The sequence below is a fragment of the Carcharodon carcharias genome, chromosome 20 (genome assembly GCF_017639515.1).
Source record: "Carcharodon carcharias isolate sCarCar2 chromosome 20, sCarCar2.pri, whole genome shotgun sequence".
Taxonomy (NCBI): Eukaryota; Metazoa; Chordata; class Chondrichthyes; order Lamniformes; family Lamnidae; genus Carcharodon; species Carcharodon carcharias.
In genome coordinates this window covers 82391691-82521504 of record NC_054486.1, presented here as the reverse complement: position 1 = coordinate 82521504, position 129814 = coordinate 82391691, and the positions used below count along the sequence as shown (strand labels likewise).

The 129814-nt window shown below is 43.6% G+C and overlaps 1 protein-coding gene across 2 annotated transcripts; it reads right to left on the bottom strand.

Annotated features, from left to right (window-relative positions):
* Positions 1-23660: 23660 nt before the first annotated feature.
* On the bottom strand, positions 23661-125090 carry spata7 (spermatogenesis associated 7). 2 transcript variants are annotated; one of them, XM_041213833.1, is made up of 11 exons: positions 124953-125090; positions 100165-100257; positions 94479-94526; positions 71538-71662; positions 56537-57009; positions 50373-50433; positions 48119-48243; positions 36517-36570; positions 36011-36088; positions 34112-34169; positions 23661-27016 (listed from the first exon to the last, which is right to left on the bottom strand). In XM_041213833.1, the coding sequence occupies exons 1-11, from the start codon at positions 124987-124989 to the stop codon at positions 26429-26431; spliced, it is 1740 nt and encodes a 579-aa protein (XP_041069767.1). In that variant the 5' UTR covers positions 124990-125090; the 3' UTR covers positions 23661-26428. The 2 variants fall into 2 exon arrangements, with proteins under 2 accessions (XP_041069767.1, XP_041069769.1); XM_041213835.1 differs by having other exon boundaries at positions 48119-48225.
* Positions 125091-129814: the final 4724 nt, after the last annotated feature.

Sequence of the window (129814 nt, the reverse complement as noted above, 5' to 3'; positions counted from 1 at the left end):
GTCATTAATATACATCAGGAAGAATAGGGGTCCTAACACTGGCCCATGGGAAACACCACTATCCTCTAGTCTGAAAAACAACTGTTCTTCACTAATCTCTGTTTCCTATCATTCAGACAATTTTGTGTCCATGTGGGTACTTTTATTCCATGAGTTCTAACTTTGCTCACAAGTCTGTTGTGCGACAACAAGTAATGGTGCAGGAGCAGGAAGAAAAGCCATTGCAAGTGATTCTCTGGCTATGATTAAAGAGATAGAATTGAACTGGGTAAGAGCAGTCCCACAGTAATGACTTGATGGACCAGACAGGTTTCAACAAGAAACAGATAAACTTTATTACAGAGAGCTTTTCAGTTGCTACATTCTCGATCAAGACTCTCACCAGGAAGCCCTGCCCCCCCCCATCCCCGGATTACCCGCACTTAGGGCTCATTGGTTGGAGCCTCCAAGAACGTCACATGACCCCTGATGGACAGCAGAAGGGGTTATACCTTCAGTTACTACGTTTCCTCCTCTTTTAGTTACTTACAGTTTCTATTTATAGTGAACATTTGAATATCCGACAACATATGCATATATACAACTTCAGAAGGTTAAAGATGAAGTCTGTGAGGTGCTTTCCTTATTCAGTTAGAGTGGCATAGTTCCACCACTTGAGGTTCCCCCGTAGCAATGACATGATCAGGAACTGCAGCATGAGACACACCATTAGAATGTGGCAGTTCAGGGTTTGGCAACTCTACAGAGCTATCGGGCATATCTATTCTAGGTTGATCTGTCACCTCAGGGATTGATGATGCAACATTAATCAAAGGCGGAATAGTTTGTTGTTGGAATGTCTCTCTATCATGAATATGATCCTCGTGTATCCAAACAATTCTGTCTTCCACTTCCACCTGGAGGGATAAGGGACCAGCGTCTGAGGTAATGGTTCCAGGAACCCAAAAAGGCCTACTTCTGAAATTCCACATGAATTCTGTGTCTCCCACAGTGAATGTGTGAGCTTTGCTATTAATATTGTGAATCAATTTTTGATTACTCTGATTCCACTCTACCTTCCCCTCTAAGTTTGGAAACACCAGACTTAACCTTGTATGTAGGTGGCGTTTCATCAATAATTCAGACGATGTTGAACCTGGAGTCGAATGAGGCATTGTATGATAATTGAGAAGAAAGCAGGAAAATAAAGTTTCTAGAGCACCTTCTGATAACCTCTTCATTCCAGATTTGTAAATTTGCACAGCTCTCTCAGCTAAACCATTTGATGAGGGATGGTATGGGGCTGTTTTAATATGTCTGATTCCATTTAAATTCATGAATCTCTGAAACTCTGTACTGGTGAAGACTGTTATCAGAAACAATGATTTCTGGTAGGCCATGTATGCTAAAACAATGACGCGGCTTCTCGATAGCTGCGCTCAATGTTTGTGACCTGACTTTGTATACATCCATCCATTTAGAATGTACATCAAGAAAAACATGGTACCTAAGAATTGTCCTGCATAATCATTATGTAGTCTAACCCAGGGCCGACCAGGCTACTCCCACAGATGCAGTGGAGCTGAAGCAGGCAACATCTGTTGTTGCTGACAATGGAGACAGTGCTGGACCATACTTTCAATATCACTGTCAATGCCTGGCCACCAAATATAGCTTTGCGCAAGCATTTTCATCTTTGATATGCCTGGATGTGCACTTTGAAGCTTTGTCAAGAGTGGTTCTTTTCCTTGTTAAGGGTTGACAATTTTTGACCCCGCAACAAAATTCCATCTTGACAATGTAACCCTGTGTTTCAGGCATGGAATGGTCTCATCTCTTCAGATACTAGTGAATTTGACCACCCTTGCAAAGCAAGGGCCAGAAACTTACCTGTGTTGGGCGGGCTGGGTGGGAGCGGGCAAGGGTGGGCCCGGAGCTGATCGCTGCCCATGATCAGCTGCACGCTGCCATTTTATGTGGGCGGGTCAATTAAGGCCCGCCCAGCGTGACGCATGGCTCGTAATGCTCAGTGTTACCTGTGCTGATGGGAGGGAGGAGGGAGAGTCAGGGTTTGCACGCTTTTGTGTATGCATGCAGAAAAGCACAGCAAACTCCCTGAGGCACGGAGCTGCCTCAGGGAGATTAAGTACGTAATGAAAGTTTATAAATAATGTTAAAAATTATTTAGGCATATCACCTCATGTGACAGTGTCACATGAGCTGGGACATGTTTATGAATTGTGTAAAAATTAATTAATAATTTTATAAAACCTTCAGGAAACCTCATCCTGCCCGTGGATGAGGTTTCCTGAAAAACGCGCAGGCCGCTTGGGTTCTTCGCCTGCCCGCCAACCTTAATTATCTAAATTACTTCCCTAATTGCCTTAAAAGGCCTTTGACAGTTTGGCGGGTGCACAGCTGCCTCTGGCGCCCACCGAGCGAAAGATCTAAATTACGTGTGATGACCTCAGGACATACGCCCGACGTCATCCCACGTCATTTTGCATGTCGGCGTGTCGGGCCTGCCCCCGCTCACCGATGGCAATATTCAGGCCCAGGTCTCTGACTTTTAACATATTGGATCTCTGATCATCGAATTTCTAATTTGCTTCATGCACACAGGCGAAGAATCCAAAAAGTTCAGTACTAGCACAACTTCTTCTGGCACCGGAGCACGTACAATGCTATCTGGTAATGGTAGATGACTGAGCGCATCCGCATTTGCAATATGTAAGCCAGGACGATACATAAAGGTATATACGCAGATCATATCAAAGCTCAACATTGTATTCTTGCTGATGCGATTGGCTTAATTGATCGAAGCCTCCAAGAACATCACATGATCCATGATAGACAGCAGGAGAGGCTATACCTTCAATTACTACACCCACCCAGCTGGATGACCACGAAGAGGCAGTGGAGGAGGATGTGTGTTCAACCATGTCAAAGGCTACAGACAGGATGAGGAGGGAAAGTTTACCTTTGTCACAGTCAACTAGGATGTCATATGTGAATTTGACAAGTACTGTGGCAGAGGTTGGAGAGATTCAAACAGGGGGCTCTGGAAAAGATAGGAGCTTATTTGGGAGGTGACAACATGTTCAAAGACTTTTGAGAGGAAAGGGAGTTTGGGAATGGGATGTTAGCTGGCAAAATTGGTGCGTTCAAGGATTTTTGTTTCGAGGAGGGGATGATGATAGCAGATTTAAAGGCGAGAAGGACAAAACCTGAAGAGAGAGAACCATTTACCATATCGACTAACATAGGAACTGGGAATGGAGGTTGGGAGATCAGCAGTTTACTGAGTCTTGTTCAAGAGAGGGGAGATTCTTTTAATACTTAAATATGTAGCAGCTGGGAATGAGTTACTGTTTACTGTTTATCATAGGTGAAACTTGCCTAGGGAGTGCAAACCTATTGGCAGGTGGACTCTTCTTAATAACAGCAAGAAGGCTTAGATATTTGAAACTGGGGTTTCTTTTCACCAATACTACACACATAAGATCAATGAAAGGGCATCAAAATCCAAGTTTGCTCAGTGTGCCATATTCCATAAGGCCTGCTCTGGAGATATATATCAGACATGTTCATCACGACTTTTCATGCCCGGGGGCGTCGGGCGTGTTCGGTGGCTTGAGTGGACAATATGTCATGAAGGCCAAAAATCAGTTTCATGACATTATGAAACCAGCTTGTGTGTATGGGGGCACATGTTGATCTGTGCAAGTGGCCTCAAGATGGTGAGGGCTGAGGAGGCAGTCTCCAGTGGAAATGAAGCCAGATGGGCATGTGAGGGTATGCATGTGAGAGAATGGATGGTGATGTCCCTTGAGCTGGCGGTGAGTGAGATGTGTGATGGGCTTGAGTGTGAGAGTTTAGAGTGATGAGGTGGTTGCCATACCCTGACTGCATGGATGAGATCATTCATTCTCTACCTGCATTGGGTGACTAACCTCTTCTGTGCAACTTTGGCACTGATCACCGCTGCCATTGCCTACCAAGCCGGAGTGGTAATGTAGCTGCCCCTCCTGTGTCCCAAGCTGGGGTAGAGAACATCACAGTGGGCCTCCAAGGCGTCCAAAAGGTGCTCAAAGTCAGCAGTCTTCTTGCCTTTCGGGGCCATGATTTCTTTGTTGTAATTCTGGGCTGGAAGCACTGAGCTTGGTTGTATTTTAAATGTGGTGCCTGATGTGATGAAGTGGTGAGATGATGGTGTGGCAGGTGAATGAGAGCCTGCCCGCCATGGAAATGGCGCATTTCCCGGGAATGCATAATTAATGGTTTCAGATGATATGGTATGAAAAACTGCCATTGTGGCCGGCAAGTAAAACATTGTTTTACCCACCTGCTACAGCCCTTAGTTCAAATCTGGGATGATTCCACTCTTTGTTTCCATTGAGATTTTCAAGGCAAATTTTACTCTTGTTCGTATCTTATGATCTATTGCATTGTGGTGACCAAGCTTTGCTAAATGATAGAATAAGTACATTCCAGAAGTCAACAAGATATGACCAAGAAAATCAAGACCCTAATTTGAATAATACATACATTAGAAAGGAGGTAAAAAGAAAAATTGGGCTGTACAAATCATGCTGGGGGAAAGGGGAGCAATAGAATGAATAAAAGAAAATGCAGAAAGGGTGTTCAGCATGGCAAAGTATCTTGGTAAAGTTATAGCAGCTAATGTTAAATAAAGCATTAAAAAAAATTGTTCAGTACCACAACAATTAAAGGACGGTCACTGAAGAGGTGAAAATCATAAAGCCTGGCAAATAGTCTGGAAAATGCAGGTAGGCACAACATTATGAACATCTGGAATTACTAATGCCTTCAAATATTCACATGGGAAGACCTGAACAACATGCCCTATGTGAACAAGTATAATTAATGACCATCATAAATGAGATGGAAGTCCTAAATAGGCAAACTGTGCTCAAAACAAATAAATCCCCAAGGATGAATGGTATTTATCTCTAAAAGTTCTCAGAGAGAATCATGAGGCACTGACAATCATTATAAGGGAGTTAGCGAACACTGGGGAAGTACTAATGGATTGGAAATAGACCAATGTGGTTCCATATTTTAAAAGGGTAACAAAGTAAGGCACAAGTAACTAGTCTTAGTTCCATTCCATGTAAAGTAATTGAGGATCTTCTGTATGACAATAACTTAGTTAGCAGCGTCAACATGGACCCTGAATGGGAGTATTATAGCTGACTAACCTCTTTGACTACTTCGAGGAAGTGACACTCCAAGTAGACTATGGGAAGCCCTATGAAATTAAAATGCTTCATTTTCAAAAGGTTTTTGATAAATTTCAATATGGTATAGTAGTGTTATGGTTTTGTTACAGGACTAATAATCCAATGAATTAGAGTTTAAATTCCACAATGGCTGCTTGAGAATTTGATTTCAGTATTTTTTTTTTAAATTGTGCAATGAAAAGCTAGTTCACAAATCTCATTCCTGACCTTAAGATGAAGGAAAGGTCATTGATTAAGCAGCTGAAGGTAGCTGAGCTGAGGATATTTCCTGAAGAACTTCTACAGTGACTTGCCTTTGCCAACCAGAACCATCATCTTTTGCATTGGTTATGATGCCAGCAATTTTTATAATTATTTTTTAATGATTCTAATGGGTGATTTTTACTATAATTATTTAGTTTGGCTAATGGATAATGGGGACAGTATGCAATCTTGCCATACTCCTATGATGATGTTGAAGGAGTTTGTGGTGCCCGTGCTGGTCTTAACGCAACAGCTGGAGTTGAGGTATAAGGCTTTGAAGATGTTAATATACCTGGGATGCTGTACTATCTTGTAATGTACCAGACTGACTGTTGATAAACGCTATTGAAAACCTTCTTGAAATCAATGAAGTTGATAACAAGTGGCTTCTGATGCTCTAGGCTCTGCTCTACGATCTTCCTGAGCATAAAGGTCTGCTTGTTCTTCTGTCTACTTTTGTTTTCAATCTGATGAGGAGCAATTTATTGAAGACCTTAGCAGGTACTGACAGCAGTGTATGCTCCTTCAGTTTTTGCAGATGCTGAGGTTCCCTTCCTTTGGCAGTTTGATAATTACTCCTTGTCTCCAGTCCTCTGCAATCCAGATCTTGTTGAACAGGTCCCTGAGAGCTGTTTTGATGGTGTTCTTGCCATGTTTCAATAGCTGTGTTGTATCTTGTCAATCCCAGTTTTGTTGTTCTTAAGCCTCTTGGTGGTTCTTTGGATTTCTGATTTGGCAATTTCTCCCAGGTTGACGTTCAGCTGCTGAGGTGCAGTGCTTTAATTGAACACGAACATGGAGCTGTGTCGGGGCTGGTTGAGGATCTCCCAAAGGTGTTCCACCCACCTTGCCTCCTGTCCCTCATCTGTCAATAGCGTCCTGTGGTCCTTGCCCTTGACTTGTACAGTGGTGCTGCTTCTTGAACCAGTCAGTTCCCGTACGATCCTGTATGGTGTCTTGGAGTCATTCCGATGTGCTGCATTTTGTCCCTCAATGCCTTTCAACTCAATCCATTCTCATTTGTCTCTCCTGAAGCTCCTCTCCACAGCTTTATCCAGTCTTCTGTATCTCTCATTGTTTTCTTGTCTTTGCTCAATGTTTTGCTCCTGGTCCTTCTTGATCATCACCAGCTTTCTTTCATCAATCAACTTCTTCAACGGATCAGTGATCCATTGCTTTTCAGTGGTCCCTCTCCTCCAGCCAATGGTGACTTCTGTACTCTCCTTAATCCTGCTTTTGAAGATTTCCCACTGTTCCGCAATGTTGCCTGACTTTAGTAGTTCTTCAAATCTGTGGGGAGAGCGCCAGCCAGAAGCTCTCCAACGTGTCCTTGTTCTTCAGTTTCTCCACTGCAAATGACTGTTGTGACTTCGTGGTTGTTGTCTTCTTCACCTTCAGGTGGATCTTGCCTAACACAAGTGGTGGTTCTAACCTACATCAGCACCTTGACAAGTCCAGGCATCTTGTAGGGATATCCTCCATCTATAGTTGATGTACATGTAGTCAATCTTGTTCAGGGCGTTAACATCTGAAGACCTCTGGGGATGTTCTTGCATTTGAAGAAGGTATTCCCAACGCTGAGCCCGTTGCTGTTGCAAAAGGCCAGCAGATGCTCGCCGTTTCCATTGACTGTGCTTGCAGCTCCATTGGGCCCGATCATACCATTCAGTCTTCACCTTTTCCTTTTGGCTATTGATTTCATCATGAGGTGAGTGCAGACCTTGGCATCCCATGGCAACACTACTGGTTGATGGACCTGGATTTCACTGATAACATCACCTTGTTGGACGAAGGCTCAGGCTACGGGTCAAGTACTGGAAAATGGGATTAGAATAAACAGGCGCTTGATGGCTAGCTCAGACATGATGGGCCGAAGGGGCTGTTTCTGTGCTGTATAACTCTATGACTCTATGACATGACCAACAGTCTTGAGAGTAGTGGCACCAAGGTTGGTTTATGCATCAGCTGCAAGACCACCAAGACAATGACAACTGGATGTCAACAAGGCCCACCCATCGTCATTGGGCAACAGAACATTGAGGACATTGACCATTTCCCCTACCTAGGGAGCAACATCTCCAAGGAGGGTGAAGCAGAGATCGATGTCTGCACAAGGACCAGGAAAGCAGCATCAGTCATTCAGCAGCTTCACAAGGTCTGGGCATCCAACACTATCAACCTGGCCATGAAGCTGTGACTTTACATGTCCATTGTAGTAGCAAGTGCAATCTATGCCAGCGAGACATGGAAGAGAACAGCAAAGAACAGGAACTTGGACATCGTTCACCAGTATTGTCTACATAAGATCCTGGACATCATATGGAGAAACAGCATCACCAAAGAAGAAGTGCTACAGAGGACTGGTCATAGGGGACTATGGGACATTGTGATGGAAAGGCGACTGAGGCTGGCAGGACACGTATTTTGCCTCCTGGGCATACTGTCAGAGAGGAAGTAGAATGGACACCACCAGACAGAAGATGATGATGGGGCTGGCCAAATAATACCTGGTGAAGTACATTTAAGTAGGACCTTTGAGAGCAGGACACCACCTGGGCTGGAGCAAAAGAGATTGTGGTAGATTAGAGCTGGTGGTGGAGTCTTGCTGCCCATTGTCCTGCATGGGACCAGATGAAATAAGTCTTAGCCTAACTAAGTCTAATGAATAATTCTTGCTGTATTGTGAGTCCAAAAAATGATTTTTACTTGTCTTATGGGCAATTGACTATATTTATTATTTAAATCCAACAAGGGATTTTTGTTGTATTTAACAATTTAGTACAGGCAATTTGCCCAAAATTTGTTTAGTGAGTTTAACAGGTGATTTTTACTATATTTATTTGATAAATACAATGAGTGGTTTTTACTATACATAGAAAGTGTAAATAATGACTTCTACATCGTGGGCAGAATTTTGCCCTTGGCATGTGGGATCGGCGGGGGCAGTCGGGAAGCTGACCACTGTCCGCGATCGACAACACACCGCAATTACACGCTGGTGGGCCAATTAAGGTCCGCCGAGTGTGATATGCAAGCGGCAGCGCTGAGCGCTGCCTGTATGGGTGGGGGGAGCAGGCCTAGCATGTAATTCATGCATGCGCGTGAAAGAGCGCTGAATAATCTCCCTAAGGCACAGAGCTGTCTCAGGGAGATGAAGCATGTATTGAAAAAATTATTAAACAGCAGAAAAAAATTAATGAAGTGTCCCCTCATGTGATTTTGTCACATGAGCAGGGACATGTTTTTAATTAAAAATTAATGTTTTTATTTCATTTGTATTTGATTTTGGAAATCTCATCCTGTCCGTGGATGAGGTTTCCAAAAGAATGCAAAGGCCGCTTGGCCTTTTCATCTGCCCGTCAACCATTCGGTTGAACAGGTAGTGAAAAATTCAGCACAATGGATAACTTAATGGCCTTACTAGGCCTTTTAATTGTTGGCAGGCACACTGCCGGCTCTGGTGCGCGCCCACTGACTGAACTATCGCACGACTGCATGTTGACGTCGGCATGCTCGGTCAACGTTATCATGCATCATTTCATGCTCGGTTGGGTCTGGTGCACGTGCCCACCCGTCGAGTTAAAAATCCTGCCCTATATTTAGTATCCGATTGGCAATTGTTATATTTATTTAGGAAGTCGAGGGATTGATTTTACCAGTCCAATAACCAGTTTTAATATATTGCTATAGTGAGTTAATTCTTGCATTTTGAATACTTTTTTGAGTCCAATCAACAATCATTAGTCATACCAACTGTATATCCAACAGGTAGAGTTAAACAATCTTGATACTGAAATTTTTTATCTTAGTATTTGCAGCTATAACTGGTATTGTAGACACTGGAGTGATTGGAGAAAACTTCATATTATAGCTGTTGATGAAACGTGCCTATAAAAGATTGAATGTATAATAGGTGATAGATTCCTGCTGGTTTTGCCCATCCATATCATTAATTGCCAGGGCACAGGTGCATATGTCTAAGTGACTATCGTCCTTGATGTCAAACAAGTCTACAGATTTCAGTTGCCTTTACTCTATGGTACCTTCAGAGTAAGAAAATTTGATTGATTTATTTCTGCTTAAAAAAAATCACTTCATGTTAAATATATTGGTATTTATGAGGAATCATGTCAGCTTTCAGTGATAACATTCAGATTTAAAGTTTTGGAGAAAACTTTGTTAACATACAATGTGAACATTTTCGTAAGAGGGGTGACGATCCCAGGCAGGGGAGGCATTTAGGTCAAAGCCTCCTTGTATGTGGGCAATGTTGCCCTCTTCTGCTCAGATTGGCTGTCAGTTTTCAGGCTGATGAGCATCTGCAACCAGTTTGAATTGGCCTCGGGAGCCAAAGTAAATCATGGCAAGAGCGAGGTCATGTTCTTTGGGAATTAGGCCAACCAATCCCTTGTCGCCATCACCATCAAGTCAGACTACCTGAAGGTGCTTGGTCTGGAGGGAGGGAGAGGGGGGGTGGGGGGGGTGTTGTGGTGGGTGCACCAAAAACTGGAAGAAGTGTATAGCCATGGTAAAACAAAAGCTCGGCATGTGGGAACAATGCTTCCTCTCCATTGCAGGTAAGAATCTGGTCATCAGGTGTGGGGCATCTCAGTGTTGCCGGGACGCATGTCTGGCCCGTGCTCCACTCCTACACTGTGGTGGTTATCCAAGCCATCTTCCACTTTGTCTGGATGTTGGAAATGGGTTGTGTCCACAGGGATATAACATACAAATCTGTAGACAAGGGGAGAAAAAAGGTACCCAAGTAGCTCACATTCTGATGGCCACCTTTGTGTGTGCCTGCATTAAGCTATAGCATTAAGCTGTACATAGACCCTCGGTATGCAAACACCAAGTGTCACTGTATGCTGAGTTTCTATTTGTCCCTAGTGTTGCGAAGGTATGGCTGCATTGCTGTGGATCGTTTACTCCAGTTGGACTGTGTTGTACCACCAAGTTGCAGTTTCGCTTTTCGATTAGGATCTGTCTCAAAAATTACAACATTTGAAATCCCCAGTCCCAGATGGATCCCAACACACTGTTCCCAGGGATGCTCTCCGAGACAAGTATTAACTGCTGCTGGAGGACCATTAACTTGGTGAAAGACTCTCTTTGGTCTGCCCACAATTGTTGGTCTTCCAATGCAAAGAGTGAAAGCTGTTATAGAAGTATATCTTTATATGATAAATACATGTTCCCTCTCACTTCAGAAAATGTGTTATGAAATATTGGCTCCAGCACTTCCCACAGTTTGGGAATACTTGTTCAAATCTTGCACCAGTATTCATCCTATTGGGTTTTCGTTTCAAGTAGATTTTAAAGTTTGAAGGCTAGCCCACGTAGGATTAATGTTTAGGCTATCAAGACTATACATTGTTACTTTAGATAATGGTATCGGCTTGTATCCTGTACAAATAGACCAAATAAGTATTAATGACTAATTATTGCTTTTAAGTAAAATTGGTCATTAACTAATATGAGACTGAACATATGGAATTGCTACAGCATCAAATTTCCTTGTTCATACAAAAGTGTTTAGAGTGCAATGTTACCAACCAGTAGCAATCACTAATCCAAAGTTTAGATTTGCCAACTACAATTTAACAATACTCATTAACATTTTGGCTTACAATTTTAGTTTGAGTCAGTTCCAAAACAGTGACAAAATCAATCTAATTCCTATGTTCTAAACACAGTGTTATGACTGGAACATTTCAAAAGAGTTAAATGCCATGATCCAGTAAGCTGTTGACAACTCAGTGTTTAATGACATATTCAACAAGGTCACCACTTATTACTGGGGCCTAGTTAGGAAATTTGGACCCTTGTTGAGTAAACATGAATGGAAATATCATAGGGTTTGAATACAAAACAACAAATCATTTTAAAAACAAATAGAACTAACTTCAAACATGACTTTTTGATTTTCAAACAAAAAATGAAAATAGGCCACCATGGAAGGGTTTGATTGTCAGTGCTATGAAACATATTTTTCATTTTTGTCACCCAAGTTCAGCATCAGACGCCCACAGTCAGTGAAAATGCACACCAGAAATTAAGCTATCACTCAAGACAATAAAAATGACAAATCTGAAATTTAAAAAATGTAAATGCTGGAATTAAATCAGCAAATTAAAGTTGGAAAAGAGGATAGGTCCCTGCCTTTTCTGCTTCAGATGCTAACTGATCTGCTGTGAAATTTCAAATTTCCCATATTTACATTTTCTATAATGAGGTAAACTCTTAATATTTCCACCAAAATTTACCACACAAGTGTCAGTCAATGACAATCTCCAACTAGAGAGAATCTAACCACCTCCCCTCGACAGTCACTGGTATTATCATTGCTGAATCCATCAACATCAATATATTGAGGGTTACCATTGACCAGAAACTTAATTGGACCAGACATGTAAATACTGGCTGTAAGAGTAGAGTAGTGGTAGGAATTCTGTGGAGAGTAACTCACCTCCTGAATTTCCAAAGCCTGTCCACCATCTACAAGGTACAAGCCAAGAGCACGATGGCATACTCTCCACTTGCCTGATGAGTGCAGCTCCAACAGTACTCAAGAAGCTCAACACCAACTAGGACAAAGCAGTCTGCTTGATTGACACCCCACCCATCATCTTAAACATTAACTCCTTCCATTCTCAGCACACAGTGGTATGTACTATCTATAAGACCCACTTCAGTGACTTGCCAAGGCTCCTTTGACAGCAACTTTGACACAAACTCTACCACTTGGGAGGAGAAGGGCGTCAGATGCATGAAAACACCACCACATACAAGTTCCCTTCCAAGTCACATACCATCCTGACTTGGAAATATATTGCTGTTCCTTCACCGCTGTTGGGTCAAAATGTGGAATACCTTCGCTAACAACAATGTGGCTGTACTTATACCAGAGAGCTGCAGCAGTCAAAGCAGCAGCTCACCACCACCTTCCCAAATGCGAATTGGAATGGGTAACAAATGCTAGCCTTAGCAACGACATTGACATCCTAAGCATGAATGAAGAAAGCCTTGCCCGACCTCAGAGAGCAGTTTGCTGCACCAATGTAAAATTATCTAAATTGCCATAATTAGTGACGAATTGAAGAAAAGATGTGCCCACATTCAAGAAGAGTGTGTTGATATTGTTCAAATTAAGTTCACATAATATCCTTATGATTGCTAGAGAAAGAGAAGTTTCCTCTTATGATCTCAGCTGATGTTACTACTGGATAAGCCAGATCTCAGGGTGGAACCCGGCTTGATAGATCCTAACTTTTATTTTTTCTTTAGATACGTGGAGAGTGGCTACTGAACAGAGTCACAGGAGTCAGCTGATGAACTTTTAACAAAAGAATAAAACTTTTATTAAACAAGAAAAGATGAACCCTATTCCTTCACCCACAACAATACCTTCACAGATATACACAGATTTGTAAGGATAGTACAAGTCACAAAAGCTATCTTATACTCCAAGGTTCCCAGTACGTACACGGTCCATGTAAACCAATAGGCGACCTGTGGTCAGACACAACACTCTCTGAAACCAAATGACAGATGCCACCCCAAACAGATGCTATGGGTCTCCCATCAGCTAACCCCCGACGCTTGTCACACCATGAGCCAACTGGTCTCATTGAACTCCGCCTTTCTCCTAGATCGCCACGTGCATTCAAGCTTTCTTCCATGCACTCTCTCTCATTGACTCAGCCATGCCCTCAGAACACCACTGCTTCACTTGCCCATAGTGAAGAGTTATAGACCTTCAGCTGTCTCCTTGGATTTTCTGTCTTCTTGCAAGTCATTATTGCTTTAAATCTGCTTCCTGCAGCTTTCTTCTCTTTAAGCTTGAAGCCTTCCTCTCTGCTCCTTACTTTCACTTCCAAAAAACAGGACCTTTTCCAGATCTCTGTCCTTGTCCTTTGACTAGACTGTGCTCTTGGGACCTTTCCTGTTCCACTCCCCCTGGATTTGGGGATTTTCTTCTTTAGTTGCTGGAACCTGCTCCCGCAGTTCCTTCTCCTATGTCCTGCTTCTCTGGATTCCTGGCTTCAACTGAACTGGAACTGCTTTAATAGTTTTCTCTGTTTCCGTGGGTCCCTCTCTCTGGACCCCTGTTAGTCAACAGCACAGTTTTTTTTTTACCTTGTTTGTTTTAACTTCCCTTGATGATGCAGCTCTCCACTTCAAGGGTCATCAAACTCATTAGAATGCAGGCATACAACAAAGCCTTAGACCTGCTGTCTCCGCTCAAAAATGAAACTAGATTCCAGGTTTCACCTTTAAACCCACAAATACAGAAATGCAAATTAAACATAAAGCTAAAACTTAAAGATATACCTAATTCCTAACACACCCAAATACACATATAACTTAAACTATCTCTATTTCTTAACGTTCGCCACATTCTGAGATCCACACTCAGTGCCATGCGCCGCCATATGAACACAGTCGACCTCTCCCTCCAGCAGCACCGCCGCACCCTTTTTCAAAGCTGCGCGTGCCCCCAGTATCATTTTATTCTTCGTCTCATCCGACACCTCAACTAGAAACTTTTTCTCTTTCTCTCAAGTGCTAAGGAACGCAAGCTCCAACAACTCATCGACACCAACACCCATCTAGGACCCTCCACCCCTGCCTGTCCCTCCATCCCCACCCCATCTTCCAATCCCAGCCCCGGCCGTGTATTCACTATACCCCCTGACCTTCCCCTCTCCGATGCTGAACGTTCAGTGCTCAGCAAAGGACTTAGTTTCATACCCTTACGCCCGCATCTCAATGAATTTCGGGCTCGGCACGACGCTGAACTCTTCTTCCGCCGTCTTCGTCTCCGTGCTCACTTCTTTGGGCAGGAGTCCTCTCCCCGTTCAAAGGATCCTTTTACCCACCTCCAATATTCTCCCTCCACCTGGACCCCTCCCTCTGGATTCTTACCTTCTCGTGATCTTTTCATTGAGAACTGTCGGTGTGACATTAGTCGTCTCAATTTCTCTGCTCCTCTCACCCATTCTAATCTGTCTCTCTCTCTGAGCTTACTGCATTCCATTCTCTTAGGTCCAACCCCAGCATGGTCATCAAACCCGCTGACAAGGGTGGTGCTGTTGTTGTCTGGAGCACTGACCTCTAACTCGCGGAGGCTGAGCGTCAACTTGCAGACACTTCTTCATACTTCTCCCTGGACCATGCCATTGTTTCTAGGACTGTCACTGACCTCATCTCCTCTGGAGATCTTCCTACCACAGTTTCCAACCTGATAGTCGCCAAACCTCGGACGGCCCGCTTCTACCTCCTACCCAAAATCCACAAACAGAACTGTCCCGGTAGACCGATCATGTCAGCCTTTTCCTGCCCCATGGAACTCATTTCTCGTTATCTTGACTCCCTTCTCTCTCCCCTTGTCCAGTCCCCTCCCACATACATCTGTGATTCCTCTGACACCTTACATCACATCAACAATTTCCAGTTCCCTGGCCCCAACCACTTCCTCTTCACCATGGACATCCAATCCCTCTACACTTCCATCTCCACCAGGATGGTCTGAGGGCCTTTAACTTTTTTCTCGAACAGAGGCCCAAACAATCCCCATCCACCACTACTCTCCTCCGTCTGGCTGAACTTGTTCTCACACTGAACAATTTCTCCTTCAACTCCTCTCACTTCCTCCAAATAAAAGGTGTGGGTACCTGCACGGGCCCCAGCTATGCCTGTCTCTTTATAGGGTATGTGGAACATTCCTTGTTCCAGTCCTACTCTGGCCACCTCCCACAACTCTTTCTCCGGTACATCGATGATTACTCCGGTGCTGCTTCATGCTCTCGTCGGGACTTGGAAAAATGTATTAATTTTGCTTCCAATCTCTACCCCTCCATCATTTTCACATGGTCCATCTCTGACACTTCCCTTCCCTTCCTTGACCTCTCTGTCTAAATTTCTGGCGATAGACTGTCCACCAATATTCATTACAAGCCTACCGACTCCCACAGCTACCTCGACTACAGCTCCTCACACCCCGCTTCCTGTAAGGACTCCATCCCATTCTCTCAATTCCTTCGCCTCCGTCGCATCTGTTCTGATGATGCTACCTTTGACATGTCCTCCTTCTTCCTTAACTGAGGTTTTCCACCCACAGTCGTTGACAGGGCCCTCAACCGTGCCCGGCCCATCTCCCGCGCATCTGCCCTCACGCCTTCTCCTCCCTCCCAGAAACATGATAGGGTCCCCCTTGTCCTCACTTATCACTCCACCACCTCCGCATTCAAAGGATTATCCTCCGCCATTTCCGCCAACTCCAGCATGATGCCACCACCAAACACATCTTCCCTTCATCCCCCTGACAGCATTCTGTAGGGAACGTTCCCTCCGGGACACCCTGGTCCACTCCTCCATCACCCCCTACTCCTCAACCCCCACCTATGGCACCTCCCCATGCCCACGCAAAAGATGCAACACCTGCCCCTTGACTTCCTCTCTCCTCACCGTCCAAGGGCCCAAACACTCCTTTCAAGTGAAGCAGCATTTCCCCCCAACCGCCCTTGCCATTTTAACACTCCACCCTGCTCTCTTGCCCACGTCTGTCCTTGGCTTGCTGCATTGTTCCAGTGAAGCCCAACGCAAACTGGAGGAACAGCACCTCATCTTTTGACTAGGCACTTTGCAGCCTTCTGGACTGAATATTAAATTCAACAACTTTAGGTCTTGAGCTCCCTCCTCCATCCCCACCCCCTTCCTGTTTCTTCCCCCTTCCTTTTGTTTTTTCTAATGATTTATATAGATTTTTCTTTTCCCACCTATTTCCATTATTTTTAAATCTTTTAAGCCCCCCCACCCCCACTAGAGCTGTACCTTGAGTGCCCTGCCATCCATTCTTAATTAGCACATTTGTTTAGATAATATCATCACCTTCAACACCTCTTTGTTCTTTAGTCTGTGACATCTTTTGATTATCTGCTCCTATCACTGCTTGCTTGTCCCTACAACCACAGCCCCCCCACTTCTCTCCCCCGACCCTCCACCCCTTAAACCAGCTTATATTTCACCCCTCTCCTAATATTCATTCAGTTCTGTTGAAGCTTCATGAGGACTCGAAACGTCAACTCTTTTCTTCTCCGCTGATGCTGCCAGACCTGCTGAGTTTTTCCAGGTAATTCTGTTTTTGTTTTCTATTTCTTAACACCTCCCAAATGTGGGGGTTGAATTCAAATAGTAAAACCTGTTACCCAAGTCTTTTTTTGCCTTTTTACAAAGTTCCTTCCTTTCCCATGTCCATTGAAATGGGGTCAAACTGACATCAGGGGAAGAATTTTGTGCAGGAGTGGGCACGGGCAGGCGCGCCTCCAATCAATGCCTCAGTTTGGGGGTGCGCCGCCATTTTACGTGGGCGGGCCAATTAAGGCCTGCCCAGTGTGACGTCTGCCAGGAAGCGCAATGTGCTCCCTGTGTGGGCGGGGGTTGGGGGGGGGGGGGGCGGATTCTCTCAGCTGGGAGTGGGCTCTTTTGCACATGCGTGCAAAAGAGTGCACACATCTCCCTCAGGCTAAGTGCTGCCTCAGGGAGATTGGCGCCAAATTTAAAAGTGGTAAAGGTGCAAAAACAAAATTTCCCTGACATGTCCCCTCATGTGACACTGTCACATGAGTTGGGACATGTCCATCACTTTAAATCATACATTTATTAAATTTTTAAAAACCCTTATGAAACCTCATCCCACCCATGGATGAGGTTTCATGCTTTTTCTCAAGCCTGTCAGGGCTCCCGGCCTGCCTGCCAACCTTAAGGGCAGGTCCATTAATGAGGCTAATGACTTTGTCAATGGCCTCAATAGACCGTTGACAGGTCGGCGGGCACACAGCTGATTCAGCTGAGCCCCCACCGACCTGAAAATTGAAATGACACAGGGTGACATCGGGAGTTCCACCCGACATCATTTTACACATTGGCGAGTGAGCCCTGCCCCCTGTTCACCGACCTAAAGATCCTGCCCCAGAAGAAGACAAGAAGCATTTATAGGATCAAATCAAAGGCAGCGGCCATTTGTCTATTTAGTCCCAATTAGTCCCACTACTTTTTCCCCATGACCCATGTTTTTCCAGTGTATAAAATAATATAAAATAATTTCCACCATCTCCCCCCAGTATTTTTTCCAATTATCTATTTCTTATTATTCTTTCATGGGGTGTGAGTGTCACTGGCAAGGTCAGCATTTATTGCCCAGATGCTTACTTCTTAAATGGCTACTTCCTCTGATTAGCCCCCTGACAGTCTCAGATTGACTTTATGTAATACTGGAACGCTATCTGGACTCCAAGGATTAAATTACTCAAACCAGGGTTGTATTCACTAGAATTTACAAGGTTGAGGTGTGATGCAATCAAAGTTTTCAAGATACTAAGGGAAACTGATAAGCTAGATAGAGGGAAACAATTTCACTGGTTGGACAGTCTGTGACTAGGTTGGCATAGTCTAACAATTAGAGCTGGATCTTTCAGGAGTGAAACTGGGGAACACTTCTTCCGACAAAGGCTGGCAGAAGTTTGGAATTCTCTGTGCCTATGTTCCTAACACTGGGCTGAATTTTGCCCTTGACGGGTGGGTGGGCGGGCCCGACCGACTCGGCGGCAGGCAGGCAGCTGATTGCTGACGCCAAAATGGGCCACGCCGCCATTTAGCGTGGGTAGACCAATTAAGGCCCGCCCTGTGGGTTAGCAACTCCCGTGTAGAATGGGGAAAATCGTTGAGGAGGTGGGTGTGTTCAGACCGCCGGTTCCAATGGGGAACCGGCAGTCTGTATGAAGATTGGCCAGGCATCCTCGTTGAGGCAATGCACCATGGCCAGTCACAGAGAGAGAGACAGACTGCTCTCAGATCACAGGAGCAGGAGGAGGGGGGCATGCTGCAGGATAGGCCAGTGGGGGGGCCACTGTGCCACTTAATTCTCAGATGCCTGCCTTGCTGTCCTCCTACAAGAGGTGTCCAGCCAGCAGGATATTTTGTATCCAGAGGATGGGAGGAGGAGGGCCCCCATGTCACCAGGCAGGCATGGCAGGAGGTGGGGGAGGCAGTAAGCGCCCATGATGATCTGCGGTGCACAGGCACGCGGTGCCGCAAATGATTCAATGATTTGCTGCGCTCTGGAAGGGTGAGTACCATGTCAGCCTTGGCCATTTGACCCAGCAGGGAGCCTTAGCCTTTGAGCCCCCCCCTCCCACCAACGTCTTACTGTCATTACTGTATTGGGCATTTGCACACGCTGGGTGGGCAAACAGGTACTGACCATGCTTACATCAGCCTTAATGGTTGAGGAGAAGATAGGTTCTCCCCACAGCATATGTTGGTGTTGTCGCATTTGAGTAGTCTGCATACGTTGGTGTTGTCGCATTTGAGTAGTCTGGGGGCAACCTGCAGGGGAGGCAGCTAGACACATGCACAGAACTCCAACACATGTCATATTGATGGTGATGAGATGGTGGAAGGGAAGCCTCAAGGTGTCGTGGCCAAGAACCATCTGCTGACCTCGTCGCCGCACATAGTTGCGCCTCCTTGCCATGGGTGCTAAGACCCGTGTGTTATTCAAAGTGATGGACGCCAAATGTGTCCAAGGTGGCTGTTGGGGGAGGGGGTTGGGACTGATCACCAGTAGTGTGGACAGGAGCCGCTGGAGGCCTCAGATGGGCCACTGTGGTTGGGGTGCGGTGTGCGCATGCAGGGTACATGAGTGAACAGCCCCAATAAATCCTCTTCTCTGTTCTGCAGACAAAAACTGAGCACAATCAAAGGGAGCACCAGTGGACTGGTGGTGGGCACACTTTGCTCCAGCGCCTCACTGTGTTCGAGGAGCAGGCCATGGAGCTTGGCAGGAGGCCGGCGGCCAGGGCGGCAGTTGTCGGTGAGGCTGGGGTGCAGCGGCCAGGTATTTGAGGTCCACAGTCCCATCCACTCTGTCACTTCACCATCCAAACTACTAATGGTTGCTGCAATCATTAATGCTGCAACATTGCTCATTCATAGGCTGAGACACGCAGATGTGTGGGTCATATACAAAGGTCCCTTGGCCCCTTGAGGATGTGTGTCTCCAGCACCTTCCAAAGTCGCCTTATCCCATTTGTGACCACTATCCCCATGGTCTAACATGCCATGGCATTGCTGCTGCACAGCCAAAGACGTTTTGCATCTTAGGAGGGTTGGTACCTCCACCAGTCTATCAGGCAGTGCGTCCAACATTACTCTGTCCAAAAGGTCCTCAGCACCTCACCTGTCAACTTCATGGCACTCAACTTAAATAAATGCCACCACGTTACTCATCCCTGCACCAAGGGGAAATGTTGCCTTCTGCCCACCCATTCTCATAATGGTATGAAGGTCAATAATGTGTCCTGTCAATGTCCTGTGATCCACGGTAAATGTCGCAAGTGTTTGGAATGTATCCTCAGCACCGCAACTCTCTAGGCCAGCATGCATCCAGGTCAGGTACCTCTGCACTCTCTCCATTCAAATGCCACATAACATTCCATATGGCATTCCTTAGGCCATCTGACAAGCCTGTCTTTATGCGCATCTAATGTTTGGGCCTCCTCTTGACTTTTTTCCACCCCACAATGTTCGTCTCCTTAGGATCTTGAAGGGTGAGCGACTTATGAGGCTTGCGGGGGGAAAGGGATGAAATGTGTTACTGACTGAACGCTAACTGATGTACTGTTCTTGTTAATTTCAGCATCACCACCGCATGGTCGTGGCCAACATGTCCAGAGCTCCTCTTCCACACCTGAGGGCCAAGACGTGCAACTTGCGGCACATCATTTCAGCCAGGCAGGTACCAGCGCAGCCACAAACACTTCGGTGGGGAATATAACGTCGGCTACTGTCCCAGGGCATAGTGGAGATGGCACTTCACAATCGCTGGAGGAGATGGCAGGGACAGAGAGTGCCAATGGCGCCAGCAGCCGGAGGACTGCAGGGGATCAGGCACAAGCTGAGTCCGGCAGTGATGATGTGCCTCTGGAGTTGTCACCAATGCAGCAGCTGCAGGACAAGCGGCAGGAATCGTGGGAGCATCTGGCAGGGTTGCATGAGGGTTTGCTTCAGTTGGTCTCTGCAGTGGAGGAGTCCAGGCAGAGTGAAGGCATGAACCTCAGGACAGAGCTTCACGCTTCCTCCAGTGAGAGATTGGTGACTGTCATGGAGAGGGGCTTCGATCGGATGGAGACTCTTCTGATTGGGTTACGCTTTGACCTGCAAGCCCTCACAGCGGTAATGGCCACGGGTGGTTATTTCCAATGTGGGAGATGTTCTGGGCACCAAGTGTCACCACTCGGTGCCCACGCATCTGCGGTGAGCAGGGCGGTCCAATGTGATCTCACATCGGTGCAGCAGCTGCCTGTCGTTGCTGCGAGCTCCTCTCAGGGCGCTCCGGATGAAGGCAGCAGCTCCTCCGCCCCTCTGCCAGTCAATGTTACATCCATTGAGGCTGCAACAACTGGGGAGGTGCCAGTTCTGGAACTGGCCACTCCCTCCCAGGGTCCACCACAGGCTCCACGGACCAGAGTACGCCTGTCAAGGTCATCGATGCCAATAGGACAGCAGAGTCAGCAGGCTGTCTCACAAGCCACTCCGAGCGATGGGGCGGGACCAAGATGTAGCACCCGCAAACGAAAGCATAAGGCACGTTAGGCACTCCATGGGTATGTCACTGGTGATTATGTGTTGCCCTTAGATTAGGGAACAAATACTTATGTTTGTCATAGAGACGTTTCTGTTTTATGTTGAACAGAATAAAGTCCACTTTTCCATGGCTGAGGGTGTTTCCTTTGTGCTGCATTTGTTTTTTTCACAGACATCTCATGAGTGTTTGAGTGGACATTGATGTTTCAGTGCTAAGCCCTTAGTTGCAGCTGAACAGGTGGAAGATATGGCACCTAAGTGCCACGTGTGGAAGTGCCAGGCAATGCTGGTCCTGCTGATCCATGTGTGTGGAGCTAGCAGAAGTTTTGTTGGATTAAATTGTCCCGGATGTCTCTGGTGTAATAGCGGGTTGGCGTGCTGCCCCTCATCATCGCCCTGTGCTTCCTCATCCCCTGAGCCACTGCTGGATTCATCATGTGCAGCCTTATCCACTGTGTTAAGGTCTTCATTGTCAACTGCATCCCCCCTTTCTTAGCGCAAGAGATGTGATCTGGGGGTACTGAAGTGCGCCCCCTGAGCGGTCCAGGCAACGGAAGCACATCTTGAGAAGACCGATGGCTCTCACCACCACAGCCCTTAAATGTCTTGGCTCCTATTGTAGTGCTCCTCAGCTTCTGTTCTTGGATGGCAGAGATGCATCATGAGCCACCTTCGGAGGGAATAGCCCTTGTCACCCAGCAGTCAACCATCCAGCCAAGCCAGAGCACTGAAGAGCCCCGGTACCTGGTAGTGTCTGAGGATGTTGGCTTCATGGGAGCTGCCTGGGTACCTTGCACAAACTTGCACAATCTGCATCCTGTGATCACACACTATCTGCACGTTCATGGAGTGGAAGCCCTTCCTGTTGACGAAGACACCGGGCTCACCTGCTGGCGCCTTGATGGCCACATGTGTGCAGTCTACAGCACCCTGGACACGGGAGAAGCCAGCAATGGCCGCAGGACCTCTGGTTCGCTGTGCCTGACTTGCCTGGTCACAGCGGAAGTGGATGAAGGTCAATGCCCATCTGAACAGAGCGTCTGTAACCTGCTTGACACAAGTGTGGACAGCCGATCGGGAGACACCGCAAAGATCATCTGAGCCCTGGAAGGAGCCAGAAGCATAGAAGTGGAGGGCAACTGTGACCTTTAGAGCCGCTGGCATGGGGTGTCCACCCACATAGTTAGCGGAGATCTCAGGGCCAATCATCTAACAGATATAGTTGACTGTCTCCCTTGAGAGATGGAGCCTCCTTTGGCACTGCACCTCAGTCATATTGAGGTAGCTGCTTCGCCGCCTGTATAACCTGGCAGTAGGATAGTGGTGTCTTCTGCAGCCCCTTCCACCTTGGACTACCTTTTGGCCCTGCACCCCTTGTGCCTGCGCCTGGCCTTCCAAAGGTGGCTCCCCTGGAGGCTGATTGTCCACTCCTCGCTTCCTCCTTATTCTATCCCTCTCTTCCTCCTCAGAGGAGCTGCCTCCAGTGGAGATGTCAGAGCCCATACCCAGGCTAAATGGAGGCCTCCGGAAAGCTGCAGGCCCGATAAGGATAACCAGTCTGCAGACTGGTTTCAAAGTACACAAAAACCTCTTGGAAATCGGTGTGAACTGCTAACAATCAAACAGGCAAGTTTAAAACACTTTCAGCATTAAATACTTCATGAAAAACATGAACGACCCCTTTGAGTCCGCATATTCCGCCAGTGCATGAGTTTTAATAAAAAATCTCCTACCCGCCTGCCCCGTTGGGCCCGTGCTCCGACCCGAAGTTCGCACGGGCCCCTCAAAATCGTCGATGATTAGCAAGTTAAGGGCCTTAACGAAGCCTTTAATTAATGGCAGGCACGTGTCCCGCTGCATAGCGCGGCCGCCGACCTAAATATCACGTTGCCGCGCGCTGACGTCGGGACGCTTGCACGACATCAGCATGCAACATTTTAAGCGCTGATGTGCGGGCTCCACCACTCATGCATCAGCCAGAAAATTCTGCCCACTGTGTGTGATATAGTTCTAAATTTCTTCTAAAATATAACGGAACAAAAATAATTGAAAGTTGCATTTCTTTTTGGTCAGCTGTTCTTGCAATTGAGTAGAGTGACTTGATCCTTCCCTGGGAAATGTAACAGGTTCTTCCAAACTTTGAATGATCAGTGAGCTGCAATCCCCACCAAAGTACAATGGCAGCAAACAACTTATATTAATGCCTTTGGCATAGCAGACCATAACTTATACTCTCTGTGTAGTAGGAACAGCTAGTAATGTGTTGTGACCAGCAAACAGTGGATAAAAAAAAATCAACATAAACAAGATTGCTTTATTTTGTTACCACCACATTACAACTTTGAGGGGTCACTTTCACAATAGAAACACACAAGAAAGTGCATCATTCCTTACTGCTAAAACCTCTGCCTTTGTGCAAAAGCAATAGGTCAGAAAATAAACGAAATTATTTGTACAGGTTACTTCCCAGGAAGAAGTGGGACATGTTAAGATTAATAAAAAGAAAAAAAAAACTACAATTTGGTATTCAAGGGATTAAACAGAACCGCGGATTTATTTTGTAATTAGAGATAAGGAGTTATTGAAACTCATACAGACAGAAAAATTCCTTAAGAATCCCAGGTACACACATCCATATATATGACAGCTATAATGATAGCAAATTTACATGTACAAATTGTTTTAAACATTAATATAAAATTTTAATAAGTTAATGCACAGAACTTGAGCACAGTTGAACAAGATATTTTAATTGAAATGCATATTGACCATGCTAGTTTTTTTTGCAATGGATTATACTGATTGTGAACGTGTACAGAAACAGTTCATTGTAACTAAATACTTGAAACAGATAAATGCCTATTTTCAATTTTTAAGATTTTAACTGTAAAGAGAGAAATTATAATAAAAATAATTCACTCCTCTCCCACCTGCACTCCAAAGCTCTAGAAACAAGATCAACATTAACATCTGAAGAAGAGTCATGCAGACTCAAAATGTTATCCCTGTTTCTCTCGCCACAAATCCTGCCAGACCTACCGAGTTTTTCCAATATTTTCAGGTTTTATTTTAGATTTCCAGCATCTGCAGTATTTTGCTTTTAACATTATAATTACTTGGCATAAATATTTAGTGAAATATAATTCAATAGTCTTGTCCTTGTATGTATTTATCAACATAAAGAATGTGACAAGGGAAACAAAACACTCTCTGTCCCTTACTGTCAACCCATCAAACATCATCAGGTTAGGTGCAGGAGAGTTAGATGCAGAGTAACAGCATCTCTGTTCTACTTCAACATCAGGAAAACAAATCTAATCCACTAATGTAGCAATGTTCTATTTCCAACATCAGCCTCTCTTGAGTGACAATTTCAGTTTATTTGTTGGATAAAGAGCACTGTTCTGAATGGTGCCCATTCTCATGGGAACACCCTAGTAATTTTTACCAACTGGTGAAATATAAAATCATGGTTTTAAAATTCATTTTATTTTTATGTTAAGGACTGTAAATGTCCCATTCCACATTATAAAATAACATTGTTTTAGTATCTTTAGTATCATGATAGTTTTTATTTTACGAGACCATAGCTTTCATTGATATGCCCAAGTTGCAATGGCCAACCTTTGTCAATAACGAATAATGTGGGACTATTGGATAAAATATGCATACTAGTACAAAAATTAGAAGATGTCACTCTTGTGCAATGAACATAATTGGGAGTAACCTATAAGATGACTATATTAAAAGAGAACTACACTCTACTGAATTGCTGCATAACTCCAATAACGTGAAATGCCTGCACAAATATTTACATCTATTCCCTACCTCTTTTTGTTCCTACTTTGAATCAAAAATGTGGTTTTGGGACCCCCTGAAATAAATGATCTTTGCAGAACTTCCCCTTCTGTGACATCATGAGATTCTATCATATGATATCATCAATGGGCAAAATCACCCCACACTCCACTGTCTTTTATTGAATTATTGAATAATACAGTACAGAGGCGGTCATTTAGCCCAGTGCATCTGCACCAGTTCTTTCAAAAAGCACTCTGGTTACTTCCACACCCATGCTCTTTTCCTGGACCTCTGCAGTTTTTTTCTCCTTCAAGTATTTATCCAATTCCCTTTTGAAGGCTACTACTGATTCAGTACCCACTACTCAGTGCATCCCAAATCCTAATTACTTATTGCATAAATAAGGTTTTCCTCATCTTGCCTCTGGTTCTTTTGCCAATTACCTCTCATAATCAACCCTACAGACATTGGAAATAGTTTCTCTTTATTTACTCTATTTAAACCCTACAAGGTTTTAAACACCTCTATCAAATTGACTCTTGGCCTTCTCTGCTATAACTCTGTAATTGTAATTCATCATCCCGAATCATTCTAGTAAATCTCTTCTGCACTCTCTTCAAAGCCTTATCGTCCTTCCTCAATTGTGAAGTCCAGAATTGGGCATGTTACTCTAACTGGGGTCAAACTAGTGTCTATGTTGTCATAAAAGGACTTCTGCAAGGTATTTATTCCTAAGCTGCCTTCAACAGCAAAAAAAGAGCCAAAATGACAAACGGATGCCAATTATTATCTCCCCTTCATTGATTTAGGATTATGGGGTATTTCAGTCGAATGTGTTCCCTTTTGAAATGACAAGAATACAATAACTAGATTGATTGTACAGATAATTATTTTGTAACAGTTAGCTCATCTTTGTATTATGACCATATTTAAATACTTGTTTGACTTACCTTATTATGAAGTATTAAAGTTAAATCTAATTGGTAATGCCAATGTACCGCATCTCAGATAGGACACTGTAGGTTTGCACCTGGGGCTTTATACGCAAGCTCCTGATTTCAGCGAAGCTGCAATGAATGACCTTCACATTCCTCTTGGTTGTTGATTATAGAGAAACAGAACTGGTAAAGTTCAAGTAAAAATTAATCTGTGCAAGATTCAGGAAGATGTGAGAGGTAGCTTTGGTGATGCAGCAGTTACCTATACCTAATGCAAAACATTGCTTAATCATTTACACAATGATAAATTGATGTATACTACCTTAGTAACTGTAGTAAAATATATACTATACTATTTCTCAGAAATGTGCACAAAACATGCACAGTGCGAGGAGGCGTAGATTTTTCAGGAAAAATACCCAAAAACACTTCTGATGCAAACTTTGTTATAGTCAATAACCGACTCAGTAACAAGTACAGGTTTACATCACAAAGGTGTAGAATTCTGTTGTGATCCATGACTGCTTGCTGTGTAATTGCAGGGAATTGCGAGCACTATAAATTAATGCCATCGTCAAAAGCTTTTTCTGACTCTTTACTTAGTGCAGATCCACTCCAAACATCTTCAGGTTCACAGTTTTCCTTAACGTCAACAATATGAAGAGACACTGCAAGATTGTCAATCTCTGTCAGTTCTGTTGTTCCATCAAAAACAGTGTTATAATCAGTGGAAGAGTCTGAATGGTCCACAGACTGTAGATCGCCATGGTTTTCCTCACTATTTGCAACTAAACAATGATCTTGCTCCAAGTCCTGGACCTTCTGGATTTGTTCTCCACAAATATCATGAGGAGTTGTGTTTCCAGTAACATTCTGATCGTAACAATTAACTGCGCTAAAATTTCCATGTAGTCTATGATCCCATGATTTATCATTTTCATTGTTAATTGAAATGTTCACAGTTCTATCAGTTTCTTCTCTCCAATTATGTGCAAACCTCAGATTTTCCAAAGAATCACAGTTATTTAATTTTATCATTTTAGTTTTTGTCAATACAGTTTCACAATCACTGGTCTTCCAGTTTTTTTCTGGTTTACAGCCCAAATCTTCTTTTAACTCTTCCAGCATATGACGCAATTTCTGCTGCAAAATTAAGACAAAGAAGTCAATTGTCAGTTCTAGTTATGAAAAGAATGGTTGATTAGAAGCTTTATGATACACGGCATTCGTTGTCCATTATTTTAGCAAAATAAACAAGCTAGTGTCTAGATTAGATTGGATTTTGTCAGGACCATGCTGGTCCTGATGATGGGCTGGAAAGCTGGGGCTAACCCTATCTCAGTTTTTTTGGGGGAGCCCCAATTGTATTTTATGCCCATCTCTCATCTAATGAGGGCTGCTGTCAGGGTCCCAGCCCTTTAAGGGATGAAAGCCTGCCTCCAAGAGCTGCCAGTCAACTGGAGAGCTGGCAGCTCTTCAGTCCAAGCAGTGTCACTGGGAGCAGTAAGCTAAATGGAGTCAGGGGTTGCCATGGTCAGTTAGGGATGGATGGTGGTTGATGGGTCCTGCCTTGTTGCCGAGGGTTCCTTTGTGGACCAGAGATTGAGGCAAAACCCCTCCACCGAGACCCCACCAGGAGCCCACCAGGGTTCACCAAGTGGTTTCCCCATGTAGTGCATGCATGGCCTACACACTGCTGGATAAATACCAACAGTGATGAGACCAGATTCTTAATCAGCCACAAACACACTTGGCCTCTGGGCAGGAGGGTCATTCTCTATGTTCCTTACTGCTGGCAGAATGCTATGGAGGCAGGAAGATGAGGGGAGCTCCAGTACTGCCTTCCCTCCTGATTTTTGGGCCTTTCCCCCCACCCCCTTACTCACACCTGCAGGCCCCATAAAATTTAGCCCATTGACTCAGCTGATAAAGGAATGTAAATGAACACATTAAGCGTTCTTTGACTAATGTCAGCAAATGTAATTTCAAGATTATTGCAACAAGTTAAATGGTAAGATGCTACTGTTCATAACGTAACATTGTTAATAATTTAATTTTTAAATCTGTTTGCATGTTTTCAAGATAACTTTAAGGCGGTATTAAAAGTGCTACAAATAAACATTTAAGTCATGTCTTTAAGAACATTCAACCATGGAAGCTTTTTAAATTTAAAAGTAAATAATTCTGATGTGGTAAAGTTGCATTTAAATATACAGAAAATACATGTTGGTCTCAAAGCAGAGAATTAAAAAAAAACATAAAACATCAGAAACACGATTATGAGTCCTTTTGCACCTAAAATATTAGATGTAAATTTAGTCATTCAGCAATGGCATAAGTTAAGGAAATTTTGCATTGGGGTGGGGTCACAATAATCAATAAGCAACAGCATTTCAGCAGAGGTTTCACAGAATCAGCATGAAACATTGAGAAAATTTGAGTGTAGCTTAAAAATCATCTGAATTTCCTCAAAAATAGGCATTATGCCATTCTTACACTATTCTTTTAGCGCAAATGTTCAGAAAATTAAAGGCCAAAGCACAATGTGGGTGGGACTAAAGTGTATTGTGCATTATGAAAAAAAACCCTGACCTTCCTGTTACAATCATTTGATAGAAGGTATCAGTTCAAATTAATCGTTTTTCTTTACTAGATTTCTTCTTTTTTACAAAATATTCTTTTGTTTTACTGTCTTGGCAGGGATTCACCAATCGATGTAATTATTACTTCACATGATGTAGTGTGACTTTTGCATTTGGCATACCTCATTCAGGAAAAAGAAAAAACATCTATCTGAACTGCTGGAGTATCGATTATTAAGTAAAGAGACAGAAATTGGTATCTGTTGGGATGGTGTTGGTTACAGAATGTGTCTGTTGAAGAAGCCTTCGTAGTCTTCTGTATGTTAACAGCAAGTCTTTATTAACTACTTGTAACTATATACATACATACAGTGAAGGGTACAGGCAAGGAGCTGCTGTTGGCCAGGCAGCAGGCTTAAAATTTCTGATGTTGCCTATTGGCTTGTTGCTTTTAGAGGCATAATCAATGATGGCATCTGACCCCAATTATTGAGCTGAGACCCGAGGACTAATTTCTATCAATCTTTAGCCCTCTCGGATTGGGTGCATGCCGCCTCTGGGCCAAAAGTAGGCTGGACTTATCGCAAGGTGTTTTTCAAGGGCCCTCTCCTAAGGTCTGGCCAGTTTATGGCTGGTTCTGCCATATTGCATATGTGGTTCCCAATCTCATAGGGCTGCTGTTACTAAATTTCCCACTTCAAAGCATAGGCCATACTAGATTTAGTGATGTGTCACAAAACAGCATTAGTTAATAATATGATGGTACAGAAACATCTTGGGAATAGTGATCGTAATATGTTTGAGAGGGTGATGGCTGAATCGCAAAGCAGGGCTTGAAAATTTAAGGAAGGCAAGTTTCAAAGGGATGAGAAATAAACTGACCACAATAAACTGGGCTTAACTGTTAACAATAGACAGACCATTGGGAAGTATTCAAAAATGTATTTAATACAATACAAAAAGAGTACATATCCCCAAAAAAGCAAAAGGAGCCACATATATAATTAAGCAACCATCATCAATGAATGAGATAAGGGACAGAATCAAACTAAAAAACACTAGCAAAAATGCAAAGAACAGTTAAAATCTGGCAGATTGCTGCAGACATAAAAAACAACAGATGGGTACAAAGAAAGTAATAAGATGCAGAAAAAGAAGATTAAAAAAAGAACACTAATAGTTAGAACTCCCCGTATCAGCCTTTCCAGAAAGGAGAGCTACCTCCCTCTCTGATGCTGGGGACTTTGGTTGTGCTGTTTCCAAATTTATCTCAACTTCCTGTATTTCCTGGAAAGTTGTTAATAGCACTTATTACCATTTCTCCCCAAGAATAATTCGGCATTGGTGTTTCCTATTCCTTCATAGCTTGGCCCAGTCTGAATCATAACAACATGCCATGAGTTATATATTATAAATACCATAATTTAGAATGACACTATTTGTCACAGGCCACATACCAAAATACTATTCTTTTCTAAGTAATTTTTCCTGTAAACAGGAGATCGCTGGGTAAAAAGATGTCTTTGCATGTCCCAGTGTTTATTTCTGTTAAGTACAAAGAACAAGGCACTGATTAAAAAAAGATAAATGTTGGACTGTGGTGTTAGAAATTATAAAGTAATAAGCCCATAACGTAGGAACAGAAGTAGGCCATTTGGCCCATCGAGTCTGCTCCACCATTCAATGAGATCATGGCTGATCTGATAATCCTCAACTTTACTTTCCTGCCTTTTCCCCATAACCCTTGATTCCCTTACTGATTAAAAATCTGTCTATCTCAGGCTTGAATATACTTAATGATCCAACCCCAGAGCCCTCTGTGGTAAAGAATTCCACAGATTAACTACCCTCTCTGAGGGAGGAAATTCCTCCTCATTTCTGTCTTAAATGGGTGACCCCTTACTCTGAGATTATGCCCTCTGGTCCTAGACTTTTCCACAAGGGAAAACAACCTCTCAGCATCTACCCTGTCAAGCCCCCTAAGATTCTCATATGTTTCAATAAGGTTGCCTCTCACTCTTCTAAACTCCAATGAGTACAGGCCCAATCTACTCAACCTCTCCTCATAAGAAAATCCCTCCATACTCGGGATCAACCTAGTGAACCTTCTCTGGATTGCCAGTACATCTTTCCTTAGATAAGGAGACCAAAACAGTTCACAGTATTCTAGATGTGGTCTAACTAGTGCCTTGTATGATTTTAGCAAGACCTCACTATTTTTATACTCCATTCCCTTTGAAATAAAGGCCAGCATTACATTAGTCTTTCCTATTACATGTTGAACTTGTATGCCAGATTTTTGGGATTCATGCACGATGACCCCCTCTGTGCTGCAGCTTTCTGCAGCCTTTCTCCACTTAAATAATATTCAGCTCTTCTATTCTTCCTGCTGAAGTGCATAAACTCACATTTTCCCACATTATATTCCATCTGCCAAGTTTTTGCCCACTCACTTAACCTGTCTCTATCCCTCTATAGACTCTTTGTGTCATCCACACCACTTGCCTTCCCACCTATTTTTGTGTCCTCTGCAAATTTGGCGATAGTACATTCATTTCCTCATCCAAGTCATTAATATATACTGTAAATAATCGTGGCCCCAGCATTGATTCCTGTGGCACTCCACTAGTTACAGGTTGCCATCCTGAAAATGCCCCCCTTATTCCAACTCTGTCTTCTGTTAGTTAGCCAATCCTCTATCCATGCTAATATATTACCGCCCAACACCATGGGCTTTTATCTTATTAAGTAGCCTCATGTGCGGTATCTTATCGAATGCCTTTTGGAAATCCAAATATATTACATCAACTGGTTCCCCCTTATCTATCCTGCTTGTTACCTCCTCAAAAAATTCTATAAATTTGTCACGCATGATTTTCCCTTCATGAAGCCATGCTGACTCTGCTTGATTACATTATGCATTGCTAAATGTCCTGCTATTACATCCTTTATAATAGACTTTAACATTTTCCCAATGATGGCTTATAGTTACCTGTTTTTCTTGAACAAGGGTGTTACATTGGCAGTTTTCCAATCCTCTGGGACTTTTCCAGAATATAAGGATTTTTGAAAGATTACTACCAGTGCAGCCACTATCTCTGCAGTTACTTTCTTTAATATCCTAGGAGGCAACCCATCAAGTCCAGGGGATTTATCAGCCTTTAGCCCATTAGTTTCCCTAGTACTTTTTCTCTAGAGATAGTTATTGCATTTATTTCCTCTCCCCTTTTGCCCCTTGATTATTTAGTGTTTTTGGAATGCTATTAATGTTTTCTACCGTGAAGACTGATGCAAAGTATTTATTCAACTCTTCTACCATTTCCTGGCTCCATATTATTATTTCCCCAGCTCAATCTCTAAGGGGATAATGTTCACTCTTCGTTTTTATATATTTAAAGAAGCTCTTACTGACCATTTTTATGTTACTTGCTAGTTTACCCTCAAAGTTTATTTTCTCCCATTTAATGTTTTTTGCCCATCTTCTGTTGGGTTTTAAAACTTTCCCAATCCTCTGGATTACCATTAACCTTTGTTACATTGTATGTTTTTTCTTTTAATTTGATATATTTCTTAACTTCCTTGGTTAACCATGATTGGTTTATCCCCTTCCTAGAATCCTTCTTTCTCACTGGGATATATTTTTGTTGTGAGTCATGATCTATTTTCTTAAATGTCTGCCATTGTTCATCAACTGTCTTTTCTGTTAAACTCCTTTCCCAGTCCATTCCAGCCAACTCTGCCCTCATTCCTTTGTAATTATCCTTAATTAAGTTTAGCACATTTGTTTCCGACCCAAGTTTCTCACTCTCAAACTGAATGCTATGGTCACTGTATTTTGGGGATCTATTACTCTGAGATCATTTATTAAACCTGCCTCATTCCACATTACCAGATCCAAGATAGCCTGATCCCTGGTTGGATCCACAACATGCTGTTCTAGGAAACTGACTCGAATACACTCTATGGAATTCTTGCTCGTGGCTATCTCTGCCAATTTGATTTTCTCAATCTGCATGAAGATTAAAGTTACCCATGATTAATGTACTGACTTTTTTTTACATGCCCTCATTATCTCCTGATTTATTCTCTGAGCTACAGCATAGCTTTTTTTAGGGGGCCTATTGACACCCCCTCCAGTGTCTTCTTCTCCTTGTTATTTTTAGCCTCCACCCTTATGGATTCTACATCCTCCGATTCTTGCCATCGTACTTATTCTATCTTGTACTAACAGGGCTACCCCACCACCCTTTCCTTCCTGCCTGTCCTTTCGAAAAGTCGCATACCTCTGAATACTTAGTTCCCAGATTTGATCTCCTTGCAACCATGTCTCCGTAATGGCTATAAGATCATTCACATTAACCTCTATTTGTGCCGTTAATTCATTTACTTTGTTCCGAATACTATGTGCATTTAAGTAAAGTGCCATTAATTTTAACTTTTTATCATTTCTTTCCCCCTTTGACCCTATTTGCTGCTGTTTTTTTTAATGTTTGGACACTCTGTCCCTTCCTGTCACACTCTGGGTATCATTGCCTAAATAGCTACCTTGCAAGGTTGCCAAATCCTTTTGCTTTGTAAGCCTATGTATCCCCTCTCCAGAACCCCTTCCCCTCTATTTAGTTTAATGATGTTTTATAACATCATTGTTCTTAAAAGATGCTTGAGCAAAAGTCTTTATAGTAAGATATGAAACAGTGAACAGTTATTATGTATCGTCATTTTACAGGAGTTTGAAGGAGTAAAATGTGCATCTGTAGCCAGGCCTTTGGAAACATTTATATCTGGTTGAAGTTTAATGACCCAGACCTGGACAGCTATCTCACATAATTACTATGATAACCATAACTTTCTGAGCATTTTCAACAGTACAAAACTATCTTTATTGTCCATTCAAAACATGTTGTGCTAGTCCAATACTATTATATTGCCATACCATGAATATATGGCTGTATAGAAGCTTGCTGAATAAAGGCCAACTGCTAATATGGTAGCTAGGCAGTTAGAAAATAGATCAGAATAATGACATAGTGGTTGCTTGCACACTACTGCATTCCCACAAGGGCTCAAAGGGACTGAATGGTGGAAATTGTATTCTAAAGGTTGGGACAAGTTAGTGAAGTGAACAGGCTTAGAAAGACTATTCCAGATAAGGGAGAAGTGAAGCCATCGAGACACTTGGTGTTCGAGTATTTTAAATTTGATGTGCTACAGGAAGAATAGGTAATGGAGATCAGCAAGGGAAGGTAGGAATGCATGATTTAATATAAGGTAGGATACAAATAGCAGATTTGAGTTTGTGTAATATTAAGCTTGGAAGTTTGGCAAAGAAAAATGTAGCAGAAATCAAGCCAAAAGGTGAAAAGGCCTAATAGCTATTTAACAATCCTTGCTGGAGGTTCTTGTGGCTGCGTTTCAATGAAAGCAGATTGGCTTTTTGTGATGCTCCACAACTGCTGATGAATTGTCACTGATCGTGTGATTAACATCTACTTGGTTGAAATACTGAGGGTGACCAAGGCACCCTACCCCCTAGGAACGACACAATCCCAACAGGTATAGAGAAGAAAAACATTTCCCATTTGAAGGTTACATATTTTCCCATTTGATAAAACATATATGCATGTTTTAAAAATAGAGACCTGAAATGTATACTCACTTCATCTAGTCGATGTCTGTTTTCTTCTATGCGACGCTCAAATATTCTTTCTAAAACACTGAATAAATGATTAAAATAACTTTTATTAATTCAGATCTGTGCTTTATCACCTCCATAAGTCAGTTTGAACTTTATTTACAGGATTTTAAGTTAACAAGTTAAAATGAGTGAGTTCACAGGCAGATTTTAGAGAAAAACACTGTTTATCATCCTAATTATGTTAATATCAGTGCTGAATAGAATTTTATTTGGAAATTTTACAAGGAAAGCCTTAATTGAAACAAAGCTATATGTTATTACTCTTATTATTCATTCATTAAGAGTGCTTTACTTGGTAGCTTTCTCTTCAGAAACACTGAAATTCATGAGAATTAACATGTCTGGTAGCTTTACTGCCCCGTTAACATTGGGAATGCAGCTGGCTCCAATTTAAAAGGGGTCTACCACTAGATGTCCAAAGCATCCATCTTATTCAAGCTACAGATCCCTTTAGATATGGAAATTTGTGGTCTTATGACTAATGTTCCCTGCAGAATTTCATTCTTGTGCACAACCAGTTTTTCCAATGTGTAGAACCTTACATTTTTTTTGTGCAGCTACACTCGCCCAGTATTTAACATGAAGCATGCCTTGCACCTAGCCATCTAGGCTGCTGTGTAGCTGCGCACATGCATTGCTTAGCTAAATGTTGCTTATGATGTAAATAGGATCACGATTGTTATTTTAGGCAGGAACTAATTGGAGCAGGCTCCAATAAGTTCCATAAGCAATGGAAGAGAAGAGGCCCTCAAAAGGTAAGTGTTTAATTATTTTGTGGGCCCTAGAGGAGCCCTCCTGTTACTTCAGTGCCCATAAAAATGATCTGGGCTGCTCCCACCCTCGCCCTCCACCATGGCAACATTCCCACCCCTTTCTCATCATCCTAACTTGCCTTCCTATTCATGAAACATTACTAGACAAATGTAAATGAACTGGCTGTGTCCCTTTATCTTCCAATGTACTTAGGTATCAAGAACTATACAGAACTGGAAAGGATCAACCACATCCACTGCACATCTACTAAAGGTCACAAATTTCTTACCTAATTTTATTGCAGATAGCCTTCTGACAAAACTTAAAAGTATTAATTTATAACATTTGCTCTGTCTGCTGTCTTCCTATTTCCCGTGCTTACCACCTGTGTGAAGAGGTTATCCTTAACTGTGTATTCAACTTTACTCATGTTCTGTATCTCGTGTTAATATTGTACACCATTTAATTTATCAATTCCTTTGAAGATCTTCAATGTTCCAGTCAGATGGTCTCTAAGCTGCCTTTTATCCAATGTAAAAATTTTGAAAACTCTTAATGTTTCCTTGTGGCAGAGGTGAAAATCCTAATTATCAACTTAATTGTCTTTAGTACTCCCTCAGAGATCTCCATGTCTCCTGTAAAACAGTGCCTAAAACTGTAGATTATACAATCTAGGCTGACAGTTCAATCCATACTGAGTGCTGCAATAGTCGCTATGTTTTCTTTTCATTGTTATAAAGAGATTCTGTTCAGCTGGATGTTAAAGATGCCATTGCACTATTTTATCCCAACAAATATTCACCCTTCAGTCAAAACATAAATGGTCATTCATCTCATTGCAATTTGGGGTATATTGCTATGTGCAGAATGGCTGCAACATTTACCTAGACAAGAACAGCCACTTTGAATTACATATGGTGTGCTTTGATACATTTTGGAGGGATGAAATTGAGTGTCTATATAAATGCAACTCTCTTCAAAACAACTTTCAACCTAGTTACACTATCAATTTGAAACTACTCAAGCTTCCATTTAAAATTACTTGAACCCATTGTTTTGGATAAGAGTGAATTTACAAATGATGGATTGTAGAAATTAATTTGATACCTGTTTGAAAATAATCCTCGAGTCAATATTTCACTGGTAATATCAGAGATGAACTCAAGATACTTCAATTCCTCTTCTCTGTAGAGAAATACATTTAGATGTAAGTAATCTGTAAGTACAATCATGTTTGGTGCTTGCGTCTTGGAAGAAAAAAGGAACCAATCTATATCTATCAACCCAGCCTACAGGAATTTGAATGGACTTAAGTTAAGCTGTTGTTACTGAGACCAGGATATATTATTTTTGATACATATTTCCCGTTAATGTAATTTTTGCTTTGCTAAACAACTAGCACAGCTTTATATTTTCAAAAGGTAGTGTTAACTACCCAAAGGAAAACACTGTAATGTTTTCAGGATACAGAATAAGGGCAACAAAAATAAAGAGAAAAGAAATCTGACCACAGGTAAACAGAAGATCAGATGGCCTCAAGGATTCTGTGGGGCCCCAGTTTGAAAAACTTTGCCATTAACAATTGCCATAATGAAATCAAACACAGTACTTACTCAGCCTTAACTTTTCTCATAATTGGTGACTTGATTCTATTTGATGTAGATAACCTGAAAACAGTTGGTTTGAATAGAAGAAGATAGTGGTTACACTTTAAATGTCAGATCTCAAGGTGAACCAAGTAACCAGGAAAATTAGAATCAGTCAATAGGTGTTCTATTTAAATACAATCACTGCTGACAGCAGTATTTTTATTCTGAATAAAATAGTACACATTTTTGGAAATTAATTAGAAGATTCAATGTGGTATTAAGATTGGAGGAAGCTTGAAGAGAGTATAAATACAGACATAAACCAGTTGGGCCAAATATACGAGGGGTATTTTCCCCTTGTTGGGCGGGCCCGGGAGCAGCTGAGAAATGGTCTGCCGCCTGCGATCGGGCCCCGACTGTGGTTTCACGCTGGCTGGCCAATTAACGGCTGCCAGTGTGAAACGTGTGCTGAGAGCCTCAGCGTTGCCGGGGTGGGGGTGGGAGGAGCGTGAACGCTGAAGTTTGTGCATGTGTGGGACTGCGCTTGTTGAAAGCTCCCCGAAGGCACAGAGCTGCCTAAGGGATCTGAAGGATTTAAAAATTAGAAATAAACATTTGAAAATTAAGGGAAACATGTCCCCATATGTGAATCTGACACAAGAACAGGACATGTTAGAAATGAGTTTAAAATTTTTTTGACTGTTTTCTTATTCACTGTTGGAAACCTTATCCCGCCCTTGGGTGAGGTTATGCAAAAAACGCAAAGGCCATCTGGCCTATTCACCCACCCGCCAACTGTAAGTTTGGACAGGCAGCGAAAAATTCAACTTAATTACCAGCTTAAAGGCCTTAATAGGCCTCTTAATTGTCAGCAGGCGCGCCGCGACTCTTGCGCACGCCCGCCAACTGAAATATTGCGCAAGTGCGTGATGACATCAGGATGATTTGCAACATCATCGTGCGCTATTTAACACTTGGGCATGCCGGATGCTTACCCGCACGCTGAGCTGAAAATCCTGCCTTAAGTTTCTGTGCTGTAAATTCTATGGGCCGAATTTTTCCGTCAGCGAGAAGGGGGCGGGGCCTGCTCGCTGACGCAAAAACGACGTGGGATGATGTAGGGGGGAACTCCCACTCTATTTAAATATTCAGGAAGGTGGGAGCACAGCGCGATCAGCTGTCCACCCGCCAATTGAGGCCATTGACAGGATAATTAAAATAATTAAAGGACCTGCCCATCCAACCTTAAGGTTGGCGGGCAGGCCAGGAGCGCCGATGGGCTTCTGAAAAAACATGAAACCTCATCCAGCTGTGGGATGAGGTTTCATGCAGGGTTTTAAAAAGTTTATTAAAGTTTGAGTGAAATTTATTAACATGTCCCATCTCGTGTGACATTCTCACATGAGGGGGACGTGTTAATGATATTTTTATTTTTCTATTTTTAAACTTTGAAAACCTTTCAGCGTACTCCCTGAGGCACCACTTAGCCTCAGGGAGATGTGCGCTCTTTCGCGTGCATGCGCAAGAAAGCACAATCTTGCATTTGGGGAATCCCACACCCCCGCCCCCCTCTCCCCACCACCCCCCTCCCCGCCCACACAGGAAGCGCGGCGCTTCCTGTCAGGCGTCACACTGGGTGGGCCTTAACTGGCCTGCCCACTTAAAATGGTGGCAGGGCACGGTTTGGCTGTGATGATCGGCTGCCCGCCCGTCGCCGAGATGGTTGGGCCCGCCTGCCCGTCAAGGGCAAAATTCAGCCCTATGTTATTCTTATCTGGGAGCAACTCAGTGAGCTAAAACTGTCACGTACACCCTCAGATTCAATTTGTCCTATGCCTCCTTCAAAACACCAACCTACTAAATCTCTAATTGAGATTAACTCTGATTTTATCCACAGCAAGAATTTAGAAGGCATTTCTTTACACAGCAAATGTAACACAGGTAGTTAAATCTTCAGAAAATAGGCACAATGTTCAGTTTCTTCCCATAGTAGAGTTTTTGACAAGGTATTGTGAAAGAGGCTTCTCTATTAGATTGAAGCCTCTGGTATTAGCAGTAATATATTGAGCTGGATTGAGAACTGGATGGCAGGATGTAGGCAGAAAGTAGTTATAAATGGTATTGGATCTGTTTGGAGACTGGGCACCAGTGATGTGGGGACATTGCTCTTTGCTATTTTTATTAATGATATGAATATAGGTATTGGGGGCAAGACCTGCAAATTTAAAGATGATACTAAGATCTGTGCAAGTTTAGGACTGTAGACGATGCACATCTGCTTTAAGCATTTTTCAATGTGTTGGGAGATTGGGTTCATTATCGGCAAATGATGCATAAATTGGATAGTGCAGTGTTATTCATGTGGGCAGGGTGAATATTCAACTTTCATACACCCTTCTGGGAAAAGCATTAAAGGAGGTTGAGAAAGAAGGAGATTTGGCATTCTATTGCATACATCCCTAAAGGAACATGGAGCAATAGCTAGAACAAATAGGGTGTTGGTGGGGCATTCATATGACAATTAGGTACGCCCACAGAGAATATATATACAATTTTTACATAACATATATATTACTTTGTCTTTGTATAAGATCTTGTGGCGTTCTTGTGGCACAGGTGCAGTAGATAGCATCCCTGCCTCTGAGCTAGAAGCTCTGGGTTCGAGTCCCACCCCAGGACTTGATGGCCAAGGAAGGTGTATACATAACGCGGCCAAACAGGTTGATTGTCAACCTGCAAATCCTGCCAACAAACCCCAATGGCAGGCAGTAGCAGTGAGACACACTCCTGGTTAGCCATGTGATGGAAAGAAAGTTCAAGCTTCTCCCATCACTATCCATTGCTTCAAAACTGCAACATGCATGTGGAAGTGCATGTTGCTACAGCAACTTGGACTCCCTAAGTAATCTATAACACATGACCACCAGAAGAGCTTGGTCAGGTCCCCTCACTTGATGGGTGATATTGAGGCTTTGGGAAGGGTGCAGAGAAAGGCCACTAGATTAGTTCCCAGTATAATGCATCTCAATTATTGAGAGAGGCTAGAAAGGTTGGGACTCTATGCTTTAGAGACTGAGGGGGTAATATGATTCAGGTTTATAAGATAATGAAGGGAATAGATTGTGTCCCATTTGACAATTTGTTCCAATTAAGTAATTAATGAAGGCCCAGGGTCAGAATTTTAATTTGTATAAGGCCAGATCTAGGTTAATTGTCATACTATTCTCCCAGAGACTAGTGAGCCACTGTAATAGGGAGACACTTTGTGCGGTTGATGCTGATTATCTTATTCCTTCAAGTGGGTGCTGGGCCTGTTTCTAGTTGGGGCAGACATCATCTCTTACAAAAGGTAGGTACTTCAGGAAATTAATGACCAGAGTGATCTCCTGCACTAGTTTCAATTGTCTAGATGGGTCAGAGAGGAATTTCAGATTTTTCTTCCCCCAATTCATCTGGGCTTTTAAACTTGGTTTGTCACTTCTCCCAGAAAGTCACATGGGGCTGGATTTTATGGCCCCCCATTGGGCGTTTTTTTGGCAATGGGTGGGGGGGGGACTATGTCAGATACAAGGGGTGGCATGTCCAGCATCTTCCTGCCCATCCGAGCTGTCTCCTCTTAATATGGTAGGCGGCTGGGCAATCAAATCAGCAGCTTGGCTGCCATTTTAAAATAAATAATTAATGGTCAATTGAGCTCGTTATCAAGCCAATTGACCTGTATATTACGCTGCCCACGCCATTTTACAGTTGGCATAGGCAGGCAGGCTGGAGTGGGCAGGCCATTTCTTATACACTTGTTTAAAAGGAAGGGAAGTGGATGTCCTTTGGGGCTGCACTGTGTGCATCAAAATTCCGATCTTCATCTACACAACTCTGTTCAGTGCCTCGACTCTGCCTCACCAACCTCCTCTGGCCCTTTATCCCTGCTTTCCAGGCTGATGCACTGTACATTTCCCTTCCTTCCATTTTTAGCATTTATTAGCTTGTCCCTACACTATGAAATCTTCTCCCTAAATTTTGTTGCAATGCCAAATATCTCCCCACATTCAGAGTAAGGGGGAAAACTCTCCACTGGTTGATGTCATACCTAGCAGAAAGGAAGTTGGTTGTGGTTACTGGAAGTCAGTCATCTCAGCTCCAGGACATCACTGCAGGAGTTCCTCAGGGTAGTGTTCTAGGCCCAAACATCTTCAGCTGCTTCATCAGTCACCTTCTTTCCATCATAAGGTCAGAAGGGGAGGGGGGATGTTTACTGATGATTGCACAACGTTCAGCACCATTTGCAACTCCTCAGATACTGAAGCAGACAATGTCCAAATGCAGCAGGACTTGGACAATATCCAGACTTGGGCTGACACAAGGCAAGTAACATTTACACCACACAAGTGCCAGGCAATGACCATCTCCAACAAAGGAGAATCTAACCATTGCCTTAACATTCCCTTGACATTCAATGGCATCAGGAAGGTGATGGCATAGTGGTATTGTTACTAGACTAGTAATCCAGAGACCCAGGGTAATGCTGTGGGTTCGAATCCCGCCATGGCAGATGGTGGAACTTGTATTCAATAAAAATCTGTAATTGAAAGTCTAATGATGACAATGGTTTTTGTCGACTGTCGAACCCATCTGGTTCACTAATGCCCTTTAGGGAAGGAAATCTGCTGTCCTTACCTTACATGTGACTCCAGACCCACAGCAATGTGGTTGACTCTTAAATACCCCCTCAAACTACCATTGACCAGAAACTGAACTGGACTAGACATATAAATACAGTGGCTACAAGAGCAAGTCAAGAGGCTAGGAATCCTGTGGCGAGTAACTCACCTCATGACTCCCCAAAGCCTGTCCACAATCTACATGGCACAAGACCAGGAGTGTGATACTTGCCTGGATGTGTGCAGCTCCAACAACACTCAAGAAGCTTGACACCGTCAAACGCAGCTCCCTTGATTGACACCCCATCCACAAACATTCACTCCCTCCATCACCGACGCACAGTAGCAGCAGTATTTACCAACTACAAGATGCACTACAGAAACTCACCAAGGCTCCTTAGACAGCACCATCCCAAGGCTCCTTAGACAGCACCTTCCAAATCCACTACCATCTAGAAGGACAAGGGCAGCAGATAGATGGGAACACCACCAATTGGAAGTTCCCCTCCAAGCCACTCTCCATCCTGACTTATAAATATATTGCCGTTCCTTCACTGTCGCTGGGTCAAAATACTGGAACTCCCTCCCTAGCAGCACTGTGGGTGCACATGGACTGCAGCGGTTCAAGAAAGTGGTTCACCACCACTTACTCAAGGGCAATTAGGGATGGGCAATAAATGCTGGCCTGGCCAGTGAAGTCCACATCCCTTGAATGTATAAAAAAAAATTCAGAAGCATCCTTAAAACCTTCAGTCACCTTTCCTATTCTCCTGACCTCAACTATGAAGCATCTTGAGATATTTTGCTATTTGGATGAGGGTCAACCCCACAATTCGGCCAACCTGATAGGAAGGGAACCGAGCTAGGAACTGGGGAATATTGTCACACCTAGACTTGAGGTCAGAGGTCAGAGCAGCCTATATGAGTCATAATATCAGTAATTATATCATTGGTGCAAAACTGCATTTACACTTGGGGCTGGATTTCACGCTCTCCCGCCACTGGGTTTGAAGACAAGGGACATGTAAATCCAGTCTGTGGCCTTCCGGCTGCCTACCCACCCACACCTGACCTGTCTGAAATTTTACGCAGGTCTTGGGAGGCCAATTGAGGCTCCGATTGATGACTATTTAAGGCCCTCATCACTTTGTCACTGGTATTTTACCTGCGGTAGGAGAAGGCACACTCCTTGCAGGAAGTCCAGCAGCTTTAGCTGTATGGGCTGGCGTTGGGCAAAGAAGGCCGGGGATGGGGGGGGGGGGTCACTTTGATGGGCCCAGGCGACCCAAAAAGTAGTTCTCCCCACAACCCCCAAGATCATCTTCACTTTAACCGGCCTCCAAGGCCTCTTGAGCTTGGCCCTTCCGTGCTTGCCCTCCTCCCCACAACCAGGCAGCGCTGAACGTTTCAGTGCGTGATTCACTCTGGCTGCTCGTTAACTGGCTAGCCGGCGTGAAATCACGGTTGGTACCAATCGCAGTTGGGGCCTGATTGCGGGTGGCGGACTGTTGCGTGACTGGTCCCAGTCCCGCCCACCCAACAAGGGAAAAATTCTCCCACTGGGGTTGTGTTTTGCTGAGGTGATTTTGAACAATCTTCCTCAATTTATTTACCTTAGCAGTTGCCTCATTTCATTATATTTAATCCTTTTAAGATATGTACCTGGCTCTTGGTTTTGGATGTTCTTGATTCCCAAATGATTTCATAACTTTATCATGTTATTGTCAATGTCGACTAGGGGCAGCTCTGATTTCCACAACGTGTCTGACCACGGACTTAGCTGGGCTCCTTGGTGAGACTGCCTGTAGTACCAGAAGTAGCCACTGCTCCTGGCTGGAGCTGCTGGGATTACAGAGCTGCCATCCATCCAATTGACTGGGACTATAGAGCTCCAGTCATCCAATTGGCTGGCAGCTCTCTTAGGTGGGACTTCCTCCTGAGAAAAAAGCAGCAATCTCACCTTAGAGCAATTAACACTGTTCCCTGCGTTAAATTGCTGTGGACAGCTGTCAGGATTGTGGAGTGGGGGTTGGGTGCTCCCCCAGTGTTTTAGAGGGATGGGCAGCACTTTGTAAAATCCAGCCCTTAGGCTCTTAACCTCAGGGATATTCTTATAGATTGTCATAAAATTGTTAATTACACCATGGTTAAAAGTTGAATATAACCTTGTGCCAACTTCACCTCTTTGACTGCTCGAGTAATTCTGTTGCTAATTTTTTTTACTGCTCTAATTTCAGCTCCCATGTTCTTTTCTAAGTCTTGCTGCCCTTTTGATTATGCTTTTAGTATATTCATGCATTTTCTTACATCTCAATGGGCCAATTTCCCTTTCTTTCTGTAATATTTGTCCAGGTCAATTTACCTCTTTACCTCACTTTTAATTTGTTGTTGATCCAAAAAGCATCATACTGGCTTAACTGAGCTTGTTGGTTTTGGGCATGCATTTATTCTGCGTGTTCAACATTGTATCTTGGGGTTGAATTTTCACCTTGGCGTGCGGATGCACGCCCGACACACACGAGTGTGAATTAGCATCCCGACATCATTGCGCACTTGTGTGAACTTTGGTTGGCTGGTGCGTGCGGGAGTTGGGAACAAGCCCGCCGGCAATTAAGAGGGCTGTTAAACCCATTAATCAATTAATTAAACTGAACTTTTCCCTGCCTGTCCAACCTCATGTTAATTAAAAAGAAAACAGAACTTTTTAAATCTCATTTCTAACATGATCCTGCTCATGTGACAGAATCACATGAGGGGGGGACGTTTTCCTTTTTTTTTGAAAACTTTATTTTTCATGTGAAAAATTTTCAGCTCCCTGCAACAGCTCTGTGCCTTCAGAGAGCTTTCTGTGGGCGCGTCTAGGCGCATGCGCTGACTTCCACGCCAACCCTCCTCCCCCCAACCAGGCAGCGCTGAACACGATTCACGCTGGCTGCTCGTTAATTGGCTAGCCAGTATGAAATCGCGGTCGGGGCTCCGCTCCCAGTCCAAGCCTGCCCGACGAGGGGAAAATTCTCCCATCGGAGTTGTATTTTGCTGAAGTGATTTTGAACAACCTTCCTCAATTTATTTACTTCAACAGTTACTTCATTTCATTACATTTAATCCTTTAAGATATGTACCTGGGTCTTGGTTTTGGATTTTCTTGATTCCCAAATTATTTCATAACTTTATCATGTTATTGACATTGTCCACTAGGGCCTGCTATGATTTCCACAACTTGTCTGTTTTTTGGGTCGTTAAAAAAGATGAGCATTGCCTCTTGCGGCTTCCTTAATGCACTGCATCAAGAAATAGTCATGCATTACATCAAGTAACTCTGACACTAAGCCATTTGGATTTTCCCAGTTTATATTAGGTTGATTGAAATATTCCATTAAAATAACTATTTTTACACACCCTTCTTATTCCGTCATAGAGCAAATGCTCTTCTTTACTGTATACTGCTCAGGTGGTTGATTGCATACCCGCAATGTTATCTCTGATGCTAAAAAATCCAACCTATCTAACCAGTGTAGTTCATTAAAAGAAAATAAGTGAAAGTTTCACAATTTCTAGTTTTGTACATAACTTTAATCAGTCATGGTTGTGTTTTATTTTGTTCTGATATGGCTATGTTATTTATGTTATTACGGTTGTCCATATGTAATCGTGTTATGGTTGCATACTTTTCTGTTTCTATTTATGTGGGTGTATTGTGTTTTGACATTTTGTCTTGTATTTGAAGATTGTTGGAAGTTTTCAAATTTTAATTACATGGTTAAGATTGAATGGTTAAGATTGGCTGAACTGATTCTTTATAATAGTGGCTGCAAAATTGTGCCCTGTAGTTTCAGCACTACTATTGCCATTTTGGTATCAAATGGTGCCTGTGTTGCGTGCTCATAGTTCCGGCATGGCCATCTTTGGTGAGGGTGTTAGCACGTGTTAGGATTGTGCACCATAAGTATGCAGATTGTGACATGTGTCAGCATGTTATGCTGATTTAGTGCCACTGTTGCCATTTTCAACACCACCACTCTAAATTAGCTGAGCTGAGTTGCAGAGCTGAACTTGCATTCAGCAGCACAAAGGACTCCTGCAAAAATGCTATTTAAAGGAATCCTCAACTACTTGCTGGCGAATTCTGATCAATCTCTACAGGATCTGTCTGAGTTTGCGGAAATGCTTGGTGAATTGAGCTGGTTAAAGTTGGTGAAATCAAGAGGGAGTGGTGCTGCACTATGAGAAAGCCTTGGTTGTGATTTCAATAGTTCTGATCAGACTACTTGCTACCAGTCACAGGTGCTATGGCTGCAATTGCCCTTGGGCTGCATGAGAGGCTGATGGAGCAGAGGCAGCAGAGAAGATGACAAGCTATTTTCAGAGGGAGGAGGAAGAAGAGCTCTCGGTTAGGGGCCTTATCCATTTAGGGTTGTCACTTCTCTTACCTCCACCAAAGCCAGGAGCAGTGTGTGCGTCTCCTACGCTTTAGAAAGGAGGTGCTTATGGAATTCTGCCACCTCTTTCAACCATACCCTCAGTCTCAGAGCAGCACAAGGGCAGTATTGCCAGTGGCTGTGAAGGTGTCCGTGGCCCTGCATTTCTTCACTTTGGGATCCTTCCAGATTGGAGCAAGTGACAAATGTAACATCTCATGGTGGCAAATGATCCTTATGCCAGGAGTGGGTAGTTTGTTGTGTTCTCCCTGAACAGAGTATGCATGAAGCTTTTTCAGGACAGTGGACTTCTCATGCTGCATGGTCCCATCGACTACACACACATGGCTTTGTGGGAACCCCATTTCAATGTTGAGATGTGTTGCAATCGAAAAGGTTACCACTCACTGAATGTGAAATTGGTGTGCAACTACACTCAGCACAATATGCTGGTGAAAGCTAGCAATCCTGGCAGCAGTCATGATTCTTTGTTTTGCACTAGTCCGCTGTTCCCGTGGTCTTTCTGTCACCACATCAGAGTGTGGTTACTGGGTGACAAGGGCTATCTGCTTTACACTTGGCTCATGACTGCTCTGTAACCCAACCACACATGGTCAACATGCGTGCAATGAGAGCCATGCTACCACATCAAAGAAAAAACCACTGGGGTGCTGAAGCATTGGTTCTGCTGCCTGGACCACTTCTGTACTCTCTGGAGAGAATGTCCCAGTTGCTGGTGATCTGCTGTATCCTCCACAATCTGGCGATCATGAGGCACACCCCTTGCCACTAAATTGCGAGCAGCTCAGGAGGAGTAGGAGTAGGAGGAGTAAGAGAAGCAGGAGAAAGGGAGGAGACATGCTGTTCCATCAGGGCTGTCCTCATTCGATTCAGGTTCCCGTGAACACAACCCCAATTTCCCATTTTACAGCAGTCCAACACCTTAGCATCCCTATGTTACAGATGATCACACTGCCCTCTTGGCCACAATGCTGAAATAAAAGTCACCACAACACAACCGTTCTATGCCAAATTTATCCAACAACCCATCCAATATTCCATACAAAAACTAATCACCCTTGTGCATTCCTTTAATGCCAACCTGTACTGTGGGAGCCTTTGCCTGGCCTAGTGCTTCTACTCGAATGTTATCCCAATGGCTGTAGCAATGACTAGCAGAAGACTGCTGTCTTTCACTGGGGAGGCAGACTGCAGATGACCTTGCGGAATGCCTTTGCGGAGCTCTGGGCCTGGAAGACTTGACTTTGGACGACACCAGCTCAGCATATCCAGCAACAGTCTGGATTGACTGGCTGATGGGCAACAGCTTTTGTAATGTTTCTCCGGAGGGCCTCCTGGGTCCCTGAGGGAAGAGGACCTCTCTCCTCTTGGTCATATCCTGCACCAAGGCCTCCAGTGCAGCATCGGACAACCTAGGTGGTTTCTCTCCTATACCATTTGTACTCGTATTTTTGTCGAGAGGGTCTTCTTGAACCAGTTCCAACAACTACTCCAGCAAAAATGCACCTCACGAGGTGCAGGTTAGCTTTATGTAGTATAGCCAACTCTTAATAGTCCTAAAAATATAAAAACAAAAAAACTGCGATGCTGGAAATCCAAAACAAGAACAGAATTACCTGGAAAAACTCAGCAGGTCTGGCAGCATCAAGTTCTGTTGAAGGGTCATGAGGACTCGAAACGTCAACTCTTTTCTTCTCCGCCGATGCTGCCAGACCTGCTGAGTTTTTCCAGGTAATTCTGTTTTTGTTTTGTTCTTAATAGTCCTAGCCTTACACAAACTTGGGTCCTTTGTTTGAGCCATGTAGCCACTCAGGAGTGTACTTAGTGCTCGGCTGCTTGCCATTATTTAAATTAGCAGGCAGCACAAAGTTTGCATGCTGCTGCATCGCTTTGAATGGGCATGGATTAATCATTCATTGTGATCCCTGTGTCTTAATTACTGGCCTAATCCAATTTTTTCCCCCAGTGTGTTTTGGTGCCAAAGTAGTATTTTTATTTTCTGCGACTGAAAGTATTTGATAATTGTTGAATTTTTAATGATGTGATTGAACATTACCATAATGCAAATTTGCTCAATCATCCGCATTTGCTATTAGGTGGTCACTTCTGCCAGCTATGATTCGGGCTACCTTGGGCAGTAGTTAGATTGGGAAAGGTTAACTAAAAACATAACTTTATTAAAAGTTAAATAAATTACTTTTGGAAAGAAAAAGTAGTACATAACCAAGGACTTGAAACACTGTTGTGAATATTGGGCAAAAGGTTTGCTTTAGGCAAACTTCAGGTGGGTATCACTTCATATTATCATGGCACCTATCTTGAAGATAGAGCTAGGAAGTCACAAAGATAATTTAAAGAGAAATAGAGAAAGAAAGAGGAAGAGAAAGAGAACAAGTAAGAGAACGAAAGAAAGTAAGTCAAATATGACAGCCTAGCCATAGCAAAATAGGAAAGTATCAGAGGAGCATATGATATATACAAGACTTTAATATGTTATGTAGACATTTAGATTTTTATTTGTGTACATACCTTTGTACAGAGTAATCATAAGTGCATTCAAAACATTCTTGTGGCTCTTTGCAATGGAAATTCTGAGATAAAACATTCCTGTCCTCTTGTTCATCATCAGAGCATACCTGCTTATTATAAACAGCCTATCAGATCAAAGTGATACATCTTACAGTTCTACTGAATACAACATGTTATTTTTAAATGTCACCTTATTATTCCATAGGTCAGTACTCAGCTGACATATTAATAATACATCCACTAGGTCTGCAATAATTATAACAAAAATATTTTTTTAAAAACTCATTGTTCAGATTTGGGCGTCACTGGCAAGGCCAACATTTTATTATCCATCTGGTCTTACAGTATTTGTGGAGAGAAAGACAGAGTTAATGTTTTGAGTCCATATAACTCTTCTTCGGACTGAAGAAGAGTCATTTGGACTCGAAACGTTAACTCTGTCTTTCTTTCCACAGATGCTGTTAGACCTGCTGAGTTTTCCAGCAATTTTTGGTTTTGTTTCAGATTTCCAGCATCTGCAGTATTTTGCTTTTTTTTTATCCATCTCTAGTTACCCTTAAAAAGGTGGTGGTGAGTCTTTTTTCCAACACAGCCCATGAAGTGGAGATAATGCCACACTGCTGCAAGGTACAGAGAGTCCCAGAATTTGGACCCAGTGTAAATGAAGGAATGGCAATAAATTTCCAAATCAGGGTGGTGTTTAACTTGGAGGGGAACTTGGAGCTGAAGGTACTTCCATGCACCTCCTGGCCTTGTCCTTTTAGGTTAGGGGTTTAGAAAGTGATTTTAAAAATCCTTGGCTTTTGAGTGTTGTCGCAGCTGCACCCACACAGGCATTGGACAGCATTTCATTATGCTCCTGACTTCTCTCTTGTAGGTGGTGGTCACCTACATAGGAAGTCAGGAGGTGAACAACTTGTTGCAGAACACTCAGCCTCTGGCATGGTCTAGTAGCTGCAAGGTCTGATGGATCTCAGCAATGTTAATACCATTGAATGTCATGGGGAGATGGTTGTACTCTTTCTTGTTGGTAATGGTCAGTTATCTAATGCAGATATTACTTGCCACATGAGCCTTAAACGTGGATGTTCTATATGTGGGGATGGACTGCTTCATTATCTGAGGAACTGCAAATGGAGCTGAAGTTTGTGCAATCATCAGCGAACAGCCCTACTTCTGGTGTTATGATAGAGTCAAGGTTATTGGTGAGACAACTGATGATAACCACACTTAGGATGTCATCCTTGAGGCCCTCCTGTAGTGATGTCCTGGGGCTGAGATAATTGGTCTCCAACAACCACAATACTCTCCTTTGTGCTAGATGTGATTCCAGCAAATGAAAAGATTTCTCTCTGATCCCCACTGACTTCAGTTTTACTAGGGCTCCTTGCTGTCTCACACAGCTACAAGCTGCCTTGTTGTCAATGACAGTCACTCTCACTTCACCTCTGGAATTCAGTTCATTTGTCCATGTTTGAACTAAGGTTGAAAATGAGGTTGGAAGTCACGTGGTCCTGACAGAATGAAAACAGAGCAGCAGCAAGCAGCTTAATAAATGGTGAGCAATTGCCACTTGACTGCAATGTCGACAACTCCTTCCATCACTTTATTGACAACGGAGAGTTGGCTGATAGGACATTAATTGACTGGGTTGTATTTATTCTGCTTTTTGTGGACAGGACAATCCCTGGGCAATTTTCCACTTTATTGGGTAGACGCCAATGCTGTAGCTGTACTAGAACAGCTTGGCTAAAGGCATGGCTAATTCTGGATCACATGTCTTCAGAACTATAACCAGGATGTGGTTGGAACCCATAGCCTTTGTTGTGACCAATGTACTCAGCTGTTTCTTGGCATCATGTGAAGTTAATTGAATTGGCTGAAAACTGCCATCTGCGGTGATAGAGGAACTTCAAGAGGAGGCCAAAAAGGATTATCCACTCAGAACTTCTGGCTGAATGTGGTCATGAGCACTTTGGCTTTTGCAACCACATGCTGGATTCCGCAATCAGGGGATATTCGTGGAATCTTATATAATTTGTAAACACTAATTTACGTTAGAATTTCTAAAGTTTCAAAATTCAAAAGCATAACATCATATGAAGAATAGCAATTTTATGTCAGACTTTGTGAATGCTATTCTGTGTATGGAATATTCAATCTTATTATATTCCACTTGATAATGTGAAGATTAATCATTTAGCACAGCATTTAAGATTGCCTATTGCAGAAGTGAACTGTTTCATCACCTAACCTGCAATGAAGCCAAGTGTGAACGATCCTTCTTGTTCTTCAGTGCAGGTGTATCTTGAGAGCTACAAAACATGAACATACCTTTATGAACTTCAGTTTTAATTTAACTATTTGAAGATTGCAAAAGCATTTCTGTATACAAAAGGAACAAAATGTTTCTTCATCCTTAGTTCTACTTTAAAATATTCATAATTTCTAGGCTATTTTAAGAAGATTATATTACATAAAATGTTATGTAAAAGTTTGGCAGAATGGATTAAAACTCTATCAATCTTTGAAATTTGGGTTTCAAAATCACTCTGCTAACTATTATCATAAACACGTAATTATGATATTACAGATTTTAAGGACAACTGTTTTAAAGGTACATTCCTGTTTTTAACAATTGAGTTTAAAAAGCCTTTTGCAAAATGGAAGTATGGACAGACAACTTTGCACCTTTCTGTGTTTGTTTAAACCTTCAGACTCATATCTCTACAGCTGGCTACAAAGTCATTCAAATGCAAAAAGACTCCTCCAGAGATCCCATTTTACCCTCTAAAAAAGGTGTGAAAACCTCTCAGCTTCTGAGAGAACAGGAGACGGGAAGGGTCTTCAAAGGACCACAATGTAATTAACTTCTTTGCCTGGTGGAAACAATGGCTCCTTGAAAATAAACGAAGCAGTGACTTTGTGCTTTTTGAACTGTATAAAGGGGGCTGTAAGAAGCCATCTTGGCATTGTGCAGAAGCCAAGGAAGAACTCAGGAAGAACATGAGAGAGGGTTCTTGGCCAAGGGAAGACGTAGAGGAAGGTATTAAGAAATCAACTGCTGTTCTGCCGAATGAGTCCAGGTAATCAGTAATTGCCTTAACCGCAGAATTAGTGAGGAATAGGAAATATTCTCTATCTTGCAAAGACCTGCTGAGTGCACCTGCAAAGGCAAACCTCTGAATATTCAACTACAAAAGCTATCGCAGCTGCTAAACTGAACCTCAAATTCAACCCCTTCACTTCGGAAAGAAGGAATTCAAGCAACGTGTCCGCATCAATATCTCACAGAGGTTTGAAATCTCATCTTTAAGTATCTTTTTTACTTTATCTGCATTTTAATCTTTGTAACTGTACTTTAGTTAATAACTTCATCACTTTTACTTAAATAACTTTCAGCAGTGGTTTTGTAATAAACTAACTTTTATCTTGCGAGACTAAAACTTGTCTGTTGGGTTATTTTTAAATTGAACCTTTCACAAATTAAAAGGGGGCTACATACACACACCAATTCTTAGTTCATGGGCCACTTTAAGAAAACGTGTTTATCCTGGTCGTGGCACTAGAGAACAAAATGAAACAAAATGTTTAACGGACTTGATCCAGATCATCATGGGCACCATTATACAGCCTAAACCCAGGCATAATTCAAAACTGTCACTAATTTGGCAATTTCACTGAAGGGCAACTGGTACATTTAGAAAGGAAATTGAAGGGAGTTATTTTGGTGAAAAGGTGAAACCAGGCAGTAAACAGGTGCTGTGCAAATAAGTAGTGACTGTTTGAAAGTAAGAGTTTTAACTAATTGATGATTATCATAACTTAAATGTGCCTGAAGACACTGAAACAGACATCTCCATATTTAACATTCAAATGCTAGCTAGATAACATTTTCCTGGAGCTAAACATGTCACCCACTTCCACTGAAATTGTACAGTGTGCTGGCTGGGTGAGAAGCTAGCATGAAAGGATGGCTTAGGTATCTGGAGAGAGGGCGCCTAGGTTCTTGAATGTGGTACTGGAGTAGTAGAGTAGGTAGAGGAGGGGGGGATGAAAGCCACAGAGTTGGTGTGGCACATGGGAGGAGGTCACCTGGGTAGTGACAGCCTGGAGACCTGGCTCCAGGACATGGCTCCAGTGTCGCAAGAGATTTAGTGACTTCAGCTGAGTGGTCAAAGTAGGAAGATCTCATCTCCCAAACACACTTTTCAATATCTTCATTATCACTAGCATTAAAGCTTAACACACCTCTTCCACCATCTAACTATATGCTGACATTCACACAACCTACACTACTGCATCCTTCACAGGCACTAATCACACCTCAGACACACATCGCAGCTCTTCAACCATGTGTGGCATCTCAAACACATGCATGTGCACACACACACATTTTCCTCTTTCTCTCTTTCCGGGCAGGATAGCACTTAACAGGTGGCAGAAAGATCAGGTCGGGGAGATAAAGCGCACTTGCATAACTTCTCTTCCTTTCAACAAGTATGATCAGGAAGGGAGTGAGAGGCACCGTGGCCAGAGACAGTGCAGGGGAAATAGAGGTATATGGCAACTGCAGCTTCCTTCCGGAGGCACAACTATTCCTGATCCCTAACACCAAAGCAATGCTCACTTCCAAACCCCAACGATTTCATCACACGCAACCGCCTTAAGGTGCCACACCTTAAACCTTCTAGCTTTATTACTGCAAGCTCCGAGGAGCAAAATCCACTTCGCACTATTCACCCTGGTATTTATGCTTAGTGGCCATCTATAAGTACTCGCCAAATCTAGTGCCTCTACAAAGTCCAGTTCAGGTATCCTCCTGTGATGTGCTTGAAAGGCTCTGGGCTATGATGGTTTTTTCAGGCTGCACCAACTCAGCATGGCCTCCTGGTTGACAAGCAACTGTAAACGCAATGGTGGAGTGGCGGGGGAGGGAGCAGCAATGCTGACATCCTGCAAGTATGTTCCTGCACCAGATTGCTACAGACAGCTCAGTGGTGGGAGGAAAGATCTCTGGCCTTCATAGATGCTCTGCAAGTCCCTTTCAATCCAGGAGCACACTTGGAGAAAATGCAAGATAAGCAAGAGATAGCTCACACCCCCATCCCATTGGAAGAGGAGAGCAAGGAAAACGGACTATATCAATAGCTACCATTGTCAGAGGCACCAGGTCAGAGACTGGAACAATGCATAACTTAGAGGCTAAATTAGAAGGAGATCACACCAGGCACTAATGGGCAGCAATCACGGTGGATACAGGGACATCACAGATGCCACCTTTTCTGGAGGACAAGGATGTATGTTAATTCTGTTGTAGAGAAGTCAGATGACAACTTTTTAAAGCTTGGTCCTGTGTGAAGCTTGAAGAATCTGACAAACCAAGTGTTTGGTGCAAAGGAGGGCCTGTCTGAAAGCTTACAGGTCGTGCTGAAGACCGGAGGTGCATAGGTCCTTCTGCTCAGAGCCCTCCTTGCTCTCTTGTTCCTCTCTCATGCAACAGCTGGTGATACTCTGCCTGTCCTCATCTCCACCTCCTCCAATTCCTCAAGTAGAACAAGGGGAACCTATAGCTCGGTGCCCATGACAAAACAGCAGAGCTCTAAGATACAGAGGGACCTGGGTGGCCTAGTGCATGAATCGCAAAAGGTTAATATGCAGCTGCAGCAGGTAATTAGGAAAGCTAATAGAATGTTTACATTTATTGCAAGGGGAATTGAATACAAAAATATAGAGCTTATGCTTCAGTTATACAGGCATTGGTGAGACCGCATCTGGAGTACTGTGTACAATATTGGTCTCCTTATTTAAGGAAAGATGTACATGCATTGGAAGCAGTTCAGAGAAGGTTTACTGGATTAATACCTGGAATGGGAGAGTTGTCTTATGAGGAAAGATTGGACAGGATAGGCTTGTATCTGCTGGAATTTAGTGGTGACTTGATTGAAACATAAGACACTGATGGATCTTGGCAGGGTGCATGTGGAAAGGATGTTTCCTGTTGAGGGAGAATCCTGAACTAGGCGTCACTGTTTAAAACTAAGGGGTCACCCATTTAAGACAGATGAGGAGAAATTTTTTCTCCTTATAGTGAACCTTTGGAACTCCCTTCCTCAAAAGGCGGTGGAAGCAGAGTCTTTGAATATTTTAAAGGCAGAGCTAGATAAATTCTTGATAAGCAAGGGAGTGAAAGGTTATCGGGGATAGGTGGGAATGTGGAGTTGAGGTTACAGTCAGGTCAGCTATGATCTTATTGAATGATGGAGCAGGCTTGAGGGGCCAAGTGGCCTACCCCTGTTCCTAATTCGCATGTTCGTAAACACTCCCTTTCTCCTGGTGACTCCTATAAGGTATCCAATGAAGAATAGTAGCGCAACACTCTTAGGTGAAGACCTGAGAGGATTTCCAGGAAAACTGTTGTTTAAGAGTTGGTGAAGTCGTGACAAAATATCCCTGAAAAGTTTCCAGTATGTTCCAGAAGTCCTCTTAAAACGAATGTAGTCAGTTGATCTCGATCAGTAAGTGAACATTGGAAGCCAAGCATAGCTTTAAGTAGCGCTCAGAATCCTGAACAACAATTTGCTTACTCCTGTTTAGCTGTTTGCTGTTGGAAGAGATTGTTAATTGATGCACTACTCTCAAAAATTCCTTGCAACCTCATTAATGAGTGCCAACAGGCAATTTAATTGTCAATCTCTGGGTGGCCTTCCATAGCCCACATTTCAACTCCTTTATAAAGAATGGCGCCTTGCATTAAATCCAGGTGAAACCAGTGGTGCAGCTCAATACCTCATTTTGGGCACCTTGGAGTTTCATTAACTCCTAAAGTATCTGGGGAGAATTGTTCTTGAAATGTCATACTGGTGGTTTCAAGACTGGGTATATTTTCGAGATAGGGTAAAGGAGTTCTATTCAGCATTTATGCAGACCTGGATGCAAGAAGAAAAAAAAGTACCAATTTTCAGGATTAATGTCCTTTCACCTAGGTGGAACAAAAATCTCACCAAATTACTGTTTCCAACTAGCCACACAGCTTTCCGTACATTTCATTTGAAATAAAACATACCGTGATTATAAGCAAGTCACTATCCAATGCACATTTTAGAGAGTACAGTACTCATCAGGAAAGGCTGGGCAGGCTAGGACTCTTTTCTCTAGAAAAGAGAACACCTGATTTAGATTCTGGAAGGGTTTGATGCTTCCATTTGTGGATGTGACAAGAACTAAGGGGCCATAAATATAAGATGGTCACCAATAAATCTAATAAGGAATTAAGGAGAAACTTCTTTACATAGATAGTGGTTAGAATGTGAGACGTTATCACAAGGATTGGGTGAGGTGAATAGCACAGATACATTTAAGGTGAAAATGGATAAGTACATTGAGGAGAAAGAAACAGAAAGGCATGCTGATGGGGTTAAATGAAGAAATTTGGAATGAAGCTCATCTGTAGTATAAGCAATAGTATGGATCTGTTAGGCTGAATGGCCTGTTTCTGTACTGTAAATACCTTGTAAAAGAAGTGGTAATTGAAGCTAAAACCTAATTCTCATCAAGCTACTACGTAATTCATTTGGTCATCAAAAAGTAGAGATTTTATTTCGAATTAAAATCTAAATAACTAGATTTGCACAATGTGATTGATATTTTCAATTAGAACGTCTGTAAATTTTGCAATACTTTGATTATAAAGTTATTGAAAACTGAATTTAAAGATTTCTGTAGTTGGTTAACCAATTTTTTTTATAAGGCTGGCATGAATTTGCAACCTTCCTCTCAATCCTTCAGATGACATCAGTTAAGGGCTGTAAGATTGTGTCTGAGTTTATATTGAGGGACATAACTCTTCAAGCAGGGAGGCAGCCATGGTGAGCAACTATATTTGAAACCCATTTTATCTAGTACATGTTACATTTATATTGTTGGAATTGGGGATTTTCCCGATTGATATCTCTTCTCACTCCATGTTTTTGTACTGCTAGTTCAGGGATGAAAGCCTCACAATCAACTTGAGACCTCTTTGAAGTTGTGTTTAAGTACTAGAATCAGAAAGGATTAGAATTGGGAAGGATACCATTCCCTACTTATCTTACTGGCAGTTGGCAGAAGACATTTACCTGACATGAAAGTCAAGAATTAATATTTCAAAATTCGGACTTCATAAACTGCCAGTGTCTATGAAACTGCATGTTTTGTGGGAAAAGAGAATATCTCCATTCAGGGCAGAATGATTTTCAACTTTTACTTGTGTGTTCTTTCTAGAGGTGTACCTTAGCTTGACAGTACTTCTCCCAAGAAAAATTACTTAGTCTATATAGGTTTATAATTATAATAAATACAACTAAAAGTCATTGATATTCTATGTAGCATTAATTCTGAAAACACAAGGCAAAAATACATTCTAGCAATTCACAGTACCTGGTGAAATCAGTTTGTGTTTCTTGCGTCACGAGTTTCTTTTTTGAGAGCTTTTTCTTCTTCACAGGAGTATAATACCTATAATGGGCCAAGGAAGACTGTGCTTCTTTCTTCAGAATGCGTGGAGTGAATTGTTGTCCATTTGTAAAATGATGAGCATGTTTCTCCAAAATATCGCCACTATATGTTTTTTGGCGTACATCCTGAAATGAATTACAACAACGCTGGCTATTTGCAAGGCTAGTTGATGAACGGCAAAAAGTTCTATAATGTTGTCTGGGAGATGTAGAGATCCTGGAGCTCAGGTCTGAGTAGCACCTACTGAACGTTTTCTGAGTAGTTTCCTTATTAATATTGGCAGTGGAAGGCAACACTGAAAAATTCCCTTTGGAAGTGACATAAGTTCGCTCAGGAGTCACGGAACCATTTGCTAAGTCTCTGGCATACTCATTGTTTTCTAGTATGGATGGATTCTGTCAATCAAAAATGAAAATGCAATGAGCATGTGAAAATGTTATTTATAGCTCCCCATATAGTGATGAGAAGAGGAGACAATACAGTTATCCTAAATGTTCAGGAAAATTTCAGTCTGTGCTAAAGCGTTCAATGTTTTGTAGCTGGTATAAGAAACATGAGTCAGGCCCATAGATAACTCCGGGACAGAAAGGATTGTTGCATACATTATTCTCACAGCAGTAATGGTCAACATCCCTTTAAGTGAATACTAAGCTAGCACCAACACTTATACCAAGGATTTTTGAAGATGTACACATTTAGGCAACAGCCAACATCAAAAGACCATGATATTAGCTAGTTACCTGATATCCAGTCATAAGTGCTCAGGTCAAAATGCAATCCCAGGCAATATAGGAGGATTGAGGATCCCCTTCCGGTACGTGTGGTTTTACTGTAATCTTTTCAACACTTATAAGCAGGTTGTTCACTCTTTGAAGTTGTGGACAAGGAAGAATTAGATACTTTTAATGATTATATGTTATTGGAAATGCCCAACATTTATAAATTTGAATCTATCAAATCAAGTTCTAAGGCAACTGAGACACTGCTCAATTTAGAAAAGGGCGTTGACTGATACACGTTTAACTGAGAATTTTCATTCAGGAAAATAAACCATAGTCCAATTAATGAGTAAAAAACTTTTAAAGCATTCAAAATGGCAATTAATTCACTTTGAATATTTTTTCAAAGGTTGAGAACAGGGACAGGTCTGGGCATCTCATGTGAATCGACATTCTCAGCAGTCACGCTGTTGAAATCAAAGCACTACTCAAAACTGCTGGACAACAACTTAGAAATTGCAAACTTTAGTAAAAGAACAATTGCAAACTTGAACTGTAATGAATGGTGGTAGATGTTTGTCAGGTAAATATACGCATCACGTATGTTTACCTGAATAAGACATTGCTACTAAAGTTATTGTATATAGCTCTAATGGTGTCACATAGCCATGCCTGTGGAAAATCAGGAATTTCTATTGGACAACACTGACATAATGCCTTTAATATACAAAAATGTCACAAGAGGCATAATCAAAAAATAGAAACCTACTTCCCCAGTATTTCTTACTTGCAAACAATTTTTTTGGCCAAAATAGTGGTTTTTAAGGTGGGTCTGGAAGAAGAACAAGGAAGTAAAGTGGGTCACAGGTTTAGGGAAGGATTCCAAAGTACTGGGTCAAGATGGATGAAGCTACAGCCACCAATGGTTGGGCAAAGGAAGAGGGGAATGCTTATGGCCAGAGTAAGAGAAATGCAGAGTTTGTGGGGAGGGATGTTGCTTGTGGGGTTGGAAGCGGTTACTGAATTAGGGAGGGGTAAAGCCATGAAAGGATTTAAACATGAAAATTTTAAAATGGAGGCATTGAGGGATTTGGAGTCAATGCATGTTAGCAAGATACGATATGAAAGTAGAGTTTTAAAAGACCTAAAGTTTATGGAAGGTGGAAGATAGGAGACTAGCCAGGAGAGCATTGGCAGTCATGCTTTGAGTTAAAGAAGATATGGATGGGGATTTCAGCAGGAGATGAGCTGAGATAGGGGCAAAGGCAGGTGGTGTCTTTGTGGCGCAAAGGGTTTGAGGAAGAAAGCTCAGCTTGGGGTGGAAAAAGTCACCGAGTCACCAAACAGTCTGTTTCAGGCTGAGAGAGTGGCCAGGGAGAGGGATGGAATTAGCAGCAAGGTTACAGATTTTGCAGCAGGGCCTGAAGACAGTGGCTTTGGGCTTCCCAGCATTTAAATGGAAGAAAGTGGAATTCATCCAAGATTGATGTTGTACAAGCTTTCTGGCAATTAAAGAGGATCAAGACGTGTTTTTTTAATATTCATTCATGGAATGTGCATATCGCTGGCTAGGCCAGCATTTATTACCCATCCCTAACTGCCCTTGGGCATTTAAGAACCAGCCACATTGCTGTGGTTCTGGAGTCACATGTAGGCCAGATCAGGTAAGGACAGCAGATTTCCTTCCTTAAAGGTAGTGGAGCAGTAGATCTGAATTCTGTCAGCATGTATGTACAGAATGGGTTGAGGACAACAGCAGAACAAAATTTTAAATGAAACAAAACTTCAGAAGCTGCTGGATGACATTGTATACATCTTCCAATCATAACCAGTTTATAAGCTACTTCAGAGGAAAAATTCTGTGCAACTCAGGCAGCTTGTGACTGTGTTCAGTGCTTGGGAATACCACTCACTTGTAGATACCAGTTAATTCAAAAAAACTTTCATGATAGGAAGTTATTTTCTTCCTATGCTTGGGTAAAGGAACTGATTAGGAAAAGGTCCCTTTTAACGAAATTATAAAGTGAAGAGGTAAAGAAAATCAAATCAGAGCTTACAAATAGGAAGATCATGAAGGATTCTCAAAATACATGCCAATTTTGACTGAACAGATGGTATAGGGTAATCACAGTATTCCGTCATGTTAAGTTAATAAGGCACATAAGGTGTGTTCCAAGTGATGGGTGAAATGACTTCTGCTCTCAAGCTTTTATACACCAAAGATGAATTCAGAGGTCACATGACTATGGCAAGCTTATGACCACATTGCACAAAGGCACTTCTCCAAACATCCCCCTTTTCATAAAAACAAAAACCTTTGTACACTATCATTTGCAGTTGCAAGTCAGGCACATACATGGTCTACAATGAAAATCATCACACATGCACAGAAAACTGATAATTCTAGTCTGACTGACTTTAATCTGTCCCTTCGCATGCATTACACCCATAATTCTTTAAGCGCTCAGGTCTTCTAATGGTAAATGTGTGGTTTGTTATTGGCCGTTTGTCTGCTTGTCCTTGGGGCAGTTGCCTCTCTGGGGAATTTCGCTGTTGTAATTATTGCTGCTGTTCTGTTGTCTTTGTTGGGGAACAGTTAACCTCTAGAACTATGGTTGTTCAGCTCCTTGTGTCACGACTCACTGGGGATAGTGTGCAGCAATATCAAGCCCCACTGCTTCCCGAGCCATGACAAACGTGAAGAGTCTGATCAACCCACCTAATTGTTTAATTTAGATTAACAGAATACAAGCACCAGGTTTGTAAATGTAATAAGTAAATAACTATAACGGAGCTATTCTGTTGCACTGCTCTTACACAAACCCCAGTCACCTGGTCAGGAGCCAATTAAAACGTAGTAGCCAGGCAGTTCCCCATTAGACCGGACTCCTCCTCTGCACCATCCTGTCTTTCATGGCATACTGTGTTCCAGGACAGCAACATTATATATCCCTCACCCTGTTCAAGTGAACGTTTTTCAAACTGTAGCCATTGTAATTTTAATCCACAGTCTAACAGAAATAAAAGATATGTTCTTTACACTTGTGTAATTGGTGAACTCACATCTTCCTCATTAGCTGTCTGCTGTGAAGGGGCAGCTTCTCCAGTTGTACGTTTATATCTGCAGTTATGACGTTCATTTTCACCATGTATGCTAGAGGTGACAAATTCTCTACATGGGTTGCAAGTTGCCAAGTGGGCTGGCTTTTGTTGAGAGCACTGAATGTTTGCACTCTGACTGGCTCTCCAATTATCAGCTGTGGCAAAGATTTGGCCACTTTATCAAAATGAAATTTGGCTTTTGGTCATTTTACTTTGATTCTGTCACTTATGCCTGTTAACGCTTCTGGCTTCAGTGGTGCTTTGGCTATTGGAAGAGTAGTTTGGATGCGGTGTGGCATTAGTCACTGAACTGGGTTACGTTCCGTGCCCTCAGTGGGTGTATTGCCCTGCACACATCTTTGCTGGATCTACTCAGTTTTTTAGATAATCCCTTTGGCAAGTTTCACTGCTGCCTCAGCCTTTCCATTTGACTGGCGAGAGTGTGGAGATGATGTGTAGTGCTGAATTTTGCAATCATTTACAAAGTGTCTGAATTCTTCACTTGTGAACTGAGGCCATTGTTGCTCATCACAATGTCAGGAATTCCATAACAACTGAAGTGTGCTTTCAGGCATTCTACGATCTCATTGGTGGTTGTTGACCAGCTTGTCTAACTTCCAGTACTGTGAAAAGATAGTCAGTTCCAAGCTCCGTTTATGGTCTGTCTGGGATGTCATGACTCATGAGCAGCTCTTTAGCTTGCTTAACCTCATGTTCACTACAAGCACTGCACTGATTGATATGGTCCTTGATCTCATTGCTCATGTTTGGTCAGTAGGGCATGTCTCTTGCCTTACTCAGACTAGACCCAATTCCTTGGTGGCTTGCATTCTTGCGCTTCAACATCTCTTTCCTCATCTCCTTCAGGATGATGACTCTAGTCCCTATGTACAATATGCCACCTTGGACAGCCACTTCATCCCTGTGTGCCCAATGTTCTCTTAAAACAATGTGTGTGTCCTTGATAGTTTCTGGCCATCCTTCTATCACTACTTCCTGCAGCACTTGGAGTTGTGACTTGTTGTGTAGTTTGCTTGGTCTGAGCAAGATGCTTGTCTGTCAGGTTCAATGTCTCTGCTGGATTGATGACTTCTGGAGTATGTTGTGCTGTTGCTTCTCGTTGAATCTGGAAGATTTCACACTCTGTACTAGCATCAGCAACTTTCTTCAAAGGGAGTGCAGCTCTTGACAGTATGCCGGCAATGTGCATCTGCTTCCCCTGCTTGTATTTCACTTCCAAATGATATCTCTGCAAACAAAGTAACATCCTTTGCAGATGCTTTGGAGCAGATAGAAGTGGTTTGAGAAGGATGCTTTGAAGCAGCTTGTGGACACACCATACCAACACTTTGTCTCTCCAAAAGAGGTACTGATTAAAATGTTCACAAGCAAAAACAAGAGCCAGGCACTCTTTCTCAATCTGCGTGTAGCATTGTTCAGTCTGCTTTAATCCTGTGGACGCAAACGCAACTGCTTGTCCTTGCTGCATGAGGAAGTCCTGTCTCATTGACATCACACAGCAGGGCAACCTCATCATTAACATCGTAATACCCCAGCACCGACATTGTTGTCACTAGTTGTTTGATGCGAGTGAATGCTGCTTCTTGTTCTGTGCCCGATTACCACTGAATATCCTTTGCAGTGAACTTACATAGAGGTTCACACTCCAATGAGAAATTCAGCAAGAGGTTTGTTAGGTAGTTCACAAATCCAACAAATTGTTGCACCGCCTTCACATCTGTTGGTTGCTGCACCTCTGCTACAGCTCTCACGTTATCAGGATCAGGGTGAACTCCTTTTGCTGTCAGTACATGACCTATGTAGTTAACTCCAGTTATCTTCAGTTGCAGTTCCTTCTTATTCAGCTTCAGGTTCATCCTGTGAGTTCCCTCTAGCAGTCTCACTAGATTCTGAACATGGTCTGCAATGGCTTCTTCCATCGTATTTCCACATCCATAGACTAGCAGATCATCCATGATCACTTCCACTCCTGGAAGACCATTGATTATCTCATGCTGTCAGCCTTGATAGACTTCCAGAGCAGTAGAAATGCCACATGGTGTGTGCAAGCAACTGTACCTCCCAGAAGGCATCATAGTCAGAAACTGTTGCTTTCATCCAACTTCATTTGCCAGTATCCAACCTTCACATCTAGAGTAGGAAAGACCTTTGCCTTGGAAAGTTGTGGCAAAATGTTTTCCAAAGGTTGGCATGGGGTAGTGAGATCTCTTCAAAGCTTTATTGAGGTCCTTTGGATCTATGCACACACTCAGCTTTCCAGGTTGTTTCACTAGTACCGTGATGACAATCCAGTCTGTAGCAGTTATCAGTTTCTTGATTGCTCCCATCTTTTCAAGCTCCTCTATCTTGTCTTTCAGGCTGGACTTGAGAGCAGCTAGAACACTCCTCAGAAAATGTTGAATGGTCGCATACTCTCATATACTTCAAGATGATATTCACCAAGATCACATCCAAAAGCCATAGAAACATCTTTGTAATTTTTTTAGGATTTGTTCAGCAATCAATGGTTTTGTGCCCTGCAAAATGCTGCGAACCTCTTCTGGTACATGGAGAGTTACCAGTCCAAGCTTTTGACTTGTTTCAACTGAGATGAGTAGATTTTGCTTTGTGTCTACTATTTAGAACTGTAAATCTTCTTTCTTCCCGTTGCATTGGGCTTTCAGCTTAGTTTGCCCTCTTGGGGTGTGCAGTGTTCCATCATATAGCTTCAACTTTACCTCTGATGGCTTCATTTTTGGGTCACCATCTTGAGCAGCTTCACACAAGTTTGTGAAGCTCATGATGTTGCACGTAGCACCAGTGCCTATCTGACACTTCATATTAACTTGATACTCTCCTTCTGCAGTTATTTTCCAATAGTTACAAACCATTTTTTTCCTTGAGACTTGAGGGTGCCAACCTGTTTTGGGGTATAGAGTGGTTTGTCAGGTTCATTGTCCAACATCTCTGCAGCAACCATCTTTATAGGCTTGTTTTTCTTCTTTATAGCAAAAAAACTTGTGTGCAAAGTGATACAGCTTCTTGCAATTAGAGCACTGCTTTCCCCATGCTTTTCTTTTCTTTTGTGTGGTGTCCTCTGCAGTATTTGGATCCAGTCCTCTGACCCTGATCTTTCTGCTGGCCGCTCCACAAATTGTTCTGCCTTCTCTCCATTGTTTTGTGCTTGGATTTATGTTTCTACCATTCTCCAGGTCTAGAGTAGTTAAAAATATAAAACAGAAGTGTGCAAAGCCTCATCAGTTCTCTCATCAATACTCTGCAGCTGATGAGTGAAGGCTTCAGAGGTTCTGCATGTTAATAGCTTTCTTGAGAGTAAGCTTCTCTTCACTCAGCACACGTGCTCTCATGGCAGGATCTCTTGGTCCTAAGGCAATCCTATCTCTGATCAGATCATCCTTCAGTTGCCCAAACTCAAGATCCAGGCTAGACATCTCAGTACACTCACATACTGACAAATGTTCTCCCCCTCTTCCTTAGCTCTGATGTTGAAAATGTAGCATTCATAAGTAACAAAGTAACATTAGTAATGGGCTCAAAGTGGGTCCTTAAGGCCTCCAACATTTCACAAGACTGGCTTTTCTGCTCCTCAGTGAGGTCTAGGGTGCAATAAAGCTTGTAGCACTCTTTCCCCAGCACTGTTAAGAGTTGCTACTCTTATTTTTTCAAGTTTCTTGTTTAATCCTGTAGCAATTTCATAGTTTTTCCACTGAGACTGGAACATTTTCCAGGTTATTTTCAAATCAGCCTTCATCTACATAGCAGCAGATACTGGAAAAGTCAAAGCCATTCTGACTTACCCAGTCACCAATGACCAGTACAAAGTTGCAGACTGAAGTTTTAATGATTCTCTGCCGTTTCTTACAGCCGCTGGCTCTCTTACAGCTATTAAAGCCCACTCAATTTCAGCTGCACACTCCTGATTATTTATTGCTAATTTTAAATCCCTTCTCAGGTTTCCTATGTGGACACTTTTCCAGCCAGTGAAAATGTTGCAGTGTATCTGAACTGATCATTAAACAGCAATTGTTGCATCAGAACGTATAAGAAAAAGACACCACATTCATCACAGATGAATACCATTCTCCAAGTCTTCAGTAGTTAGAAACATAAATTAGCAAGGATCAAAAAAGGGGAAATTTATGCAGGACCTTAAAAAAAAATTATTCACTGGCTGTGGGCATTGCCAGCAAGGCCAGCATTTATTGCCCATCCCTAATTAACCTTGAAAAGGTGAAAGTGAGGGTGCCTTCTTCAAATGTTGCAGCCCATGTTGTGTAGGTAGACCCCAGTGCTATTAAAGAGGGAGGTGCAGGATATTGACCCAGTGAGATTGAAGGAATGGCAATATATTCCCAAGTCAGGATGGTATGTGGCTTAGAAAGAACTTGCAGATGATGGTGTTCCTATGAGCCTGCTATGCTTGTTCTTCTAGACGATGGAGGTCAGTGGTCATAGGAGGTACAAGAGTGCATTTTGTAGATAGTGTCACTGCAGCCATGATGTGCTAGTGCTGGAGGGAATGAATTTTTAAGGTGGTGGATAGGTGGCTTTGTCCTGGATGGTGTTCAGTTTCTTGAGTATTGTTGGAGCTGTTCTCAATCAGGCAAGTGGAGTGTGTTCCATCACACTCCTGACTTATGCCTTAAAGATGGTGGAAAAGGAGTCAGGAGGTGAATCACTTGCTGCAGAATACCCAGACTCTGACCTGATCTAGACACAGTATTTATGTGGCTGGACTAAGTTAGTTCCTGTCAATGCTGACTACTCCACCTCCCTGCACAGGTTGACAATGGTGGGGGATTCAGCAATGATAATGCTGTTGAAGGTCAAGGGATAGTGGTTAGGCTCTCTGGTGGAGATGGTCCTTGCCTGAGATGTATGTGGTGCTAATGTTACTTGTCACTTGTCCAGGTCTTGTTGTAAATGGGCGCAAACTGCATTACCTGAGGAGTTGTGAATGGAATTAAACACTGTGCAATCATTCCAATGGACATTTCCACTTCTGACCTTATGATAGAGGGAAGGTCATTGATGAAGCAGCTGAAGATGGTTCAATGATGGACACTGCCCTGAGGAACTGTGATGCCCTGCAGCTGAGAAGGCTGGCCTCCAACAAACATCTTCCTTTGTGCTAGGTATGGCTCCTTCCAGTGGAGAGTTTCCCCACGATTCACACTGACTTCAATTTTGCTAGAGTTCCTTGATGCTACACCTGGTCACATGCTACCTTGGGCCTAAATTTTACCCTTGGCGGGAGCGTGGGCTTGCATCCAGTCAGGAAATGGGCTGCTGCCTGCGATCGGCCCTAGGGTGCGATTTCATGCTGGCTGGCCAATTAAGGCTCGCCCAGCGCGAAACACATCTTCCCAATGGCTGGGAAGGGCTGGGCGGGGGCCTGTCGGCTGCTGGGTCCAATGGCGACCCAGCGGGCAGTTTAAAAATGGCACAGGCAGCTCCTTGAAGGCTGCCAGGGAAGAACATATTTGCAACGTTCTGAAGACTGAAGTTATGGCCTCAAGTGCTAGAGACGCCAGGCAAGAGAGCAAGTCGGCTGGTCATTCAGTCCTCCGGTTTTCAGACGAGTGCGTCGCGGTCCTCCTGCAGGAGGCGGCTGACAGGAGGGACACCTTCATCCTCAGAGATGGAAGGAGGAGGCCACCACACCAGACAAAAAGAGCTTGGGAGGAGGTGGCAGCCCGGGTCAGCAGCCATGATGTTGTGCAGTGCACGTGGGTGCAATGCCCCAAAAGGTTTAACGACCTGCTGGGCTCAGCAAGGTTGGGTACTGTGTTGACAAGGATCAGTATGTTGAAGTGTTAAGGTCCGGTCTTCCCCCTGTGGAGCTCAGGGATGTTAAAATCTGAGTGCCAACTGTCAATGAAGCCAGAGCTGGCCAAAGGGGTGAGCCCTGGCTACTTGGACTGAGGGCCTTGCGGCTTGAGGGCTATGATTCCGATGTGCCCTGCAAGGTATTCCTCAGGTGGAGTTGGCCAGGCTGCAATGGCGCTGAAGGTAGAGAGGCTCCTCTGCCCTTTCAGGAGAAAATGACTCATAACAAAATTGAGAGGTTGCGGACAGGCGGAAGCCCCCTAAACCTCCTAATCCTAACCAGATTTGAGCAGGACGCATTGGTGCTGGAGAGGCACCACACAGGTCAGCCGGTCACGGAGAGGCTGGGATGTCAGGTGAAGGTAAGAGTGCACAGAGGTGAGAGTTTCCGATGGTGCAAATATTCTTGTATAGTCAAAACTGGATTCCCATTGATCATTGAAAGACAATGGCACCATGATGCAGATCTCCATTGTCTCACTAGGGTGCCTGGCATGCACAATGACAATGTGATGACTTAAACTAATGACATGTCTTTGTTCTCCCTTAGATCCTCCAGCTTACACTCAATCTCAGGACTCTGGAGAGCCACCCCTGACATCAATGCACTGACGGGTTTCACACACACCTGTGTCACACCTGCTCTCTGAACCAGGCACCAGAAGATACCAGCACCTGGGTGGGTATTAGATCTTTGGCTAGAATGTCGATGCACAGCGGTGAGGGAACTTCACACTCACTTGAGGAGCTGGCGGAGACAGAGTGCCCAGGGCACCGGCAGTCGGAGGACTGTTGGAGACCAGGACAATGCTAAGTCAAAGGCAGATGATGAACCTGCGGAGTCATCCATTAAGTGGCGGATGCTGAATGTCCGGGGTGGGGAGGGGGGGACACATCCGGCGGAGATCCAAAAGGGTAAGCTGGCCATGGTCTCTGTTGTGGAGAAGCCCAAGTGGAGCATAAGCACTGCATTGACCCTCTTGGCCAAGCGCACTGCCTCCTCCATTGAAAGAGTGGTGACTCTCATGGAGGGGCAGCTCCAGGGACAGAATTAGGTGTTCCTGGGGTTGCGTTAGGACCTGCAAGCCCTCACAGAGGCAATGATCTCAGGTGGTCAGTACCAGTCTGGGAGATGGATGAGGCACCCAGTATCCCCAGTTAGGTGCCTGTCCATCAATGGCGCGCAGGGAAGTCTAGAGCGACCTCCCGTTAGCACACAAGTTGCCTGTTGTGTCTGCGGGCTCCTCTCCAGGAGCTCTGGATGATGGCAGGAGCTCCTCTGCCCCTCTGCGAGAGGCTGTGGCATCTGATCAGACTGAAATTACTGGAGAGATGCCAGCCGAGGCACTCAGCCAACACAGGCTCCACTGGCCAGAGGATGACTGCCAAGATCATCAAGGCCAACAAGACACCAGAGTCTGCAGGCTGCCACCAATTTGGCTGCCATCCTCTTCCTCCAGTGAGTCCCTCCTTGCCACTGCCAGATTGAGGAGAGTGCAGCATGCAACCACTATCAGTTACACCCGCTCTGGGCGTTATTGTAGTGTTCCTACTGAATGGTCCAGGCATCGGAAGCGCATCTTCGGAAGACCTATGGTCTTCTCTAACACTGCCCCCCTTGAGGAGGCATGACTTCTTTATAACGCCTATGATCTTGGGTGGTGGAGAGGCGTCATAAGCCACCTTTTCAATGGATAGCCCTTGTCACCCAGCAGCCATCCATCCAGTCGGGCTGAAGCACTGAATAGCCTCGGCACTTGGGAGTGTCTGAGTATATAAGCGTCATGGGAGCTGCCAGGTACCGTGCACAGACTTGCAGAATCTGCGACCTGTGGTCACACACTATCTGGACGTTCATGGAGACAAATCCTTTCCTGTTGATGAATGCACCTGGTTGACCCACTGGCGCCTTGATGGCCACATGTGTGTAGTTGATTGCACCCTGGATGCGGGGGGAGCCAGCAATTGCTGCAAACCCTCTGGTTCTCTCAGCCTGGCTTGCCTCATCTGTATGGAAATGAATAAATGTCATTACCCGCCTGAACAGAGTTTCTGTCACCAACTTGACGTAACCGTGGACAGCTGATTGGGAGACTCCACAAAGATCTCCCACTGACCCTTGGAAAGAGCCGGAGGCATAGAAGTGGAGGGCCACTGTGACTTTCAGAGCCACTGGCCAGTTGGAGGTGATCTCAGACTCAATCATCTGACAATAGGAGGTCACAGTCTCCCTGGAGAGGCAGAGCTTCCTTCGGCACTGCACCTCAGACATACTGAGGTAGCTGCATCGCTGCCTGTAAACCCTGGCTGTAGGATAGTGCCATTTCTACGGCCCCTTCTGCCTTGGACTACCTGCTGGCCCTGCGCCCCTTGTGCCCGCGCCTCTCCTCCCACAGGTCGCTGCCATGGAAGCTGCAATGGGACATGTGGCTTCCTCTCCCCTCTCTTCCTCTGCGCGCCCGCCCGTGAGGTGTAAAATTCTGCCCTTGATGTCAAAGGCAGTCACTCTCACCTCAGCTCTGGAATTCAGCTGTTTTGTCCATGTTTGGATCAATGCTGCATTGAAGTCTGGAGTTGAGTGGTCCTGGCAGAACCCAAGCAGAGCAATGGTAAGCAGTTCATTGGTGAGAAAGAGCCACTCAATATCACTGTCATCAGCAGCTTCCATCATTTTGCTGACAATTGAGAATAGACTGATGGGGAGGTAACTGGCCAAAATAGATTTGTCTGCTTTTTCTGGACTGGATATACCTGGGCAATTTTCCACTTTGTCAGGTAGAAACCAGCATTACTTATTTGAACAGTTTGGCTAGAGGTGCAGCTAGTTCTGGAGTATTAATCTTTAGCACTATGGCCAGGATGCAGTTGGGACCCATGGCCTTTGCAATATCCAGTGCACTCAGCTATTTTTGGATCTGATGTGGAATGAATCGAGTTGGCTGAAGACAGGCTTCTGTTATGGTGGGGACATCAGAAGGAAGTGGATTTGAATCATTCACTCAGCACTTCTGGCTGAAGAGCACTGCAAGTGCTTCAGCCTTGCCTTTTGCTCTCACATGCTAGGCTTTGGCATCATGGAGGATGGGTGATGTTCATTCAGCCTCCTCCTCCCGTTAGTTGTTTAATTGAACGCCACCATTCATGACATGATGTGACAAAGAAGAATATTAGTTGTACTGTATGTAGCAAGTTAGTTATTAAGGTGTTTACAATGTGATATTTTGATGCTGTAGAAAATTATTACTTCAGTTTTAGTGTAATGAAGAGAGTCATGTGATTTGCTACGCGTTCAGCTCGACAACAAGCCTGTAAAACTTGGTTACTATGGAGGTCGGGGGCCCAGGTTGTGTGCTAATGAAATGCACGTGTCAGGTTTAACACCTGAAAATAAAAGCAAAAGTAGATGTTCTTATTATTGCAGACTTTCTGTCTCAGACTTTGAACGGGAACAGAGAGAGACAGAGAGTTAGCTACCAATTGGAATGCTAATGACAGCTGGTCCTCTAGTCAAGGAGAGGGGACCGGAAGAAATTTAAGAATTCTGAAGTATTCATCGTGGCATGGTCGGGGGAAGGAATGATCAGGGTGAGCGACTGCTGGAGGTCGGTTCAGGATTTCATGGAAGACTGAGGCCTCAACAGTTGCAGAACATTACAACTTGGTGAAACAGGGAGAAGTGAACACATTGGAAGTAACTTTGGACTGTTTCCTGAAAAAACTGTAATTCTATGGAGAGCGTGCTGTAATACAAGCATCGTGAGGTTATCAGTTACGTTAAGATATAATAAGGGTTATCCTTTCTGTGTAGTTGCCTACTAGGTAATTGCTTTTAGTTTGTTTGTTACAGTGAAAGTCCTAAAACTTAAATGAATTGCACAACAAGATTTTAAATTGATCACAGGGATCATAACTATCAGCCACAATCACATTGAATGATACAGCAGGCTTGAGGGGCCATAAGGTCTACTCCTGCTCCAACTTCTTATGTCCTTATGTTCTGTACGAGAAGGATGGAAGCCTTTGTCTTTGGCCTCTTCCATGACCTTCATTCCCTTCCTGCTAACTTCATTCTCTTGCCCACTCTCTCAGGCTGAATAAAACGTTCAAAACCTTGGCATCCTGTTCAATTCTGACATGAGTTTTGAACTCCACATACTCATTGCTCACCAAGACAAATTACTTCTGCTATACAACATTGCTCATCTCAGCCTCAGTGCTGCTGAAACTTGTGTATTTCCAGACTTAACTATATCAATTGTCTCCTTCCTGGCCTCCGATCCTTCTCCAATAATAACGTATGTATACGTAGCACCTAAGACACAGAAAAAGGCATCAAACATCTGCTGTACTTATCCTTCCACATGCTAAGTACTGTTTTGCCATCACCTCCAATTGTGGCTATCGAAAATGCCTCCCATCCCTAAAGCATTGAAATTAAAATACTTGCCTACAAATACCTTCATGATCTCATTCTACCCTAACTCTTTAATATCCTCGAGGCTTATATCTGCTCCAAAAAGTTCCACTGCTCTGAATTCTGGCCTCAAGTGCACCCTTCCCTCCCCCTGCTTTCATCCCACCTTATGGCAGTACCTGTGACAGCCTTAGTCTTATTTTCTGGAGGTTCCTCCCTAAATCTCTCAGCTTAATACCTCTTCCTCAGATTTTAAAAACATTCTCAAAACACAGCTATTCAACCAAGTTATCTTCATCCTTCCTCATCTTTGCCTTCCTGTCCTGGCTTTGTTTCGCTTACACTTACTTGTGAAGCACTTTGGACTGATTCTCTAAGTTACAAGGCTGTAGTTGTTCAAAAGTAAAGTTTAAAGACATGTTTTAAAGTCAGGGAGAGCTGTCGCAAGCAAAGGGATTCAGCAAGGGAGTTACATAAGTAGAGCTGAATATATCACATCACCAGTGGGAGAGTAAAAGAGTGGGATGCTTGGGAAGCTGGAATTACATGACCAAAGGGCACAGGTGGAACTGCAGAACTGAGGCGATTGAAGAGGTAATGTGGGATGAGGCTTCTGGACAACAGGACCCCAGGTTTATTTTTCATTTTACTAAATCTATCCGTCTTCCAACTTTCAAGTACTGAATTATGATGTGAACAGATTTTGGCAAACTCAAGGGGAGTTAGTACTTATAAAAAAAATTTTTAAAAACTTTAATTCTATATGGATGCCTATTGGCCTGTAAAAAAAAATCATAACTCTGAAGGATTGATTAACATTTGTCATCAGTAAACATACCTGGATAGATTCTGTTACGGTTAATCTTCCACTGCTACCAGAGCTGGACCAAGATTCCGATCTGGCTGAGATGAATCCCTTTTGATACTTAGTTTGTAGATTTTGCTTCTTCAATTGGTCTTTGTCTTAAGAAACAAAGCAATTTAAGGTCAAATTTATGCTTTGCTAAGTTTACATTTTCACTTCAAAAATGCTTGATAGAGATGTAAATTTAGAGTAAAATCTGATGTACTGTGCCAGCCAAATTACTTGACTTTTTCACCTCCTAGAGAGACCAGCTATGTTTTGTTGGCTTTAGCTGTCACAGTGACAGTACCATAGAATTGTATGACATCATATTTGCGCCAGTGAACAAACTTAAATGTATGCAGCCAGGGTAAATGGACCACATATACTAGGTACTCAAACATCCTTTGAAACTCAAGGGCACCACGGTATATGTGAAGGCACGCACAAATGGCAATTCCTGCACAAATGAATTTCAGAAAAGGTTCTGGAGAAAATTAAGCATTGCTGACCAGCTGAAGCAACACTTTGTGAAAGCAAGCAATGCAGAGGTAGAAATATGTCTTGGCAGTGACACAAAATGAGCAGTATCGTATCACCACCATATGCGTTACCTGATATTTAATTTCATTGAATACAATAGAACTGAATATCCTGTGCTGCATATAAAGGGCATCCAGTCAGATGTCACTCATTTTGTGTCATCACCCAAGTCAAATTTCTATCCAATAGTGTTTAACATGTTGCTATAGACAGCAATGGCATAACACTTCTGCATATTTCAATTCCTAGGAAAAGCCCAACATACCAATTTTCCTCAAAATATTTAAACCTTTCTGATATTCACTATAAACAACCAAACACTTTTGGATTCTAAATGCTAGTGTACAAAGGGTACAGATTGAAGGCTTACGGCACACAAGTAAATGAACTGTTGTTTTTAAAAACATGAATTGAGGATCATTCCAAGATCAGTGATATCACACCCCAAAATTGGACCTATAAATCCAGTTCATGAGGCATTATGAAATATAATCTGTCATTCTATTTTATGATACAGCTAATTGGTACCTGAAGCCACTGCAGTATTTACTACATCTTTTGAAATATGGCATTTCCCCCCACCTCCCGACCAAAGCTAGCAAATTTTCTATGAAGTTATGTACAAAAACCTGACCACTGCACATGACCATTAAAGTAGCTAATATGCCCACATGGCACAAAGCATATTGATTGATTTTTAGACAATGAGTTACTTAAGCCAATCAAAAGCCATTTAATTTCTTTTTTACTATTAAACAAACTTACTTTGTTCCCCTGCAAATTTTTTATTCACTATAAATCCACCAATGAACAATTAGCAGCCACACAAGGAAACAATAAAATCATCCTTAATAATTTTCCAACTTCCAACCAATCCATTACAAGACCCCCTCCAAAAATATATAATAAAACATGTAAAAAAAAAGTTTAAAAACACAGAAGTCTTACTGATAACTGTACCGCAAAAAGACCTCCTGTCATTTGGGGGCATCAGGTTTACCTTTCGTTCAATTCCTGAAGCTTCAATTGCTCAATTAGGAATTACCTTTGAATAATTTTGATGTCTAATTGCATCTACAAGTAGAAACATTGGCGACTGCTTTTCTTTAATGTATTCTCAAGATGTGGACAAGGTCTGATAAAGTGACAGTGCACTTTCTCTTTAAAATGCAGCTTGTGGTGCTGATGCTGATGCTGATAGTTTCCATAGGAAATTCTAGAATTCTGACCCAGTAGCAATGAAGGCACAATCATGTACGTCCACACTAGGATGCCGCATGCCTTGAAGGGAACTTGCAGTTGATGGTGTTGCAATAACCCCACTGTTCTTGGTAGTTGAGGTCACAAGTCTGAGATGTTCTTTTGAACTTGCTGACATATCAGTGTATCCTGTAAATAGCACATATTGCAGCCACAATGCACCAGGGGTGAAAGGGATTATCTTCATTGGCCTTAAAGCCTTTCCTATGCATTAATGTTCTTTTTAAGGTACGATGTCCAAAACTGTGAACAATGTTCCAAATGAGACTTTGCCTGTGGGGTAATTGGATCCCAATGATGTTAGATTATGCTCCTGGGGTGAACAAAGGATAAGCTCTGATTGCAGAGTATGCAAACATCTCCAAATCCAGAGAAAAGCTCCCTATTCCCAGAAAGCCGAATGCATATTCTAGGCATTACAGAAGGTCAATATAATTCCTATGGCATTATGTGCAGGGAAACCACAAAAATAACCCTAACACGTAGTTACATTTGATATCCTCCAATTTGCCAGGACTGTTCCAGAATCTATAGAATTTTGGAAGATAACAACCAATGCATCCACTATTTCCATGGCCACCTCTTTTAGTACCCTGTGATGTAGATTATCGGGCCCAGGGGAGTTAAAGGCTTTCAGACCCATTAATTTCTCCAGCACTATTGTTTTAGTAATACTAATTTCCTTCAATTCCCTCTTCTCATTAGACCCTTGGTTCCCTGGTATTTTTGGGAATTTATTTGTGTCTTCCTCCATGAAGACAGAACTAAAGTAGTTGTTTAATTGCTCTGCCATTTCCCTGTTTTCTATTATAAATTCTCCCGTTTCAGGCTGTAAGGGACCTACATTTGTCTTCACTAATCTTTTTCTTTTTACATACTTATAGAAGCTTTTACAGTCCACTTCTATGTTCCTTGCAAGTTTACTCTTATACTCTATTTTTCCCCTCTTAATCAATCTCCTGGTCCTCCTTTGCTGAATTCTAAACTGCTCCCAATCCTCAGGTTTGCTACTTTTTCTGGCAACTTTATATGACTCCTCTTTGGATCTAATTTCTTTTGTTAGCCATGGTTGGGTTGCTTTTCCTGTGGTGTTTTTGTGCCAGAAAGGAATGTATAACTGTTGCAATGCATACATTCGTTCCTTAAATATTAACCGTTGTCCATTCACCTTTTAATGAAATTCCCCAATCTATCTTAGCCAACTCACACCTCATACCTTTGTAGTTTCCTTTGTTAAGATTTAGGACCCTAGTTTCAGATTGGACTATTTCACTTTCCATCCTAATGAAGAATTCTATCATGTCATGATCACTGTTCCCTAAAGAGTCCTACAGAACAAGATTATTAATTAAACCCTTCTCACTGCACAATACCAAACCTGGGATAGCCTATTCCCTAATCAGTTCCTCAACACACTGGTCTAAAGAAAATCTCAATCACACTCCAGGAATTCATTCACCATAGTATTATTGCTAGTTTGGTTTGCCCAGTCTAAATGTAGATTAAAGTCACCCATGATTACTGTAGCACCCTTGTTACATGCATCTCTAATTTCCTGTTTAATACCATCCCCTACCTTATCATTACAGTTTGGAGGCCTGGAGACAACTCCCACTAATGTTTTCTGCCCTTTGTTGGTGCTTAGCTCCACCCAGACCGATTCTGCATCTAGATTTTCTGAGCCAATATCCTCTCTATCACAGTGATTTCATCCTTAACTAACAACGCCACCCCACCTCCTTTTCCTTTTTGCCTGTCAGTCCTAAATATCGGGTACCTTGGATATTGAGATCCCAGCCTTGGTCACCCTGCAACCATGGCCAGAATTCTTAGCTTGACGGGCGGGTGGGCCCCACCCGGCTTGGTGGCGGGTGGGTAGCTGAACTCCGCCATTTTGAGTGGGTAGGCCAATTAAGGCCCGCCCAGCAGCCTGCCTGACACAAAGTGCTATGCGCTTCCTGTGCCAGGGGTGGAGGGATTCCCCATCTGTCAAAGTGTGCTTTTCGCGCATGCGTGCGAAAGAGCGCACTGCTCCCTGAGACTAAGTGATGTTTCAGGGAGATCACTGACAGTATAAAAAATATTAAAAATAGAAAAATAGAAAAATTATTAACATGTCCCTCTCACGTGACAATGTCACACGAGATGGGACATGTTAATAAAAAGGACATAAACTTTATTAAATTTTTAAAAATGGACAAGAAACCTCATCCCGCCAGTGGATGAGGTTTCATGTATTATCAGGAGCTCCTGGCCTGCCCGCCAACCTTAAGGTTGGACGGGCAGGGTCTTTAATGATCTTAATTAGCCTGTCAACGGCCTTAATTGGCCATTGACAGGTCAGTGAGCAAACAGCTGATCTTGTTGTCCGCCCGCCTTCCTCAATATTTAAATGGACCGGGATGATGTCAGGGGTTCCTCCCGATGTCATCCCATGTCATTTTCCTGTCAGCGAGTGGGCCCCGCCCCCAAATTGCTAACGGGAAAATTCTGACCCGTGTCTCCGTAAACGCAATCATATCGTGCCTGTTTACAACTATTTGCGCTGTTAATTCGTCTACCTTATCGCGAATGCTCCATGCATTCAGATACAGTGCCTTTAGACTTGTCTTTTTAACATTTTTATGCATTTTTTGTACAATGGCCCTTTTTTCCTCCGCTTTCCACTTTTATTTTCCACTTTTCTGTCTTTCATTCCTATCTTTGTTTCCCTCTCTTGTGTCTCCCTGCTCAAGTTCCCAGCCCCCACCAATCTAGTTTAAACCCTCCCCCACAGTACTAGCAAATGCCCCTGTGAGGATATTGGTCCTGGTACAGCTGGGGTGCAACCCGTCCAGCTTGCACAGGTCCCATCTTCCCCAAAATTGGTCGCAATGCCTCAAGAATCTAAATCCTTCCCTCCTACACCATCTCTCCAGCCAGGCATTCATCTGGTTTTCCTCCTATTTCTGATCTCGCTAACATGTGGCACTGGGAATAATCCTGAGATTACGACCTTTGAGGTCCTGCTTTTTAATTTATTTCCAAGCTACCTATATCTTGCTTTCAGGACCTCATCCCTCTTTTTGTCTATGTCATTGGCACTGAAATGGACTACAAACTCTGGCCGTTTGCCTTCCTCCTTCAGAATGTCCTGCAGCCGCTCAGTGACATCTTTGACCCTGGCACCAGGGAGGCAACATGCCATCCTGGTGTCACATCGCTGGCCACATAAATGTCTATCTGTTCCCCTTACAATAGAATCCCCTATCACTATTGCTCTCCTACTCTTTCCTACCTGCCCCCCCCCCACTCTACCCAGCTGAGCCACTCGTGGTGCCACGGACTTGGCGCTTGCTGCATTGCCCTGAGGAACCATCTCCCCCGGCAATATCCAAAGTGGAAGATCTGTTGGAGAGGGAGTTGGACCCAGGGGACTCCTGCACTATCTGCCTAGTGCTTTTACTCAGTTTAGCGGTCACCCATTCCCTTTCTGCCTGTGCACTCTTTATCTGTGGTGTGACCACCTGTCATGAAGATATTAATGTCTATAGTGTAATTGGAAATTATTTTTAAATTGGAATTGTAATAGGGTCTGTGTCTGCATGTGGCTTAATTGTATTAAAGCCAGCTAGTCTGGGTGCTTTGATATATAGTAGTTTTGAGATGTTAATTATATAAACGTAAGGAAGTTAAAAGGTAAAGTGTAAATTTGCATTTGTTGAATAAATCATTTAAAAGAATGAGTAAAATCTTGCACCTAGCTGGGAGACGCCAAGCAATGTGTTTATATTACTAATAAAGTTAGTGGGATGAAAATGTTATTGTTAGATGTGACATTACATTGGAAAATTTACTTTCAAAGGGGAAGCTAGGGATAAATAGAAAGGAGTTTTGTGCAATAAAAGCAAAAAACTGCGGATGCTGGAAATCCAAAACAAAAACAAAAATACCTGGAAAAGCTCAGCAGGTCTGATAGCATCTGCGGAGAGGAATATGGTTAACGTTTCGAGTCCGTATGACTCTTCAAAAGTCATATGGACTCGAAACATTAACTGTATTTCTCTCCACAGATGCTGTCAGACCTGCTGAGTTTTTCCAGGAGTTTTGTGTGTGCAGGTCAGAGGCATTTAAGATCTAACCAGTTGTAAGCCTACAACTGTGCCTGGAAAGGAAACAAATTGCAAGGAACCTAATTTTGAATTCGTAAGGTCAAATGTGCTTTGCCAGGTGTCTGTTTAAAGTCTATGGGTTATTGTTGCCTTGGTGAAGATTTACCTGGGAGTGATTAATTTGGGGATTTGTTTAAAAGTTATTATGGCAGTAATTTGTAGACATGCGTATATGTTTAATTTGCTGTTAAATTAATAAATGTTTAATTTAGTTTTATATGAAAAACCTTTTGAGATATGGTGGTTTTATTCCTGAATTCAGAGCTGCACCTCAAACGTACCAATTGAAAATATAGGTTATGACAGTTGTTCATGTTTCCCTCTGGGATTTAAACAACTCAGCCTTTACCAACTGCTGTGTCATAACACCACCTCAATGTACGTGCTATCCACAAAGATCTCATCCTTGAGGATGCTCCACAGTGACTCCAGGTGCAGCTCCAGCTCCGAAACACGATCTAGAGAAGCTGCAGCTGGAGACACTTCCTGCACACATGGTCGCCCTGGACACTAGAAGTGTCCCTGACCTCCCAAATTGCACAGGAGGGGCATTCCACTTGGCCGAGCTGCCCTGCCATGACTCATCCTTAAATTACTCCCTTTACTTTTACTTGGTCTAGTTCAGGGAATATAAAGAACAGAAGAAATATATAACAGGTCTTAATAAGCAAGGCCGCTGCTCTTCTTACTGAGGAAAGGTAGAAAGTGGAAGGATCACCTCCTTTCCTCTTCACTGAATTCCCTCTCTCACCAAACTCCAACTGAAGTACGCTATTGCAGCCCAAAGCAGCAGTCCAGTGCAGACAAAATCTCTTTATCTCATAAGAGGGTACTGCTCTCCCACACAACAAGTGTTAGATGAAACAAGTGTTCCCCACTGGCTCCATATATTCTCCAACAGATTTGAGGCACAGTTGGGTTGCAGCAGTTGAGACAAGCTGAGGCAAAGAGCTTTGGTGAAGTATATTCAGTTCTTGGAGTGAGGCAATCAAACTGCTCTCATGACTTATCAAGCTTGTAAACAAAAGGGTAGTGCAATAGGGAAAACAAGTTAATCTCCATCTGATTGGTGGGAATGGACTAGCTTCATTGTCATCTGGTAACAAATTGCTGCGCTAAAAGCTAGTGCCTCTGATAACAGGTGGAAAACCTGGAGGCACTGAGAAATCTAGCACCATTAAGGTAAGATTCTAATTATAAGAATAAGGTACTACTCCAAAGTATCTGTATCTGACAGTGATAACTTCTGTTTTGCCATAAACTGAATTGCCCCTCTACAGTGAGAAATCAAGATTCAGATAAGATAAATACTTGGTGTAAAATTATAGATTAGTTTGCCAAATTAAAGACAATCCTGTGATCAAATGCCAAAATAGAATGGGCTGTGATGATCCCAAAAACTAATTTCATGCAGGATCATTCTAGCCAGCAGTGACAAGATTCCACCAGTTTGGGAAAAATTCAAACTTAGGTTTTAGACGTAAAAAAATGATGTACAGATTCTAGAGGTAAATGACAATACTTCATCGTAGAATTAGAATCATACAACAGTACAGCACAGAAATAGGCCATTCAGCCCATCAGTTTGTGCCAATTCTTCTGAAGAGCAACCAATTAGTCCTATTGTCCTGCACTTTCCCCCATCCATGCAATTCTTTTCTCCTTCAGGTATTTATTCAATTCTCTTTTGAAGGCTATTAAATCTACATCCATCATCCTATAAGGCAGTGTATTCTAGTGTATAAACATTTTTCCTCATTATGCTTCTAGATTTTTTAAAAAATTGATCACCTTAAATTTATGGTCTCTTGTTATAGACTCTTCAACTATTGGATACAATTTCTCTTTATTTAATTTTTCTAAATTCTTCATTACTTAAGCAAATCTATCAAATCTTATCCGGCTCTGCATGAAATAAAACAATCCAGCTTCTCCAGGCTATCCATGTAATCATAACACCCCTCATGCCTGGAACCATTCTACCATATTTCTCTTGTATCCTCTCCAAAAGCTTCATGTTCTTTCTAAAGTGTGATGCCCAGAATTGAACACAGTAATACAGCTGGGGCTGAACTAGTATTTTATATATGTTTAGCATTCCTAGCACAAAAGAAGATGGTTGTGGTTGTTGGAGGTCATTCATCTCAGTTCCAGGACATCACTGCAGGAGTTCCTCAGGGTAGTCCTAGGCCTAACCATCTTCAGCTGCTTCATCAATGACCTTCCTTCCTAAAGTGGGGCGTTCACTGATGACTGCACCATGTTCAGCGCCATTCACGACTCCTTAGGTACTGAAGCAGTCCATGCCTAAATGCGGCAAGACCTGGACAATATCCAGGCTTGGGCTGACAAATGGCAAGTAACACTTGCGCCACACAAGTGTCAGGCAATGACCATCTCCAACAAGAGACAAACTAACCATCGCCCTTTGACATTCACTGGCCTTACCATCGCTGAATCCCCCACTTTCAACATTCTGAGGGTTAACATTGACTAGAAACTGAACTGGACTAGCCATATCAATACTGTGGCTACAAGAGCAGGTCAAAGGCTAGGAATCCTGCAATGGGTAACTCACCTCCTGACTCCCAAAACCTGTCCACAATCTACAAGGCACAAGTCAGGAGTGTGATGGAATACTCTCCACTTGCCTGGATGAGTGCAGCTCCAACAACACTCAAGAAGCTTGACACCATTCAGGACAAAGCAGCCCACTTGATTGGTACCCCTTCCACAAACATTCACTCCCTCCACCACTGACGGACAGTGGCAGCAGTGTGTACCATCCAGAAGATGCACTGCAGAAAGTCACCAACGTTCCTTCGGCACCTTCCAAACCCATGACCACTACCATCTAAAAGGTCAAGGGCAGCAGATAGATGGGAACAGCACCATGTGGAATTTACCCTCCAAGCCACTCACCATCTTGACTTGGAACTGTATTGCCTTTCCTTCATTGTCGCTGGGTCAAAAATCCTGGGACTCCCTCCCTAACAGCACTGTGGGTGTACCTACACCACATGGACTGCAGCTGTTCAAGAAGGCAGCTCATTACTACTTTCTCAAGGGCAATTAGGGATGGGCAATAGGTAAAAGCAAAATACTGTGGATGCTGGAAATCTGAAACATAAACAAAAATAGCTGGAAAAACTTAGCAGGTCTGACAGCATCCGTGGAAAGGAAGACAGTTAACCTTTCGAGTCCGTATGACTCTTCATCAGAACTAAAGAAAAATAGAAACGAGCTGTTTGAGGGGGTTGGGACAGGTAGAGCTGGATAGAGGGCCAGTGATAGGTGGAGGCAAAGAAGAGATTGCCAAAGATGTCATAGACAAAAGGGCAATAGATGCTGGCTAACCAGCGATGCCCATGTCCCATGAACAAATTTTAAAAAGCATAACTTCCTAGTTTTTGTAATATATGCTTCAATTTATAAAGCCTAGGATCCCAACTTTACTAACTGCTTTGTTAATCTGTTTTGCCATCTTCAATTACCTGTGCACAGACCCCATGACACTATTTCGAATAAGAGCTGGGGAGTTATCCCAGGTGTGCTGGCGAATACTTATCCCTCAATCAACATCACAAAAACAGATTATCTGGTCATTATCACATTGCTGCTTGTGGGAACCTGCTTTGTGCAATTTGTTGACACATTTCCAACATTACAACTTCAAAAGTACTTAATCGGTTGTGAAGTGATTTGAGATGTGTAGGGAGTTATATAAATGCACGTCTGCCTTTCTTTCCAGAGAGAAAAGCCTTAGTCTGTTCAGTCTTTCCTAATAGTTCCATCCTCCAGTTCATTGAGCAGTGATCTTAAGAAAATTCAAATCTCATTTTCAAAGCTATGCACTATTTTGTTAGGAAAATATGCTATTACAATCAGTAATTGCATTTGAATTGAATGCCCATTGACTGGAGTTTGCCAACGATTGCAACAAATTGATAAATTAGCTACAAGGCCAAACCAAAGTCTTGGAAGTAAAAAATGGAGGCATATAAATGGCTATTAATGTGCTTCAACCAGGGAAACTCTGCTACCATCATTTCCCTCAATCTTCAAAATAGCAAGTGGATCATAAGTTTATTTAATTTTTTTTTAAAAAACAATCTAGTAAACAGATTTAGCAACAAAATAGATCTCTGCCAATAACTACATCTGAGTTTGCTGGTGCAACTTGAAATATTTCCAGTTGTGGTCTCCATTACACTGTGTTAATTCACATTTATGCTGCACATTTTAAAAGCAAAATCACTGATTATTTTTTCTGTAGTCTAGGGAAGGCTAATGATTGGATGGAGACTGAAAATTGTGGCATCAATGTTAAACATTAACAACTTGCATTTGTAGATCAGTGCCAACATAGGAAAGCATCAAAGGACACTTCACAGAAGTGTAATCAGACAAGAACTGAAACTGAGCCCCAGAAAGAAATACTGGGAGACATGACTAAAAGCTTGATCAAAGAGGTAAGTTTTAAAATAAGCTTAAAAAGGGGGAAAAATGAGGAGGGAGAGGGTGATGTAAGACACCAGTGTTGAAAGAATGCTCAGTCCTCAGGAGGTAGCAGGGATGGAGAATGTTATAGAGACAGGGATAGGTGAAGACATGAGGGGATCTGAATTTGAGAATTTTAAACTTGAGGTGCTGACAGACCAGAAACCAATGATGTTTGAGTGGACTTTGGCATAGGTTACAATATGGGCGGAAGAGTTTTGAACAAGCTCAAGTTTACGAAGGATGGCTGACTAGATAGGAAATGTTGGAATAATCAAGTCCGGAGATGACAAAATATGGCTGAGTGTTTCGACACCAGATTGGCTGAGGTCAGGATGGAGAGAGGCAATGTTACAGTGGTAGAAGTGGGCATCTCGGATGCCAAAGTAGCAAACAGTCTGGTTCAACCTGAGATGGCAGTCAAGGTGGGAGATGAAACAGTGGTGAGGGATCAGAGCACATAGGCACAACCAAAGTCAATGGCACCTCATCCAAAGCCACAAGGGGAGCACCAGGTATCAGCGGCCAAACATGGAGGCGACAACATCAGGCAGAGCTCTCAGCGCGTCACTGGTGTCTTTTTCCTCAAACTATGCATTGTTTTCCTTTATGAGCACCACATAAATAATGAAACTTTTAGTCGGATGTGCGAATCTCCTTTTATTAGTGGTGGGACAAGAAAATAGTATGAATTGGTGAAGGAGAGCAAGGGTTCGACAACAGTGACAGAAATTTCTGGGTAGAAGTGCATCCTTCATTGACAGTAAGAGGTAAAATGTTCCATGCTGTGTCTTCAATGGAAATGTTAGCACGGGCATCTAAGTTCTATACCTTTCCATCCATCCTGGGTCAGGGGGGTTCACGTGCCTGGATCAGACAATCCTGACATACATGGCGTCTTGGTGAGATCCCTGAGTCCTGGACCAGGTGCTGCCAGCTCCCTGTGCATCCAGGGCACCTCAGTGCTCTGCATCTTCCCCCTCTGCCTCCTCTTCATCCTCCTCATCATCCAATGTGTCTTTCCAGGGCCTTGTCACCCTCTAGGTCCACACCTCACTGTAGAGCCATGTCACTGAGTGATTCAAACCACCATAACGAACAAGACCCTTGCAGGTGCGTACTTGCAGGGTGCCACCAGCCAATCCAGGCACCAGAACTGCATCTTCAAAAGCTCAAGGGCTAGCTCAATGGTGATTGTGAGGAGCAGATGGTTTTGGTTACATTGCCTCTGTGCTTTTGTCTGGGATTCCCTTAGAGGGATAAATATTCATTTCTTCAAGGGATATCCCTTGTGCCCTGTTGTGCGATGAGCTGTGGAAACTTGGACTGATGGAGGATGAAGGCAGCTGTCAGGAAAGCAAGCACACATATGGAGGAAGCTCTTGCTGTGGTAACAGACCAGTTTAATGTTGAGGGAGTGCAAAACTTTCCTGTTGATGAATCTCACTGGTCAGTATTTGGGTGACTTGATGGCCACATGGGTGCAATTGATAACGCCCTACACCGTAGGGGATCCAGCAATGGCAGCAAAACCAACTGCCCTCTGTGCCTGCGAGATCCCCATCTGCCTAGAATTGAATATATCTCAAATCTGGAAAATAGTGCACCAGTGACCTTCAAGATGAAGTGGTGTGCTGCTGTTTGCACAAAGCCATCAAGGTGTGCAGCTGAACATTGAAGAACCCAGAAGAAAAGAAGTTCAAGTCTATAATAACTCTGATGAGTACAGGCAAGGCATGGTGATTAGTGCTGCGAGGTATGAGGTCTTAGCGAGGAGGGCATAGATCTCTTTGAGTATCTGCCTGGAGTCTCCTACTGCACTAGTTCTCAGTCATTCCAGTTAGCTTCAACTTCGCTGGTAGATCCTATGGCCTCTATTATGATCCCGTGGAGATCAACAAACCCATAAGAACCAAATTTACTGAACAATCCTACCAAAAAACCAATGCACAAGATTTCAGTTTTGATAACTTTTACTTTAACAATGAATCCAGAATCAAAATAAATTAAACATGAATTAACAGGCAAATCACAGTCAATATAAATTATAGATTACACATTAAATAGCAGATACAACAAAGATAGATCTCACAGGTTTACTAGACAGTCCATTCAGCATACATGGCACCAATTTCAGCCACAATATCCTTCAAAGCTCTGATTTCCTTCAGGTAGAATTCCAGCCCCTTTTCTTCAAGGATTTAACCACCAATTTTCATCAGATAGCAGATCCCTCTCAAATCAAGTTGCAAAGGTACAATCTTCAACAAAATGGCACACTTCTCCGGAGCCTTTTCAGCATTGCTCAGGATATCTCAATGGCATGGATCCACCAGCATTAGCTTTATTCGAACTGTCAGTGATGTCCCTGTGCACTTTATGGTTAGTTCTGATCAATCATTTACTTTAAAGTAACTGAAACAGCCGCAGCAACCTTATTTTTCTTACTGCACACTCCAGGATCCAGCCTGTATATCCCTTTCTTCAACTGCGCCACCACCTTCTTCTCCTTTGGAAAACCGGATGACGTAGGCCTGTTTACACACCATGCCCCCAGGCTCACGTTTCAACTTCATCAGATAACTCCTCCTTTTGGAATACTGATTTCATCATCGTACTCAAAATCCTCAATTTCCACCTCATCATGAAACACTGACATGGCAGCAGATTAAGAAGGCATATGGGATACTTGCCTTTATTAACCGAGGCATAAAATATAAGAGCAGGGAGGTTATGCTGGAACTGTATAAGACGCTGGTTAGGCCACAGCTAGAGTATTGTGTGCAGTTCTGGAATCTGCATTATAGGAAAGATGTGATTGAATCAGAGAGTGTGCAGGGGAGATGTACCAGGATGCTGCTTGGGCTGGAGAGTTTTAGTTATGAGGAGAGGTTGGGGAGATTTACCAGGATGCTGCCTGGGCTGGAGAGTTTTAGTTATGAGGAGAGATTGGATAGACTGGGGTTATTTTCCTTGGAGCAGAGGAGATTGAGGGGGGACATGATTGAGGTGTATAAAATTATGAGGGGCATAGATAGGGTAGACAGGAAGGAACTTTTCCCCTTGGTGGAGGGATCAATAACTAGGGTCATAGATTTAAGATAAGGGGCAGGAGGTTTAGAGGGGATGTGAGGAAGAATTTTTCACCCAGAGGGTGGTGGGAATCTGGAACTCACTGACTGAAAGGGTGGTAGAGGCAGAAACCCTCATAACATTTAAGAAATATTTGGATGTGCACACGCAATGCCATGGCATGCAAGTCTATGGGCCTAGTGCTAGAAAATGGGATTAGAATAATTAGGTGCTTGTTTGGCCGGCACAGGCTTGATGGGCCAAAGGTCCTTTTTCTGTGCTATAGACCTCTGACTCAGATTACTAGCAGCTCCCTCTCCCTCATTTGACCATGGTCTTCTGTGTGTCTCTCTGTGTCACCAAGTCCAAGTTGGGTCTTCTGCTCAGCCCCATGCTCAAGCCACTGCTCTCACACCAACCAACTCGGGCCGATTCTATATAAAATGGTACTGGCATCAGACCGCTGGACATCACAACTCTGTGTCCTCCCTGCCCCTCGTCCCTCTCCTCTGCTGTACTGACAACTGATACTCCAACCTTCCTGCAGAAGGTGTAGCCCCTCATCACCAGTGCACCCAAATTCTGAGAGTTATGCCCCTATATCCAGCTGCATTCTTCCCTGTGGGTCAGGTGTCACACCACCTCAACTTCGCTTGCCAGCCTTTCCCTCTCTTCTCATGCCTCTGTGATAACAACATGGTGACAACCCCTGCGCTACCCACGTGCATACTGCCTTCTCTCCCAGTCGTCTGCACTGAGTAAATGGCACCTGTCCCCCAGTGGTCGAGACCCCTTAATGCTGCTCATCCTTTCAATATATCCCAGTTATATGACTGGCTCCCCACTCTTTGTCCACCTCCAGTCAGCTGTTCCAGACAGCGCATACATCCTGTGAAAAGCACAGCCGCCTATTAACAAGCTTTCAACAAGCTCTTTAACCACCTTAATTGGCGGGAACTGAAAATTCAGCCCCATGTCTTCACATGATGTTGTTGAGAAGCAGCAAATAGATGAGGAATAGGGAGGTGCCAAAGATAAATCTTTGAGAAGTTCCAAAAATAACAGCAAGGGAAGAGGGAACAAAGTATTTCAGGATATTCAATAACTACAATTGGATAGGTTATAGTAGAAAAATGTTGTGACAGTCCTAATCATCTGAACAATGGAGGAGAGACATTGAAGAGGATAGTGTGGTCAACTATTTCAAAGGTAGCAGAGATGTGATGAATGATAAAGTCATTTGTGGCTTTTTCGGCAAGTTTGACTTGGTGGGAAAGGGTAAAGGATGGATGTGGCAAAGGCAGCTGAATGAGTGGTTTCAATCATAGTGGCAAAGAAATCCACAAGCACCTTGCTCTTGTTGTTGAAGGTCAGGATGGAAGGTGCAGGGGAAATGGATTTAAAGAGAAAGCTGATAGTGTAGAAAGAAGCTGGGGGTTACATTTGCATTCCAGGATGATCCTGGAATAATGAGGTGTTTTGGTAGATGACAGCTGGGCCCAATAGTGTTTTATGTGGTTCAGCCAGATCTGGTGACCATACTAGCTGTTTACCAGATGCATTCAAGACCAAGCCCCTAGAATTTGAAGTAAACATGGAGGGGGTTGTACCAATGAATATCCAGGGTGGGAAAGAATAAGGGTTTTACTGGAGGTAAAGACGCATCAACATCAGAGGTGAGGGAGCACTTGAGCAGATCAACGGCTGAATAAGTATTGACGGAAATACAGCGCTAAAGGCAAGCCAATAGGGAGTTTGAAATTGGAGTTGTAAGTGGCTTAGGGAAGAACTGTTTCAGGAGTAGACAAAGAAGAAAGTGGGATTGGAAGGGAAAAGGGAATGAGTGGTGAGTGATACAAGGAAACAATTAAAAATAGCCTTGTCTTTGATTGAGATAACGGAAATAGAGAGGTCAAGTGAAAAGGCAAAGTCAGCAGGGTGGTGACAAACAAGATAGATAAGGCAGCAGTGAAATCAGAAACAAGAGGTGAGTTGTGGGCTTACCCAAAAGGAATTTAAGGCTGGCACAATGGCCAAAGGATAGGTAGAGAAATAACAATCAGTAGGGTTAGGGATTTCTGGAGAGGAATGAAAGATGGAATGACTAGTTGTCAAGAAAGGGAGGAGACAAGAAAGAATGGCCCGAGAGGGGTAAAAAGGACAGAACAAAAGGGGGATATAAGTAATGGGCTCAAGTCTAAAGTGGCCAAAATCTACATGCAGTTGGACAGGAAGGAAATGCAGGTTATGTAGCAATGACAAAGATTAAGACAGATATGTCCTGATTGCAAATAGAATATAAAAGCATGATGGTCTACATCTAATATTAACTATTATATGTCAAGTCTGATTTGTTTAAAGTCTCATAACAACTAACATTTAGGGCAATTCTAAGCAGATGTTAGATGAGTGTGTCACTGGCAAAACCAGCATTTATTGCCCATCCTTAATTGCGCTCGAGAAGATGGTGATAAAGCTGCCATCTTGAATTGGTAAAGTTCATGTAGTAATTGTAAACATAACACATTTCTGATTAACGAAAATGTGATATACTTTTATTCTTCTGCAGTGTCATGTTATTTCCCTTTGTGAATCTTTTAAAACTCCTAGATTTCCTAACACTGGAGTCAACTGGAATTCCAAGCATTGTTCTCTGGGAACTGATTCAAGATACAAGTAGGCAGGAACACATTGTTTATTTAACATAACTAGCAATAAAATAGTGGCCCTATTGGGTTTGCAGAAAAGTTAATCTGCTATTTTTTATTGAAAATCTTTATGGTCAGATTGTTGGTGATGGAATAACATTTGAAAAAAAATAGTTCTGTTTTCTGGGTTTGAAAACATGTTCAACATAAACAAAAAACAGAGTCTGTCTCATTGAGATGCAATTGTACAAACTTTAGTGTGAAATGATTATAAAATCTCAACTGCTGTCCTGAGGCATTGAAATTCACTATTAAACTTCACTTCAATAAGGACAGGATTTGAAAATTTTATACTGCACATTTGTCCACTAGTGCAGGCTAATGCAAAGAGTTTCACAAATTATCTCAGCTCAACCGTGAGTAACTTAAGAAGGTTCACTGACATAGCTAAAGAAATAAGCAATTATATTGGAACATGGTGGGCCAGTTTGCAGTTCACTTATCTGAAGTAAGAGCGAAGGCAAGTAACTAATGCAAATGATGGGGAAAACAGGATAGTTTATAAAATAAAAACCATAAAGTATTATCATCTTCAATGCACTTAACTTTTGTTTTGATATATAATTGCTGCAACGCAGCCGTAGAAGTATTTTTGTTATTTTCCCCAAGTGCCTCATGTTAGATTAGATTCACAATTAAATAAACCAAACCTAAATCAAAAATATTTTAAAAACATGCAAAAACAACTGCAGACCCATCTTTTAACTGAATTTTTTGCATTGCCCAATTTGCACCTCTTGTCCTTAGAAGACATGAACATGTTGAGGTATGGTTCATTCCATAGGCTTGAGCTGCCTCTTGGCATAGCATTCAAATAGCTATTCCTAATGGGTCAGCCTCTCTACTTGATGTGCACTTTTCAGCAGAAGTTACTCAACTACAACCAGAAATATTAACCCTGGCTAGTTTGACCTTTCCTAGCCTGGGGCAGCGAGGGCTGATTAACCTCATTTAACTAACACCATCAATAATACAAAACCACACAGGAGGAGTGTATTTACTGCTGTATGTCATCAGGAGACCGTCAAATTTAGGGCAAGGTCAGTCAAAATTTTTGTAATTTTTATCTCAAACATTGACGAATGCTAAATCATTAAATGTTCAATAAAGGGGGATCTCAGCTTTATTACTGATATATTGAACACCTGTTGATTTTCTAAGTTTAAAAATAATTCTAATGTTTAAGATTTTTAATTATTCTTACAAGGTGGTGGTGGGTGCTGGGGTGGGGATGATAGAATGGGGAGGGAATCGCTAATGTAACCCCCCCTGTTTAAGAAGGGAGTGAGGCAAAAGACGGGAAATTACAGGCCGATTAGTCTGACCTCGGTCGTTGGTAAGATTTTAGAGTCCATTATTAAGGATGAGATTTCAGAATACTTGGAAGTGCATGGTAAAATAGGGCAAAGTCAGCATGGTTTCATCAAGGGGAGGTCATGCCTGACAAATCTGTTAGAATTATTTAAGGAGGTAATGAGTAGGTTAGACAAAAGGAGAGCCAATGGATGTTATCTACTTGGACTTCCAGAAGGCCTTTGACAAGGTGCCGCACAGGAGGCTGCTCAGTAAGATAAGAGCCCATGGTGTTTGAGGCAAGGTACTAGCATGGATAGAAGATTGGCTGTCTGGCAGGAGGCAGAGAGTGGGGATAAGGGGGTCCTTCTCAGGATGGCGGCTGGAGACTAGTGGAGTTCCGCAGCAGTCAGTGTTGGGACCACAACTTTTCACTTTATACATTAATGATCTAGATGAAGGAACTGAGGGCATCCTGGCTAAGTTTGCAGATGATACAAAGATAGATGGAGGGACAGGTAGTATTGAGGAGGCGGGGAGGCTGCAGAAGGATTTGGACAGGTTAGGAGAATGGGCAAAGAAGTGGCAGATGGAATATAACGTGGGGAAGTGTGAGGTCATGCACTTTGGTAGGAAGAATAGAGACTTAGACTATTTTCTAAATGGGGAGAGAATTCAGAAATCTGGAGTGCCAAGGGACTTGGGAGTCCTAGTCCAGGATTCTCTTAAGGTTAACTTGCAGGTTGACGTGGTAGTTTGGAAGGCAAATGCAATGTTGGCATTTATTTTGAGAGGACTAGAATATAAAAGCAGGGATGTACTGCTGAGGCTTTATAAGGCTCTGGTCAGACCACGTTTAAAATATCATGAGCAATTTTGAGTCCCGTATCTCAGGAAGGATGTGCTGGCCCTGGAGAGGGTCCAGAGGAGGTTCACAAGAATGATCCCAGGAATGAAAGGCTTAACATATGAGGAACGTTTGAAGACTCTGGGTCTATACTCAGTGGAGTTTAGAAGGATGAGGGGGGATCTGATTGAAACTTACAGAATACTGAAAGGCCTGGATAGAGTGGACCTTGGGAAGATGTTTCCATTAGTAGGAGAGACTAGGACCCGAGGGCACAACCTCAGAGTAAAGGGAAGACCTTTTAGAACAGAGATGAGGAGAAGCTTCTTTAGCCAGAGAGTGATGAATCTATGGAATTCATTGCCACAGAAGGCTGTGGAGGCCAGGTCATTGAGGGTATTTAAGACTGAGATAGATAGGTTCTTGATTGGTAAGGGGATCAAAGGTTACGGGGAGAAGGCGGGAGAATGGGGTTGAGAAACTTATCAGCCATGATTGAATGGCGGAGCAGACTCGATGGCCTGAATGGCCTAATTTCTGCTCCTATGTCTTATGGTCTTATGGGAAGGGTAAGTGGGGGTTGAGATAGGGGTATTTAGCATTGTCAAAGAATGAGGTGAGGGCTGCGGGCATTGTTGGGAAGGGTTTGAAGGGAATGGACATTGTCGGGAAGGGTTTGAAGGGAGTGGGCATTGTCGGGAAGGGTTTGAGTGGAGGGGTGAGCATTGTTGGGAGAGGGTTTGAGAGGTGAGCATAATTGAGAGGTTGAATAGGGTGAGCCACTGTCTGGGGTGTGGGAGAAGGGATGTGCATAGTCGGGGGTGCAAGAATGAGCTTTGCTGGGAAGGGGGTTTTGGGGGGTTGTTTTTCTTCCAGATGCGGCTCCCAATATTAATCACTGTGTCATGCTTGAGGTTAACAGTGGGAGAAGAATGGGGTAAATATCTCGGTAAGTGTAGTGCATCTAGCTCAAGTCTCTGAAACTCAGGTCAGCGTCAGAGACATTCTCAGGATCGGGCAGTGTAATTCTACCCATTGGAAGTTTAAACTTTCTAGGTAAATAACGTGCGTGTGCACAGGTCAAGACTTCCTCTGAATCCTGATGTGCAACAGCGGTGAGCGTCTCAACATTCAGTGCTCTTGCCATTGGATGATTTGGGCTGTCAACTTCAATTAAATAAAACAGTATCTAGCACACAAACTCGAAAGAAAAACTGACAAAAATGGCAGTAAACAAACAAAATGAAACATTCAAGCACAAGATGATTACAATGCAGTCTAGTTACATTCCCATAAAAAGTAATGGTGGTGCGTCAAAAGCTAGAGTTCCTTGGATGAGTAAAGAAATTAAAATGAGAACTGAACAAGCATAACAACAGAATTAGGTATTCTAACTCAGAAAGCCAGGCAGTGAAGGATAGAAGTGGAGCCTGGTCTTAACGGCCCGAATCTTCTGAGGATCAGCAATCACTGTTGGATTGCTGCTCCGCTCCTACTTTTCTGCGCCATGACTCTGTTCTGCATCTCTGTCTGAGTCTTTCGATCTCAGCTTCTTCAGAAATGCAGAGCGGTCTTCCATCGAACTGCTTCCTCGTAGCACTAGATTGTTGGGGTGGGGGGGCATTCTGGTAAGTGTTCACTAACATACTGAAAAGCATTGGGACATTTAAACAGCCTCTGTGTTAGTGAATAAGTGTATGGGTAAATGGGTGAGAAATGGGCGAATGGATGAATGTGCAGGTGGGCAGGGAGGAAGGCGGGCAGGATGGGTGAGTGGATCGGTGGTTAGTCAACTCTGGTTGGGGACTAATTGGGAGGGTGGGGAGTCTGGTAGTGGGGGCTGGTCAGATCAGGTTGGGTGGTGGGGGGGGAAATCAGTGGTCCTGGGGGAGAGTCAGAGGGTTGGGGGGGTAGTCAGAGGGGAAGTGAGGATATGAGTTGTATAATTATCCAGGAGTTAGACTAGGATTTTTCTGTCGAACATTTCCGGGGTAACTATCCAGTTAAGCAAGTCGCAACCGTCCAAAGTCTCTGGCTCTAACTCAGAGCCAAAGACATTTTCGGAGGGTCCAAGGGAGCAGGAGAATTGCCCATTGAAAGTTCAAACTTCCTGGGCAATTCCCATGGAGTCAGTGTGTCGGAATTTCCACAGAGTCCAGAAGCGCATTTTAGTGGTATGTCTGGTCTCCAACAATCTGGACACTGGAAGATCTGGGCATATACACTTACAAAATTTTATTTACAGAGACACACTTTGCATATCATACATTTCCAAACCAACAATCTCAGTTTTAGCCTATTCCTATATAACTCTTTTGAGTACAAACATGTTTCCATCTGCTCCTATTCAGATGAAGTTACATTGTTTCATAGTTTGCCATTGTGAGATTTGAACTCTTGATACTCTTTTGAGTAAACCTGTTTCCATCTGTTTCAGATGAAGTTGCATTGTTTCATAGTTTGCCATTGTGAGATTTGAACTCTTGATGCTGTTAGCTGAAACCTCTTTCGAGTATGCTGTTAGCTGAAGAAGTTACATTGTTTCATAGTTTGCCATTGTGAGATTTGAACTCTTGATCTTGGAGTTACAAACCCAGTACCATAACCACTTGGCTATTTAGGCCAAGTAAATATCACCATGTTCAATGTAACTCTTTCGAGTACAAACCCGTTTCCATCTGTTTCAGATGAAGTTACATTGTTTCATAGTTTGCCATTGTGAGATTTGAACTCTTGATACTCTTTTGAGTAAACCTGTTTCCATCTGTTTCAGATGAAGTTACATTGTTTCATAGTTTGCCATTGTGAGATTTGAACTCTTGATACTCTTTTGAGTAAACCTGTTTCCATCTGTTTCAGATGAAGTTACATTGTTTCATAGTTTGCCATTGTGAGATTTGAACTCTTGATCTTGGGGTTACAAGCCCAATACCATAACCACTTGGCTATATGAGCACAGGCGAATCCCCAGTTAATGCCCACCACCTGAATACAATTAATACAGAATCAACCCTGGGACTAATAATACAAATGAAATTCAAGCAACAGTAGATATGGAGGGAAAGCTAGGGAATTAGGAAAGCTAAGGCAGGCTAAAGATTGGCAGGTAAAATGAAGATAGTGATGAATTTTATGAACATAAAATGTAAAGGAATGGTTAAGAAAAGAGTAGGGCAGTTTGAAGATGAAATAGAAGAATGAAGGAATGACAAATTCAAATGAAACTTAGCTCAGTTTTTACAGATGAGTATGATCATGGGCATGAAAAAATACAAAAAAAGGTGGAACGATGAAACGAGATAGCTATAAATTTGCAGGCGGTTCTAACTTAGTTCTGATGAAAAGTCATCAACCCTAAACATGACCACTGTTTCTCTTTTCTGGATTTCACTTAAAATAAATGAATTACTTACATTTTACACTTAACAGCATGCTGCCTGACTTGCAGAGTATTTCCAAATTTTCTGTTTTTATTTCTGAAGGCATGAATGCTGTGTCAGAGAGGAAATAGCAAAAATCTGACCACGTTTTTTCGAATATCCTTGGTTGTGGCAGATTACTGAAAGGTTGGCATTCAACACCTCTGTTCAAAAACAGAGAAAAGGATAAACCATGCAAAAATACAGAACATCGAGCATAAAATCAGTGGTGGATAAACTTTTGGAGGCCTTAAATAGGGGATAAATTTGGTAATCATCCAGAAAGATGTGGATTTATTATGGATAGCCAGCATGGATTGGTACCCAGAAAGTTGTAGATGTTCCATTGTTGAATATATTTAAGGCAGAGATAGACAGATTTATTTTTGGCCTCTCTGGGAATCAAGGGATGTGGGAAGGGGGCGGGAAAGTGGAGCCGAGGCCGAAGATCAGCTATGATCATACTGAATGACAGGGCAGGCTTGATAGGCTGTATGATCTGGTCCTACTCCTATTTCTTTTGTTCTTATGAATCCATGTTTGGTGTCTTACTTTGTGCAAGATGCCATAGTCATAGGAAGGGTGCAACAGAGGTTCACCAAGATGATTGCAGGGATGGGAGACTGTATCTATGAAGATAGGCTGGAGAAACTGGGACTCTCTTACACTACTCATTACTCCTACTCCCATAACGCTACAGAAAGATGAGAGGATAGCTGATAGTGATGTTCAGATGGATAAGAAATTATGGTGAGATAAATCAAGGAAAATTATTTCTACTGTTTGGTGGTGCAGTAATCATAGAGCATAAATTCATCAATAGAGCAAAGTAAGAATTTAGAACATTTCTTTAAATGCAGTCATTAGTACATGGAGTGCTCTACCAGAAATAATGATGAAAATAGATCCATAGACTTTCAAAATTGAAATGGATAGATATTTCACAATGAAAATTTTTAAATGTCATGGGAAAATTAGGACAAATTGTACTGCTCTTTAATAGTATTGGCAAAGGCATGATGCACCAAATAAATGGCCGCCTTCTGTGGTGCCTAATTTTTTGATTCTACCGTTTTCAATGGAAATATTTGTGGGTTTATTTTGTCATATTTTTCCTTGATCACTTACAATAAATTACTTACATTTTACACTTAACAGCATGCTTTTTGGAACAGAACAATCCACTGAAGCTGAAAGAATAAAAAATTACAATTAACTTTTAAAAGAGATCTGATAATTTTCAGTAATAAAAACTTAGAATGACAGAATCTACTGCACAGAAACAGGCCATTCAGCCTAACTGTTCTATGCCACCATTTATCCTCCACCTACACAAGCCTCCTTTCATCCCTCCTCATTTATCTCTATTGGCATATCTGTCTATTCCTTTATTTTACATGTGCTAATCTAGCTTCACTTTCATACAGCAGAGATGATTAAAATGGATTTCGCTCTCCACAGATGCCTGACCTGATGAGTATTTCCACCATTTTCTCTCTTTATTTCAGATTTCCAGTCAGCATCAGCGATATTTTACTTTTGTATTAGTGTACAATTCATTGTCATTTCTCTTCCAGGAATGTACACTTTGAGGAAATTCTGCTCTTCTCATACACAATTTCAATAAATTTCAAGGAACAGCACTTAATCTTTTGATTAGGCACTTTACAACCTCTTGAATTCAACACTGAATTCAACAATTTCAGAATGTGCATCCCTAAGCTTTGCCAGTCCAGAGGTAGGTCATTGACCAGAAACATTTGTTAATTGTGTTTAACTGTGTACAGGTGGTGGACATTAATTGAGGATTCATTTGTATTTCAATAATTAGGAACAGGGGTGGCGTGGTGATGATGTCACTGATCTGGTAATCCAGAAGCCGAGGGTAATGTTCTGGGCACGTGGGTTCAAATCTCACCACACCAGCTGCTGGATTTTTTAGTTCAATTCATAAATCAGAAATATAAAGCTAGTCTCAGTAATGGTGACCATGACAACTATCATTGATTTTTGTAAAAGCCCATCTGATTCATTAATACCCTTTGGGAAAGGAAATCGCCATGCTTACCCGATCCGGCTATTTTGATTCCAGACCCACAGCAATGTGGTTGACTCTTAAATGCCCTCTGAAATAGCCTAGAAAGATATTCAGTTCAGGGGCAGTTAGGGATGAGCAACAAATGCTGGACTTGCCAGTGATGCCCACATTCCGTGAAAGAATATATTGGAAGAGACTGAAACTGTAGCTGTTGGCTGAGGAGGTGGATGTTTGTAATGTGTATCTCTGTGAATAATTGCTTATAAAAAAGTGTATAATGATGAGGTTTCAAGTCTATCCTTCGCCACCTAACTTTCTGGAGTATAACAGCATTAATTTTGTTTCTCTCTCCATAGACGCTGAGTATTTCTACCATTTACTCTTTCTTATTTCTGATTTCCCTGTAGATAAGAGTTAAGGCTTAAGTTTCAAGTTCAAGTACCTATCTGCAAAATAAATTGTGATGCTTGGAAGCATTCTGTAATATCAGTGGCACATAATTGGTATCTCACTTAATTTATAGAATTCCCACAAAATTTTCTTTTAACACTGCAATAGACGGGAGAGATGGCAACAATGTCACGTTATCACATACAGGTTTCTGTCATAAAATCATGTAACCGATATTACAATCTTTGGCTTATTGACAGCATTATTGGCAGCCTCTGAATTAGAAGGTGCAGGGTTTGAATCTAACTCCAAACTTGAGTGAAGATTGGATCTCCAAATCTGAATTCTAGGTTGGCATCAAATGAGATGACCCCTCTGATGGGTGTGGATAGTGCGAGTTTGTGTGAGACAGTAAACCCTCCCACTGTTTAACCAAGCACCCTATCAGCTAATATCAAGATGGTTACAACCATGGATGAAGCATTCATAACAAAAACAGAAATACCTGGAAAAACTCAGCAGGTCTGGCAGCATCGGCAGAGATGAACAAAGTTGACGTTTCGAGTCCTCATGACCCTTCAACAGAACTAAGTAAAAATAGGAGAGGGGTGAAATATAAGCTGGTTTAAGGGCGGGGGGCGGGGGAGCGGAAGTGATGGGGGGGGTGGTGGTTGTAGGGACAAGCAAGCAGTGATAGGAGCAGATAATCAAAAGATGTCACAAACAAAAGAACAAAGAGGTGTTGAAGGTGGTGATATTATCTAAAAGAATGTGCTAATTAAGAATGGATGGCAGGACACCCAAGGTACAGATAGCTCTAGTGGGGGTGGGGTGAAATAAGACTAAAAGGGCATAAAAGGTATAGATTTAAAAATTATGGAAATAGGTGGGAAAAGAAAAATCCAAATAAATTATTGGAAAGAACAAAAGGGAGGGGGAAGAAATGGAAAGGGGTGGGGATGGAGGAGGGAGTTCAAGATCTAGAGTTGTTGAACTCAATATTCAGTCCGGAAGGCTGTAAATTGCCTAGTTGGAAGATGAGGTGCTGTTCCTCCAGTTTGCGCTGAGCTTCACTGGAACAATGCAGCAAGCCAAGGACAGACATGTGGGCAAGAGAGCAGGGTGGAGTGTTAAAATGTTAAGCGACAGGGAGGTCTGGGTCATTCTTGCGGATAGACCGAAGGTGTTCTGCAAAGCGGTCGACCAGTCTGCATTTGGTCTGTCCAATGTAGAGGAGACCACATTGGGAGCAACGAATGCAGTAGACTAAGTTGGGGGAAATGCAAGTGAAATGCTGCTTCACTTGAAAGGAGTGTTTGGGCCCTTGGACGGTGAGGAGAGAGGAAGTGAAGGGGCAGGTGTTTGCACATTTTGCATATGCATGGGGAGGTGCCGTAAGTGGGGGTTGAAGAGTAGGGGGTGATGGAGGAGTGGACCAGGGTCCTGGAGGGAGTGATCCCTACGGAATGCCGCTGGTGGGGGGGGGGTTGAAAGGAAGATGTGTTTGGTGATGGCATCATGCTGGAGTTGGCGGAAATGGTGGAGGCTGGTGGGGTGATAAGTGAGGACAAGGGGGACCCTATCATGTTTCTGGGAGGGAGGAGAAGGCGTGAGGGCAGATGCGCGGGAGATGGGCCGGACACGGTTGAGGACCCTGTCAACGACCGTGGGTGGAAAACCTCGGTTAAGGAAGAAGGAGGACATGTCAGAGGAACTGTTTTTGAAGGTAGCATCATCAGAACAGATGCTAAGGAGGTGAAGGAACTGAGAGAATGGGATGGAGTCCTTACAGGAAGCAGGGTGTGAGGAGCTGTAGTCGAGGTAGCTGTGGGAGTTGGTAGGCTTGTAATGGATATTGGTGGACAGTCTATCACCAGAAATTGAGACAGAGAGGTCAAGGAAGGGAAGGGAAGTGTCAGAGATGGACCATGTGAAAATGATGGAGGGGTGGAGATTGGAAGCAAAATTAATAAATTTTTCCAGGTACCGACGAGAGCATGAAACAGCACCGAAGTAATCATCGATGTACCGGAGAAAGAGTTGTGGGAGGTGGCCGGGGTAGGACTGGAACAAGGAATGTTCCACATACCCCATAAAGAGACAGGCATAGCTGGAGCCCATGCAGGTACCCATAGCCACACCTTTTATTTGGAGGAAGTGAGAGGAGTTAAAGGAGAAATTGTTCAGTGTGAGAACATGTTCAGCCAGACAGAGGAGAGTAGTGGTGGATGGGGGTTGTGTGGGCCTCTGTTCGAGGAAGAAGCTAAGAGCCCTCAGACCATCCTGGTGGGGGATGGAGGTGTAGAGGGATTGGACATCCATGGTGAAGAGGAGGCGGTTGGGGCCAGGGAAATGCTCTCATCGGGACCTGGAAAAATTTATTAATTTTACTTCCAATCTCCACCCCTCCATCAATTTCACATGGTCCATCTCTGACACTTCCCTTCCCTTCCTTGACCTCTCTGTCTCAATTTCTGATGATAGACTGTCCACCAATATCCATTACAAGCCTACCGACTCCCACAGCTACCTCGACTACAGCTCCTCACACCCCGCTTCCTGTAAGGACTCCATCCCATTCTCTCAGTTCCTTCGCCTCCGTTGCATCTGTTCTGATGATGCTACCTTCAAAAACATTTCCTCTGACATGTCCTCCTTCTTCCTTAACCAAGGTTTTCCACCCACGGTCATTGACAGGGTCCTCAACCGTGTCCGGCCCATCTCCCGCGCATCTGCCCTCATGCCTTCTCCTCCCTCCCAGAAACATGATAGGGTCCCCCTTGACCTCACTTATTACCCCACCAGCCTCCGCATTCAAAGGTCATCCTCCGCCATTTCCGCCAACTCCAGCATGATGCCACCACCAAACACATCTTCCCTTCACCCCCCCTGACAGCATTCCATAGGGATCGTTCCCTCCGGGCCACCCTGGTCCACTCCTCCATCACCTGCTACTCCTCAGCCCCCTCCTATGGCACCACTCCATGACCATGCAAAAGATGCAACACCTGCCCCTTCACTTCCTCTCTCCTCACCAAGGGCCCAAACACTCCTTTCAAGTGAAGCAGCATTTCACTTGCATTTCCCCCAATTTAGTCTACTGCATTCGTTGCTCCCAATGCGGTCTCCTCTACATTGGACAGACCAAACTGGGCGACCGCTTTGCAGAACACCTTCGGTCTGTCGCAAGAATGACCCAGACCTCCCTGTCGCTTGCCATTTTAACACTCCACCCTGCTCTCTTGCCTACATGTCTGTCCTTGGCTTGCTGCATTGTTCCAGTGAAGCTCAACGCAAACTGGAGGAACAGCACCTCATCTTCCGACTAGGCACTTTACAGCCTTCCGGACTGAATATTGAGTTCAACAACTTTAGATCTTGAACTCCCTCCTCCATCCCCACCCCCTTTCCATTTCTTCCCCCTCCCTTTTGTTCTTTCCAATAATTTATTTGGATTTTTCTTTTCCCACCTATTTCTATAATTTTTGAATCTATACCTTTTATGCCCTTATAGTCTTATTTCACCCCACCCCCACTAGAGCTATCTGTACCTTGGGTGTCCTGCCATCCATTCTTAATTAGCACATTCTTTTAGATAATATCACCACCTTCAACACTTCTTTGGTCTTTTGTCTGTGACATCATTTGATTATCTGCTCCTATCACTGCTTGCTTGTCCCTACAACCACCCCACCCCCTTCTCTCTCCCCACTCCCCCCCCCCCACCCAACCCACCCCACACCCTCCACCCCCTCATCCCACCTGAAACCAGCTTATATTTCACCCTTCTCCTATTTTTACTTAGTTCTGTTGAAGGTCATGAGGACTCGAAACGTCAACTTTGTTCTTCTTCGCCGATGCTGCCAGACCTGCTGAGTTTTTCCAGGTATTTCTGTTTTTGTTTTGGATTTCCAGCATCTGCAGTTTTTTGTTTTTATCTCTGTGATGAAGCATTCATGTTGTGGACTATCACACAGTTAATCAGCCTCTGATCCTTCTATTCCAATACCTCATTGTGAAGATATGAAAACAATGATAATGCTTGTAATCACAAAGATTATGTGGTTAGTAAAAATAGTCTATTTTTCATAACAGGAAGAAAGTTACCTAGTTCATTTTGCTCATACTATATTTGCTAGTGTGATTAACTAAACAGGACTCACAAAGGACACAAGATCCACCTAGTGGTATAACAGGATACTTGAAATTGATCTATGTTGCCTATCTATAGCTAAATATCAGCAAATTTGGCTAAAACAGGAATAATATTGCAGCCATTCTTGGGCTTGAAATTCCTAATGGGCATAGAGACATACAACAAAGTATAATACTACACAATACTACACAGTGAAACATACCATGCTGATTAGCTTTTATATAATAATCTTTTGAGACATTACCTTTGGCAGAGAGGATTCTATTGTAGTGGGATGCCATATGAGTCTGTGTTAAGTAAGGGTCCATCAAATTCCTGGAAGGACCTGAACTGTAAGCTGTAAGGACAAAGACCGATTGCATTACATACTAAAACAAATCTGAAATGCTTTTAAAATCAGGAATAATGATTACAAGTAAATTTGAGGCATTGTGCCTAAACATTAATTTATTCTTAAGGTTCAAGGATAAGACTTCATCAGGTTTTCCACCTTAATTACTTTAGGAACACAGACTTAGGAGTAGGACATTCAGCCCACGAGCATGCTCTGCCATTCAATTAGATCACAAATTATCTGAGCAACAAAAACTGCATTTATATTGCATCTTTAATGTAGTAGAATGTTCCATGGCACTTTACAAGAGCGATATCAAATATTTGACAAGGTGATAAGGGCAGATGACCAGCAGTCACATGGGATGCCATTTGTTTTTTTGATTAGGGCTGTGTCAGTGTTGTGATGTGGCAGAAACCTTTTTGGAGGTTTCAAAGATAGAGTTGCGAGAGAGGCAAAGAGACAACACATTTAAGGACTTTGGAGAGGAAATGGATGTTGGAGATGGGATGGGGTACTTTGTAGGAACAGAGGAGTTATGGATGGGTAATGATGACCAATTTGAAGAGGAGGGGGTCAGTACTTTGTACTAATGTCACTGGACTAGCAATCCAGAGGCCCAGGCTACTGCTCTGAGAACATGGGTTCAAATCCCACCACGGCAGCTGGTGAAATTTAAATTCAATTAATAAAATCTGGAATATAATACTAGTGTTAGTAATGGTGACCATGAAACTCTCATCGATTGTTGTAAAACCCATCTGGTTCACTAATTCTCTTTAGGGAAGGAAATCTGCCATGCTTACCTGGTCTGGCCTACATGTGATTCCAGACCCACAGCAAAGTGGTTGACTCTTAACTGTTCTCTGAAATGGCCTAGCAAGCCATTGAGTTCAAGGGAAATTAGGGATGGGCAACAAATGCTGGCCTTGGCAATGATGCCCACATCCCATGAAAGAATAAATAAAAAAATATATAAATTGGGGGTCAGAAAGGGAAGTTGGGTGGTCAGCAGTTTAGTGGGAATAGAGTTCAGGAAACAAGAGGTGGGTCTCCTGGACATGATAAACACAGAAACAGCATGATGGAAGATAGGAAAGAAACTGGAAAAAAAAATGTGGGTTCAGGGTTAAGGCTGAGGGAATCTTAGGGGAAATTTGGCTTGGTGGGCTAAGTGAATGAAGGGAAGCAGCAGAGGCAGCTGAAAAGATGGTCTCAATTTTAGTAACAAAGAAGTCCATGAGTTCCTTGCTGTTATGACAGATGCAGTTGGTAAAGCGGAATTATTTTAAAAATCCCAGAGGGAAACTTTAAACAATTGGTAAAACAAATAATTTTAAGTGTTATGTTTGAGATGCGACTCTAATCTCAGGAATCAGACCACTAGTTCTTGAGGTTTTACATTAAACTAAATGAAACATTTTATTAATTTACATAGCTTAAAATATATGTACACATGGCTACAAATTATTACAATCATAACTTTTAACAAATTCCCAAACTAATCTCCATTAAGGCAACAGCAATCCATAGACTTAACCAGACACCAGGCAAAGCATTTTCACCTTACGAATTCAAAATGAGGTTCTTTCCACTGAGGAACCAGTTAGAGGCTTGCTACTGCCTTTTGATCTTACATTGCTTCTGCCCTGCACACCCGAAAACTACTGAAGTTATACCTACCACCACTGATTGAATCCAAATTCTCATTGTCTCACCAGTCTCTTTGAACTTTCCCTTTTAACGATGAAACCCCATTCATTGTACCAATTTTGTTAGTAATATAAACATATGGCTTGGTATCTACTAGAAAGGAGTCAAGTTTTCACCCCATTTCTTGAATGCTCTATTCAAAAAATGCAAATGCACACTATCTCTCTTACATATCAAAACTAGTACATATCAAAGCACCCAGACTAGCTGGCTTTAATCCACTTAAGACATACCTGCAGACTAAACCTCATTTTTAAAAGAAAAATATTTTCCAAAATATTATATACATTAATAGCTTCATGACACTTGCACTTGTTGGTGCTGATAGTAGAAGGAGTGGGGGAGGGAAAGGGGAAAAGAGAGGTTTACAAAAAGATAATTTGTCGTGGAGAAGAGAAGTTACAGTCGAGAAGAGCAGAATTCAATAATGCTTTATGTTGTCTATCCACATCTGGTGCTAAATGGCTAACACATGGCCCAAATTTTCTGGGTCGTCGGAGATTGGATGTGCAACCCAATGGATGTTGGGACCCTGCGGAAGAACTGACATGCTTACCGCTGTGGGAATTGCCCGGAAGATTTGAACTTTCGATGGGCAATTCTCCTACTCCCTGGACCCTCTGCGAATGTCTCTGATTCTGATTAGTTACCTAGGAAATGTTGGACAGAAAAACACTAGTCTAACTCCTGATTCCCTCCAATCACTCACACTGTCACTCCACCCACCCCCCCAACTCCCCCTTTGATCCTCGACTATGACCCCAACTCCCCAGCTACCCCTACTCCCAGACTATCCCTGACTGAAGTACACCCCTGACCATCCCCCCGACCCTCCAATTCTTCCCCCAGCTCAACCCAACTATCCCTCCCAACCACTCTAATACCCACACCCAACCATCAGGTACCCCCCTACCAAACCTGACTACCACACCACCCAACCACACCTCTGACTTGACCTGACTAGCCCCCAACCTGACCACCCCTCCTGACACCTGACAATCTGAACAAAATAACCTCTGATTCACCTATCCACTCCCCACCTACTTACCCCTTCCCCACCTGCCACGCCACCCACTTACCAATCCAACCATTGACTATCCACTTACCTCGTCCACCCCATCCACTCACCTACTCACTAACACTCACGCCGGATGTTTAAGCTTACCTTATGGCAGCTAGAGCCATAAAAAGGGGGCATGTCCTGCTTGCCCGCGACTGTACAGTGCTGCAATGGAGTTCTTGGAGAGACACTGCATTCCGCATTTCTGGTAAAACTGGGTTTGGAAGACCCAGCAAGAAATGTTGAACTGTGTCAAGGCGTGGGAAAATTCGAGCAGAGTGGCAATCTGATGATCATTGCTGCTCCTCGGAAGATCTGGGCCTATAAAACTTCCTAGGCATCACAAAGGCATTATAAAGCAAAGTATGGGAACCTGAGAGGGAGCTCAGATTGGAGGGAAGCTAAACTGGTAACAGGAAGTAGAAAAGTAGTAAACAAAATTAGAAGGCAGATGAAACAAAAGCAAGCATCAAATATGGTCAGAATGTGGAATAATGCTAAAAAGACAAAGTTAAGGGCACTCCATCTGAATGCACACAGCATTCGCAACAAGGTAGATGATTTGAAGGGCAAATAGAGGTCAATGGGTAGGATTTAATTGCCATTGCGGAGACGTAGTTAGTGTGACCAGGATTGGGAACTGAACATTTCGGGATATTTGTCATTTAGGAAGGATAGGCAAAAAGAAAAAGGGGATGGGGTAACACTGTTAATAAGGGACGAGATCAGTACATTAGTGAGAGAGGATCTTAAATCGAAGGATCAAGATGTAGAATCAGTTTGGCGGAGCTAAGAAACAGCAAGGGGCAGCAGATATTGGTGGGACTTGTTTACAGGCCACAAACAGTAGTGGTAATGTTGGGCATGGTATAAAGCAGGAAATTAGAGCTGCATCTAACAAGATTAATACAGTAATAATGGGTGACTTCAATTTACATATAGACTGGGTAAACCTAATTAGATAAAAACAAAAAAACTGCGGATGCTGGAAATCCAAAACAAAAACAAAAACAGAATTACCTGGAAAAACTCAGCAGGTCTGGCAGCATCGGCGGAGAAGAAAAGAGTTGACGTTTCAAGTCCTCATGACCCTTCGACAGAACTTGAGTTCGAGTCCAAGAAAGAGTTGAAATATAAGCTGGTTTAAGGTGTGTGGGGGGGGCGGAGAGAGAGAGAGAGAGAGAGAGAAGTGGAGGGGGGTGTGGTTGTAGGGACAAACAAGCAGTGATAGAAGCAGATCATCAAAAGATGTCAACAACAATAGAACAAAAGAACACATAGGTGTTAAAGTTGGTGATATTATCTAAACGAATGTGCTAATTAAGAATGGATGGTAGGGCACTCAAGGTAAAGCTCTAGTGGGGGTGGGGAGAGCATAAAAGATTTTAAGGTATTTAAAAATAATGGAAATAGGTGGGACCTAATTAGCACTAATGGTATGGAGGATGACTTCCTGGATTGTCTATGAGATGGGTTTCTGCAGCAGTACGTTCAGGAACCAACTAGGGATCAGGCTATTTTAGATTTAGTATTATCTAATGAAAAAGGGCTAATCAATAGCCTTGCGGCAAAGCAGCCATTCAGAAATAGTGACCATAATATGATAGGGTTTTATATTAAGTTTGAAAGTGATATAGTTCATTCTGAAAAAAGGGTCCTATATCTGAACAAAGGAATTTAGGAAGGTATGAGGGGCAAGTTGGCTATGGTGGATTGGGAAAATACATTAAAAGATTTGATGGTAGACAGGCAATGGCTAGTATTTAAAGAAGTATTACATGGTTTACAGCAAACACACATTTCTCTAAGACACAAAAACCCAACTGGAAAGGTGAATCAACTATGGATAATAAAAGAAGTTAAAGATTACATTAGATCGAAGGAAGTGGCTTATAAAGTTGCTAGGAAAAGTGGTAAGCCTAAGGATTGGGAATAATTCAGAATCCAGCAAAGGATGACCAAGAAACTGATGAAGAAAGGGAAAACAGAATATGACTGCAAGGTAGCGAATAATATAAAGGCCGACCAAAAAAGCTTCTTTAGTGTGTGAAAAGGAAAAGATTAGCAAGGACAAATGTGGGTCCATTTCAGGCAGAGACAGGACAATTTATGCTAGAGAGTAGGGAAATGGCAGAGAAACTAAGCAATTACTTTGTGTCTGTCTTCACAGGGGAAGATACGGAAAATCCTCCAGAAACTCTACAGAACCTAGGGACTAGTGAAAATGAGGACTGAAAGAAATTAGTATAATGAGATAATACTCAAAAAATTAATGGGATTAAATGTTGATACATCTTCTGGACCAGATGTGCTGCATCCCAGAGTGTTGAAGGAGGTGGCTAAAGAGATAGTGGATGCACTGGTGGGTATCTTTCAAAATTCTACAGATTCTGGAAATGTTCCTGCAGACTGGAAAGTAGCAAATGTTATTTGCTATTTATGAAGGGAGGGAGTGAAAAACTGAGAACTACAGGCCTGTTAGTTTGATGTCAGTAATATGAAAAAATGCTAGAATCTGTTATAAAAGATATGATAACTAGACACTTGGAAAATAATTATATGGTTAGGCAGCATCAATATGAATCTATGAAAGGGAAATCATGTTTGACAAACCTGTTCAAGTTTTTTGAGGATGTTACTTGTAACATAGATGAAGGAGAACCAGTGGTTGTGGCATATTTGGATCTTCAGAACGTTTCGATAAGGTCCCACACAAGAGGTAGTAAACAAAATTAGAGCACATGGGATTGGGGGTAATATACTACTATGGGTTGAGGATTGGATAACAGACAGAAAACAGAGAGTAGAAATAAATGGATTATTCTCAAGATGGCAGGCTGTTACTAGTGGGTACTGCAAGGATCAGTGCTTGGACCATCGCTGTTCACAATCTATATAAATGATTTGGATGTGGGGACCAAATATAATATTTCCAAATGTGATGACACAAACCTAGGTGGAAATATGAGTTGTGAGGAGGATGCAAGGAGGCTTCAAGGAACTTGGACAGGCTAAGTGAATGGGCAAGAACATGGCAGATGGAATATAATGTGAATGAGTGTGAAGTTATCCACTTTGGTTAAAAAAAAACAGAAAGACAGAGTATTCCTTAAATAGTGAGAGGTTGGGAAGAGTTGATGTACAAAGGTGTCCTTGTTCATGAGTCACTAAAACCTAGCAGGCAGGTGCCGAAGCAGTTAGGAAGGCAATTAATGTGTTGGCCTTCATCACAAGGGGATTTGAATGCAGGAATAAAGTCTTATAGCCTTGATGAGACTGCACCTGGAGCAGTGTGTACAGTTTTGGTCTATTTATCTAAGGCAGGGTGTATTTGCCATGGAGGGAATGCGATAGAGATTCACCAGAGTAATCCATGGGATTCAGCTGCTTCATCAATGACCTTACTTCCATTCTAAGGTCAGAGGTGGATGTTTGATGATGATTGCACAATGTTCAGCACCTTCATGACTCCTCAGATACTGAAGCAGTCCATGTCTAAATGCAACAAGGCCTCGACAATATCCAAGCTTGGGCTGAAAAGTGGCAAGTAACATTCACACCAAAGAAGTGCCAGACAATGACCATCTCCAACAAGAAAGAATCTAACCATTGTGCTTGACATTCAATGGCATTGCCATCGCTGAATCCCCCACTATCAACATCCTGGGGGGATTACCTTTGACCAGAAACTGAACTGGATGAGCCATATAAATACTGAGGCTACAAGTGCAGGTCAGAGGCTAGGAATCCTGTGGAGTGTAACTCACCTCCTGACTCCCCAAATCCTGTCCACCATCTACAAGGCACAAGCCAGAAATTTGATGGAATACTCTCCACTGGCCTGGATGAGTGCAGTTCCAACAACACTCAAGCATCTTGACACCATTCAGGACAAAGCAACCCACTTGATTGGCACCCCATCCACAAACATTCACTCCCTTCACCACAAACGCACAGTAGCAGTAGTGTGTATCATCTACCAGGTACACTGCAGGAACTCACCAAGATGCCATAAACAGTTTCTTCCACACTCACGACCGCTACCATCTAGAAAGACAAGGGAAGCCGATGCATTGGAACACTACCACCTGGAAATTCCCCTTCAAGCCATTCACCATCCTACTTGGAAATATATCGCCGTTCCTTCACTGTCACTGGGTCAAAATCCTGAACTTCCTCCCCCAACAGCACTTTGGGTGTACCTGCAGCACATGGACTGCAACAGTTCAAGAAGGCAGCTCACTGCCACCTTCTCAAGGGGAATTAGGGTTGGGCAATAAATGCTGGCCTAGCTGGCAATGCCCATACCCCATGAATGAATAAAAAAAAAGTAGTGGGATTGTCTCATGAGGAGAGATTGAGGAAACTGGGCCTGTATTCTCTAGAGTTTCGAAGAATAAAAGGTGATCTCATTGAAACTTACAAAATTCCTACAGGGCATAACAGAGTAGATATGGATAGGATGTCTCCCCTGGCTGGTTGTTTAGAACCAGGGTATACAGTGTCAGGATAAAGGACAAGCCAGTTAAACCCGAGATGAGGAGGAATTTCTTCACTCAGGTGGTTGGTGAACCTTTGGAATTCTCTAACCCAGAAGGCTGAGAAAGCTCAATCATTGAGCATGTTCAAGACAGAAATTGATATATTTCTGGATACTAATGACATCAAAGGATACGGGGATAGTGAGAAAGATGGCGCAAGAGGTAGATGATCAGCCATGATGTTTGAATCATGGAGCAGCTTCGACAGGCCAAATGGCCTACTCCTGCCCCTATTTCTTATGTTCATACTTCCTACAGTGTTCCGAGCAGAAGTGAAAAAAATGAAAGAAGTGCATGAGCTGAACACCTTTCATGGCCTCATGATATCCCAAAGCAGTTTACAGCTAATGAAATACTTTTGAAGTGCAGTCACTGTTATAATGTAGAACACGATACTCCAGCTGTCACCTAACCAGATGTTTCTGTTCACATTCTCTTAACATTGCAAATTAGCTGTTAGAAGAGAAAAGCTGGGTGCAAGTTCTCTCCTGTAGAGAATGTACAACCAGGTACAGTTGACAGCATAAATAAGATATGCCTTCTTGCACATCACACACCAAGACAGTATGGCTTCAGAGTTCAGCTCCTTAGCAGCTGTTTATTCAGCGTGGCAAGTGCCATTTTGCCTCCAAGATGGCACATTTCTGGTGCAAGCTATGTTGTCCACCATTATGCTGAGGACATGGCGTGTCTGCTGTTTGTATCCGGCGCAACTATGCGGAATAGGCAGATCATGAGGACAATCAGTGTTGCAACATTGATTTGAAGCCAGAACTGCCACTTTGGAGCTCAATGCCTCAGCTAATGCCCTCACTTAACTAAACATGTGTTCAGCAGCAGGAAGGGACCTTCTCACCCCACCAAGAGCCATCTAAATGGAACATCAATTGCTTACAAGTTAATTGCTCGTTGGTTCCCATTGGCTCGTGATGGAATTGCAGGAATGTTCAGTGATTTCCAGAGGTCTTTAAAGTTGCTGAAGTCTACAGGGAGGAGTGGTGGGGCATGTGCTAAAGATTTATCCTGACTTCAAGGATTCTGTACAAACTACCTGCTTCCGGACATGGTGTAATGGTGTGTGCTCCCCTTGGACTAGAGCATGACAGGGACAATGAGCAAAGCAAGCTATTTGAGGGAGGAAGAGGTGGAGTACTCTCAGCAGGAGGCCATATCTACTCAGGATGTCCAAGCAGCAATTCTCCTACCTGAATCTCAGTGAGGAACATTGGGCCAAACTAAGGGCATCCTCACTGAAATGGCACTTACCCTGCTTCAGCCAGAATGTAGGCCAAGAACAACATTACCAGGGGCTGTGATGATGACTGTGGCTATGACCTTTGTATGTCTGGCTCAGTCCAGTCTAGAGCAGGTGATATTTGTAACATCTCCCAGTTTGCTGTTCAATGCTGCATAAGGGAGGTTGCTAAGGCTTTGTATTCTAAAACCAGTGAATATATTTCATTTTCTCCTGCCAGAGAAAAGCAGGCAGAGTGTGGCTTCATAGGGATTACAGGCTTCCTCATGTTTCAGTGCCAATGACTGCAAGCATGTTGCTTCAACTCTGAAGTTATGGGGGACAAGGCTGTCCTTTGGTGACATGGCTCATGACTCCACTGTGCTACCCATGCACACATTGGCAGCATGCATGCATACATAAAAAAGTCATGCTGCCACACAAGATGTGGCAGAGCAGATCTTAGGGATCTTTGGAACGGTCCTGCAGTACTTGACAGAGCAGGCATTGCGATCCCAAGTGGTCTGCTGCATGCTGTACAACCTTGCTATCATCAGCCCTTGAAAGGAGGAGAAGCAGGAAGAAAAGGAAGAGGCAACTAACATAGCTCCTTTCTGTCCAGGCTGGCTGTGATTGACTCATCTGGCTGTAATACCAGTAAGTGAAACTCCAATTCTCCATTCACCAACAGTCCCAAATCTTACCTTTCCACTGTTGTCCATCTCACCATTCTCTCGGCCACAACACTAAAATAAAAGCCATCACAAAATAAATAGTTCAAATCAAATTTATAAATCAAACCATGCCATATTGCACACATAAAACAGCAAATCACTCTGTGAATTCCCTTAGTGTCCATCCTTCATATGCCTTTACCTGGTCTAGTTCTCTTATGTAGTGCTACCTCAGTGGGTGCAGTATAGCTAGAATAAGGCTTCTGGCTTTCAATGGGCGAAACAGCAGATGGCCTTGCAGGATGATCAGAAGCAGCCTTGTCTTAGAAAGCCCAGCTCTGGACTGCACCACCTCCGCATGGGCAACAGCAGTTTGCACTGGTTGCTGACAGACAGGGGCATTGGCAGAGTGACAATAATGAGAGGACAAATGTTATCATCCGGAGAGAAGATAGCAAGTTCATCCTCCACTGAGCCACTGTCACTCCCACAGGCAGTGCCTCAATCCTAGCAATTAGTTGGAGGACAGAATGCTGGCCTGCTGTGGCTGTAAACCCCTTTAAACACTTGCTTCTACAGCTACAACGGCAGCCACCTGAAGCTTGTGTGGCAGCAAGCTCAGTTTTGCACAAAAGCAGTCTGAGCTTAAGGCAGCGAGCTGAGATTGCATGAGAGGAACTCGAAGCGTGCATGAGAGCACTCTAAGCTTCCACTCAGCATCCTGACATTGTCTTTACTCGTATCCTTCGTTCCTGTGCTTTCAAATGTACAATGGCTCCCAGTCAAACACTACCTTGATTTTAAAATTCTGATCTTTGTTTTCAAACCACTCCCTATTTCTGTAATTCCTCCAACTCCACAACCATCTGCGCTCATTTAATTCTTGCGTATCTTTAACTGCTTCACCACAGCCTCCAGCTGCCCGGGCCCCAAGCTCTGGAACTTTCTCCCTAAACATCTCTTTTTTAATTATTTCACAGGACATGGGCGTCACAGGCTAGACCAGCATTTTTATTGCCCATCCCTAATTGCCTGCCTCTCTACCTCTCCTTCCTCCTTTAAGACTCTCCTTAATGCCTATTTCTTTGACCAAGCTTTGGGCCATCTGCCTTAATAACACCTTATGTGGCTCAGTATCATGTTTTGTTTTATAACACCTGAAGGGCCTTTGATGTCTCCTGTTTGTCCTTCAAGGCAAAGATGACCATGTTCAGCATGTTGGTTGTTTGATAGGGTTGCGGTAGGCACATAGGTGACTGCTAAGGCCGATCTGGCCCCAGAAGGTTCTGCTGCAACTAGGACAGTAAGTATATCACAGACGACTGAGCTTTGGACAAGTTGCTGGCTTGGGATTTCCTCTCCTCGCATTTTCTGTCTGCCTTTGATATCTGTTTATTTTCAAAGGGGACCGCACCAGTTTTATTTGGTCATGCTTGGTGCAGTGATCCAAGGCAAACATCTTCCAGGATTCAAAGTCAATATCCTAAGAGTAAGTGAAGTCTTCAGAGTGTCTCATTGCACTTGCTTTGACCGCCATAACAGGGAACTCGAGACTCAAGCTCTCCTTAGAAGATTTGCTTCGGCAAGCGAGTGTCAGGCATTCTGGCTACATGACCAGCCCAACTCAGTTGTGACTCTCTCAAAATGCTGTGGTTATATTAGATACAGTAGTATATTAAAGGCATTATAGTAATACAAGTTGCTGTTACTGCGGTGGAAGCTCAGACATTGGACATCAGAGGCTGAATCATGGTTGAGTCCATAAGTGTGCTAATAGAATTGGCCAACACTTCCACATTGGAGGATTGAGCTCAAAGCTCTGTGCAAGCCCTGTGTCAAGTTGGTGTCAGACTCCTCCATGCTCCTTGACAATGAATGCAGGCTTTCTGGCAGGCTTGCCAAAGCAGCAAGCATTTCATTATGCATACCCGTCAACCTCCTTCTGAAAGCAGCCCATTGAATTTGTCACCCAAATCCGCCACAGCAGAACTCATGTGTGACCATGTTCCGTAATGAACTGGCACCTCTGCTACCCTTGTTCCCCACCCTGGCTATAGACCATTCACTACTTATTCATTCACAGAATGTGGATGTCACTGCATTTTTTATTGCCCATCCCTAATTTTCTTTGATGTCAAGGGCATTCACTTTCACCCCATCTCTGGAATTCAGCTCTTTTGTCCATGTTTGGACCAAGGCTGTAATGAGGTTTGGAGCTGAATGGCCCTGGCAGAACCAAAACTGACCATCGGTGGGTAGGTTATTGCTAAGTAGGTGCTGCTTGATAACACCTTCTACCACTTTGCTGATGGTTTAAAGTAGAGTGATGGGGCAGTAATTTTCCAGAGTGGATCTGCCCTGCTTCTTGCTGACAGGACATAGCTGGATAATGTTTCACTATGTCCGGTAGATGCCAGTGTTGTAGCTGCGCTGAAACAGCTTGGCTAATGGTCCTGCTAGTTCTGGAGCACAAGTTTTCTGCAGTACCACCTGGATGTTATCAGGGCCCATACCCTATATCCAGTGCCAACAATAGTGCCCCATTGCAACATCTCCAATTCTATTTTTAGTCCTAACTGATCACCAAGATCATGTTCATCAGATATGTATTCCCATTACATCTGACAAATATAGAATGGCCCAAATCTTTCAGTTGTAAAGACAGCAAAATAGTCAGCATTTGCTGTCATTACAACTGTGAAACTAACAGCAGCTTTTGGCATCCGCACATGCACAATTAAACATGGGAATCCAAAAGTTGTCAGTGATTCCCTGCTTCTACACAGAGTGAGCTGTTGAAGTCCCCATAGACTGAAATCTTCTGGAAATCTTGCTGAAACATCACGCTTTGTTAAAATGCACACTCAATAAGGTGTAGGAGGTTTTTAACATCGTAATAAATCATATCTACTGCTCAAGAACCTCTTTACCTCTAGAAAACTATATTTTTCTATATAAAACTTCATTTTTCTACATAAAGATTTATTTTTTCCTTTCAGATAAAAATTTACTTTTTAAAACAATAAAAATATATTTTTTAAAGTTAATGATATTTCAGCTTTTAATGTGTATGCCCCAATCTTTATTTCGCTCTCTGTAACATTTATAACATAGTTGAGGATAATCAGTGCATTATACTCCCTGGTTTGCTGTCTGTGAAAATTCTTCATGTCATCACTTCTTAGCCTGCCTGATAACACCACTGTTTCTGGATGCCTGGAGGTCCCTTGACATTTTTAAAAAAAAATTTGTTCATGGGATGTGGGCTTCGCTGGCTAGGACAGCATTTATTGCCCATCCTTAATTGCACTTGAGAAGGTGTGGAATGCTGCTTTCTTGAACCGCTGCAGTCCATGTGTTGTAGGAACACCCGCAGTGCTGTTAGGAAGAGGGTTACAAGCGTTTGACCCAGCGACAGTGAAGGAATGGTGATATAGTTCAAAGTCAGAGTGGTGTATGACTTGGAGGGAAACTTGCAGGTGGTGGTGTTCCCATGCATCTGCTGCTCTTGCCCTAGGTGGGAGAGGTCATTAGTTTGGAAGGTGCTGTCAAAGGAGCCTTTGGTAAATTCCTGCAGTGCATCTTGGAGATGATACACACTGCTGCCACTGTGTATCGATGGTGGAGGGAGTGAATGTTTAAGGTGATGGATGGGGTGCCAATCAAGTGGGCTGCTTTGTCCTGAATGGTGTCGAGCTTCTTGAGTGTTGTTGGAGCTGCACTCATCCAGGCAAGTGGAAAGTATTCCATCACACTCCTGACTTATGCCTTGTAGATGTTGGTCAGGCGTCGGGGAGTCAGGAGGTGAGTTACTCCCTACAGAATTCCTAGCATCTGACCTGCTTTTGTAGTCACAGTATATATATGGTTGGTTTGGTTCAGTTTCTGGTCAGTGGTAACCCCCAAGATGTTGATAGCATGGGATTCACCGATGGCAATGCCATTAAATGTCAAGGGAAGATGGTTAGATTCTCTCTTGTTGGAGATGGTCATTGACTGGCACTTGCATGGCACGAATGTTACCTGCCACTAGTCAGCCCAAGCCTGAATATTGTCCAAGTCTTGCTGTTTATGAACATGTACTGCTTCAGTATCTGAGTGGTCATGAATGGTGCGGAACAATGTGCAATCAGCGGATACTCCCACTTCTGACCTTATGATCTACAACCCGTCAGGTTTGTTTGAGCCCTAGGGTGGGGAGAGGGGGGCGAGATTCCACGTTCAAAGACACTCAGTGCCTTATTGACAGCCCCAGCATTGGGAGTAGGTAATGGTGCTGAGAGTCACCTCCATGCCCTTTCCTCTGACCCAGCTCCCTCACCTCACCGATGACCCCTCCCAAAGACCTTCATCCTACAGAACCCGCCCCCCCAAGGAAATCTAGACCCAACTTCCCAGTTTGCTGACTTATAACATCATGCCACCATATTGGTGGCATTGCTGGTAATTAAGAGTTACAGGCCTCTCTGATTAGCCAGCAGATCTCAGGGCAGGATTTCTGCCCTGCTGGGAGACATTCAGCAATTAAATGTCCGCTGAGGAGCTGGGAACCCCAGCGGCAGGGATCCTGCTGCCAGTGGTAGAATTAACTCCCTTGGGATCCTGGAAATCAGGCTGACGAATGTGCCATCAATTTTGGTGGCAGATTAAGACTCCCCCACCCCACCAACTTCAATAAATTCTGCCTATAGTGTAAACAGCAGAGAAGCAGGCAATTCGACCTAATGGTCTGTGCCGGTGTTTATTCCTCACATGAGCTTCCTCCTACCATTCTTCTAACCCCATCAACACATCCTCTATCTCTTTCTCTCTCGTGTTTATCTCGCTTGCTATAGATTGGTAGAAATTGGCACACTTGTAATTGGGTCATATTCTGGTAGATTCTGCTGGACTCCCATTTAGTTGCAGTAAGGAATTTGGCAGAATCCTCCCACCCACCACCACCCCCCAAAGGAAACCTTGGCCCTACTCTCCAGAATGATGACTTATAGCATCATTACGCCATTCACTTTGAGCATGGTGATTAAGACAAAAGGAACTGTGATTAAATGTTCTTATTGGAATCAGTCTTAAAATCACTTATGTGAAAACTATATTCAGCACGTTAGTAAGATGTTCAGAAGAATCAGAAGAAACATCGCTTTGATTTAGCAAAGCATGTTGCAATTAATTTTAGACAAAGTCACTTAGAATTACAATCTCTCGAATTATTTCATTTAATGGTGATGGATTTAAATTACATTGACGTTCCCAAGAGTGATAATTTGCAAGAAATTAATTTTGTACTGACTGTCATTACTGTTTGAACACAGCAGCTGCTGTTTTATCTAGGCAATGTTCCTTCTGCAATTTAATAGTCAATCACAGAAATATATAAGGCTTAATTTGATTTGTATCTACAGTCCAAAATAAGAAAAACACATAGGAACTGGAGAAATCTTGTTGATTTGAACATCTGATGGCCATGTCCCTTCTAATAGTGGTTTAGAAAAATACACTGCTCTGAATTTTGCAGTCAGTACAAAGCAACAGCACTTGCTGCTGACCTTGAAGAAAGCTGCTCTCAAAGATCTAGGCGTTTTTGTGACATGAATTTCGTCTTTTCCAAAGTTAATTTTAATCTGGTGCCAAGTCAGGGGAGGTTGTGTCACAGTGATAATGTCACTGGATTAGTACCGCAGAGGCCCAGGCTAATGCTATAGGGAAATGGATTCAAATCCCACCACGGCAGCTGGTGGAATTTGAATTCAATTGAAAGCTACTCTAATGGTGACCATGACACCATTGTCAAATGCCATGAAAACTCATCTGGTTCACTAATGTCCTTTCGAGAAAGAAATCTACCATCTGGTCTATGTGACTCCAGACCCACAGCAATGTGGTTGACACTTAAATGCCCTAGCAAACAACTCAGTTGTGTCAAATCACTACAAAATCTAAAAAATGGAATGAAACTGGAAGGACCTAGGCAGTGGACATAACACCCAGCCCTGTCAACCCTGCAATGTCCTCCTTACTAACATCTGAGGGCTAGTGCCAAAATTGGGAGAGCTTTCCCACAGACTAGTCATAGCAACAGCCTGACATAGTCATAATCACGGAATCGTGCCTTACAGACAATGTCCCAGATACCATTATCGCCATCCCCAGGTCTGTCCTGTTGGTGACAATAGGTGGTGGCACAGTGGTATACAGTTGGGAGGGAGTTGCCCTGGGAGTCCTCAATATCGACTCTGGACCCCATGAAGTCTCATGGGCAAAGGTAGTTACCACCTACCTTCCCCCCTCAGCTGATGAATCAGCGCTCCTCCATGTTGAACACCATTTGGAGGAAGCACTAAGAGTGCAAGGGCAGAGAATGTACTCTGGTTGGGGACTTCAAAGTCCACCACCAAGAGTGGTTTGGTAGCACCATATGGCTGCTAGACTGGGTCTGTGGCAGGTGGTGAGGGAACCAACAAGAGGGGGAAAACCTACTTGACCTCATCCTCACAAATCTACCTGTCGCAGGTGCATCTGTTCAAGATAGTATTGGTAGGTGTGACTACCACACAGTTCTAGTGGAGACAAAGTCCCATCTTCACATTGCGAATACCCTCCATCATGTTGTGTGGCACCACCACTGTGCTAAATGGGATAGATTTCAAACAGATTAGTGGCCATCCTGAGGCACTGTGGGCCACCAGCAGCAGCAGAATTGTACACAGTCACAATCTCATGGCCCGAAATGTCCCCCGCTCTACCGTTACCATCAAGCCGGAGGAATCAACCCTGGTTCAATGAAGAGTGCAGGAGGGCATGCCAGGAGCAGCACCAAGCATACCTAAAAATGAGGTGTCAGTCTGGTGAAACTACAACATAGGTATACTCGCATGTCAAACAGCTTAAGCAGCAAGCAATGGACAGAACTAAGTGATCCAACTAGCAATGGATCAGATGTCTGCAGCCCTGCCACACCCAGTCGTGCATGGTGGCGGACAATTAAACAACTCACTGGAGGAGGAGGCTGCCCAAACATCCTCATCCTCAATAATGGGGGAGCCCAGCACATCAGTGCAAAAGCGAAGGCTGAAGCATTTGCAGTCATCTTCAGCCAGAAGTGCCAAGTGGATGATCCATCTCTGCCTCCTCCTCAGGTCCCCAGCACCACAGATGCCAGTCTTTAGCTAATGTGATTCATTCCACGTGATATCAAGAAACGGCTGAAAACACTGGACACTGCAACAGTTATGGGCCCTGACAACATTCCGGCAATTGTGCTGAAGATAAAAGTAAAATACTGCGGATGCTGGAAATCTGAAACAAAAACAAAAATAGCTGGAAAAACTCAGCAGGTCTGACAGCATCTGCGGAGAGGAATACAGTTAATGTTTCAAGTCTGTATGACTCTTCATCAGAACTAAGGAAATATAGAAATGTGGTGAAATATAAGCTGGTTGAGGGGGATGGGACAGGTAAAGCTAGATAGAGGGCCAGTGATAGGTGGAGGCAAAAAAGAAATTGCCAAAGATGTCATAAACAAAAGGACAAAGGGGTGTTGATATTATCTAAGGAATGTGCTAATGGTGACATTAAGGGTAGATTGCAGGACAAGCAAGGTTTCCTTTGGGGCGGGGGGGGGGGGGGGGGGGGGAGGATTCTGCCAAATTCCTTACTGCAACTAAATGGGAGTCCAGCAGAATCTCCCAGAATATGACCCAATTACAAGTGTGCCAATTTCTACCAATCTACAGCAAGCGAGATAAACACGAGAGAGAAAGAGATAGAGGATGTGTTGATGGGGTTAGAAGAATGGTAGGAGGAAGCTCATGTGAGGAATAAACACCGGCACAGACCATTAGGTTGAATTGCCTGCTTCTCTGCTGTTTACACTATAGACAGAATTTAATGAAGATGGTGGGGTGGGGGCGTCTTAATCTGCCACCAAAATTGACGGCACAGGATCCCAAGGGAGTTAATTCTACCACTGGCAGCGGGATCCCTGCCGCTGGAGTTCCCAGCTCCTCAGCGGACATTTAATTGCTGAATGTCTCCCAGCAGGGCAGAAATCCTGCCCTGAGATCTGCTGGCTAATCAGAGAGGCCTGCAACTCTTAATTACCAGCAATGCCACCAATATGGTGGCATGATGTTATAAGTCAGCAAACTGGGAAGTTGGGTCCAGATTTCCTTGGGGAAAGGGCATGGAGGTGACTCTCAGCACCACCACCTACTCCCAATGCTGGGGCTGTCAATAAGGCACTGAGTGTCTTTGAACGTGGAATCTCACCACCCTCTCCCCACTGCAGGGCTCAAACAAACCTGACAGGTTGCAGGTCAATCTCCCCACATGCATATCCTCTGCCTGCCACTGGTCATCAGTGGGTTGAAGCCCCTAATTGCTCACAAGGACCTCAATTGGTGACCATTTGGGAAGGCTGCCTGCAAACCATCCTGCTCCAAACTAAATCAGGGGGAGGTAGGGTCCCACCCTGCACCCTCCCACCCACCTCCAACCTTGCAACTCTCCCTCTTTTAAGGCTCTTCTGCCCTATGTAGAACTATGTAAGTCAGAGATTTACCAGCTCCTTACAAGGCCAATAATGATAGACACAAACTCAGGAACTGGACTCAGTTCATGAGCTAGGTAAGGACCTAGTAAATTACACCAGGCTAGTGCACCGTGAGACAAGATGGGTGCAAGTGGAACCTCCAGGATGAGGTGTGCCAGGTGAGGGGAGTCATCATATCTTTGATTTGCAGGATGCACCACAGCAACTCACCAAGGTTATTTCAACAGCACACTCCCTGCCTCCCTGAAACCTTTACCAACAAGGGAAAAAGCAAAAATGCAATGGGATTGCCATCCACTAAATTCCCATCTAAGTCACATACCATCCAGACAAGGACAGAATTTGCTGTTGATCACTGTCTCTGGATCAATATTATGGAATGCTGTAACATTATTGCAAAAGTACTATTGACACAAGCCCATATATGGAGTTAAGCTGCAAATCAACCATGACCTCATTGAATGTCAGCAGATCAAGCTTGAGGGGCTTAATGGCCTACAATAAGCAGATCGAGAAGAGGGTCCACCACCACTATCTAAAGTCAATAAATGGTCAATAAATGTAGACTTGCCAACTTCACCCACATCCAAAGAACAACTTTAAAACATGGCAGATGGACACCAGAAACATGCCAGCAGTGGTGTGGGTACAGCCAGCCCCATGTAAATTAGGTGTCTTCCTGCTGACCCCACAAACTCCAGTAGAATCAGCACTGGAGGACACTGGCACTTGTAATCCTGGCAGAATTACTGGGATTGTAGGCATGGATTTCCAGAATCAAGGTAATAAAGATAGAAAATGTTGGAAAAACTCAGCAGGTCTGATAGCATCTGTGGAAAGAAAAACAGAGTTAACGTTTTAGGCTAATGATCTTTCTTCAGAACCAAGGCACCTGGTTCTGCTACAAAACTTCTTTGAAGAAAACAAATTATTTTAACATGCTAATATCTTGGAAATAAAGGTATGATACTCAACAAGATTGCTGCCTACAGTTCCATCAGGCCCAGACTTTAGGAAAAATAACCTTTTTTTCAATATATAAATTAGCCAAAACAATTCAGTTAAAAGTATTTTGGATCAGGTGTGAAATCAGACTATCTTTTCTTTATAAATTTGATCTAGGGATGGTGGAGGTTCTGGGAAGAACACATTTATTGACAATCTTTAGTTGTCCTGAAAGACAGCGAGTCTACTCCTTGAAATGATACAGTAATTGTGATGATGGTGCTCCCATCACTGTGTTACCTAGAAAATTCCATGATTTTGACCCAACAACAATATAGGAACAGTGGGATATATTCAAATCAGGATGGTGTGTGACTTGGAAAGAAACTTGCAATTGGTGGTGTTCCAATAGGTCATGGGAAGGTAGATGCTGCCAAAGTAAGCTTGGTGACATGCTGAAGCACATCTTGAAAAATGTGGTTGAAATTCGCACTAAGTACCAGTGGTGGAAAGGATTTTAGACTGAGTTCAGTGACAGAGGTGGCAACGAAGTGGACTGCTTTGCTCTTGCTTTTTTTAGTGTTTTTGTGGCTGCACTCATCCAGGCAAGAGCTGAGTATTCCATCACACTCCTGACTTGAGCCTTGTCGATAGCGGAGAGACTTTGAAGGGTCAAGAGATGATGCCCATTTGACAAATTACCAAGCCTCTGACCTGCCTTTGTAAGCATGGTTTACCAGGTTACCACTGTTCTGTGCAGTTTTTAGCTGATTAACTCTCTCCATATATCATGGTGTCAGTTAAGAACTGGCCTTTGTCAACTCAAGTTTTCTGCGGCTTAATTCAATGTAGTAAGTCCCTACAGAAGACAATGTGCACACTACATTCGGTGGACCAAAACTCCACATATATGAGTTTTTCAGTAAACCTGGTGATAGGTTTCTGTGCATGTCAGACACCCAACTATATTATTAAATTAAAAGCAAAATACTGCAGATGCTGGAAATCTAGAACAAAAACAAAAATATCTGGAAAAACTCAGCAGGTCTGACAACATCTGTGGAGAGTAGGTACGAGGTGCTTGCTCCCTGTGTGGATGAGGAAGAGGGCTGTAGGGAGGATGAGCCAGCTGACCACAGCACCATGGTACAGGAGGCCATTCAAGAGGGGGTTGCGAAAAGACAAGTGGTAGTTGTAGGGGATTCTATAATTAGGGGAATTGATAGCTTCCTTTGTAAACAGGATTGAGAGTCCCGCATGGTATGTTGCCTGCCCGGTGTCAGGGTGAGGGACATCTTTGGCCAGCTTGAAAGGATATTGGAGAGGGAGGGGGAGGATCCAGTTATTGTGGTCCACGTCGGGACAAATAATATAGGTAAGACTAGGAAAGAGGACCTGTTTGGGGATTATCAGGAACTAGGAACTAAATTAAAGAACAGGTCCTCAAGGGTTATAATCTCTGGATTACTACCTGAGCCATGTGCAAATTGGCATAAGGATACGAGAATAAGTGAAGTAAACACGTGGCTAAAGAAATGATGCGGGAAAGAGGGGTTCCATTTTGTGAGGCACTGGCATCAGTATTGGAACAGGAGGGATCTGTACCGTTTGGCCGGTCTCCTCCTGAACCGATCTGGGACCAATGTTCTAGCGAAAAGGGTAAATAGGGTGGTCAATAGGACTTTAAAGTAGAAAGGCCCGGGGTGGGGGGGTGGGGGTGGGGGGGGTGTGTGTGTGTGTGTGTGTGTGTGTGTGTGTGTGTGTGTGTGTGTGTGTGTGTGTGTGTATAGGAGGGTAAAACTCCAAGAAGTATGACTAATGGGAAACAAAGCAGCAGGTTAGCATGTGGGGTGTGGATTCAACTTCATGGAAAATTATGAAAAAGCTGAAAAGAAAGGAAAGCCCAGGAGAGGCTATTAAAATCTCCAGAACACAAAATTGGACAGAGTGTTTGGAAACGGCTAGGAGTCTAACTTCAAGCACATCAGATAAAGGGACGACAGTGAGAAAGGGGATAGGAAATACAGGACTGAAGGTGCTGTATCTGAATGCACGCAGTATACGAAATAAAGTAAATGAGCTTGTGGCACAGATTGAAATTGGCAGGTATGATGTGGTGGGCATTACGGAGACATGGCTGCAAGGGGATCAGGACTGGGAGCTAAATATCCAAGGATATACATCCTATCGAAAAGATAGGCAGGTTGGCAGAGGGGGTGGGGTTGCTTTGTTAGTAAGAAATGAAATTAAATCGATAGCAAGAAATGATGTAGGGTCAGATGACGTAGAATCTGAGTGGGTAGAGTTGAGGAACCGCAAAGGTATAAAAACCATAACGGGAGTTATGTACAGGCCTCCGAATAGTAGTCAGGGGCACGAGATACACCATGAGATAGAAAAGGTGTGTAAGAAAGGCAAGGTTACAGTGATCATGGGGGATTTCAATATGCAAGGAGACTGGGAAAATCAGGTTGGTGGTGGATCCCAAGAAAAAGAAAGAGTTTGTGGAATGTGTACAAGATGGCTTTTTGGAGCAGCTTGTGGTGGAGCCCACTAGGGAACAGGCAATTCTAGATTTAGTGATGTGTAATGTGGCAGATTTGATAAGGGAGCTTAAGGTGAAGGCACCCTTAGGAGGAAGTGACCATAATATGATAGAATTTACCTGCAATTTGAGAGGAAAAAGCTGCAATCAGATGTAACGGTATTACAGTTGAATAAAGGCAGCTACAGTGACATGAGGGAGGAGCTGGCCAGAATTGACTGGGAGATGAGCCTAGCAGGAAAGACAGTGGAACAGCAATGGCAGGAGTTTCTGGGAGTAACTTGGGAGACACAGCAAAAATTCATCCCTAGGAAGAAGAAGCATACTAAAGGGAGGACGAGGCAATCATGGCTGACAAGGGAAATCAGGGACAGCATAAAAGCGAAAGAGGAAGCATACAATGCAGCGAAGAGCAGTGGGAAACCAGGGGATTGGGAAGCCTACAAAGACCAATAGAGGACAACTAAAAAAGAAATAAGGAGGGAGAAGATTAAATATGAGGGTAAACTAGCCAGTAATATAAAAGAAGATTGCAAGGGATTTTTTAGATATATAAAGAATAAGAGGGAGGCAAAAGTGGACATTGGGCCACTGGAAAATGACGCTGGAGAAGTAGTAGTGGGGAACAAATAAATGGCGGAGGAACTGAATAGGTACTTTGCGTCAGTCTTCACAGTGGAAGACACGAGTGACATCCCCAAAGTTCAAGAGAGTCGGGGGGCAGAGGTGAGTATGGTGGCCATTACCAAGGAGACGGTGCTGGGAAAACTGAAAGGTCTGAAGGTGGATAAATCACCTGGACCAGATGCATAACACCCCAGAGTTCTGAAGGAGATAGCTGAAGAGATAGTGGAGGCGTTAGTGTCGAACTTTCAGGAATCACTGGAGTCAGGGAGGGTCCCAGATGACTGGAAAATCGCTAATGTAACCCCCCTGTTTAAGAAAGGAGTGAGGCAAAAGACAGGAAATTGCAGGCCGATTAGCCTGACCTCGGTCGTTGGTAAGATTTTAGAGTCCATTATTAAGGATGAGATTTCAGAATACTTGGAAGTGCATGGTAAAATAGAGCAAAATCAGCATGGTTTCATCAAGGGGAGGTCATGCCTGACAAATCTGTTAGAATTCTTTGAGGAAGTAACGAGTAGGTTAGACAAAGGAGAGCCAATGGATGTTATCTGCTTGGACTTCCAGAAGGCCTTTGACAAGGTGCCGCACAGGAGGCTGCTCAGTAAGATAAGATGTTAGAGGCAAGGTACTAGCATGGATAGAAGATTGGCTGTCTGGCAGGAGGCAGAGAGTGGGGATAAGGGGGTCCTTCTCAGGATGGCAGCCAGTGACTAGTGGAGTTCCGCAGGGTCAGTGTTGGGACCACAACTTTTCACTTTATACATTAATGATCTAGATGAAGGAACTGAGGGCATCCTGGCTAAGTTTGCAGATGATACAAAGATAGGTGGAGGGACAGGTAGTATTGAGGAGGCGGGGAGGCTGCAGAAGGATTTGGTCAGGCTGGGAGAATGGGCAAAGAAGTGGCAGGTGGAATATAACGTGGGGAAGTGTGAGGTCATGCACTTTGGTAGGAAGAATAGAGACTTAGACTATTTTCTAAATGGGGAGAGAATTCAGAAATCTGGAGTGCAAAGGGACTTGGGAGTCCTAGTCCAGGATTCTCTAAGGTTAACTTGCAGGTTAAGTCGGTAGTTAGGAAGGCAAATGCAATGTTGACATTTATTTCGAGAGGACTAGAATATAAAAGCAGGGATGTACTGCTGAGGCTTTATAAGGCTCTGGTCAGACCACGTTTAGAACATTGTGAGCAATTTTGGGCCCTGTATCTCAGGAAGGATGTGCTGGCCCTGGAGAGGGTCCAGAGGAGGTTCACGAGAATGATCCCAGGAATGAAAGGCTTAACATATGAGGAACGTTTGAGAACTCTGGGTCTATACTCGATGGTGTTTAGAAGGATGAGGGGGGATCTGATTGAAACTTACAGAATACTGAAAGGCCTGGAAAGAGTGGACGTGGGACCCTTTAGAACAGAGATGAGGAGAAACTTCTTTAGCCAGAGAGTGGTGAATCTATGGAATTCATTGCCACAGGAGGTTGTGGAGGCCAGGTCATTGAGTGTATTTAAGACTGAGATAGATGGGTTCTTGATTGGTAAGGGGATCGAAGGTTACGGGGAAAAGGCGGGAGAATGGGGTTGAGAAACTTATCAGCCATGATTGAATGGCGGAGCAGTCTCGATGGGCTGAATAGCCTAATTTCTGCTCCTATGTCTTATGGTCTTATGCAGAGGGATACAGTTGACGTTTCGAGTCCGTATGACCCTTCATCAGAACTAAGACAACCGCAGATGCTGTCAGACCTGCTGAGTTTTTCCATATATTTTTAAATTACTGTTTAAATGTTGTACTATCATGGTATCTTCCATTTACACAATCAATGTTGGTATATTTTGAGTATAATAAGTTACTATCACATTGAGATAAGTACCACTAAAATCTTATTCCATATTAATATCCTTCTACAATTGGCCATTTTCTGGTGATAATGTAGGAAAGACTTTTCATTGCTGACAAATTTAAGTATAATTTACACATGCATTGTGACATCATCACACACTTCTCATGATGCAACAGCAACAAGAGACTTCAGAGGTTGAAATCCAAAAAGAAAGCTTAGATTTTGTAAGTTTACTTTGTGCCATTTAATAAATACTGAGGGGGTTTATTATTTACTTATTCTGTTTTTATAAAAGAATACATTCATCCAATCATACACACAGATACTCCCTGGCTCTGACATCATGCTAATTTATTACAATGCCACACTGTCCAAATTCTAAATAGCTGGTAACCCAGAAAGCTTATATAGGAGCTACATTCATCTGGAAGTGTGGCAAATATCAAAGCAGCTTTCAAAAGTATGAAAACGCCCCCAGGTGTTAGGACCCCCCACGACATCTAAATTGCACCAATGACTTGACTTTTATGTCTAATGTAAATTGGTTAAACTCGCCAGACACTGAAGACTGTGTGAGTAAGCAAGTGAATGAGAAAAAAGCCGCCTGAAAGGGAGAGCGAACCGCATGAAAGTACACCACAGATACAAAACACATAAAAAGACAACATCAGATGCAGCATTCCATATCAGCACCGGGAGGAAATTCGGACCGGTAAAAGGCAAATTTAGGGTCTGATGTCGGGCAGTCTTCCCTCTTGGAGCATGAAGTGAAACCAAAGTATTTGAAAACATTAAAGATGCAGCTGACCACTGGGCTGAGGATAGATGTTTCTGCCTAGTCGTCTGGGTGATTTGCACGGATGGGGTGAAATGCGGACGGTGCTGTGGCTGTAATCACCCCGCTTCAGTTTAAACCCTGACTCAGCAGCGGCCGCTGTCACTACACCGAGCTCGGCCGCCAGCACCTACCTTTCTTGTTAGCCATCTTGATGCCGATCTTTCCCATGCTCTCTATCGGGTGTCACATAGTCCGGTTTAACCTGAGTTATGGTGCTAATTACCGTCATGACCCGGGCCCAGCGCCGCCCAATGATCCTCCAGCCGCCATTGCCGCTGACTTAAGCTGGGAGCAGCAACCAATGGCCGAGCAGCAGCGCCGCGTCTCCGGGCGTCATCGTTACCTTGGTGATAGAGCCTTAGGCTGGGTTATGTGATTTCATCTGGGAGGGAGAGAGAGAGAGAGAGAGAGGGAGGGAGGGAGAGGAGGAGGGGGGAGCGGGGAGAGGGGGAGAGGGAGAGGGAGAGAGGGAGAGAGAGAGGGGGAGGGGGAGAAGAGGGGGAGGAGGGAGAGGGGGGAGATGGGAGGGGGAGAGGGGGTGGAGGGAGGGGAGGAGAGAGGAGGGGGGAGGGGGGAGGGGGGGAGAGGGAGGGGAGAGGGGGGGAGAGGGGGGAGAGGGGGGAGAGGGAGAGGGGGGGGAGGGGGGAGAGGGAGAGGGGGGGAGGGGGGAGAGGGAGAGGGGGGGGGAGGGGGGGAGAGGGAGGGGGGGAGGGGGGGGAGAGGGGAGGAGAGGGAGGGGATGAGGAGGGGAGAGGAGGGAGAGGGAGGGGGAGGAGGAGGGGAGAGGAGGGAGGGGGAGGAGGAGGGGAGAGGAGGGAGGGGGAGGAGGAGGGGAGAGGAGGGAGGGGGAGGAGGAGGGGAGAGGAGGGAGGGGGAGGGAGAGGGGGGAGGAGGAGGAGGGGAGAGGAGGGAGGGGGAGGGAGAGGGGGGAGAGGGAGAGGGAGGGGAAGGGATGAGGAGGGGAGGGGAAGGGATGAGGAGGGGAGGGGAAGGGATGAGGAGGGGAGGGAGGGGAAGGGAGGAGGTGGGAGAGGAAGGGAGGAAGAGAAAGGGAGGAGGGAGGGCAGAGGGAGGCAGGAAGGGAACGGAGGAGGAGGTGGATGGAGGCAGAGGAGGAGGGAGGGGAAGGTAGCAGGAGGGAGGGGAAGGGAGGAGGAGGGAGGGGAAGGGAGGAGGAGAGAGGGGAATGAAGGAGGAGGAGAGAGGGGAATGAAGGAGGAGGAGAGAGGGGAATGAAGGAGGAGGAGAATGAAGGAGGAGGAGAGAGGGGAATAAAGGAGGAGGAGGGGGAAGGGAGGAGGAGGGAGGGGGAGGGAGGGGAGAGTGAAGAGATATGGGGAGTGAGGAAAGGGAGGAGGAGGGAGGAGAAGGGGAGGAGGAGGGAGGGGAAGCGAGGAGGAGGGATTGAGAGTGATGAGATATGAGGGAGCGAGGGAAGGGAGGAAAGAAGGTGCAGGTGAGGGAGTGGGTGAGGGGAGGGGAGTGGGAATGAGGGGAGAGAGGGGGAGGGAGAGAGGGAGGGAGGAAGAGGGAGGAGAGAGAGGGAGAGGGAGGAGAAAGAGAGGGGAGGGGACAGGAATGGGGAGAGGAGGTGGAGGGAGGGAGAGAGGAAGGGGAGAGGAGGAGCAGGGAATGTGAGAGGAGGAGGAGTAAGGGGGCAGGGAGGGAGAGGAGGGAGATAAAGAGAGAGGAAGTGGGGGAGAGGGGTTGAGAAAGGGGGAGAGAGGGGACGGGAGAGGGGGGAGAGAAAGAGAGAGGGGAGGGAGAGGGGAAGAGAAAGAGAGAGGGATTGGGAGGTAGAGGGGAGAGAGAAAGAGAGGGATTGGGAGGGAGAGAAAGAAAGAGGGATTGGGAGGGAGAGGGGAAATAGAAAGAAAGAGGGGTTGGGAGGGAGAGGGGAAGAGAAAGGGAGGTCGAGAGGACAGAGAGAAAGAGAGAGGGAGGGGGGAGAAAAAGAGAGAGTGGGAGGGAGATGGGGAAGATAAAGAGTGAGGGGAGGGAGGGGGAGAGGTGGAGAGAAAGAGAGAGGGGGAGGGAGAGGGGGATTGAGGAAGAGAGGGGGAGAGAAGAAGAGATGGGGAGTGAGGGAGAGAAGTAGGGTGAGAGAGGGAAGGGGAGAGAAAAGGAGAGAAAGAGAGAGCGGGAAGAGGAAGAGAGAGGGGGAGAAGGGAAGAAAGAGAGAGGGGAGAGGAAAAGATGAGGGAGAGAGTGAGGGAGAGAAGAAGAGGGAGAGAGAGAAGGGGAGAGACAGTGGGAGGGAGTGAGGGGGGATTGAGGAAGAGCCAGAAAGAGGACATAGGAAGAGGGGGAGAGAGGAAGAGAGAGAGGGGATTGAGGAAGCGAGGGGAGAGAAGAAGAGATGGGGAGAGAGTGAGGGGGGGAAGGGGAGAGAGGGAGAGAGAAAGAAAGAAAGAAAGAGAGGGAAGAGGAAGAGAGAGGGTGGATTGAGGAAAAGAGAGAGGGGAGAAGGGAAGAAAGAGAGAGGGGAGAGGGGGAAGAGAGCGAGGGAGAGAAGGGGAAGAGAAGAAGGGGCGAGAGGGAAGGGGAGAGACAGTGGGAGGATTGAGGAAGAGCCAGAAAGAGAACACAGGAAGAGGGGGATTGAGGAAGAGAGGGGGGATTGAGGAAGAGAGGGGGGATTGAGGAAGAGAGGGGGATTGAGGAAGAAGGGGGATTGAGGAGGAGAGAAGGGGAGGGAGGACGAGAGAGAGGGGGAGAGAAAGAGAGAGAGAGGGGAGAGGAAGAGATGGGGGAAAGAGTGAGGGGGAGAAGGGGAAGAGAACGAGAGGGGAGAGAAGGAAGGAGAGAGAAGGGGAGAGAGAGGGGTAGAGGAAAAGAGAAATAGGGCATAAGAAGAGAGAGGGAGGTAGGGGAAGAGGGAGGTAGAGGAAGAGAAAGGGAGGTAGAGGAAGAGAGAGGGAGGTAGAGGAAGAGAGAGGGAGAGAGAGGGAGATTGAGAAAGTGTGAGGGGTTGAGAAAGGGGGAGGGAGAGAGAGGGGGATGGAGAGAGAAATGGGGGAGATAGAGGGAGGGAGAGAAAGAGAGGAGAGAGAGAAAAGGGGGAGGGATAGATGGAGAAATGGGGGAGAGAGAGGGAGGGAAAGAAAGAGAGGAGAGAGAGAAAAGGGGGAGGGATAGATGGAGAAATGGGGAAAGAGAGAGCAAAAGGAGGAGAGGGGAGAAAGGGGGGCAGAGAGAGGGGAAAGAGAGAAAGAATAGCGAAAGGGGGAGAGAGAGGGCGAAGAGAGAAGGAAGAGAGAGAGAATGAGACAGGAGAGAGGGGGAAGAAAGGAAGAAATAATAGTGGGAGAAAGGGGGAAGAGAGAGAGAGGAGTGGGAAGAGAAAGATGGAAGAGAGGGGGAGGAGAGTAAGAGAGAGCTGGAGAGAGGAGGAAGAGAGAGATGGGAAGACAGAGTGGGAGAAAGGGGAGGAGAGAGAGAGAGCAGGGGTGACAGAGAAGAGAGATGGGAGAAAAGGAGGGGAGAGAGAAGAGAGGGGAAGAGAAAGAGATAGGGAAAGGGGAGGGAGAAAGGAAGAAGAGAGAAGAAAGGAAGGAGAGAGAGAGAAAGGAAGGAGAGACAGAGGGGGAGATTGAGGGGGAGAAAGGGGGAAGAGACAAAGAGGGGAGGAGAGTGAGAGAGGGGGGATAAGAGAGGGGGGGACTGGAGAGATGGAGGGAAGAAAGAGAAGAGAGGGAGAGACAGAGACAGAAAGGGGAGGAGAGAAAGGAGAGGGGAAGGGAAAGAGAGAGAGGGGGAAGAGAAAGAGGGAAGAGAAAATAGAAAGCAGGGGTAAAACAGGAGTGAAGAAAGGAGAAAGAAAGAGAGGGGAGGGATAAAGAGTGTAGAGAAAGGGGGAGAAGACAGGGAGGGAAGCAAAGAGAAGGGGGTGCGAGAGGGATGGGGGGTGGAAGAGAGAGGGGGAAGAAAGAGATGGGAAGAAGAGAGAGGGAGTGGAGGGAGGGGGAGGAGAAGTAGAGAGAGAAAGGGGGAAGAGAGCAGGAGGGGTGAGAGAGAGAAGTTGAAGAGAGAGTGGTAAAGTGAGAAGGTGCACGGAAGAGAGAGTTGGGGGAAGACGGAGAGGAGGTGGAAGGCAGAGAGAGGGTGGAAGGAAGAGTGGGGAGGGAGAAAGAGCATGAGAGAGAGGGGAGAGAGATTGGGGGAGAGGTGAGAGGAGGGGGAGGGGAGGGAGAGAGACAATGCAGGATGGTGAGGAAGAGGGGAGAGAGGGAGGGAGAAAGAGGGAGGGGAGGAGAGAGAGGGGAAGAGAGAGATGGTGGGAAAGAGAGATGGGGTGAGAGAGGGAGGGAGAGAGAGTGGAGGAGGAAATCAGTGCAACCAGGCAGTGTCAACGTGGTGAAAGAGAAATTGTGTTTGACTAATTTATTAGAGTTCTTTGTGGAAGAAACAAGCAACATGGATAAAGAGGAACCTATAGATGTGGTGTGCTTGGATTTCTAAAAGGCATTTGACAAGGTGGCATATCAAAGGTTTCTGCACAAAATAAGACCATTGTATAGCAGTGTCTTATTAGCATGGACAGAGGATTGGTTAGCTAACAGGAAACAGTAGGGATAAATATGTCATTTTCAGGCTGGCAAGATGTAACCAATGGTGCCACAAGAACACTGATGGGGCCTCAATTATTTACAATCTACATCAATGACGTGGACGAAAGGATATGTTTACTAAATTTGCTGATGACCTAAAGATAGGTAGGAGAGTAAGTGTGAAGAGGACATATAGAGTCTGAAAAGCAACATAGATAGGTTAAATGAATGAGCAAAAATTTGGTAGATGGAGTATAATGTGGAAAAATATGAACTTGTCCACTTTGACAGGAAGAATAGAAAAGCAGCATATTATTTAAATAGAGAGAGAGATTGCTAAACATTGCAATACAGAGGGGTCTGGGTGTCCTGGTACATGAATCGCAAAAAGTGAGCATGCAGGTGCAGCAAGTGATTAGGAAGGCAAATATGATGTTGTCATT

What these genes read in the sequence shown, in the direction of transcription:
- spata7 (XM_041213833.1), bottom strand. Translation starts at nt 124,989, where the DNA reads ATGGGAAAGATCGGCATCAAGATGGCTAACAAGAAAG. An exon ending in CAAGATGGCTAACAAGAAAG is followed by an intron (nt 100,258 to 124,952) that starts GTAGGTGCTGGC and finishes TTGTCCTTACAG; the next exon opens with CTTACAGTTCAGGTCCTTCC. An exon ending in CGAGGATTATTTTCAAACAG is followed by an intron (nt 34,170 to 36,010) that starts GTATCAAATTAA and finishes TCATTTATTCAG; the next exon opens with TGTTTTAGAAAGAATATTTG.